The following is a 144,179-nucleotide window of genomic DNA, read 5'->3' as shown; positions in this document are numbered from 1 at the left end:
CCTTTAGCAAAGCCACATGACACTGAATTTCTGCTTCCATGTAGCTTTTCCATATTGCCAATAAAACCATATCTATGAAGCCTCCTCCATACTTTTCATTCACTCTTCCAGTTTTCACAGCCAGGGGGCTCATTCTTGTTTAAGTTACCACCCATTTTGAACAACAAGTAGAAGTACCCAAAGATGTATCTCACAATCCACAGGTATAACCCCAAGTTCTTGTGTAAAATTCTGGAATAACAAAACAAAGTCCCTTTCGTAGTTTTAAAGCTAATGTTAATGGCCACACAAGACCAACATTTATTATTATAATCCCCCTCACACATTTGATCATAGAAATGATGCCTAAAAGAAATCATTAACTAACATTTCATCTACCCCCAAACTCTATCTTTGAAATTTGGACCCCAAAAGGTAATCATGATTTTAACTTGCCCCATTGATGCGATCAAAAAATAATTGCTCTCTAACATCCCTTTTACAATGGGTCTCTCCGATATATTTGACCTCCACCTCTACATTGACCCCTTCATTAGCTAAAAGGTCCACAACCTTATTTCCTTCTCTTAGAGTGTGAGTTATGATAATACTAACATAGTCATTTAAAAGTTTTTTAGCACTTTCAACTAAGTTAGTAATATTCCAAGAGACAAAACTAGTACCTTTAAGGGCCTGGATAATATTTAGGGAGTGCCCTTCCAACCAATTTTTTTAAAATTTGAATCTCTGAGCAAGCTGGAGGCTTTTTAGCATGGCTAGAGCTTTAGCCACATGATTATTTTGGACCCCAAAAGGAGAAGCAATAGCAGCAATACAGACACCTTGAGCATTTCTGATGAATCCTCCACCACTAGACTTCCCGGGGTTGCCTTTAGCTGCCCCATCAAAATTTACCTTTATCCAATCATGATCAAGAAAGCACCAAACAATATTATCTCTCCTATTCTTATTGTTAGATCTGCAAACTTTGTGTATTAAGTTCCATTCAGTAAGGATGCCTTTTTCAATTTCATTCATATCAGTAACAAGCCATTGTTTATTATTCCTATGAGGAATATTTATGTTTTCTTTTATAGCCCTGCAAATTTTTTCAAAGACCACTCGAGGGGTGCACTTAGCTTCCCTAAAAATTCTATTGTTTCTCTCTTTCCAAATTCCCCAGCAAGTCATGGGGAGGATCAGGGGCCAAAGGTTCTTGATGAGAGGACAATTGGTGGGGAATGTCCATTGCCAGATAATTTCCTTGAGACTCTTGTTCATGACCCAATCAACTTTCCATTTCTCCCAAAAATTACTCCAAATTTCCTAGGTAAATGAGCAGTGGAAAAATATATGATCAATTGTTTCTTCCTCTTTCTAGCATAGCTCACACCTGTTAGGGAACATGAAACCTCTTCTGACCAAATTGTCAATAGTTAGGATCATATTGTGAGTAGCATGCCAAAGGAACATATTGACTTTAGGGATCATAATTCTATTCCAAACTTTACCCCAAATGGGGTTACTAGTCTGAGTGAAAGTGTTTTTGTAGGCAAAAGCAGCCATAAAGTCACCTCTAGGATTACTTTTCTAGATAAAAACATCATCATAGTCTTTGTTAATAGAAAAAGACAACAACTCCTACTAGAGCAGGGAAAATCCAACATGTATAACATCAAGCCTAACCCATTTGTTCTCCTTCTAGTAGTCACACACCATAGTTCCAAACCTCCTTTTACATTCCTCAATAAGTTGACTGTTGCCTTGATCAAAGAGAGGTTCATTGTTCATCCAAGGATCCTCCCAAAACCTTATTTTGTCACCTTTTCCAAGGACCCATCCAGCTCCAACTTTGGCCACTTTTATGGATTTGATAATACTATTCCAAATGAAGGATTCGATAGGGATGTCTTCAGAGTTAAGGAAATCTTGGAGAGGATGATTCTGAATATATTTGTCAAACCAGATTCGGTTTCAATCTTTCTTGATGTCATAAGCTCTCCATATTTGTTTTTCAATGAGAGCTTTATTAAAAGTTTTAAGAGCTTTAATCCTAGGCCATCCTTTGCTCTTTGGTTTACACACTTTGTCCCAAGCAACCAAGGATATCTTCTTTTTTTTTTCAACTCTTGACCATAGAAATCTCTTCTGGATTCTTTCTAATGCTTCAGCAAATTTAGCCGGGATACCAAATAAACTGAGAGCATAAACAGGGAGATTCTGGAGAGTAGCTTGAAGAAGCTGCAACTTCCCAGCTTGAGATAAAATGGATCCTTTCCATCCAGCAAGTTTTATGTTGATTTTGTTGATAAGCATATTCCAAAAGGAGTTTGGGGGAACTAAACCCAAGGGGAGACCCGGGTAGGTGGAAGGGAGCATGTCCACCTTGCAACCAATAATTTTAGCAATTCTTTGTTGTCTTATGACTGGAGTGTTCATGAAGTATATTGCCGATTTGTCCCAATTGATTTGCTGACTAGTAGCCAAAGCATAAGGATTAAGAGCACTTTTAAAGGCATCAACCTCCCCAATAGATGAATATCCCATAAGGATAGTATCATCAACAAACTGTTGGTGAGAACAAAAAACATTAGCAGAGGAGGGTTGAAGGCCTTTGATGATTTTATTCACTTTCAAATTTTGGATCAGTCTGCTCATGCTCTCTACCACAATGGTGAAAATAATAGGAGATATGGGATCTCCTTGTCTGAGCCCCCTTGACAATTTAAAGAATTTAGTAGGAGATCCATTAATGAGAATTGAAAACATAGGAGTGGAGATTAGCTCTCTGATAATTTTGATTATCTTCTCATCAAATCCAAAAGCCTCCATGATTCTGAAAAGAACTTGCCAATCCACTCTATCATAAGCTTTCACCAGATCCAGCTTTATCAAAAATCCTTCTTTATTAGGAGCATTGAGGGAGTGAATATTCTCATGCACAAGAATGATAGAGTCCAAAATCTGCCTGCCAGGAACAAAACCTTTCTACTCCTCAGAGATGATGAAGGGGAGGACAACTAAAATTCTAGTAGTCAAAACTTTAGATATGATCTTATAGAAATAATTACATAGACTTATTGGCCTAAATTTTCCCATTGAATCCGCCCCAGCAACCTTAGGAATTAAGGCAATAAAAGTGGAGTTGAATTTCTTAAGGATTCTTCTAGAGCCAAAAAGTTCTTTTACCGCATTGACCGTGTCTTCTCCAACAATATGCCAGAATTCCTAGAAGAAAAGCATAGGGAAGCCATTAGGACCCGAAGCTTTATCCGCTTGAAAAGATAAGACAACTTTTTTAATTTTCCCATTAGAAGGGATAGCAGAAAGGGCCTTATTCTGATTAGGATTGATGATCTTGGGAATGATATTAACCAAATATTGTTGTTGGGTATAATCAATATCCTTGTTCCTGGTCAGGAGCTGAGAGAAGAAACTAACAACTTCATCCCTAATTTCATTGTCATTAAGAAGAATTTTGTCCTCAACAATTAATCTGGAAATTTTGTTCGCAACTTTATGTTTCAAAAAGGTCATGTGGAAAAATTTAGTGTTTCTGTCCCCAACTTCCGACCAAATCGCCCTAGATCTCTGCCTCCAATAGATTTCCTCTCTAGAAATGATATTGTGAAGTTTGATTAAAACATCATCTTCTATAGCTTTGGGATACTTTTTATAGCCATCTTTTTGTATAGAGTTTTGAATCTATTCTAGTTCCTCCTTCAGCTTTTTCTTTGAGTCAAAAATATCACCAAAGACCTTCTTGTTCCATATCTTAATGTTGAATTTGATGTTTCAAAGTTTTTTAGCAACTTTATACATGGTAGTTCCATTCACATCAATATTCCACCAGTTGGCAATAGAGTTTTCAAGATAGGGATGATAAATCCACATTTTCTCAAACCAGAAAGGGAAGCTCTGATTATTCTTAATGATCTTAGCAACAAAAGAAATGGGATAATGATCTAAACCAATTCTATTGATGACAGATAGGGAGAATCTATGAGAAAGAATCCAATCATTAGTAACAAGGGATCTATCAATTCTTACCTAAATGAGGTCTTCACCATCCCTGCGGTTAGACTAGGTGTAGGAAGCTCCATTAAGATCCATATCAATAAGAGCATTGACATTGATAAAGTCCATCAAGTCAGATCTGCTATCTAGTTGAGCTCGAGTTCCTCCGGATTTATCAGTGCCTTGTAGAGGAGTATTGAAGTCTCCCATCACAACCCAACTGTTCTTAGGGAAAGATCTTCTTTTTTGCTGGATTTTATCCCAAAATTTGCTTCTAGCAGATTTGGAATTAGGGGCATAGATATTGGTAACCACACATTCCTTTCCTTCATAGATGCTTTTAACTTTCATGGATATTATGTTACCATCTTCATCAATCATTTCTCCTGAAATAGTTTTCTTGTTCTAGAATATAGCCACCCCACCAGATGCCCCATTCGAGTTGCTACCACATACCCCTCCATTTTTAAAGAAGTTTAAATTCTCCACTTTCTCCTTACTCATTTTGGTTTCCTGAACAAGGATAATATCCAGTTTTTGGTCTCGAATGAGATTCTATAATATATCCTGTTTATTGAGACCATTTAGGCCTCTGATATTCCTAATATTACCTTCATTTGGAAACCTGGGGGTAGGATTCCTGTATAGTCCACTTCCTTCCATCAGCTATGTTTTACTTTCTCTCCTGGTCCCTATAACATTTCATAGTTTTACGTCCCGATAGATATTTTGATGCACCAATATCAACCTTGGACCTAGTCCTAGTTTTCACCCCATTAAGGCCTCCTACCTTCTTGTTTTTTTTATTTTTTCCATTCCCTGTTATTTCTTCCTCTTGCTCCTCTCTGGGCTCATCTTGTGTATTACTCCATAGTTCTCCTCTTTTTTGGGATGATGTGGGCGTATCAACTCCAATATTCTGGAATAACACATTTAGATTAACCTTAGGCGATCCAAACTTGTTACTCCTTCCAAGTTTAATTTAATGTCCTTCAAATTCATTTAGGCACTGCTCATCTCTTTTTGTTATAGAAACTTGAGGGGAATCATGATGAGAGTCAGTGATATTCTCAACCTCACCATATTCAAGTGTCTCTTCACTGATAGCATTCTCCTCCTCCTGAATCCGTAGAGCCTCAAAAGTATTGACTGTTTTGATCTCAAACTCCCTGATTTCATTCTTTTTATCTTCCTTCAAAAGGGGATTCTCAGGAGGGTCATTTCTATCTCCTTCTAATAGTTTTGGTATATTACCAGGACTTCCACTTCTTCCTTCCACTTTGTTACCTTCCTTATTATTATGACACAGACCTTATCCCAGTGACTAGCTTTTTTGCAAGAAAAGCACACAAAGGGGAGTGATTCAAACTCTATTGTTTGTTCCCATAATCCAAGTTTGGAACTTATATCAATAGAACTAGGAAGATCCATCTTTTGCGAAATATTGACACAGATGCGCGCATAAACTGGTCTTTTACGAGCTGCAGTCATTGGATCTATCGCAAGAAGCTCCCCAAAGGAGTTAGCAATTCCTAAGAATACATCCTCAACCCAAAATTCCATTGGCAAGCCTGGTAGCCTTACCTAGACTGGAGCAGATTCAAAGAAATAGTCATTGAGTTCCATGTTAGGAGACCATTTTCTCATAGATAAAGAGGATTTTCCAAACATCCAAGGGCCACCGCTTAATGTTGCTTCCATATCTTCCCCACAAGAGGAGGAGAAAACAAAATTACCTCTGGACAGGGTAGAAACATCAACCTGACCTTTCATTCTCCATTTTCTCTTTACAAAAGACCTAACATCCTCAATATTGGGTCATGGTCCAACAAACTTCCCCACCAGAGAGAAAGCGATTAAAGAAATGCTATGATCGATAAACAAATCTGGAACCTCAATAGCAAGTTTACCCATTTTTCTATCAGATATGTCTTTCACAAGGGGAAAGGATGATTTACCAGTTAGTTTTCAAGTTGCTTTCCTTGCAAAAAGACTACTCCAAGGTTTGAGGGCTTGCACCTCCTTGATATTTTTTGAGTCAACTTTTATAGCCTCAGGAGTCAATTTTGGGGAATCTATCATCTTTTTGTGGTCAGGAGGAGGGTCTCGTTGCCTTGGGTCCCCATCCGGTCTCCCATCCTCATCATCCATCGCTTGTCCTTGAGCTGCAATGGCATTAGAACCAGAGGATCTAGCCTTGCTATTCCCTCCATTTCCAGATTTCAAATTTCCCCCCTCTGCTTGCATTGTTCCCTCCATTTCCTCTAGGACAGAATGTTGTCCCTTGCAAATAGGAGGAGTTCTCTTGTTGCCAGGTTTAGTGAGAATCAATCTAATCTTGATACTATTAGTAGATGTATCCATTGCATTTAAAATTATTTTTTTGGTGAGGTAAATGTTTGTTCTATGTTGAATAGTTTTTTTTTTTCCTTTTCTTTCCAAGATGATTTTTCAAAGATCCTTTATGAAGGCCCTTTGTTTTTGGGTTCAAGTGGTCTTAGTCTTCAAAATTTGTCTGTTGGTTTTAACCCATGTAAGAAAAAAATGTTGTTTCTAGTTTGTGTTTGGTTTCTTTGGCTGCCATTGGAACTTTGGAATGCAATATTTTCAAGATAATTGCCAATTATTTTGTCAAGTATAGTACTAAATGTTTAATATCCAGACAATTGTCAGACTTAATAAAATAAATAAACATGAAAACATATGCACATAATAGATCAGACACAAGAAACACTTGAATTTACATCGAAAACCCAAAAAGGGAAAAACCACGAAGAATGCTAATTCTAAATATATACACACTAGTTAAGGTGATTTTTACAAAGGATGGCTCACTACCGGGATTCTCACTATGGGAGGGATCAATTCCTAGAAAGGCTCACTGCTAGAGGGCTCATTGCCCAGAAAGGCTTACTGTTGAAGAGAGAAAGAGACATGAGAATCCACCACTAAAATATATTCTGCACACCCAGAACTGCTTTCGGTATCAATTCTCAACAAAAATAAACATAACAACTAGATTCTTTCAATCTCACATGTCTTTAACATAAAATCCACACACAAACTCATCCAAATCAAACTATGTTGTCTCTAGAAAAACATAATCCTCAATGTCAGCCAAGTTAGAGATCTAAAGTAGGTCTCTACTAAACATTATGGAGGTGGGAAAGAATGAGAAGTAGACCTCATTACAACATTCCTCATCAACCATATCAACATGCTACAAACATCACCAAATCCAGACCTAAAACACTATCCATACGTTAATCAGATGCCATAGCACAATCTTGAATTTCAGACCAAGATCTTGACTTCTGGATCAATCTAGACCCAAGAATGATATTATCAACACATCTTCTGAAAAGCCAAGACATCTGGGAAATATGGGAAACCTTCAAATGCTCAATACCATCTCATACATACACATCTACTCAATATACCACATCCTTTACTACATCCAAACCTAATCCAGACCACAAGATTTGACATGAATGACAACATATAACATGATGCTAGCAATAACCCCATTTGACATTTATGACAACATCCATCAAGACAATAAACATAAAGATTATACTCTCTCTCCCCCTTTGACAAGACTGACAAAGGCGGCAAAAACTCCCCCTAAGAAACTCACGCTTGCTCCCCTTGAGAGGAAGCACATAAGAATCAATCCATAAAAGAATATGCAAGCTACTCACTAGACAAATGCACATTAGTTCAAACTGGAAAGGGGTAATACCCCTAAGTTCTATTAGAGATACTCAAAAGTATCTTTGCACACCACCTTAGTGAATATATCTACAATCTTCTCTTTTGTAGGTACATACTCAAGTCTGACTTCATTTTTCAACACTTTCTCTCTCAAGGAATGATACTCAATATATATATGCTTAGTTCTAGAACATTGTGATAAAATTATATGGTACTGAGAGGGGGGGTGAATCAATGCAAACAAAAACTTAATAAATCTGATAACACCTTTCACCAACTTGAAAATCAATAAGCATGCAAGAAATCTAACCACATAAGAAAACATCCAACAAAGCATGCAAACCATAACATAATGATTTTTCACATGGAAAACCAAATGGGAAAAACCACAGTGGGAATTGATACCCACAAAGATCTACTAACAACAATATAGAGATCTGACCAGTTAAGGTCATACAACACCCTGTTAGGGATACACTTGATTAAGAGTGTTTTGCCCCGATTATGAGCTATACAATAAGGCCTGTTAGGATCCATCCCTATTAGGAGCTACCCACATTACTGGGATTTGCAAACACAAGCTAATATGTCACCTTGTTAGAGGATTTCACCTTCAGACCTACTAGGATCCTACCGCACCCTATTAGGAGTGACCTTGTTAGAGGATTTTCTTGCTACAACTGTTAGGAAGACAACAAGTTCAACTGATCTGAAGTTAGCACCTCTGTCCCTTATTAGATCCACTTCTTCTTTACTTATGTCACTGACTAAACATCAAACCCTAACTTCTCCTTCCACCACATGATCAAATTCTCACTCTTGATCCTTGAAATCATACAACTTACATCTCCTTATAAAGAACTCTATTAAGTTGGATAAGAACCTTGGAAAAATTCTCTAGATTCATTGAATCTAGTCACCTTTTACATTTTCCCACTCATTACACTTTTCTCATGTCTTCCAAACAATTCATAACTTAAAAACATAACAATAAGTCTGCCGGTTACCGATGAAAGTAACTCTGCTTTACCAGTTCTTTGTTCTTCTTGACCATGAATGGAAAATTCACCATAACTAGTTGAATACACAAAATCTCCTAATGTTGTTTGGAAAATAGGTGCATGTTCCTCCCTCCAACACTCCTGTAAAACCACAACATATAACTCTTCACCAATCATTCGTACCAGTCGCTTGATCATCACTCTATTCTTGCTTACCAGTTGACAACAACTTAGTAGTTTTGTTGTCTAACAAATTCCACTACCGGTTAGGCTATACCGGTTGGTCTAGATGACTAAAAAAACATGGTTACCATCAATGAAAACACAAATAAAGTCATCAATCAACCTATCACAACTATATCTTCATCATCAAGCCAACAATCTCCCCCTTTGGCATTGATGGAAACACTTAGGAAAATTTTTGTCTAAGTGTCACATTACAACAATCATGACTGACTCAACTCAAATATGAAAATCCTACTTAGAAATTACATGTTATTGCAAAATTTTGACTAACTTATACTACTCCCCCTTTGACAAAAATGACAAAGGTAAGGAATACATATACAACACACCAAAATTTGTATTACCAAATGTACAAGAGTTCAAAAGTTTACGATTACACATTGAGAAAAACATCAACAAAATTAGTCTTCAAGTCTTTCAAATTATTCTCCCATGTCTCCAAAGGAGTAGATGTAATCTCATTGTGTGTTTGGATCTGGTATGCAAGCTCTTCCATAACATCAAGTGTACTCATTTCCTGTGTAGTCAAAATAGCCTCTATCTCTTTGTATCCTCTTTGCAAAATTTGCAATTTATGGACTAGAAGAGTCTATAAATCGTGCAATGATGTAGTCCTCTTTATATGTTCGGCCTCATATGCCTTAAGCTTATGCTATAATACCAAGGAAGATCTTCCAAAAATTGTTGTTGAATCATTTAAGGGGTCAAACGATTCACTCAAAATCCTTAGCTCCTACTGAGATTCCTTCCTCTTCTTGTCAATATCATCAAAGACCAATGAAAAGTTGTAGATTTTAGAAAGAATTTTACCTCCACTCTTCAATGCTTCTTTGATTTGGTCCATATTCATAGTTAGACCTTCTCTATGTTTGTAAATTTTCTTGATCAACATCTCAATCCTTTTCTTTTCATAATATTTCTCTACATTGTGTAGAGTAGCCTCTCCAATACTCTTCATTTGCCCCCCACTGTTGTTACCAAGTGGTTTAGTTTTTCAATGGGAGTTGTGAGACTACTAGTATCAGTCTCTAGTAACAGACTAGAAAATATATCAATTATAGTTTGTATAGTTTGAGCTTCTCTCCTTTGAGTTCTCATTATCTTCTTCTTGGCCTTGGATTGCATTACAAATGCAATCTCCATCAATTCCGTTGAACTTAACATACCCATATTTATTGGCCCTTGAATAGACATAGTATCATCATCTTCATCATCATAAATGATTGTCTTTGAAGTAAATAATTGGGGGGTCACTTTCTCCTCTTTTTCTTCTTCTTTCTACTTCTCTTCTTCCTTCTCTGGCGACTCTTTAGTTTGCTCAACATTTATTTGCACACTTTCTTGTGTGTTTTTCTGCATCTCTTCATCTTTCTCTGGTGGCTTTGTGATTTTCACATCATCTATTCGTGCATTCTCTTGTGTCTCTATCTCCTCTTCATCTTTACTAGTTGGAATAAGGTTTGGTATCACTGGTTCTTCTAATGTGGTAGTAGGAATGGATGTGGTGTCACCTTCTAGTTCTTTCTCTATTTGAGTAAATATCTCATCAATTTCAAATACATCCGATAGTTCACCTTCAATTACGAGTGCCTCAGCAATATCTTCTTCCTCAAACATTTCTATCATCTCTGGTTCCACTTTTTCAAATCCTAATTTTTTTAAAAAAATTTCCTCAATCTCAGCTGCATCGACTGGGACTCACCAACAAGAAATCTTGTTAACATCTTCTTGGTCTGGAAAAATGGTTTTGAATAAAAAATAATTTCTTGTATTTCCTCCTTGGGGGTCTCCGGTTGTAAATGCATAAGTACATACTCTATCATTTCTTTGTCCTACCTAATTGCAGTCTACCATCTAGCTTCCAATTTTCTATGCAAAGAATCAGGTATCTGTCCCTGTAATTCAATCAATGCTTTTCTATAATGATTCATAAACCAAACAACTGAATCTTCAATTTGTTTCTTCTCATCCTCACTAAAAATGGTATAGTATTTATGTACACCAACCAATACACCATACTTCCTTATATTCATCAACAAGTTCTTAAGAGAAGTAGGTTTAGCTACCTTAACTGATTTGACAGTGGGTGCACCAACAAATTTGGATTTATTGCCACTTGCCCTCAATTCTTTCTTGCCTCTTTCTGATTTGGTTTCCTCTACCTCTTCCTCTGCTACAACCTTAAATACTCTTTGTGTTTGATCTTTCTTTCTTTTTCCTGAAGCTTTAGGTGCTTGAGGCTTATCTTGTTTTACTTTTCTTCTGATTTGTATCTTTGGAGGAGGAGGGGGGCTTCTCCTTCTTGACATTTTCAATCCGAGTTTGTCTACTAGTGGAGACACTAAAGGTTCCTACCTTCCTTTCTTCATCAATCATCTCCTTTGTGAAGCCTTGTGCAACAAAAAATTCCTCAACCTCTCGCTTGACCTTTTTTGGCTATTACCGATGTGGCTAATTCATCATGCACATGTATTGATTTCTCCTTAAATGTGCCAAACCTAGGTACACTAGGATCTGTCAGTTTAGATAGAAGGTGATTAGCATAAATAATCAATATATTTGCTTCTACCTCATACCCCATAGTCATGACCCATGAAGTTCTTGGATCTGTAGCCTCCATCTGACAAGTATCAGTATCAACCATAAAATAGATAGAGTCTTCATACCTTTTTACAACATGCTCCGGTATCCTCTCTCTGTCAGGCATTCTCTTCTGGAAATCCTTGAAGTATTCCTAGATTGTGTTTGTAGAATCATTGCCAAGAATATTAATGTTGTTCTTAATTTGCAACAATGTTGGTGTATCCACGGACCATTGGATATCACCTATACCGGGAAAGTAATTATGAAAGTAGAAAAATAATCCAATAATTAACTGACCAAATTTGAACTTTGTCGATTGTCCTTCTTGATTGATTCAAGATTCAGTACCATTTGGGCTCTCAAGGTCTCTGCTAGGTCATAATCAACATTCTCTTTCAATGTCTAGTATGCTGTGTGGATAGAAGCTCTGGGAATTCTATTCATCCGACTTGAATGATAAATTCTGTAGCCGATTACCATAGATGCAAACTTCACTTCTAGATCTTCAATATCATTCATTATCATAGCACAACCATCCCACTTCGACTTTGTCAATCGGATAACTTCATCCTTCAGAATTGATCTCAGAACAGGGACTTCATCGGTGACCCATAATCCAATGACAACATGGATAGCCTCCTTTGTGATCTTGTGTGGTTGATCTAACCACATAAACTGATCATGAATCCTGCTCAGAACATATCTCACATTCCCTTCTTCAAAATCATCTATGAAGTTTAATACGTGGTGAAAACCCTTATTGGTAACCCTTCTGAATTCATCCTTCATTAATCCTTGTTTATCACATAGTGTTAAGTATTGATCAAAGATGGAAAATGTGCCCAAATCCTCTATTTTTCAATGAATGTATGATCTAATGTCTTCAACATGCAAAACACCATAGGGTATGCTGGATAGGGCTCTAGCTGGCTCTGTCTCCATGGACTTATGAGGATGTCTTTTTAATTCCGATCGAGGCATTTTGGTAATATCAACAATATGTGGTTTATCCATTCTAAAAATTCAAATACAGACTCAGATTCACAGAGAAATACCTTTAAACTTCTTTGCAACTAGGGTTTCCAGTCTGAATGCTCTACCACCGATTCACTTTTCCGTATATCTTCACACTCCGCTATCAACTTTGCCAAAGTAGCAATCAAATGCTCTCCTATGTTTCTATTTCTCTCCAAATATGCTCTCAAAAATGCTAGGTGAGAAATGAAAGTGTAAAACACCTTTTTATTTGCCTTTTACCAACTACATTTAATGCTAAACTAGTTGAACATACCCTAATCAACATTCAACCCTAAAAATTTCTACTAGTTTACATACCACATCCAATTTACTGGTTTCATGACAAAATCACTTCATAACATCATATTAAATCAAAACATGCAAATTTGACTTACTGCACACTATATAGGGGGTCCAAAAATGGATCTGACAATATTCTCCCCCTAAGCTTCATACATAACTTAGTTTTCCAGTGAGGTATTTTCCACACCAGGTGAAGAATTGGAGTCCTCTGATGGTTTCTCCTCACTTTTCTTCCTTCATATCTTATTCATCTCACTTCTGGTTTCTTCCACATCTACCTTCTTCTTTCGTTTCCCATCAACAGACTGATTAACCAGTTGGTTCATTTTATCTCTACAAAGCCTTGCAATGTGTCCTGGTTTGTGATAGTGGAAACATGCCATTCTAGATCCTCTCTAGGGTCCATCATTGCCTCTATCAGTTCTTCTCCAACAATTCATAGCTACATGACCATAGTTATGATACATTGAACATGTCACATTCCATCTATTCTCCATTTCATATGGACTAGACTGATTCACATAAGGTCTCTGCCAAGTAGGGTTCCTCTAGTCATTGTAAGATATCTGCCATTCACCATTAGACCTCTGATTCATGTAAGATCTCTGATTGTTTACTCTTGACCTGCACTCAACAACTTTATGCCTATACTTGTTGCATTTGAAGCAATATCCATCAAAAGTACTAGACTTATAACCTTCATATGAATTAGCTCTATATCCATCAAAAGAACTGGATCTACTTCTACAAACATTTGCAGTATGACCTATCTTATGACAATTAAAATGTACTGGTTTTTAGGTTCTCTTACCGGTGTTCTTCCTAGTCTTTGGTATAGATTTGGATTCATGCATGATGTCCTTGGTACTGGATGGTTCTCCTTGTTCAAAGGTTGTGTATCTCCTTGTTGCCTTTGTGTCTAAATCTGCTCATCAAGCATAGCAGTTCTCTTGTTGAATTTAGCTAGTAACTCATTTGCATCAGCCAACTCCTTGGTAAGATCCTCATTCTTCTTTGTGAGACATTCTCTAAGAGACATAGCCATGTCTAGATCAACTTGTATTTCCTCTTTTTCTTCATGAAGATGTACATGCAGGGTACCAATCTCCCAGTTCATCTTAATGATCTCATGCTCCTTATCTATTATTTTGTCTTTAGCTATCCTCCTGGCTTCCAACTCTTGACTCATCTTGATGGTAAGGGCTTCCAACTCTGTCCTCAGATTTGACATTTCATCATTCATCTTTTTCACCTCATTAGAGAAGGCATCAATGTTTTCTTCCTCAGATGAACTATTTTCATTGAGTTCCAACAACTACTTAGCCAACTCTTTTCTCTTAGCCAATGAAGATTTGTAATTGACTTTTAGCTCACCAAGGGATTCTTTAGATTCTACAAGCCTATGTGAAAGCTCTTTGTAACTCATTGAACCTTCTCCCATGTTAGCCTTAGAGATCCTTCCCAAGTGGTTAAGCCTTAAGGGAATTAGGATCTGATATTAATTGATAAACTTATAAGGCACTGAGAGGGAGGGGGGGGTGAATTAGTGCAAGCAAAAACTTAATAAATTTGATAACAACTTTCACCAACTTAAAAATAAATAAGCATGCAAAAAATTTAACAACATAAGAAAACATCCAAAAAAGCATGCAAACCATAACACAATGATTTTTCACATGGAAACCCAAATGGGAAAAACCATGTTGGGAATTAGTAACCACAAAGATCTACTTACTGTAGTATAGAGATCTGACCGGTTAAGGTCATAGAACACCCTATTAGGGGTACACCTGGTTAAGAGTGTTTTAGCCTAGTTAAGATATATACAATAAGGCCTATTAGGACCCAACCCTGTTAGGAGCTACCCACATTAATGGGATTTTAAAACACAAGGTAATGTGTCATCTTGTTAGAGGATTTCACCTTCGGACCTGCTAGGATCCTACCGCACCCTGTTAGGAGTGACCTTGTTAGAGGATTTTCTTGCTACAACTATTAGGAAGACAACAAGTTCAACTGATCTGAAGTTAGCACCTATATGCCTGATTAGATCCACTTCTACTCTTCTTCTATCGATGACTAAACATAAAACCCTAACTTCTCCTTCCACCGCATGATCAAATTCTCACTCTTGATCCATGAAATCATACAACTTACATCTCCTTATAAAGAACTCTATTAAGTCGCCTAAGAACCTTGGAACAATTCCCTAGATTCATTGAATCTAGTCATCTTTTACATTTTCCCACTCATTACACTTTTCTCATGTTAGCCAAACAATTCATAACTTAACAACATAACAATAAGTCTACCGATTACCAATCAATGTAACTCTGCTTTACTGGTTCTTTGTTCTTTTTGACTGTGACTAGAAAATTCACCATAACTCGATCAATACACTAAATCTATTGATGTGGTTTGGAACATAGGTGCATGTTCCTCTCTCCAAAACTCTTGTATAACTACAATGTTTAACTCTTCACCAATTGTCTATATCGGTCTCTTGATCATTGTTCTATTCCTGCATACCAGTTGACAACAACTTAGCAGTTTTGTTGTCTAACAGAATCCACTACCGGTTAGGCTATACCAGTTGGTCTAGATGACCTAGATGACTAACAAAACATGGTTTTCATCAATGGAAACACAAATAAAGTCATCAATCAACCTATTACAACTATATCATCATCATCAAGCCAACATGTTGTACCGAATTTTTTGAGATATTTATTGCACTAGTATTATCACACATGATTGCGATAAGATCATCAAACTATACACCAATGTCCATCAAAGTCTGCTTCATCCATAAGATTTGTGTGCAACATGAAGATGCTACAATGGATTCTTATTTCATTGTAGATAGAGACACAAAGTCTTGCTTCTTACTCGACCAAGCAACCAACTGAGAGCCAAGGAAGAATGCTCCTCCACTTGTACTTTTTATGTCATCAACAATTTCGACCCAATCTGCATCTGAATAAGTTATCAAGGTAAAATATGAGATCCTAGGATACCACAAACCAAACTCTTTTGTGCCTTTAAGATATCTGAAAATATTGTTTACTACCACAACATGTGATTCTTTTGGTTCTTGCTGAAATCTGGTTGCCAAGCATATTGGCATACATGATATCCGGTCTAGTAGAAGTCAAATATAACAGTCCTCCAACCATTGATCTGTATTGACTTGCATCTTCTTTGGGAGATTTTTCATCCTTGGTTAACTTACATCTAGTGGTCATAGGTGTACACACTGGTTTGGAATTCTCTGACCCAAACTTCTTTAACAACTCTTTTATGTACTTAGACTAAGAAATTAAAATTTCTTTATCATTCTGATTAACTTGTAAACCAAGAAATAAATTTAACTCACCAATCATGGATATCTCAAAATTTTTTTGCATCTCACTAGCAAATCCTCTCCACATATCTTCATTTCCTCTGAATATTATGTCATCAATATATACCGCAAGAATTAGGATTTTACCTGAATCAGTCTTGAAATATAAATTTCTATTAGCCAAACCCTTCTAAAATCCTTGATCAGTTAGGTACTTGTCTAATATTCAGTACCAAGCTCTAGTGGATTGTTTCAGTCCATACAAAGCCTTTTTCAATCTACAAACAATGTTTGGATCATCTCTCAACCTAAAACCTTTCAGTTATTCAATGTAAACTTCTTCTTTCAATTCTTCATTTAAGAATATTGATTTTATATCCATCTGATAGACCTTGAAGTCTTTGAATATTGCAAATGCCAAGAACATTATGGTTGCCTCCATTCGAGCAATCAGGGCATAAGATTCATCAAATTCAATGCATTCAATCTAAGTATATCCTTTGCAAACCAACCTTGCCTTGTTTCTTACAACCTTTCCATCTTCATCTAATTTGTTTTCGAATACCGATTTTGTTTTAATCACATTCTTGTCTTCTGGTCTATTGACTAATTCCCATGTTTGATTTTTCTCAACCTGGTCCAGTTCCTCTTTAATTGCCTTCATCCAATTCTAATCATTACAAGCTTCTTCTACTGTCTTTGTCTTAGTTTTAGATAGTAAACATAACAAAACTTGTTCTTGGGCCACTTTTCTTCTTGTGATGATACCTTTGCTCTTATCTCCAATAATCTTATCATTTGAATGATTCCTTTGAATATACCTTGGAGTCTTCGATATATATGTCGAAGCATTCTGATCATTCTTTTCTTCATTTTTGTTTTCTTCTTCCTTGGATCTTTTTCCTTTCTACGGACTCATTAGATTCATATCTTGCTGTTATTTCTAGAGTCTTTTGGAGTGCTTTCATCAACTCTCACATTCACACTTTCAACTATCTTATTCAGTTTTTTGTTGTAACACTGGTGTGTGTTTCTCTTTGTTGAATAACCCAAGAATATGCCTTCATCTTCTCTACTGTCAAACTTTCCAAGATTATCCTCATCTCTCTAAATATAATACTTTCTTCCAAATACTTTGAAATATTTCACTATGAAAGTTCTACCATACCAAAGTTCATAAGATGTCTTTATTGGACATTGTTGCTGCTAGGATATGTTGTTGTCATTGATGTCAACATATTCTTGCTCTGGTGATTGCAGATTGGTTTATTGGGACTGTGGTTTTGTGTATGAAGTATCTCTAGTATCATTATATTCTCCTATATTGATGTTGGTGATCCGAGAAGCTTAATTGATCATATCAGATGATTCAGTTTTGCAGTTTGTTTTTCTGATCAATGCTTTGCAGAGTTCAGTATTTCCTCTGATATATTCCAGTGTGATTAGATCTTGAGCTAATATTTTGGGAGATTGTTTAGGATGGTCTTATGGATCTTCCTTTCATATGGTTTGTGATTTTGTGCTCCGCAAGTTATCTTTCTTTATGATGGTTGTTGTTGTTTGAGTGTTCTTGAGTTTCTGATGTTGATCGATGAAGATTTGATAAGTGGTGTTGGTGCAACTATTTCTGATGATTCTAACAAGCTTGTTGGTATTTCCTAATTTTCTATTATTTGTTTTCAAAATCCACATTGATTGTTGTGTGATTTTTTTATGATTTTGTTGAACTGGTGATGTTCTTCGTGGTATGCGGTTTTCTTGGTGTTGTAGCATGTTGTGGTTGATCTTGGTGTGATTTACGGTGGTGTTGCATGTTTGAGAATTTGATTCAGATACATGTTATGTCATGTAAATCATTATATTGGTCTGGTGGTTGATCTTTTTATCATGTGATGTAATTTTTTAATTGTGAGTTGAGGGTTTAGCTGACCTTGTTGTCAAGGTTGATGAATTGTATAAATAGGTATTGATATAGTCATGTAAATTGGGTATCAAGTTTGTGTCTACATTATCAAAGAGTGGTGTATGTGTGAACAAGGATCTTTTGGTGTTATGATTGAGCAGAGATTGGTTTTGTAGACCAGATGATTGTGATTAATCAGAACTGTCATTAGGCATTTGGAGATGCTATTATTGCAGTTCTTTTCTTTCGGATTGTAGTCTGAATATTTTAACATACTACTGTAGAGTATCATCTTATTGTGGGTAGGTTCCCACTATGGTTTTTCCCTTAACTGGGTTTTCCACGTCAAAATATTGATGTTGTGTGTTGTGCTATCAATTTCCTTATCTTTGTTATTGCACCAGTTTATCAGATCTATTTTTGTAGTTAAGTTTATAGAATCCGGTGAAAATTGATTCACCTCCCCCTCTCAGTTTTCTCTCATTTTTGTTGCTAACAATTGGTATCAGAGCTAGATTCTCCAGAAGAAGCTTAATCGCTTGAGGAGATCCATGCTAGAAACTAGAACTGGAGGTGTTATCTTTAAGAAGGAGAGTTTGAGATTTGATGGTAGTAACTATGTTGTATGGAAGAAACAGATGGAAGTGCACTTGAGATGTCTTGGAGAAGATTACAAAGAATTCCTATTCTGCTCCTTTGAATGGACTGGTTACTGCAGCTGAGATCAAGGAAGTTGAACATAACATTAGAGAAAAGGAGGCATTGCTGAGTGCCCTGACTGATTCAGAAATGACAAATGCAATGGGACTTAAGACTACACATGAGATCTGGGAGAATATTGAGACCCTGTATGAAGGAAATAAACAAGTCAAAGTTGCTAAGTTGTAGAGTTTGAAAGGGAAATATGAGATGTTGAAGATGGGAGAAGATGAGAAAATAAATACCTTTATGGCTAAGGTGAATGACCTTGTCCTAGGTATCAGATGTGCCGATGGAACCCTTGAAGAAGATGAAATTGTTGCTAAGGTGCTGAGATCTTTGCCTCCTACTTATAAACATAACGTAGCTTCTATTGATGAGATCCAGAGTGTGACTACTATGACAAGAGATATGTTGGTTGGAAAGATTGCTGCATTTGAGCTGAGAAAATTTGGTGAATCACATGGAAAGTCTAAGACAACATTTATAGCATCTGTATTCGACAAACATAATTATGAGCTTGAAGAATGCAAAATATCCAGATTTGAAACAGAAAGGAGAGAGATGGAAGAGAAATAAAGAGAAATTGATGATCTTGAAGCATTGATTGCCCAAAGATTGTCTAAAGGATCCGGTAAGTATGATTGAAAATTTCCCTTGAAATGTTTCTCTTGCAATAAGGTAGGACATTTTTCTTCTAATTGCCCAGAGAGAATGGCTAAATATGGCATACATGATAAATTTTATAAGCATGACATAAATGATAGATATGAGAAGCATGAGAAGTATGATAAGCCTTACAAGTCTAACCGGAAGTATAGGAATCAAAATAACTTATATTATACTATTGATGAAGGTGTTATAGATGAAAATCAGAAGGAGATGAAGTTGTGTTTCTTGCCATTAAGGAAGATGGATCTATACCTATTGATCCCACTAGCTGCACTATTGAGGAGAAAGCTTTAGCTACTAAAGTTGAGGAAATAGATGAATGGGTAATAGACAGTGGTTGTTCACTTCATATGACCAGTGATAAAAGCAAATTTGTGAGTATGAAAAGGTATGATGTTGTAATAATGAGATTTGGAGATGACAAAGCCTGTGTGATCCATGGTAGAGGTTGTATTTCTTTTGATGGTAAGCATAATGCCGATGATGTTCTGTATGATGAAGGTTTGAAGCATAATCTTTTGAGTGTTGGGAAGATGGTTGATAAAGGTTATGATTTGGAATTCAAGAATGGTAAATGCAAGATCCTAAATGCCTCTGGTATAGAGATTGCATATGGTACTAAGACTGAAGGTAACATTTTTCATTTGAACGCTGGTGAGAAAATTTGTTTGATTGCTTAGATTAATGAAACTTGGTTGTGGCGGAGGAGAATGTGTCATGTTAACTTTGATTCAATGATTAAGATCATTTATATTCGAGTTGTTAGAGATCTGCCTAAAATTGTTAAGCCTACTAATCTGGTATGTAAGGAATGTCAATTGGGTAAGCAAACAAGAATTTCTTTCAAGAGCAAACAATATACATCTAATGGATTGCTAGATCTTGTGCATACTAACCTGTGCAGACCTACAAATGTTAGAAGTGTGCAGAGTGATAGATATTTTATGTTGTTAATTGATGATTATTCCAAGATGATGTGGGTTGTCTTTTTGAAGGAAAAATCTGAAGCATTAGACAAGTTTAAGATATTCAAAGAAAAGGTTGAGACTGAGTCAGGATTGAAGGTAAATTGTTTGAGATCTGACAAAGGTGGAGAATTTTGTTTTGATGATTTTGATTCATTTTGTGAGAAGCATGGGATTAGAAGACAGTTATATGCTCCTAGAACCCCTCAACAACATGGAGTTGTTGAAAGGAAGAACATGACTATTTTGGATGTTGCAAGAACTATGCTGATTGAAAGGAATGTTCCGAAGATCTATTGGAGAGAAGTTATTAGCACTGATGTTTACGCATTCAACCAAGTTTATATCAAAGGTGATACCGATAAGACTCCTTATGTGTTATGGTTTGGTCATCTTCCTACTGTGAGATATTTCAAAGTATTTGGTAGTAAATGTTATATCAAGAGAGATGAGGACATAGGAAAGTTTGATGCAAGAAGTGATGAAGGAATTTTCTTGGGATATCAACAAAGAGAAAAGCCTACCAGTGCTACAATAAGAGACTAAGAAAGATAGTGGAAAGTGTGAATGTGAAGGTGGATGAGAACCTTGGGAAAGAGATTAGAGCTTGTGGATATGATGATGGTTAGCACATCATTATAAATCCTATTTAGGCTGAGGAATCAAAGAAGAATGATACGGTAGAAAGTATTAATCCTGATGTTGGTGCTATCGGTGTAGAGGTACATGAACCTGAAAATTAGAACAATTGGAAGACTCTAAGGTATGTTAGATTGAATCATTCACAAAATCAAAATGTTGGAGATAAAAGTAAAGGTGTGATGAATAGAAGAAGGTTAGTTGCTGAAGAGGTATGTTTGATTTCTAAAGTTGAACCAAAAGATGTTGTTGAAGCTTGTAAAGATGAAAATTGGATGTGAGCTATAGAAGAAGAATTAGATTAAATTGAGAAGAATAACACATGGGAGCTTGTGCCTAGACCTAAAGATAAGAATGTGATTGGTACTAATTGGGTATTCAAGAATAAATTGAATGAAGCCGGTGAACTTGTCATAAATAAAGAAAGACTGGTATGCAAAGGATATTCATAGAAAGAAGGAATTGATTATGAGGAGTTCTTTGATTTGGTAGCCAAACTTGAAGCTGTTAAACTGTTGCTTGCATATGTTGCTTATAAAGATTTCAAGGTATATTAGATGGATGTCAAATCTGCCTTTTTGAATGGTGATCTTGAGGAGGAAGTCTACATTGAGCAACCTGATGGATTTTCATTATCAGATGATGGAGACATGGTATGTAAATTGAAGAAATCTCTTTATGGATTGAAACAAGCCCCTAGAGCCTTCTATGCTAGATTGGATAAGTATTTGTTGAAATTGGGATTTAATAAAGGGACTGCTGATAGTAATGTGTACTTTAAGATTGAGAATGATAACATCTTAATTGTTGAAGTCTTTGTTGATGAGATTATCTTTGGTGGTGATGATGACTTAAGCATGAAGTTTGCTGGTTATATGCAGAATGAATTTGAGATGTCTATGATAGGAGAGATGAAATTTTTCTTAGGTTTCCATATTTCACAGACTGGAAAGGTATTTTTATATCTCAAACTAAATATGTGAAGGAATTGTTGAAGACGTTTGGGTTAGATGGCTCCAAACTGGTTGGAACTCCTATTGTGACTTGCTACAAATTATCTAAGAATGACAAATCTTTGAAAGTTAATAAGAGTTTGTACAAGTCTATGGTTGGTGGGCTACTATATCTTACTTAGACTAGATCAGATATTATGCATGTTGTGTGCATGGCTCCTAGATATCAAGTCATGTCACTGCTATGAAGAGGATATTTAGATACTTGAAGGGAATTATGGATTATGGTTTGTGGTATCCGAGGAATGATGAATTCATGTTATGTGATGTCACTGATGCTGATTGGGCTGGTGATGTTGATGACCAGAAGAGTACCACCGGTTGTGCTTTATTTTTTTGGTAAGAAATTGGTTTCATGGGCTAGTAAGAAACAAGATTTAGTGTCCTTATCTACTGCTAAACTTGTGTATATTGCTGCTACTGGTAGCTGCACTCAGGTGGTTTGGATGAAGCAAATGTTGAAGGATATCAAAGTTATCTATGATGAGCCTACTGTCATATACTATGATAATTCTAGCGTTATTAACATGTCAAAGAATCGAGTGCAACATTCAAAGAATAAACATGTGTCAACCAAATATAATTACTTGAGAGAGTAAGTTAGTGAAGAGGAAGTGAATTTGGAGTATGTGTCTACAAAGGAACCAATTGCTGATATTTTCACTAAGGCCTACAGATACATTTGTCAACTTTAGAGACAAGTTAGGGGTATCTATGTTGGCAATTGACACTCATTGGATTCATTTGGGTATCATTGATGGCAACAAGATCAGATAGAAGGCAACAAGACTTGATGGAAGTCAAAAACTAGCACTAGGAGGAATATACCGACAGATACCGACATTGGAAGCATTCAGGGCTACACCGACATCGACACCGGCACCGACATCAGTACTTCAGGAAGCTAACATCAAGGAAGATTTATTTTGTAAATCATTTTGTAATTATTGTCGAGGATGACATTGAATATCTTTTGTAAATGCAATGTAAGCTTACATAAGGCATATCATATGTAATAGGTATATAAGTCAGTCTCCTAGGTCAATTTAGATATAGTATAGATGGTATTATGATGGTATAGAGGTAGACATATAGAAGAATTGTGAGATGAAAAATATATGTATGGATATCATTTTTGTATGCGAACATTGTGTCATGCAATGATCTATGGATAGATAGGAAAGCACTCTTGGACAAGAAGCAATACTGGTAATAGTTCAAAACTATGAACTGGTATAGAGCAGAACCAAAACCAGAACTCTACCTGGCATAGCAGATGCACTCTTGAGTTCATTTTCAGCAAATTACTTTGGCAGAAAGCTTGTAGTTTGTGAGGCTCTTTAGTGATGAGCAATATGCTCTAGGTGGTATGCCTTCTTGCAAGTGCAAGCTCCTGTTTATGTAATATCTTTTCATATGACTAGTGAACTGATATTGTGGATCACAAATCCCACTGTGGTTTTTCCTCATTAAGGTTTTCCACATATAAATTCTATGTGTTATGGTGTTCATTTATGTGGATGATTTATTTGCTTCTTGTTATATGCTTATTTGTTTACCAGTACATACATGCATGGTTTAGAAAGATAAATATTGTAGATTTCTAGCAGAACACTAATTCACCCCCTCCTCTCAGTGTCTCATATCCCAACGATTGGTATCAGAGCTTGGTACCTCAGAAGAAGTTTAACAGCTTGAGGAAGATCTTGAAACCAAAACCTTTGAATATGGCTATGGAAATGCAACTTGAGATAGCTCTTGAGGATTATGATCCTGAAAGGATGAAGAACTTGAAATTGGAAGAAGAACTAAATTCTGTAAATGAATTTATTTCTATTCTGCAAGAAAGGTTGTCATCTTCTCAAGCCAAAAGGAGAGAACTTATGCAACAATCAGATGATGAGGAGAAGAATGATCTTAAGGATCAATGTTAGAAACTAAGTCAAGCAATTATGCTCATGAAGAATGAAATGTAAGATCTGACCATGAGGTTATCAAAAGATATTGAGGACAGAAAGAAGAAGGAAGATAGTCTTACTTTATCTTTGAAGAACAAGTTTGATGAATGTGGAAGATTGAATCATGAGAATAATCTGTTGAGAACTAATTTGGAACACTCCTAGAACAATGAACAAGAACTTGAAAGACAAATAACTACTCTGAGAGATGATCTAACTACTGCAAGCGAATATAAAGAAAAGTCTAGGATCAGTGTTGCACAATTGGATGACTTACTAAAAAGACAAAGACAAATTGATGATTCTAGAGGACTTGGATTTGTACAAGGTGAAAGCTCCAGTACTGCTAATGAAGATCAGACAACTGGTATACAAAACTCATCAGAATAGAGGAAACCGGTAAGGCAATCTAATGCTTATAAATTCAATGGTAGATGTTTTGTTTGCAATAAATTTGGGCATATGGCTAAACAATGTAGAAATAAGGAAAATCAAAACTACAATTCTGTTCCTAGTAAATGCACAAACTACAAGAAATATGGTCATAAATTAGAAGACTACAGAATGAATGTTAAATGTCATGCATGTGGAAAGTTTGGACATTTTGCAAATCATTGTAGGTCAAGAAATAATAATAATACCGAATATGTCAAGGCAATTTAGAAGAACAATGTTACATGTTATGCATGAAACATAATAGGTCATATTGCTAAGTATTGTAGAAGCAAGACTCAACCGGTTAATAATGATAAAGACAATAAGAAACGAAAGCAGAAGGTAGATGAAATACAACAAGATCACACCAAGAGATGGGTTAGAAAATCTGAAGAACAAATTGGAGATGGATCTATACCAGCAAATCCACCAATAGAATAGATTATTCATCCACCCACAAAAAATTTCACTAGTAACTAAGGCATAAGCCTTAGGGGTTGGCAAAGTCACTGCTAAATTTTTCATATTACCCTAGAAGAAATCTAAGGAGATCTGAAAAGAAATCTGAAAAACTGTGTTTATCATCAATGAAGGTTACCCTGACACTTAACTATGTAACTGACATCTGTAGGGTTGTTGGTGAAGCATTAATGACAAAAAATTAGGGTTTTATTCACTGATAAAAGAAGCTAAGTGAATTCATTTTCACTCACCGAGCATTCAAGCAATCAGAGCAAAGTAAAGGCAAACTAAGAGAAAGTGAAGCATTGAGAGAGGATTTCGAACAATTATCTGAAGCACTCAAATTGACCACCGACATTCACTTAGGTATTTTCCACAATGGCATCTGGATCTTCTGCTCCTACTTTCATTGCAAATCTGACAATTGTCGAAGTCAAGGATAGGTTAAGACTAGTCTTTAAGGAGGTTCTTGAAATTGCAAAGAAGGAAGACTCTGTGGGAGCGTTTTCTAGGGTTCCTGAAAGAGTAATGTATGTTGAAGATGTGAGGGCATACATCCACTACACTCTTGAGGATATGGGTACCGAAGACATAAAAAAAATATGTATCAATTAGTGATACTGGGAGACACTAGAAATATTAAACCATAATTTAAGGAAATTGAGGATCTAGGGTTAATTGGTTTTCTGTACATACCGGAATTCAAAGATGAGATGATCAGATACATCTTGAGTAGGGTTCACAATGAATTCATTTGGTTAGACAGACCCTACATGATCACAAAGGAAGCTATACAAGTTGTCACCGACTTACCTAGGGTTGGACAAGAACCTGGTAAGAAAATCTCTAACACAGAGGTTCAAAAACTCATTGATTCCACACCGGATAAGAGATCAATGAGGATAAGCACAATCACTGACTCAGACATAAAATTTGCAAGCATGATCATATGATAAAAGGTAACTCAATCCAACTGATTGAATTCTATTGCAAGTTCATGCATTCATGCTGCATATCAAATGTTAAGAAATAATGTGAAATATGACTTATGTGAATGGATGAGGAGTGAGTTAATGTTAAACCTTAAAAATATAAAAGGAAGCAAGAAAGGCACATTTAGATATGGAAACTTAATTGTCTATTTGATGCTCTATTTCCTAAATGAGCTACCTAGTTTGGGAAAGAAGCAATGGGCTCATGACATACCGGTAGGTATGCATATCAAAATGGCTATCACCGATTTTGGTACCAGCAAAGATGAAAAAATTTGGGGTTACTTCAAGACATTTCAACAAAATATGAGGCAAAGGGAAAGAATCTCAATGAACATTGTGGAGAAGCATTCCACTGGTGTATGTTTCATGGTGAAAACTGATGAAACACTCATGGAAGCAGTTGAACCCAAGAAAATCTAGATCACTAAGCTTAGATATGAGGTAGATGATAGTATTTTTGAGCTTTATGAAAAGATGTTGTTAGATGCCCCATTGGATGACAAAACAAAGCACTTTGGTACAACAAGAGAAAAGGCTCTTGAAGTGAAAACAGGTTTCAATAGGAAAAGGAGAGAGAAGAAAATTGATAAAATGTCTGCATATGTGCAAAAAGTGATTTACAAGATAGGCACTCAGCTAGGTTCCCAATCTAAATAGGAAGTCAAACTAGCTAAGGTTGCTACTGAAGAAAGTAAGAAGCCACAAATTCACATTTCCCCAATCACTTCTGACTCTGACCTTGAGGATAATGAGCCTCTGGCTTTCAGAAGGATGAAAAGGAAGGATGTGGTAAAACCACCGATAGAGCAATAAAAGGCAAAACCAAGGAGGAGACTTATCAGAAAGGCAACTCAACTTACTGCACCTCCACCACCGGTAAGGAAGCCTATGTAGAAGAGGAAACCAGTCACACCGACAACAACAAGCAAAAAGAAGAAGGGTGATGATACCAGATCTGATAAGACATCAATGACCTGTGCTAAAATCATTGATGGAGTGACAAAAGATGGGATATTAAATAACATTTCAAAATATTATGAAATCTTTGAAGAGAGTGATAAAAATGGGTTAGAGGAAGCTATTTTATTGTATATAGATATCTATAAGAAGACATTAATTGAAATTTTGAAAGAGATAAATTTATCTCTATACAATAAACTCGAAGCTAGGAGATTTGATGCTATCAATAGGGATAATGAAATCAAGGAAGTTGCACTTTTGGAACAATGTGGCTCTATAAACAATGAAGAGATGTATAGATACTACTAATACGATAATTTTTAGTAGAAAAAACCGACAAATGAGTCTTATGTTGGGTAGGGTAAATGAGGTGGTAAATGAGACAAGAAAGGGGTGGACAAAATTCTTTAAGAAAAACCTAGACTTTCTCACATCTCAGGAAGAATTTGCAAAGGCAACATCCCCTACAATTCCTAACAAATCAAAAGGAAAGGGTATTTTAGGCAGTTCTACTCTAATTTTGACACAATCACAATCAACAGTCACAAAGAGTGTACAGTTTATGCTGACACAAACCAATTTTGAGGAAGAAAGTGTACAGGACACTGGAAACATTGTGGATAATACTCAATCAACAGTAACCAAAACTGCACCAAGTGGCGAAGCCACCAATGCAAAATAGGTTGAGAGGGACAAGGTTAAATCAATTGAGTCCATATTGGTAGGCAAAATAGATTCACCAACAAGAGTTTTGGTAATTGACACTTCTTAGGTTGAGAAGAAATTAGTTTCTAAGTTAAGTCCAATAGAACTAATGATGATGGCCACTCAGAAATTATTGAAGGAAGGAACTGTAGAAAAATGGTTAATGAATCAATCGGTCTTTGTATTACATAGAATAATGCCTGATTGTCAAATAGAGGATGGAGCAAGCCCTTCTAGTAAGCTCAAAGCTTTAACAAAATACATATCAAGTAACTATAAATCCTTGAGATAGATTGCAGACTGAAAGGCTTTGGATAGTTTCTCTGCTGCAAAAAGAGCGACTTTTGATCAACTTATAGTATCTGGGAAGAAGAATATATAGGACAAACTTATCTCTACTGAGGTTTGTTTGAAACAATACACCAATATTTATAGAGTATATTATAATATAGGAAGTCTAACAACCAATGTAAATGACAGATTGAAAGAATTATATGACAAAATGGCTACTATTGCTAATTATTTTGATGGGAAAACTACACTAACTACATCTATTGATGGACAAATTTTGTCCTTGGAGAACCAAGTTTTTGCATTTGAGAAAGAAAAAGATAAAATACTGAGGAGAGCAAGAAATTTAAGAGGACTTGTGAGTCCAAGGCTTGACTCTTTGGGTGTTCACAAGAGAGAATGCATGTATATGATAGTAAATCCCACACCGGTAGATACCTAGGAGAAGGAATCATTTGCCCACTTACTCAGTGGACTTGCATCGGTATCAGACACTTTCAAATCAGGATGGGACACATATCTTTAGTTGCTACAAAAAGCATACCTAGAAATTCTGAAGATGACTAAGCTTGAATGACTCTAATTGTATTCTGTCATTCTTTATTCTTTCACCAGTCTTTGGCATTAATGTCAAAGGGGGAGTATGTACATTTGTGAAAAATATCAGGGAATATGTCATCAGTTGAAGTGTGTTGCTCAAGGGGAGCACACTAGGAGGGAATCCATTCTTCACATGAGTGTTGCCATCAATGCTAAAGGGGGAGATTGTTGGCAATTGACACTAATTGGATTCATTTTGGTGTCAGTGATGGCAACAAGATCAGATAGAAGACAACATGACTTGATGGAAGTAAAAAATTGGCACTAGGAGACATATACCAACAGATACCGACATTCAAAGCATTCAGGGCTACACTGGCACCGACACTGGCATCGACACCGACATCAGTACTTTAGGAAGCTGACATCAAGGAAGATTTATTTTGTAAATCATTTTATAATTATTGTTGAGGCCGACATTGAATATCTTTTGTAAATTCATTGTAAGCTGACATAAGGCATATCATATGTAATAGGTATATAAGTTAGTCCGCTACGTCAATTTAGATATAGTATAGATGGTATTATGATGGTATAGAGATAGACATATAATAGAACTGTGAGATGCAGACTATATGTATTTAGATCATTTTTGTATGCAAAAATTGTACCATGAAATGATCTATGGATAGCTAGGAAATCAATCTTAGAGGAGAAGCAATACCGGTAATAGTTCAAAACTATGAACCGATACAGAATAGAACTAGAACCAGAACTCTACCTGACATAGCAGATGCACTCTTGAGTTCATTTTCAGTAAATTACTTTGGCAGAAAGCTTTTTTTCAGTGAGTCTCTTTAGTGATGAAAAGTATGCTCTAGGAAGGATGCCTTCCTGCAAGTGCAGGCCCCTATTTATGTAATATCTTTTCATATGGCCAGTGATCTAATATTGTAGGTCACAAATCCCATCATGGTTTTTCCTCATTGAGGTTTTCTACGTATAAATTTTATGTGTTATGGTGTTCATTTATGTGGATGATTTATTTGATTCTTGTTATATGCTTATTTGTTTACCGATACATACATGCATGGTTTAGAAAGTTAAATATTGTAGATTCTGGCAGAACACTGATTCACCCCCCCCTCTTAATGTTTTGATATCCCAACAATCTACCCCACCTGATGAGAACTAGATGCATTGAGTTGCATCAATTCAGTGGACTTCATAGTCTTATCTCTTTATCTAGATTGATGAGTTGGTGTTGCCCTTCTGGTGGAGTAGTCTGGTTATGTGTTTTAGGGGGAGAATAATCATGATTTTCCTCTCTATGTTAGTGAATTTGAGATCTTTGGCATTGTTGTCAAAGGGGAAGAGATGCATGTGAAAACTATTTTATTTGCTTGATCTTAGGGGGATTCTATAGGAGATATTTTTTTCTTTGCATTGATTTTTTTTCACATTCATATGTTGCCATCAATGCCAAAGGGGGAGATTGTTGGACATTGTTGCTACTAGGATATGTTGTTGTCATTGATATCAACATATTCGTACTCCGGTGATTGCAGATTAGTTTATTGGGATTATGGTTTGGTGTATGGAGTATCTCTAGTATCATTTTATTCTTCTGTACTAGTGTTGGTGATCCAGGAATCTTAATTGATCATATCAGATGATCCAGTCTTGCAGTTTAGTTTTCTAATCAGTGCTTTGCAAAGTTTAGTATTTCCTCTAGTATATTCTGGTGTGATCAGATCTTGAGCTGATATTTTGGGAGATTGTTTGGGATGGTCTTGTGTATCTTCATTTAAGATGGCTCATTATTTTGTGCTCCGCAAGTTATCTTTCTTCATGATAGTTGTTGCTATTTGAGTGTTCTTGAGTTTCGGATGTTGATCGTTGAAGATTTGATAAGTGGTGTTGGTGCAACTATTTCTGATGAATCTAACATGCTTGGTGGTATTTCCTAATTGTGTCCTATTTTTTTTGATGATCCACATTGATCGTTGTGCAAGTTTTTGATGTTTTTTCTTAACTGGTGATGTTCTTTGTTCCTGGTGGTGTAGCGTGTTGTAGTTGATTGATTTTTGGTGGTGTTGCATGTTTGAGCATTTGATTTAGATCCATGTTATGTCATGTAAATCATTATATGGGTCTAGTGGTTTATCTTTGTATCGTGTGATGTAATTCTATAATTGTGAGTTGAGAGTTTAGCCGACCTTGTTGTCAAGGTTGATGAATTGTATAAATAGGTGATATAGTCATGTAAATTGGGTATCAAGGTTGTGTCTGCATTATGGAAGAGTGGTGTATGTGTGAAAAAGGATTCATATTTTAGTGTAATGATTGAGAAATGATTGGTGATGCAAAGCAGATAATTGTGCTCAACTAGAACTATCATCAGACTTTTGGAGATGCTATTATTGCATTTCATTTCTTTCAGATTGTAGTCCAAATCTTGTTGTAAGTTAGTGAGACTTACCTAAGGGTTTTAGCCTTCTAAGTAATTATATTTTGAGAAGTGAGCTCTATGCAATGTGCCTGAATGCATGCACATTCCCCATTGTCATATTTTACATACTACTACAGAGTATCATCTTATTGTGGGTAGGCTCCCATCGTGGTTTTTCCCTTAACCAGGTTTTCCACGTTAAAATCTTGGTGTTGTGTGTTGTGCTATCAATTTTCTTATATATGTTATTGTTGTAGTTTATTAGATTTATTTTCGTAGTTAAGTTTATAAAATTTGGTGAAAACTAATTCACCCCCCCCTCTCAGTTTTCTCTCATTGTTGTTGCCAACAGTCTTCCCAAATTTTCGCTGGTATAAAATTCTATTAAGAGTGTATGCCACTATATGAATTACTTCTCTCTAGTAGACTTTTGATAAGTCTACTCCTTTTATCATAGTTCTAGTTTCCTCTTGTATAGTTCGATTCATCCTTTCCATTCCACCATTCTGCTGCGGTGTCCAGGGGGCAAATAACTGTCTTCTAATGTCATGTTTCTCACATAAGTCATTGAACTCATCAGAAATGAATTCTCCACCTCTTTCAGATATTAAACACTTGATTTTCCTATCAACCTCATTCTCAACTTTTTCCTTGAATATCTTGAAATTCTCTAATGCCTCAGACTTCTCTCTTAAAAAATGCAACTCAAGTCATCTTAGAATAATCATCAATTAGTAACATGAAATACCTACCACCTTGCAAGCTCCTTGTTTGGGTTGGACCACATAGATCTGTGTGAACCAAAACCAGTAGTTTGGTGGATGAGTATTCTTTTCCTCTGAATGTGCTCCTTGACTATTTTCCTACTCGACATTCCTTGGATATGTTATTTTTTGGTTTAGTCTGTTGAGAAATGGGCTACTTAGGAATCAAACCTAGGACCGTCCATACGCTATTGGAGTGCTCTACCACTGAGCTAATAGCCCCTCTTGGACCAGTCCATCATCGGTTTGGGTGTGGCTTATTTTCAACACCAACATAGTCAATCTCAATAGATCTCTCACTGCACTCCTTGAACTGATCTCTATCAAGTTGTTGAAGTTGATATGACACATATTACAAGTGTGGTTGTCATTGAACCAAAAGATCGACCTATTAATGCTCGATACAAATACTAGACTTATATAATCCACAAGAGGTGGTTAAGTCATGTCACAAACTCAAGAGTTGTGTTGCACAATACAAGGAGACCAAGGGAACACACCTTGCAACAACACATCCTCTGGTGTTGTAGCCAGCTATCATCAAGTTGAGATATTAAACAATTTCTTGTAGCTCCTTCCAACTGATACATATTTCTATTTTTCCTCCTAACTGCAATAACCATTCCGGACTCCTTTCGAATCTCACATCCATTGTTGTGAAAAACAACCTTGTATCCATTTTTGCACATCTATCCAACACTCAAAAGATTATGATGCAAACCTTTCATATAGTAAACTTTATCAGTGCTATGTTTTCCATCAAAATTAAATGAACCAATTCCAACAATCTGTGTTGTCTGATAATCTCCAAACCTAATAGAACCTCCACCATTCTTTTCAAGCTTTGTGAACTTACTATTATCACTAGTCATATGATTTGAACATCCACTACCAATCAACCATTCATTCTTATCTCTTATATCATGAAATGCATTAGCAACAGTCTTAGAAATATCAAACTTAAGAACATCCTTTTCTACTAGGAATAAACATTCACCTTCCTCATAGTCTAATTCATCATCTGAAATGCCATCACCATCCTTAACATAATAAGCATTCTTATTGAATTTTCCCTTGTTTTCCCTAAACTTTTGTCTAGCTCCTTTTTCCAGACATTTAGTAGCTATATGACACATCATTCCACATCTAAAACATTTAAAGGGTAACATAACTTTGTATTTTCTAGTGCCTTTCTTCAGTTTCCTTACAAAATTTGCTTCCATCTCATCCAGGCTCTCATCATCATTCAGATTATCTTCAGATGCTTTGAATTATTTCTTTGATTTGTCTTTCTCCATTCCAAGCTTTCTTACTTTGAATGCAGTCGGGGTACAAAATAGCTGCTCTTTAGTGAACTTCTTTGGATCATAGGTTTCTTCAATAGTTGAGATCTTATCACTGTAACTCACTGGTAAAGTCATCAACATTTTGTCAATCACATCTTGATCATTCAAAGTGCCTCTGAATTCTTTGATTTCATTCATAGCACTATCAACCTTCTCAAAATAGATTACATCATCTTCTCCTTCTTCCATCTTCAGGTTTTCATATCTTCACTTAGCTATTAGCCTTTTTATCTACTTAACTCTCTCATTTCCTTCATAGATATGTTTTAGCTTCTGCCAAACCTCATAAGCAGTATTAAAAGAAATAACTTTTGTCAATTCAGTCTTTGATAATGCACTAAAAATAGTATACCTTGCCTTTTCATTCTCTTCATAAGGTTGAATCTCATTTAGAGAATTAAGACCATTTGCCAGTTGAACATACTTAGTCTCCATAGCCTTCTAAGTGTTGTAACCTAGAGAAACCAAATAACCTCTCATCTTCACTTTCCAGAAACTATAATCGGATCCTTCAAAGATAGGAATAGATAACTTGTGTGCCATTAGATTAGGATCTACCTCAAGTAGTTAAGCTCTATATCAAGGAACCAAATCTCTGATACTAATTGTTGAATATCTAGGCAACTGAGAGGGGGGGGGTGAATCAATTGACAATTAAATCCTCTTTTAAACTTTATTCACAGATCCAGAACAACTAGCAAACTTAATAAAATAGATAAACATGAAAACATATGCACATAACAGATCAGACACAAGAGACACCAAAATTTACATAGAAAACCCAAGAAGGGAAAACCACAGAGAATGCTAATTCTCAATATATAAACATTGGTTAAGATGACATTGGTTAAGGTTTTTTTTATAAAGGATGGCTCATTTCTAGGATTCTCACTGTGGGAGGGCTCATTGCCCCGAAAGGCTCACTGCCAAATAGAGAAAGATACAAGATAATCCACCACTGAAATATAGTCTTCACAGCTGGAATTGCTTTTGGAATCAATCTGCAACAAAACTCAACACAACAACTAGATTCTTTCAATCTTGCATGTCTTCAACACAAAAGCCACACAAAAACTCATATAGATAAAACTCTTTTATATATTGTCCCCGGAAAAACATAATCCTCAATGTCTACCAAGACAAAGATATAAAGTAGGTCTCTACTAAACATTCCGATAGTGGGAAGGAATGAGAAGTAGACCTCATTACAATGTTCCTCATCGACCATATCAAAACACTACAAACATCGCCAAATCTGGACCTAAAACATTATCCATATGTTAATCAAATGCCATAGAACAATCTCGACTTCCAGACCAAGATCTTGACTTTTGGATCAATCTAGACCCAAGAGTGATATTAGCAACACATCTTTCAAAAATCCAAGACATCTAGGAAACCTCCAAATACTCAATACCATATCATACATACACAACTACTTGATGAACCACAACTGGACCTAATCTAGACCATAGGATTTGACATCAATGACAATATATAACATGATACTAACACTATGAATAGGATTACAAAGTTTAAGAAGCACTTAAATTATTTGCTAGATTTTATGTGCTTGTGGAGAAAAATCAGACTCTCCATACCCAAATAACCTATCCTCTAAATTAGGGGTTTGGGTGCAATAGTTTGAGTATGAGGACTCTCGAGTTATTTATCATGCATGTGTAAAGTTATGAGGCCAATAGTTAATAAGATGAGAGGGGGGGTGAATCATACAAATTTAATTTGTTCAATATATTCAACTAATTCAACCTCGGTAGCTTTACTTCAGAATATGTAACCAAAACTGTAAAACATTCAAACTTATGAACATATAACATCACAACATATATAACACCAGATTTAATGTGGAAACCCAAATAGGGAAAAACCACTGTGGGATTTTGGACCCACTAAGAAATATACCCTTCTAGAGTATGCTTGGTTAAAAGCAAATCCTGTTAAAGATTACAAACACATTGCTAGATGTGACCCGGTTAAGGGATTTCCCTCAGACTTGTTAGAGTCTTGCACTTTGTTAGAAGTGACCTTGTCAAAACACTCATTTAGAATGTTACCTTGCTAGAGGGTTTACAAATAAGACTGTTAGGTTCACTCGGTTAAGAGATTTCCTGTCACTTACAAAATAAATAACAGTAATAAATTATATCTGCAACTTCACATCTAAAATGCTAAAGCAGATTCTATTTTCTCAAAACAATCTTGTCATAAGACTTATCTAGTCCCTTGTTGGGCTTGTTGGGCTTCTCAATCTGTTCTTCAATTAGATCTTCAAGCTTTTGAGCTTGGTAAACAATCCTGTAGCATCACTGTGCATACATTTGCCTGCATACATTGTTTATCAACAATTCCTTATTTATAAACAATTTCTAACCACTTAATCTCCTTGATCACATTTCCCATGATCAATATTAGCCATCAGATCATTAAACTAAACTAGGTTCAATGAATCCTTTGATCTTAAAAATATTTTACCTCACCTTGGAACTTGCATTCCTTCCTAGGAACTTGTGCTAGGTTATTGCGGTTCAATCTGCGCTGTAGATTTTCCTCTTGATTTTTCATTGTCGTAGATCCTTAACAAAAAATTCTTGCGTGACATACCAATCTTTTATTCATCTCCAGCTCATCAGCATCCTTCATTAAATAATGCTTTTATCCATCCAATGCGATCTATTATAACTTGGTTGTTACTCGGTTAATACTGAACTTCATTCGGTAGACATTTTGCCTTCTTTAACCGATATCGATAACCTTAGGGTTTACCGACTAGGTACCTTAGGGTTTACCGACTAGGTTCCTTGCTCGGTGACATAATACAATATTAAACTTATAATCAACAACATGTGTAGGATATCAAAACAACATGATCTCATCATTGTCTAACTCGATAATAGTTGCCCATTGAATAACTTATTTCTCCCCTTTATTATCACATTCTTTCTGTGTCACTTACCAACCTCCTAATACTCATCAACACATACTTCTCAAGATATGGCAACATCATACTGAATCAAAAAATCAATTTCTTGACATCAATGACAAAACAATATTATTAAGACAGTAATCATCCTTCTTCAGTTATATCAATAATCTCCAACAACCTTCTCAATATCCTTATTGAAATGCCAACAATCTCCTTTCTATTGTAATGCCAACAATCTCCCCCTTTGGCATTGATGGAAAAACCAACTTTAATTGGCAATACCAACTTGATTTGTTCCAACTGATTCAGATTTAGATTGTTGTTAGACTTTTCTTGTTATCCTTGAGCTGTCTCCTGAAGTCTTCTCACCCTGTCATTAGTCTTCTAATGTTTTCTCCATTTAGTCTTCTCCCCCTTTGACAACAATGCCAAAAAAAAAATTAGTTCATGGTTTCTTCCCCTGTGAAGTGATTTGCCTTGCTGTGTTACACATGTATCAACTCAGTCTCGATCAGAGCAACTTGTCTCTATTCACTAATTCTTGCACACCTTTAGAAAACCTCCTAAAGTGTGTAAATCAACATTAATCCATAAATAATATTCTATAGAGTCATCGAATTGATGCTTTCACTAAACTCTATTAGTGAGTAGAAGATAGGGGTAGGACCCCTAACTTGCTTCTGAGATACTCAAAAGTGTCCCTTGGTAGTGGCTTTGTGAAGATGTCTGCTATTTGCTCCTTTGAACTGATATATTCTAGGACAACTTTCTTCTCTTGAACTTCTTCTCTGAGATAATGATACTTTATAGAGATATGTTTTATCTTAGAATGCATTACCAGATTCTTTGAAATGTTAATGGCTTTAGTATTATAATAGAATATAGTTACTGGCTCCGTAACTTTCTCATTTACACCTTCCAATAGTTGCTTGATCCATGCTATATTTGTACAGTTTAATGTTGCAGTGACATATTCAGCTTTGGCTATTGATTGTGAAATGCATCCTTGTTTCTTGCTAAGCCAACTTACTAGTCTATCTCCCAAGAAGAAAGCTCCACCACTTGTGCTTTTTCTATCATCAATGTTTTCTGCCCAATCAGCATCAGTATAAACTTTTAAATCAAAATCATTCCTCTTTTCATATACTAAGCCATAATCTTCAGTGCCTCTCAGGTATCTGAAAATTCTCTTGATTGCTGTCATATGGGTTTCTTTGGGCTCTGCAGAAAATCTTGAAACTATTCCTACTACATGTGCTATATCTGGCCTGTTGTGAACAACATATTGTAACTTTCCAATCATAGATCGGTAAAGTGTCTATCAACAGATGCAGATTCATCATTCTTTGATAGTTTACAGTTAGTAGTCATAGGAGTACGTACAGGTTTAGAATCCTCCATTCCAAATTTCTTCAAGATTTCCTTTATGTACTTGGATAGAGTAATGAAAATCTCATCTTTCATTTGCAGTATTTGTAAACCTATAAAATACTTTATCTCACCGATTAATGACATCTCAAATTCTTTGCACATTTCATTTTCAAAGTTCTTGCATAGAGAATCATTTCCACAAAAAATAATATCATCAACAAATATGGCTAAGATTAGTATTCCATTGTCCTCATTATTCTTCATGTACATATTGTTGTTTTCACTTGTTTTTATAAAACCAATCTTGATTAAGTAAGAGTGCAGTCGCTCATACCATGCTCTAGGTGCTTGTTTCAGACCATATAAAGCTTTGTTTAATTTACATACCTGATCTTTACTCTTGTCTTCAACAAATCCTTCAGGTTGTTCAATATAAACTTCTTCTTCTAGTATACCATTAAAAAATGTATATTTAACATCCATTTGATATACCTTGAAATTTTTGAAAGTAGCATATGCCAACAATGTTCTTGCTCCCTCAAGTCTAGCCACAGGTGCAAAAGTCTCACCATAATCTATTCCTTCTTCTTGAGCATAACCTTTGCAAACTAGTCTTGCTTTGTTCTGAATGACCTCACCTTTTTCATTTAGCTTGCTTCTAAAAATCCACTTTGTACTGATTACATTTTTGTCATTCGGTCTTGGGACCAATGTCCATGTTTCATTCTTCTTGATTTGATCAATCTCTTCTATCATAGCATTTACCCAATCTCCATTGTTAAATGCCTCTTTTACTATTCTCAGTTCAAATTCAGATATCAGACATGTGTTCTGTCTCAGTTTGTTCCTTGTCATCACTGGATCATCCTTATCTCCTATAATCTGACTTGATGCATGATTTCTTCTGACATATTTGGCTAATATAGGCTCGGTAGGCTCTATATGATCTTCTTCATCACTCAGTAGCTAGATAGTATCTTCATTTTCTTCAACAACTTTCTCGATAGAACTTCTCGGTTGAACATAAACAAATTCTTCATAATTTTTTGGTTCTTTGGAATTTCCTTCATCATTTCTTTCTGCAAATTCGTCAATTTTCACATTTGCACTTTCTACTATTTTGTTAGATGATTTGATCACACATTTAAATGCTTTACTTCTAGAAGAATAACCAAGAAATGTTCCTTCCTCGCTTTTCTGATCAAACTTTCCATTTCTGTCATCTTTGTGAACATAACATCTACTTCCAAAGATTTTAAAATAACTTACAGTAGGTTTCTTGTCATACCAGATTTCATATGGTGTCTTCATAGTTCCTTTCTTCAGTTGTACTCGGTTCAAGGTGTAAACTGTAGTGCTGATTGCTTCTCTCCAAAATGTTTGAGGTACCCTCTTTTCTATCATCAGGGTTCTGGCACAATCTACAATTGATTTGTTTCTTCTCTCAGCGATCCCATTTTGCTGAGGTTTTCTCGATGCAGACACTTGCATTTTTATACCAAGATCATTGCAGAATAAGTTAAATTCATCAGAAGTGAATTCTCCTCCTCTATCAGATCTAAGACATTTCAGCTGTCTTCCTGTTTCATTTTCAACTCTTGCCTTGTACCATTTAAACATTTGAAAAGCTTTGGATTTTTCTTTTAAAAACATAACTGACATCATCCTTGAGTAATCATCCATAAATAACATGAAATATTTATCACCATAATAACTTTAAACTTTCATGGGACCATAAAGATCAATGTGTACTAGATCTAAAATTCCTTTAGAAGTGTAGGACTTACTTGTAAAGCTTTATCTTGTCATCTTACCCATCTAGCATCCTCGGCACATAGCATTCTCAGGTTTTTCCAAGCTCGCTAGACCTCTTACTCGGTGCTTCTTACTTATTTGGAATAGATTATCAAAATTTACATGAGAAAACCTTTTATGCCATAACCAGGTATCTTCTATTTTTGCATATAGACATTTGTTCTGAGTTGAGTCAAGATGAAATGTATAACCTTTTGTTAGTGTCCTAGTAGTAGCCAGCTTTCCATGTTTGTCATGAACTTTGACACATCCCTTCTAGAATTCTATCTGGTATCCTATATTGTTTAGTTGTGCTACACTCCACAAATTTTATTGCAAACCTTCAACCCAGTATACATCATCACATTTAGCATTGTCAAGAAGTGTTATAGATCCTTTACCTTTCACCGGACATGGTGCATCATTACCAAATCTTACATATCCTCCATCATAGTCTTCTAATTTAACAAACTTGTGTTTATCACCTATCATGTGATGTGAGCATCCACTGTCTATGATCCAAGAATCATTATTATTTATGTGAGATATTAGGGCTTTTTCTTCATACCTTTCTTCATCTAATCCATCTTTAATAGCCACATAAACAACTTCCTCTGTATCAGTTTCATCAGATTTATCATCATTGGATTCCTCATCAGCTACTAGGCATGTCTTTCTATCTCTCCTTCTAAAGTCTCAGTGTCCTCTGTATTGGTTGTCTTTCTTCTTGTTATCTCGGTATTCTCTCTTTTCACTAGATTCTTTGTCAGGGCAGTTAGAAGCCATATGTCCTATTTTATCACAATTGAAACATTTTAAAGGTAGCTTTCCTTTATACTTACCTTTGCCTCTCAGTAACCTTCTGGCCAATAGTGCTTCAAACTCTTCTTGCTTTCCGATTTCCTCATACAATTTGTGTACTTCTTCCATGTTTTTACAAAATCTCTCACTTGCTCCACTATGATTTCCTTCAAAATACTTATTCATTCCATCATTATAGTCATCAGATTCACCAATATGAAAAGAACTGAATGCAGATTCTACTTTATTTACCGAAGACCCACTGTTATCAAAATTACTTAACTCAAATGCATGTAGCTTACCGATAGTGGCATCCAAAGAGACTGGCATGTTTGGTACAGACCTTAATTCATTGATTACAAAGACTCGAATGGCATAAGCAGGTAGAAGGGTTCTCAACAACTTACTTGTTACATCCTTTTCTTCAATAGTTCCTCCTGCTCCTTTAATTTGATTGACAATTTCCTTTAACCTTGTACTGTATTGGGTTATGTTCTCACCTTCATTCATTCTCATGGATACAAGTTTTCCTCTTAGACTATCTACTTTTTCTCTTTGAACATGTTCATCACCACCATACACAGATATGAGCTTGGTCCACATCACTTTTGTATCATTACAGCCTTCTAGATCATTAAACTCTGAGTCGGTTCATGCTGATGTTATTTCAATCATAGCTTGAATATGTTCTTGCTTTGCCTTTATCTCTTCCATGGTCATTGGGTTGGTGCTAGGTGGTATGTAATCATTCTCCAAATAATATGTTGCATATTCTCCAATTCCTGATAAGTGCAGCTTCATCCTTTTCTGCCATGTGGAGAAACTTAACTTGTTCAGCTTTGGTGCATCCCTTTTATATATCTTTGGATCTTTGCCTCAAGTACCTTTAAACTTTTCTTCCAGAGTCCATAGCTCTGATACCAATTGTAAAGTTCTGATGCCAATAGTTAATAAGATGAGAGGGGGGGGTGAATCATACAAACTTAACTTGTTCAATATATTCAACTGATTCAATCTCGGTAGCTTATACTTCAGAATATGTAACCAAAACTGTAAAACATTCAAACTTATGAACAGATAACATCACAACACATATAACACCAGATTTAATGTGGAAACCCAAATAGGGAAAAACCACTATGGGATTTCAGACCCACTAAGAAATATACCCTTTCTAGAGTATGCTCGGTTAAAAGCAAATCCTGTTAAAGATTACAAACACATTGCTAGATGTGACCCGGTTAAGGGATTTCCCTCAAACTTGTTAGAGTCTTGCACTTTGTTAGAAGTGACCTTGTCAAAGGATTTCAAACTCATTTAGAATGTTACCTTGCTAGAGGGTTTACAAATAAGACTGTTAGGTCCACTCGGTTAAGAGATTTCCTGTCACTTACAAAATAAATAACAGTAATAAATTATATTTGCAACTTCACATCTGAAATGCTAAAGCAGATTCTATTTTCTCAAAACAATCTTGTCATAAGACTTATCTACTCCCTTGTTGGTCTTCCTGGGCTTCTCAATCTGTTCTTCAATCAGATCTTCAAGCTTCTGAGCTCGGTAAATAATCCTGTAGCATCACTGTGCATACATTGTTTATCAACATTTCCTTATTTATAAACAATTTATAACCGCTTAATCTCCTTGATCACATTTACCATGATCAATATTAGCCATCAGATCATTAAACTAGACTAGGTTCAATGAATCCTTTGATCTGAAAACATTTTACCTCACCTTGGAACTTGCATTCCTTCCTAGGAACTTGTGCTAGGTTATTGCGGTTCAATCTATGCTGTAGATTTTCCTCTTGATTTTTCATTGCTGTAGATCCTTAACAAAAACTTCTTGCGCGACATACCAATCATTTATTCATCTCTAGCTCATCAACATCCTTCATTAAATAATGCTTTTATCCATCCAATGTGATCTATTATAACTCGGTTGTTACTCAGTTAATACCGAACTTCACTCGGTAGACATTCTGCCTTCTTTAACTGATATCGATAACCTTAGGGTTTAGCGGCTAGGTACCTTAGGGTTTACCAACTAGGTTCCTTGCTCAGTGACATAATACAATATTAAACTTATAATCAACAACAGGTGTAGGATATCAAAACAATCAAAACAACATGATCTCATCATTGTCTAACTCGGTAATAGTTGCCCATTGAATAACTTATTTCTCCCCTTTATTATCACATTCTTTCTGTGTCACTTACCGGCCTCCTAATACTCATCAACACACACTTCTCAAGATATGGCAACATCATACTGAATCAGAAAATCAATTTCTTGACATCAATGACAAAACAATATTATTAAGACAGTAATCATCCTTCTTCAGTTATATCAATAATCTCCAACAACCTTCTCAATATCCTTATTGAAATACCAACAATCTCCTTTCTATTGTAATGCCAACAACATGTTGTAGGGTGGGGTAATGGCTACAACTCTTGCTTAAAAAATAAGAAACAATGTTTTGTCTAGAAAAAAGAGACAAATAAGGATGAGACTCTCCTTATTTTCCAGGAGGTTCAAAATATTGATTCTAACAAAGGGAGTTCCCTTTTGGATTATTCAAGGATAGATAATGCTTTGGGGCCTAATGAATGATTTGGCAGTGATTTTATGTTTCCTCAATATCTCAAGAAAATGTGATTTGGGGAGAAGGACCTTCCACTGCACTCAATCAAATAGCTTTGGACCAATTTTTTTTAATTACCTTAATTTTAGGCTGGTTCTTGTTTGCTTAAGTGTTGATTTGCCTCTTATTGTTCTATAGCATTATTCTGTTAAATAAATATTTTATTCTATAGATCTTCTCGACTTAATGCTTCATCTTTCTCTTTGTACAAGGGATTAGGGCCCTTTAAAAGTTCCTTCAAATTATCTTATAAAAAATAATGAAGAAAATGTATTGCAATGTATATTTCTAAATTTTTAAGTAATTTAAATATTAGACATACCTCCAAAAATTTTATGAGTGTTTTTGGGAAATGCTTGTGGAAGATTAGAGTTTGTATATATTAATATAATAATTAAATTAATATTTTTGTCTATTTAACATATTTATAATATATTAAATATAATATTAATATCTAATATTTTAATATGGTTTAAGGTTAGTGTTGAATTTGGTTTAGTGTTATAGTTAGGATTGTATTTGGTGTAAGATTTGGATTCAATTTTGTTAAAAGTTAGAATTTGATCTATTTATTGTTAAGATTAGGATAATTTGAATAATTAAATTAATTAATATTTTATAAAATTAAAAATATAAATCAAATAATAAATATCAATGCCCCTTATCTATTAGAATTGAGTAATTTTTTTTTTCAAAAAATAACTAAATCAATTTATATTTTCAAAAGTAAAATAAAATAAAATAAATGAAAACAAAAAGAACACTCTCAAATAAAACAATGTTAAACAAAAAATAGAAGAATTTGAAACATTTATTAATTTAAAAAAAATAAAAATTATTTGATGAATAACTAAAATATATATTTAAAAATTTATATTATACATGTCGTGCTCTGTGAGAAGTGTGATACCTGCAGCTGCAACACAAAACACTCAATAGATCATTACAAGCATGGTTAGCAAATCATAAGCAAAAGAAAGATAAAACCATGACAAAGCGACCTATCACCTCCTAAGAGATGCGAGCATGAATTTGCTCTCAGATCTGGATACGCAATCCCAGTGACTTGACTACACCTAGATGGAGGATTTGAAATGATAATGATATACAAAGATGAGATTGATTATGCTAGATTGATCCAAGAGACTAATTAAGATAACGATATGCATGATTAAGCTATGATGATGATGCAATTAACATAGAAAAGAGATTGATTAAGCTATATGATTCAACAATTATGCTAGAAAATGATCAAATTAAACTAGATCTAAGATGCAATTACCTATAATAACAATGCTCAAATGATATGCTAGAAGATATATGCCTATAGTAACAATGCATAAGATGAAAATGAGATGGGATCCTTAATGATCCAAAAGGGGGGATATTTATAGCATTTCCAAGGCTAGGGGTGAGGTGGCAGGAATCAACGGTCAAGATAAAGTCTGAAGATATCAAGGGTGAAATTAGAGGAGGTTGGAGAAGAGGTTGGAGGAAGAGACACTTGTCATCTCTGTGGTGACAAGTGTCAAGGAGATTTTCTCATAAAAGTGCAAGTGTCCAAGAGAGGAGACATGCGGCCAAAGTGTCATGTGTCTCAAGAAGAAAATATCCACACCATAGGAGGTTAGGATAAGGAGGTTAGAATGTGCAAGATAGGATAGGGTTAGTTAAACCTAGGATTAGGTGGAATGGGTTAGGTTAGAGGGATGGTTAGGTTAGGTGGTTAGAAGTTAGGAGGCATGTGGGTAATTTGAATTTAAAAATTCAAATAATAGGAAAAGACTAATTAATTCTCAACAACTCATAAATTGACTTGTTTTAATTAATTAGGGGATTAGAAGAATTGATTTAAGATGGGGGGAGGATTAATTAATTTGAATTAATTAATCAAAAGGGGACTATTGAAATGAACCTATTAAATAAATCCTTAGATTTATTAATAAGTAGATGAAAGGGGGAATTTAATCAAATTGCTTAATGAATTCATTTAAATTAAGAGATTCAAAGAATAATCTCATTTTGATGACGATATTGGTTCGATAGGATGCCCCAGCTATTGATTGATAAATTCTGATATGATGATGCCCCCTCGAGAGATAAATTGAGATAATTGATTCTTGGAGTGTTTGGATCTTTTTGTGAAATTGATATCCCGATTAGAAATGATTTGATGTCTGCAACTGTGGTTGATGAAAATGTGAGTTCTACCATCACGGTAATGTGGTTTTTGATTATTGATAAAGCTTGATTGATTAGATTGATAAGATCGAGATTCAGTCTGGTTTCAGGAATGACACCTCCTGTATAAGACAAAGATGATCAAAGCGTTTGGTTTCAGGAACGATATATCCTATATAAGACATGATCAAAATGTCTGGTTTCAAGAAAGATACATCCTGTGTAAGACATGATAAAATAAATGAGACTGAGTGATTGATAGAATTGATAAGGTTGATTGGATAAAGAACTGACAATTCGTTGATATTAAGTTGCATAAAGATTTAGATATGCTGATGTTGGTTTTGTTGAGGGCAGAGTAATATAAGATTTTCGCAGGGTCGATAATATTTGGAGAGAGATGAGTCATCATCCTAATTGCGTATACACTTATGATTGTACCTTGATGATTCCTATGATAGATTTAACCTTGGATAAAATGAGCATGCAGGATCCCATGCAAGAATGAAATGCAAGCTAAATACAAATGAGATGCAACGCGATGACCGAATCAGTCACTAGGTTATTGCGTTTTGTCATCATTGAGCTTTTTAAAATGTGGGAAGTGAGTGCAAACATCGATGGTATAATTAAACCATGATCACCTGAGCATGACTTTCTTGGATTTTGATATGGCAAGTTAGCACAAGCGTAGAGGTATAATTGAACTGAGATGACCTGAGTGTTGCTTGCGTAAAACAAACAGTATTAATCATTTCAATACGCAAATCGAAAATGTCTTCAATGATACTCTGATGATCATGCTGTGAGACAAATTTGCACATATTATTATTAATTTACAGACAGCGGACAAGAAAAATATCATGTTCCTTCCTTGTTTCTCTAGTCAAAAACATCCTGGAGTCACTCAGAAATCATGATAGAAAAATTATGAACAATGATGTTAAAATCATTATCCAAAAGATATCATTCGTGTGCTTAGACTGACTTTGTGATAGTTTGATGGTTGATAATTTGATCTCATGTTCAATGTTGGATATGTCTCAGTTTTTGCTTGATAAGAGTTGTCTAACTGTTTGTTCTACCTGTTTGATTAAGCTCAAAATGATCATAAATTTTGCCCCCAGCTAAGTGCAGGATTTTGCCCCAAGCCTAGAAACAAATTCATTATGATATACCCAATGATCCAAACCATGGCAAGAAGCCACTCGGGATGCCTGCGTATGTACAAGGCTTTATTATGGATTTGAACAACGCTGATGGAAAAGAATGCAAGTGGAAGGATGCATGAACTAATAGATGGAAGAGCTAGCTGACAGATAGCGCCTGTTTGCCAGGTTTTCACCATCTGTTTTTATTGCACTTTTTCTCATATTTGATTTTTTTGATTTTCTATTTTTTCACTTTTTGGGGGATTTTTCTGCTTTTTCACTTTTTTTTGGATTTTTCTGCTTTTTCACTGTTTTTGGATTTTTTTTCTTTTTCAGTTTGTTTTGGATTTTTTAGCTTTTTCACTGTTTTTTGGATTTTTTGCTTTTTCACTGTTTTTGGATTTTTCTGCTTTTTCACTATTTTTTATTTTTCTACTTTTTCAGACATAAAAATTCTTCAGATGCATGCTATTGATGGGTTCTTCGAGCTAATCTCTATCCTGTGTTGATAGCTGATATGTGTTGATTTTCCCAGGTTTTATTGGATGTATTTTAATGTATATATCTGATTCAATCTGATACTTGCATTCTTGGAATTCTATGTGTTCTCAAATTGAATAACATTATACTATATATATTCCTTTGGAGAGGCATGACCTTGAATGAACATGTCTCTCCTTTAATTATAATAATTTAATCAATATTATAATGTTTCATCAATCAATTATTAATTTCGAATAATATAATAGATTAATATTGAATATTAAATTTTATATGATTAATAATAACATAATAATATATTATTATTAATCAACATATATTATATGTATTCTAAATTATCATTCGACTGAAGCTACAAACATTAACACTCCCTCTTAGCTAGGGAGGATGATCAGAAAGAATGTATAGTGATCTCCCATGTCAACACTTATGGCCCTCACCATAGCTACACAAAACATAATTAACACTCCCTCTTAGCTAGGGAAGATAAAATCAATGCAAATGCATTAAGTCTAGATTAATTATGGAATAGAGAAAATATTATCTCACTATGATATCAGGAAGTATGGTATAAACAAGAATATCAAGGCACATGATATTCACCATAACTCAGAAAATATCATCTCATGATATTGGGAGTATTTGCATCAACCATATGATGCTCATCACAAGGGACCATAGTTTCAAGGTGTGAATTTGCCTCCGTTGACAATTCTATTCACAAGCTCTTGCGTGGATTGCCTCTGTTGGCGATTCTATCCATAAGCTCTTGTATGGATTGCCTCAGTCAGTGATTCTATCCATGAGCTCTCACGTGGATTGCCTCAGTTGGCGATTGTATCCATGAGATCTCACATGGATTGCCTCAGTCGACGATTCTATCCACAAGCTCTTATGTGGATTGCCTTAGTCGGTGATTCTATCCATGAGCTCTCACGTGGATTGCCTTAGTCAACGATTCTATCCATAATCTCTTATTTGGATTGCCTTAGTCGGCGATTCTATCCATGAGCTCTCACATGGATTGCCTCAGTTGGCGATTCTATCCACAAGCTCTTAAGTGGATGGCCTTAGTCGGTGATTCTATCCATGAGCTCTCATGTGGATTGCCTCAGTCGGCGATTCTATCCATGAGCTCTCACGTGGATTGCCTCAGTCGGCGATTCTATCCACAAGCTCTTACATGGATTGCCTCCATCGACGATTCTATCCATGAGCTCTCATGTGGATTGCCTCTGTCAGTGATTCTAGCCACAAGCTCAAGTTATTGTAAGATCATCACCTTCCAATAACCTCAAAAATACAAGTGGAAATCATTTGGAAGTCGTCACTTCCTTATGATTTACACAGGGCCCATAAGGCATTAAATGATTTCATTAGTATAATAATCAATTGAATCAAGTTTTACCTCATAAGTGTTTCACCTTCAATAGTGAAAATACCTCTCAATCACTATGATTGAAATTGTCACAAGTTGATTGAACCATCTGCTCCCTCTGAAGCTCAAGTTCTTGTCTCAACCTGTTGTCCTCTTTTGAAATGTCAAACTACCTCTGCATCTAGTCTCAATCATCAATTCTTTTATAAACATCAATTTATTTCTCCCTTTAATTCAATTTTATTGTGCTTTCATCCTAAAGGTATGTCAGAGAGAGATTACAAATAGCTCATAAACTAAATTATCTCGAACAGAAATACAAATGATAGAAGCATACAGGATTTTACTAGCCAATATTATAGCATAAATTACAAACTCAATAATTCATGTGCCTTAATAAAACATGGAATACTTATCTTAAGTTTAAAACACTTCCTTTCATAAGGTGAGCCCATATAAGAAATATCACGCATGAACCATCTCTCATCATAATTCCCTTTGAATGATGTAGAACATTTTCATAATTTTGATCAACACTTTCATTATAATCTGCCACACACAATCGTTAATAACTTTTGAAATTTACCAAATTTATCCAATCTCTTCAGTGAGATGTTAGAAAATCTAATTAAAAACATTTTCTCCAAGTTATAGCCAAATCCAACGGTTAAAACAAAAGTTATAACATTTTCCCCAAAACTGCTAACCCTAGGTAGGGTTTCAAGTGACCTGTACCAAAGTCATCATATCTTGCACAAAACAGAATCAAATTTGATGAGATAGACATATTTGAAAACTAGAAACATAGATCTTTCCATCCATATATTATAGTCCTCATTTTGAGGCCAACCAAGGGCCGTACAATGGCATATTTCAGACTGAAAATTCTAGAAAAAATTGAATTCTCCAACCCTCTCCAACCTCCAAATTAAACTTCACAAACTTGGATCTGATACCATGTTGATTTTCCCAAGTTTTATTGGATGTATTTTAATGTATATATCTGATTCAATCTGATACTTGCATTATTGGAATTCTATGTGTTCTCAAATTGAATAACATTATACTATATATATTCCTTTGGAGAGGCATGTCCTTGAACGAACATGTCTCTCCTTTAATTATAATAATTTAATCAATATATGTTTCATCAATCAATTATTAATTTAGAATAATATAATAGATTAATATTGAATATTAAATTTTATATGATTAATAATAATATAATAATATAACATAATAATATATTATTATTAATCAACATATATTATATGTATTCTAAATGATCATTCGACTGAAGCTACAAACATTAACAATATGCTCCTGACCCAAATACTGTTGTGATCATAAATGGACCTAACCAGTTTGGTTCAAACTTTCCTTTCTTTTCTCGATCTGCCTGGTTGCATGGATATTCTTTTAGTACTAGCTCCCCAACTTGAAAGATTCGTGGTTTGACCATGTGATTATAACTTCAACACATTCTTTGCTGATATACCTTTAAATGATCAAAGACATTTTGTCTTCGTTCATGGATCGATTCTAACTTCTGCAGTCTAGATACTTGTTGTTCTTCATCTGGGATAAGACCTTTTAATGATACTCGTAGAGAAGGTATCTCTACTTTTATTGGCAGTATTGCTTCTGATCCATAAACAAGAGAGAAAGGTGTGGCACCTGTTGGCGTGTGGATAGTGGTACAGTAGGCCCACAGAGAAGGGTTCAATTGAATTGCCAATCTCTTCTAGCATCATTTACTATCTTTTTGAGGATTTTTAGAATAGTTTTGTTTGATGCTTTTGCTTTCACATTCCCTTGTGGATAGTAGGGTGTGGAAAATTTGTGTTGGATCTTGAATTTCTCACATAGTTCTTGTACATCTTGATTCTTGAACGGTCGCCCATTATCAGTGATAATGGTCATGAGTATTCCGTAGTGACAGATGATGCAGTTCAAGATAAATGCAGTAATTTGTTTTCTTGTGATATTTGTGAGAGATACTGCTTCAATCCATTTTGTGAAATATTCTGTAGCTACAGGGATGAATTTGTGACCATTAGATGAAGAAGGATTTATTTTTCCTACTAGATCAAGACCCAATTGACAGAAAGGCCAAGATGTTGCTAAAGTATGAAGTTCTTGTGCTATTGCATGAATCAAATTCCCATGGATCTAACATTATTTGCATGTTCTAGCTCTCTGAAAAGAATCTTGTTCCATAGTCGGCCAATAATAGCCCAAGTGTATGAGTTTTTTTGAAAGGGTAAGACCACTTGAATGAGTTCCACAAATGTCGTTATGGAATTCATGTAAGGCCTTCTCAGATTCTTCTTGTTCGAGACATCTTAAAAGAGTACTGTCTAGACCTCGTTTAAACAGGGTATTCGCGACAAGAGTAAAATGGGAAGATTGGCAAATAAAGTTCCTCTTTTGATTTTTTGATAAGTCAGGAGGGAGGATATTATCTTTGAGGTATGTGTAAATTTTACCATAGCGGGAGGAATCATGTCCAACAAGGTAATAGATAGTTTGGCAATCAGGACAATTATGAGCAGGGTAAAACAACTCTTCTACCAAGAATTCATAACGTTGTTGATTGTCCTGTATCTGAAGTAGAGAAGGAAGTGTAGCCATGGTGTCTGCTGCTTTGTTGTCATTCCTTGGAATTTGATGGAAGGTTATTTCTACAAAGTATTTATTGATATCATCAACCATATTTTTAATAAGGCATTAACTTTTCATTCTTTGTTTGATAATCGTCATTGATTTGATTGATGACGAGCTGAGAGTCTCCAAAGACTTGAAGTTGTGTAATGTTCCATTCTATAGCCATTTTAATACCTGTAACCAAAGCTTCATATTTTGTTGTGTTGTTGGTGCATGGAAAGCTTAATTTGTGTGCTTTTGAGATTGTATGACCTTATGGTGTGATAAACATAATGCTTGCTCCTAGACTGATATTCGGGTGATGGGTAAGTGCACCAAGATGGTGAACAAAAAAGTGGCCACATGCCAAAAAAAAACAAATTTTTTCATAACTTGTGCAGGTTCTAAAATTTCAAAAATGTGCTAGGCTTGGTAACACCAAGCCTAGAGAAAAAACAATTAAAAAAACCAAAAGTTCCTCAAAACCCGTACGGGTTTTGAGGAACATTTTTTAAAAATAAAAAAATTTAAAGTTTTGTTTAGGCCATGGGTTTTGGCCATTTTAAATGCCAAAAACCATGGAACACCAGCAAGGAGAAGCCAAAAAAAGCATCGAACCCACATGGGTTTGCAATAATTTTTTTATTTTCCCATCATCGAAAGCAATTTTCAACAATGGCACCCCGTCGAACAGGTAAGATTTGATTTGTTTGATTATTTTTCTTTTCATTTTAATTAAATTAGGGTTTTTAAATTGATTTAAGTTTTGTTTTTATTAATTTGATGTCAGATTCTTCAAGCAATCACCAAAAATGAAATAGACAACAAAGACCTCCTCTTGCACAAGCAACACAAGAAAACCTTGTTAACATTGCACAAGAGCAACAAGAAAACCCTCAAAATCCTGAAAAATGTTGTTGCTCAACAACCACCACCACCCCAAAACCCTCCACATCCTCCATTAGATCATGTAGATGCCACACAAGAGGATCTCATCAATCACCTTACACAAAATAGTGCCCAAATTTCTATATTGGTGAATAGGTTGAGGACCTCTAGGCTTGAGCACCACTCAACCCTTGCTAGAACACTAGAAACAATGGCTAATAGTGCAAATGAGGTATCTAGAGAGGTTACAAAATGGGGTTCATGGAGGGATAGATGTCGAACATTTTATGAGGATGGGTTGTCATATGATCAAGTGAAGAAAAAGGGCATAGTTAAAGATGACATATGTGCTCTTGTCATCGATCCTGTTACCAGTAACAACCTAGAACTAAATATGACTCAGTTTCCTATACATTGGTGTGTTCATGCTAGGTGGAAAGATGCTTTTTGGGATAGGTGGTATATGGTCTTTGACCAACCACCTTGTAATAATTGGGAGATGCCTCTATATTTTTTAAGAAAGTTGTATTGTGAGTTTATCCTCAGCGAGAAGCCAAATTACTTTGACATCTGACAATTGTAAGGTAGAGGGAGAGGCTCTGCGTAGGATAGACTTGGGGCCCATAGGGTGGTAGATCCACAACATAGGAGGCGTACAACTCCTAAACCCATGGTTCATGTCACTGTCCCTATATCCTTGAAGGACTCTATGGAATTACAGACTCTTCAGGCAGCTGCATCATTGACTGATGTCATTGTTCAGCATGGCACACAACTGGTCAGAGTAGAGGATGTACCAACACCTACAACACCTCCTTCATCAACAACACCTCCTTCCTCAGCGGCACCTCCTTCATCAACAACACCTCATGCATCATTTGGCACAAGCCAACCCATTCAGCATATGTGCCCCACCTGCCAGGGTGTATGTTTTGGTGTAGACACTGACGCGGATGAGGATGGTGGGACAACTCATTCGTGTACATGTTGCAGGAGTAGATGCCATGCTTCCACTGTAGAGGATGTGGCCCTCACTAATGAACTGCTCAATATGTTGTACCCTCTCTATTAGACACTGGTGTGTTTAATTCTGTTTATGACATGTTATCAATTAAGTGACTAAATCTTATAAAAAGAAATGAATTTTTTTTTTAGAACAATTTAAAGTGACATATAAATAAAATGCATTGCAGGGTGCAACAGGTCCCACCACATACTGTTTAGTTGACTCCATGGTCACGAGTAGTTTCGCCACCAGAGGTAAAGATTTGTAAATTTGTTAAAAATATAATAATACATTGGATTCAAAATATATTTTGTTAATTATATGTATCATTACTTGATATTTTGTAGGGCTTATCAGTGGTTGAGATGTCCCAACTTGATGATATCACGCTTTCAACCATTGACTTTGGCCAAGATAGCTATGCGGTACCATATATATATATATTCACTTAAGTGATATATTAAATACATGCTCTATTCCCTTATGTTAATTTTTTTCCATTAGTTTAGTCCACCTACCTTGAGGACATCTCATGTGAGAAAGCCATCCTCTAGCACTCCGAGGCAGAAAAAGATATCCTCTCAAACACCCAAACGATAGAAGGTAATTCACTACAATTTAAATTCAATTGTTGAAATGTATTATGATTAAACATGTATATGTAGATATTGATAAATGCACTTAATTTATTTGTTCTATATACATAAATATATGGGGTTTATGAAATTAATGAATGCACTTGATGTCGATGAGGTTCAACAAAGGGAAGAGGTGATATCTTCATATTCACTTTGGATTGCATTCTTGCTTGTTCGAAATAACTAAATCCTTTTATGTCTATATCATATGTTATCATTTTCATACATGAAATGGTAATAGCTGCATCAGATTCGACTAGGCCTCCTAAGGTTACAGGAGAACTATACGAGGCTTCGGTGTGCATTTTTTCTACATACGTTAAAAATATTTGTTTTATCTAGTTTGTCAACAACTTTGGGTTATTAACTTGTATGATTGTCTTTAAACTATTACAGGCCCCTTCCAAACTTCCTACTATTATTCTACCATTCCATTTCAGTAGAAGTCCTACACGTATATTATGGGATCCAACATGACCAAGGCAAAAGGTATGTCTGTCTTAGATCAACTCCTTTTCACTAAGTGCACAACAGAGTTGAAACTATCTAGTTAACTCCTTTTGGATCACTTACTATGGATATAGGAAATGGTCGTAACTGATTCATCTGTGACTTTTCCTTCTACGACCACAACACATCCATCTGAGGCTCTGGTATGCTTTAGTTTTTTAGTCTATTCATTTTTAGTTATTATGTGTTATTTGACATATATGTCATTAACGTGTATTAATGTTGTTTTACCAGTTACAACCTCTTACAGGACATCCCACAGATCCTCAGCCTCATCGAATTGCAAAAGACAGAGATGAGGTAATCAACATTTCAACTTCAAACAATTTAGAGTTCAGTATTTAGTTATTTTGATGTTATATTGAGAAAATATATTTGATTAGACATTTGAATTGTCCTTGTGCAGCCACCTACAAAGCCACGTACTGCTTCAAAGAGGCTCTATTTTGATGATCTGCCATAGTCATAGATACCGATAGAGATATATAGTTATAGTTGTGGTCATTGAAGGGCCAATTTTTTTATATATTTGACATTTGTATATGTATATATCGACTTTGAAAGACATGGCACATGCCACATTTTTGTAACTATTATTGATTTGGCATCTATGCCATTTTTTGATATATGTACACGATTATTGTTCATTTTGATATATATGAAACTTGATATTCGATCCAATTTGTTCATTGATATATATGAAACATGATATTCCTAAAACTTAGTTATTTACTATTGAAATGTGATCAAATTTGTTAGTTGTGTATATGTCTTGAAATGTGATCCAATTTGTTCATTACTTGTAACTCATATGGCATATACTTTTAAACTATCTATTGCTCATATTGTGTATACCCAAGTACTGATACTGGTAATGTTGATATTCTATATTTTGATTGAGTGAATTTGCTTTGAGTCCTTCATGCATGAAGAGATTGGAGTGAAGTTATTATTTCATAAAATCATGCTTATGGAGTGAAGTTTATCATTTCAAGAACCAATTAAGACATTTCATGCTTAAGTTCATCATTTCATGCTTATGGAGTGAAGTTCATCATTTCATCACCTATACAAGAAGAGTTGAAGCACTTATGGACAATCTGTTTGAACCTATGAGGTCGTGTTGTCACTGCCTAAAAAATCCTATCTCGGTTTTGGCCAACTCGATTCCATTTTCTTGTGGTGAGATTTTTTCTGTCGCATCAAAAACCATCAAAAGCTATCAGTGAGAGGTGGCAAAATAGTGCATCTTTCGTTCTACTTGTCATGGGAATGAACCGTCAGCGCGAGCGCATCCAAGTGGATGGGTTTACGCTAGGTGTTCCCTTGTCTCACTCCCCAAGGCATCCAATTGTTACGAGCCACCTCGTAGCAACATTTTCCCTTGAGCGTTCAAAGTGGAAAAAATGGTCAAACTTTGACGTCCCGTAACTTGGAGACAGTGGCACTTATGGACAATTTGCTTGAACCTATGGGCTCGTGTTGTTGCTGCCTACAAAATCTTATCTCGGTTTTGAGCAACTCGATTCCATTTTCTTGTGGTGATATTTTTTTGTTGCATCAAAAACTGTCAAAAGCTGTTAGTGAGAGGTGGCAAAATAGTGCATCTTTCATTCTGCTTGTCGTGGGAATGAACCATCAACGCGAGTGCATCTGGGTGGCTGGGTTTAGGCTAGGTGTTCCCTTATCTCACTTCCCAAGGCGTCTGATCATTACGAGCCATCTCGTAGCGACGTTTTCCCTTGAGCACTCAAAGCAGAAAAAATGGTCAAACTTTGACATAGCCTAACTCAAAAATCGTGGCACTTATGGATGATCCATTTGAACCTATGGGGTCATGTTATCTCTGCCTACAAAATCCTATCTCGGATTTGGGCAACTCGATTCCATTTTATTGTGGTGAGATTTTTTTCTGTCACATCAAAAACTGTCAAAAACTGTCAGTGAGAGGTGGCAAAATAGTGCATCTTTCGTTCTGCTTGTTGTGGGAAGGAACCGTCAGCGTGAGCACATCCAGGTGGTTGGGTTAATGCTAGGTGTGCCCTTGTCTCTCTCCCCAAGGCGTCTAATTGCTACGAGCCACCTTGTAGCGACGTTTTCCCTTGAGTGCTCAAAGTGGAAAAAACAATCAAACTTTGACGTAGCCTAACTCGGAGACTGTGGCACTTATGGATGATTCGTTTGAACCTGTGGGGTTGTGTTATCACTTCCTACAAAATCCTATCTCAGATTTGGGTAACTCAATTCCATTTTCTTGTGGTGATATTTTTTCTGTCGCATAAAAAACCATCAAAAACTGTCAGTGAGGTGGCAAAATAGTGCATCTTTCATTCTGCTTGTCATAGGAATGAACTGTCAACACGAGTGCATCCAGGTGGTGGGTTTATGCTAGGTGTCCCCTTTTCTTGCTCCCCAAGGTGTCCAATCGTTACGAGCCACCTCGTAGCGACATTTTCCCTTGAGCGCTCAAAGTGGAAAAAAGGGTCAAACTTTGACGTAGCCTAACTTGGAGACCATGGCACTTATGGATGATCTGTTTGAACCTATGGGGTTATGTTATCACTACCTACAAAATCCTATCTTGGATTTGGAAAACTCGATTCAGTTTTCTTGTGGTGAGATTTTTTCTGTCGCATAAAAACAGTCAGTGAGAGGTGGCAAAATAGTGCATCTTTCGTTCTGCTTGTCGTGGGAAAGGACCGTCAGTGTGAGCACATCTGGGTGGATAGGTTTACACTAGGTGTTCCCTTGTCTCACTCCCCAAGATGTCCGATCATTACGAGCCACCTCATAGTGACGTTTTCCCTTGAGCGCTCAAAGTAGAAAAAAATGATCAAACTTTGACGTAGCGTAACTCAGAGACCGTGGCACTTATGGACAATCCGTTTGAACCTATTGGGTTGTGTTATCACTGCCTACAAAATCCTCTCTATATTTTGGGCAACTCGATTCCGTTTTCTTGTGGTGAGATTTTTTCTGTCGCATCAAAAACCATCATTGAGAGGTGGCAAAATAGTGCATCTTTTGTTCTGCTTGTTGTGGGAACGAACTGTCAGTGTGAGTGCATCTGGGTGGCCAGGTTTATGCTAGGTGTTCCCTTGTCTTTCTCCCCAAGGTTTTTGATCATTATGAGCCACCTCATAGCAACTTTTTCCCTTGAGCGCTCAAAGCGGAAAAAACGGTCAAACTTTGACGTAGCGTAACTCGGAGACCGTGGCACTTATGGACGATCCGTTTGAATCTATGGGGTCATGTTGTCGATGCCTACCAAAATCCTATCTCAGATTCAGACTATTCCTACTAGCCCTTCAAATTAGGTAATTCAATTATAACTCAAAACTTTCCCAAAACACTTGGAAAAAAATTTGCATATTCATATTCAAAATTTGCAAATCAGCCCCATGGACACTTTCATGTATAAAATTTGGCATCTTATATAAATGATCAAGCTCATTACTATTTATATTTACAAAATTTTGCATCTAAATATGCAAATTACAACTTGTTCTTTTTTTTAATACAAAACTTAGCATCTAGATATGCACATTACAACTCATTGTTGTTTTTTAATACAAAATTTAGCATCTAGATATGCACATTACAACTCAATGATATTTTTATATACAAAATTTAGCATCTACATATGCACATTATATCTCATATGCATATTACAGCTCATATGCATGTAGAGAACATCCAAAAAAGTGAAGTTACAACGTTTCGCAAAAGATATATACAAAATTGTCAAAATTATTCTACCATATTGTAGAATTATTATTCTAGATGGCCCAAAATCAATCAAGTGAACCTTCTGGATCAGCTCTAACCCTTAGTGTTTCAAGTATTGCCTCGTGGTCTGATTCATGAACTTTCCACAAATCCTTGTTAAGAGGTCTACCACAATATTTAATCAAATGAATATTTGTTGCAACAAGAAGGTTTGAGCAATAAAGAATATGTCTATGTGTCTCAAATTCCTCAAACAACTAGGCATTAGAATTTTTGATAGGGTACCTGCATTTTATAGAAGAATAATGCCAAAATCAATACAATGACTGCTAAATAAATGAGTTTAAGAGGTCTTAATACAACTCGACACAACAACGTGGTACCTTCTAAGCCATGTCCCTGTCACAACAACGGATCCTATTGGGTACTCAATACCCTCTCCATCAACCACTGTAGAAGTCAATTTCTTTTTGGCCTCAATACAATGACACAAAAAGTAATTTGTTCCTTCTTCATTGTTCTCATCCGCAATAACTGCATATACATGACCTGCATTTAATAGAAGGATATAAGTTAATACCAAAATCAACATAAGTTAATACTAATAAATTAAGCTTAAAATTGTAGCAAATTGCATCCCTTTACCTGGTTCAACTATGTCTGATACACGGTCAAAATCCACTGATACTTCAATTCGGTTTATTTGTAGTGCTATAGGAAGTTGATATGTATCTAGGGTTTGCAAAGGTCTACAAGACCATTGGTCAACCCACTCTTTTGATTCACATTCATCCCACAAAAAATGCATACATGAAGAGAAAAAGCATGCAATATGTCTAGTATAAATAACTAGTGATGTTGCATTTGAACTTCTAAATGAATGCATGTCACTTGATCCAGTAAGTGTACAACAATATAGATAGTTTTCAATGTTAGATTCACTTATTAAATAAAAATATCTAGAAACCATAGACTTATCTGCATTACCTAGTCCCATCATAGAGCTACACCATTTCACAATTGTTTTTGCATCTATTAACATTGCACCACCTTTGTACTTCAATTCCTCTTTGGTAAGAGCTCTTTTCACACGCTCCTGCACCATCATGCTCTCCCTTTCCATGCCCCGCCTCAATGAAATTCCAAAAATGTTGCACACCACTTGTCACATGCATCCTAGCCAACCAGTAGAACATCCTTGCATTCTTGAATTATGCAGTGCAATTGTCCGACCATATTAAGTGTTGGTTGTATCTTATATCTCTTTCCCTTAAACTATCATAGAAGACTGTAAAGCATCCTTGCACAAACTCTGAGGAATGTGTATGATCATCGCTGATATAGAAGTGATATTCTCTTATAACCTTTCTGTCCTCCTCGGTGCTATCATGTGCATGCATGAATGCTATGTGTACAAAAATTATAACTTGTGTAGAGTGGTAATACATAGATTGTACTTCATTTTGTGGCTTTAGTGTATAATTCTCAGCAAAATCAATGATAGAGACAATAGTGCCGAGGGGGAAAGTGTCCTTACACAACTTGAATTGCTCATCTAACCATCTAGCTCTATATGTGTGACCTATGTACTCATATACTAGTTTCTCTTGAAACATCTTCATAAAATCAGCTACACATATATCCCTTTTCACTAACTCACACCTCTTTAATTCTTTTCCATCTTTAACACCATATGTTACTGACTTATATTTTCCAATAGAAACTAGTTCCTTACCAATTTCATGTGTGCTATCAAGATGTAGGTATCTATGCAACTATTGCAAACCACCACATGTAGGACAAAAACCTCTCAAACACATCATCTTATAATAAATGCACCCATCATCTCGTCTACATAGTACACTTGAAATAAATTCTCTCGATGACTTAGGAGGTTCTTCCAGACCACATTCCTGCAAAACATCGTTAGTGTGCAAAGTACAACAGATATAGCGATAAATATCATAATGCATGGAAAATTCAACATGGACCCTACAATAACATGTAGTATGTGCATGATTAATCTTAACATAAAATGGTTTTATCATCTCAAAATCTTTGACTAATTTTAATCTGAGGAAAGCTTTGAAGAAACCTTTCATAAAATTGTGTTTGAGTTGTATCTAAATAGTGTTTTGGATGTGGCTCATGACTACAAATTCCAATTCACCTTCTAACAACATCTCTTTGGTTGGGTGAAACCCTTGTTTTGTCATGCCAAAATCTCTCAATTAACGTTCTTAGTGCATCAACAACAACCTTGTCCTTGCGTGGGAGTCTACCGGAGAATGCCCAAACAAAATTATTGTTAGGATCCTAAATTTTCTCTCGCCTCTCTAAGGCATAGTGTAATGTGGTTCTACCTATCCTTAATGACTTGCTTGTTTTTCTTATTAAACGATATTTTTTCATTTCCTTTCCCATTATGGTTGATGTGAGGACACGACAAGTAACATTAGCATCTTTAGTGCGTGATTTTGAACCAATGGCTTGGTATGCATCAAAAAGATTTCTCACAATGGTTCTTTCACTATTATTTTCGGATGTTCTTAACCCCAAAATTTTCACTGTCTCTCTAAATTTCAGATTTTTAATCATTTCAACAACTAATTGGCATCTTCCACTTTGATTTAAGTTTTTAAAATAGTTATTCCAAATTTTTCTAACCGTTCTTCTACAAGTTCTTTCGGAAATTTTATCATGCATTGGCTTCACAATATTTTCATCAATATCTATTAGGAACTTTGGTTTTCTACGAATTATTCTAAGAGGTGTTAAGATTGGTGCATGTTCTTCATTTTCATTAGGTGCATTATGTGCATTGATCACATCAAATTCAAATGGTAAATCTTCCTCAATTTCATTAACATGTGCATTCACTGAATCATTTTCAACTGGTCTATGTTCATTGCATTCATTAGGTGCATTCATCATATGTATTTGAATTGGTGTATGCTAATCATTTTGATTTGGTGCATTAATCATATCAATTTTAATTGTTGAATGTTCATCACTTTCATTAGGTGCATTAGATGATGTACCTTCATGTAATCTCTTCATATGCTCCCTTTGTCTTTCCTTTACCGCCTCTCTTATTCCTTCCCATTGTCCTACACATAATATCATGATGACAATCCACAATCAAATAGAAAAAAACAACAAATGATCATCATTTTGTTATAATCTAAAGTAACAACAATAAAATAACTTAAAAAAAACCAAAATACAAGACAAATAAATCATAATCAAGGCAAAAAAACAACAAATGATCATGATTTTGTTATTATCTAAAGTAACAATTATAAAATAACTTAAAAATCAATCTTTCCAAAGCAAAAGTGACAAAAGAATATGAAAACCTGATTGTTACTGTCCCAGAAAATCATGTGCAAAAGTAGTGGGGCCTTCAAACAACTTGCAATGTTGTTTTTAGGCCATTGGGACTAAAATATATTAAGATTTTCCCATAACCCGTATGGGTTATGGAAACCCTATATGTCAACATTCACAATTTCTCACAACTCATACGGGTTATGTAGAACTAGAAGTTTTGGCCTTAGTTCTACTTGTACGGGCTATGTAGAACTAGGAAAAGGAGAGGGGGAGAGGGAGAGAGGGAGGGAGAGGGAGATAGGGAGAGGGAGGGAGAGGGAGAGGGAGGGAAAAGGAGAGGGGGAGAGGGAGAGAGGGAGAGAGGGAGAGAAGGACAGGGGGAGGGAGAGAGGGAGATTGGGGAAAGGAGAGGGGGAGAGGGAGAGAGGGAGAGAAGGAGATGGGGAGGGAGAGAGGGAGATTGGGGAAAGGAGAGGGAGAGAGGGAGAGAAGGAGAGGGAGAGGGAGAGAGGGAGATTGGGGAAAGGAGAGGGGGAGAGGGAGAGAGAGGGAGATTGGGAAAAGGAGAGATTGGGGAAAGGAGAGAGGGAGATTGGGGAAAGGAGAGGGGAAGAGGGAGAGAGAGGGAGATTGGAAAAGGAGATGGGGAGAGGGAGAGAGGGAGGGGAAGGGAGAGAGGGAGGGAGGGGAGAGAGAGGGAGATTGGGAAAAGGAGAGGGGGAGAGAGAGAGGGAGAGAGAGGGAGATTGGGAAAAGGAGAGGGAGAGAGGGAGAGAAGGAGAGGGGGAGGGAGATTGGGGAAAGGAGAGGGGGAGAGGGAGAGAGAGGGAGATTGGGAAAAGGAGAGGGGGAGAGGGAGAGAGGAATGGAGAGGGAGAGAGAGGGAGATTGGAAAAAGGAGAGGGGGAGAGAGTAACGGAGAGGGAGGGTGGAGATGGGGAGAATAGGATAAAGAGAGGGAGAGGGAGAGAGAGAGAGTGTAGGAGAGAGAGAGGGAGAGAAAGAGAGATTTAATATAACGAAAGGAGGAGGGAGAGGGGGGAGAGGGAGAAGGAGGGGGAGAGAAAGAGAGAGAAGGGGGAGAGGGTGAGAATAGGATAAGATAGTGTGTGTGTGTGTGTGTGTGAGAGAGAGAGAGAGAGAGAGAGAGAGAGAGAGAGAGAGAGAGAGAGGGTGAGAGACATGAGGTAGAGAGAGAACAAGAAGGAGAAAAGGGTGAGAGAATCAAAAAATAGAGAAGTGTGAGGGGGAGAGAGATGAGATAGAACTCAAGGAAGATAATTGGGGCTCAGAATAGACAAAGACAATGATGGGGGAAGTAAGATGAGAGAGAGAGATAAAAAGAAGAGGTACATGCATGTATACAAACATATATACATATATCTATATAAATATATGTATATATAACTATAGATATGCATATATACATACATAAACACATATTATCTAGGTATGTCTAAAACATGTTTAGTAAATGCTAAGTTTACAAGCATACATTATTATGTCTTCATAACCTGTACGGGTTTTGTGAAACAAAAAAAAATATTTCTAGTTCTTCATAACTCATACGGGTTATTTAGAACTGCGAATAGTACTTTTGGTTCTTCAAAACTTGTGCAGGTTTTGGCTTGGTAAGAGGGTTGGAAAATGACCCTAAGGCTTGAAAGCCCATTTTCCCCCCTTTTTTGTTCCTTTACACATTTTTTCATCCTCCACCATGATTTCTTGACTTCATCATCATCAGGTTTACAAATGATAAAGTGGGTATCTCTAAAATTAACACCATAATCTCAAACATCTTCTTAGTTTTCTGACCATATAAATTTTTTAATTTTTGGACAATATTAGCATAGTAAACTTTAATTTTCTTTATCAGTGCCTTGATAGTCCTCACAGACATATGTCTACCATTTTTTTTATAACTTTTGATATACTTGACCAAATTAAAAATAAATTCTATATTATTTTCTAAACTAGATTCTATACATTTAAAAAAAAAAAATTGCATTTTTTGATTATTTTGATGCAAGTTATTCCCAGTGCACGAATAGGTACCAAATTTTTCAGGATGCAGTCACTTCCAAAAATCATAAAAAAAAAAATACTCAACAAAAAATTACAAAAAAATACACAACTTCTAGATCTCACTCTTACCTATCATCCTACCAAGGGGTTTTACAAAATACTAAATCTAACTATATATTTTGTGCAACTCACGAAAACAGCTAAGAAAATTAGTAGTTAAGAAACTAGATTCGGAGTACTACAATTCTTATTCTTTTTTCAACTCCTACTTTTGAGTGCATGACCTTCAAATAGCTCTTTGAAGTTCAGGTTTACCTGTTTTCAGAAAAAAAGTGGCCACTTATACCCCTTTTTGTTCACCATCTTGGTGCACTTACCCTGATGTATTATAAGATACGGATCAAACCCTGGAATGTCTGTATATGACTAAGTAAAAATGATTTTCCATCTTTTGAAGGGTTCCAAATATTGTTGCCTTGCTAGTTCTGATAGATAAGTAGATGGATATAGATCAGTTGTGCCAATGGTAATTGCCTCTGTTGGTTCCATTAGGATAAATGACCTCTCTTGATAAAATTCAAGTAAGGTGTCAAATCTCCCATCTTCTGACGCTTCGAGGAGGTTTTCACCGTTAGATATGTCCTTTATTTTTACTTTTTCGCGGTCTAATGTTGCCAATAAATGGTTTTCAACATTAGACCTAATATTGTTTTCTTGATTTTCACTTTTGCGACTAGGAGATTTGGCACCCACTTGACTAGAAGATGTGTTGCTAAAATTCCTAGTGAGAGTTGTTGCAGGTTCGATTGCATTAAGATATATAGATATGGCATGGTCATTTGGAAAGGTATCAATTGCAATATGTCCTTCATTTTCCCGGTCCATAGGTTTAGGATGAATTAAGGATAAAGGATCTTCATGTTGAATTGTTTCAAAGATATTAGGGGTCATGATAGAGATGTCAAGGATATCAGTATGTATTTCTATGTCTAGAATGATACTCTCGTTAGAATGACCTCGCACAAGTAGCTCCTGATCGTCCTTGATTAAGTCCAAGTCAACTGAATGTGATTTTGATTCAAGTGGGCTAGTTCCTAACATTTGTCCAGCATATGTGTGAACTATATCGACACCTACATTTGCTTCTTCCTTTTCAATTTCAAGTTTTTTTTTTTTTTTTCTATGATAGCAAATATTCTCCATTCCCTCAATCTCTTAGCTGCACTTGTTTTTCCATGTTTGACAAAATTGATGCAAATGATTGTTCCTTGGATTGTGTGCTTGAAGATGCTGCCTCTCTATTATGTGAAACAATGACCTCTTGAGCTTATTTCAGATTATTACAACACTGCAATGGATTTGAGTTTGTTGAGATCGTGATTTCCTCCCCATTGTAGGGAAATTTCAGGTACTGATGACATGTTGATGGAATAGCCTATATGTCATGTATCCATGGTCTTCCCAAGAGCATATTGTATGGTAATTCCAAGTCTAGAACTTGGCATGTTGTGTCTTTCTGCAAAGGTCCCACTCTAATGGGTAACATCACATTTCCTTTAGAGGAATGCTCATCTTCATCATATACTTTGAATGTGATCCTTTTCTGGGGATCAACTACATCTTTTGAATAACCTAAAGCACAGACAAGACTCAAAGAGAAAATGTTTAAGCTAGCTCCCCCATCTATTAGGACATGTTTAACGAGCGTTCTATGAATGAGGACTTCAATTTGCAAGGGAGCGTTATGGGGATGTTGCAATGAATCAAGGCTTAGATATGAAGGAGATGAGCTTTGACTAGGATCCTATAAAATAGATTTGATGGGTATATTATTTGGTGAGGATGCTATGGAAGATTCTTGCAAGTTTTCAAGAGGTGTAAGAATAGATGCCTTTGGAGAGTCAATTTTCTTATGGGGAAATGAACCATTGCTAGACATAGGTGCACGATTTTGATCTTCTTTAGCAAAATCGTTTAGGGATCACTTTAAGAGTTGCATAAAAGAGCCACCTTTCTTTGGAGATTTATTTGAATCCTTGTGAGGTTTTGACATAGTTGGATTTTGATTTTAGACTTGTTTGATTGCTTTGATATGTTGGCTAGTCATGTTTTCTTCTTGTGTTTTGCTTTGGTATTCCATGTTGATATGATCTTTAGTTATTTCAAATGTTTCTATTTCCGTTTCAGGGGTTTGATTGTCCAAAAGTTGTTTTGATAAGTGATCAACTGTCAATGTAAATATGATAGAGTGATATGACACGAAAAGGTGGTTCAAGTGTTTAAAAGTTTGCAAGTTTTTCAATCTTCGGTTTTGGAGTGCAATGATGATGATTTGATAAGAACCAAGTCCAATAGGAATGATATATCCTATGATGTGGGACAAGATTATCCTGACCAAACGTTGTAGTTTCTTGATAAAGGATGATAGATCTTGATGAGAAATTATGTTTTGGGTGATCAGTTTATCAAAGAGGTTGATGATGCACTTTGAGATGTTTAGATCTTGAAGTTGTTGAGGGTGAGTACTTGAAAACCTTGAGGTGTTTAGCTTTATAATCTGATTTGACAAATGATAACTTGACCAAGCAAACCAAGAAGACAATCCAAGCATAAAATGACAGATAATAGGTGTTTATGATCACTACAAATTAATTGAGAAAATACGACATACCTAAAAAAGATGCGCAAGAAGATAGTTCTGGACCAACAAAGACATAAATTCATACGACAGACTACACAGCCCTGAACGACAATTTATACAGGCTCATACAACAAAATAGAAATATCGCACAACAAAAGACATTAACTCGTACGAGCTTTCTCATAGAACCAGACGAAAAATGATGGCATAAAATCCTCTGCTAATATGACTCGTACGACACTTCTCACTGGACTGGATGATGAAAGATAACATAAAATTTTCTGCTACATAGGCTCATATGACAATTACCACTGGACCGTATGACAAATTAGATACCTCGTACGACAGAGGACATAACAGAGATAAAAATGTTTGTTTGGAAGAATTTTGATTAATGAAGTTTTATTTTTTTGCTTATGTTTTCCAGTTTTAAATGTCTGATTTCATGCTTAAGGGATGAATACATAGCAAACACATGATATGATAAGTGACCTCAAGCACATTAGGCTACCTAAGGAAGTTGGTTGAGAGAAAAAACCTTTGCTTGCAAGCTTAGGTACACACCCAATAGCTAATTAGAATACGATTGCTGAGTCTCACACAATGGATTTTCAACACCGTATTATCCAACTCCAAATGCTAATGGGGGCACGATATGGCAAGTGTCTTGGGAGAGTTACTATCTCTCTTGCATAAAGATTATCACCCTTTCAGAGGTGAATCAGGTAGCTTCTAATTTAACCATAACTAGTAAGGGATCCGTTCGACGCGTCGAGGTATAATACTCAATTAAGAGGTCTCCTAGCCTTGAAAACCAAGGTTTGATATACCTAAAGGTATGGAGGAGAGCTATTCCCGAGCATTGCCATTGACTTGATTTTCATCAAATCACATTTATTTTATAGTGGGTTGGATTACTTGGCATTTCCCATTCCCACTTAGGTCATTCCCCTCTCACCGGCCTTAATGGCTAAAAGTTATTAACTCCTCCGAAGGGCAGGCTTGCTAAACAAATGCACTAATGAAAGCAAAGGATGAGTCTAGCTTTCTGATCACTTAAGAAAAGTGAGAGCATACTTGCCTATCATTAAAACACATAAAACATGATTGTTCATTTCCATTAGCTAAATCAAGTCTGCCTAGAAAAATTAAAGAAGACAGAGTTTAGTTGAGTCCTCCTAGGCAACTTGCAAAATAAATGCATTAGTAGTCATGATGTGTTTTGTTGAAATGAAGCTTTGACAAGCGTAATCTTCGACAATCGTCTTGCAAAAATGAGTTAGGCTACTAAAAAACTCACAAACAGACCATGGTTAGCATTAGTAATAACCAAATTGAAGCATGAAACCCTTAAAATGCTAACTGCTTTAAAAACACAGAAAGAGAATTTTGTACGACACAATTTACCTGACTGTACAAGTATCTTTCCGAGACCATACAAGTGAAGAACAGAGCTCGTACGACACTTCAGTCTCCTTAAAATCTCGTATGAATCAAGATGGATTATCGTATCACTGCATAAAGGAGCTCGTACGAAATTCTGATTCCAACCTGGTCATAAATGAAGATTTGATGATGCTTGAGAGGCCAAAAATCAGATTTCTGGCCCCACGGTGGGCGCCAAAATGTCGTGCTCTGTGAGAAGTTTGATACCTGCAGCTGCAACACAAAACACTCAATAGGTCATTACAAGCATGGTTAGCAAATCATAAGCAAAAGAAAGATAAAACCATGACAAAGCGACCTATCACCTCCTAAGAGATGCGAGCATGGATTTGCTCTCAGATCTAGATAAGCAATCCCAGTGACTTGACTACACCTAGATGGAGGATTTGAAATGATAATGATATGCAAAGATGAGATTGATTGTGCTAGATTGATCCAAGAGACTAATTAAGCTAATGACATGCATGATTAAGCTATGATGATGATGCAATTAAGCTAGAAAAGAGATTGATTAAGCTATATGATTCAACAATTATGCTAGAAAATGATCAAATTAAACTAGATCTAAGATGCAATTGCCTATAATAACAATGCTCAAATGATATGCTAGAAGATATATGCCTATAGTAACAATGCATAAGATGAAAATGAGATGGGATCCTTAATGCTCCAAAATGGGGGATATTTATAGGATTTCCAAGGCCAGGGGTGAGGTGGCAGGAATCAACAGTCAAGATTCAGTCTGAAGATATCAAGGGTGAAATTGGAGGAGGTTGGAGGAAGAGACACTTGTCATCTCTATGGTGACAAATGTCAAGGAGATTTGCTCATAAAAGGGCAAGTGCCCAAGAGAGGAGACATGTGGCCAAAGTGCCATGTGTCTCAAGAAGAAAATATCCACACCATAGGAGGTTAGGATAAGGAGGTTAGAATGTGCAAGATAGGATAGGGTTAGTTAAACCCAGGATTAGGTGGAATGGGTTAGGTTAGAGGGATGGTTAGGTTAGGTGGTTAGAAGTTAGGAGGCATGTGGGTAATTTGAATTTAAAAATTCAAATAATAGGAAAAGACTAATTAATTCTCAACAACTCATAAATTGATTTGTTTTAATTAATTAGGGGATTAGAAGAATTGATTTAAGATGGGGGGAGGATAAACTAATTTGAATTAATTAATCAAAAGGGGACTATTGAAATGAACCTATTAAATAAATCCTTAGATTTATTAATACATAGATGAAAGGGGGAATTTAATCAAATTACTTAATGAATTCAATTAAATTAAGAAGGGGGATTAATTAAATAATTGCTTATTTAATTAATTATCTTCAGACCATTTTTAGGTGTATACAATACATTGCCATTCTTTTAATCTTTTAGATTTTAAGCATTTTATATAAAAATATTTTAATAAGATACTTTTTTTAACATTTTAAAACAAATAAATTTTAAAATTGAGATAAATAAGATATAAATAGAAAAATATAATTCATATGATAAATTAGAAATTATTTTTCATATATATATATATATCTGTGTGTGTAGGCATGCAACTTTGAATTCAGAAATATTATATATTTAAAATTTAAAAACATAGAAATTTTTTTTGATCTTTCTAAATTGAAAAAAAATAAAAAAATTATATATTATTATTTTAAGAATATTTGTATATTAAATTTAAAAATATTATATATTACTGCTTTAATGTTATTTTGCAGATATTTTGTTTTTCTTTCTCTATTAATAACCCAAAATTGGTGATTGGAGTTAGAGGCTCACAATTTTCAGGATTTTCTGGAATCTCACAATTTTCCAGCCTAAAATCCTCACATATAAAGTCTGTCAGCTAAAAATATTTTGATTTTGAATAAAAACACATCTTTTAATCTTACTTTTTAATAAATGGAAGATAACATGAGTTCAGTTAAAAAATATTTACCCCCAAAAGAAATAAGAAAGAATAAAAAAAACATTTTAACTAGGCTTGAAATTTGAGAGTCACCATTACATCCAAATGTTCACACTTAGGAGGAATTTCAAGGAGCAATTTATTGGAATTATTAGGAGGAGATAATTTAAAATCTTGCAATCAAATACTGGGGGACTGCAACGAATATTCTGCAAGATGCATTGTAGAAGCCTCATCTGCAACTTTACCTTTAGTATTTGGCTTGTATTTATACCAGCGGGCCCAGAAGAGATAGTTGCAAAAATTGAGAATGCTGAGAGTAGAAAGTAACCAGTAAAACAGATTAAGATGGTTGCGGTTCAGATTGTCTCCACCAAGCCAACCATGGGTTTTCGTCTTATGAGTTGCACGATTCACAATTTTGACCAAAACACTGCTGAGGAAGTAACCCAAAGCCAAGGAACTCCATGAAAATGCAGTGGCCAAGGACCTCATTCCAGCAGGGGCTTCACTGTAGAAGAATTCCATCAAACCTACAAAAGTGAATAGGTCTGCAATTCCAAAAACAAAGTACTGAAATCCCAACCAGAAGACACTGATTGGAATAGGGGGCATCACCAATGCTATATTATCCACCATTCCATGATCTATGGCCACATTTTTTCTCTTTACCTCCACTAAAGCTGCAATGCCCATTGAAATGGCAGACAGTACTAATCCAACTCCAACTCTTTGCAAGTGAGTTATCCCTGTCTCATGCCCAGTGAATTTTCTTGCAAGGGGAACAAAAACTCTATCATAAAATGGAGTGATGATTACTATGATTACTAGGGGAATTATACTAAGAGAGGCTGGTGGGATTTCAAAGTGCTTTCCCATTGAGGTGTCCATGGTTATGCCCTGAGTAACAGAAAATGTCTGCAGTTGTGCTAAGCATGTGTTCATTACTATTGTGCTTGCAAATACAGGCATCATTCTTATTAGAACTTTGATTTCTTCCACTTGGGTCACACTGCACAAATGCCATGGACTCACCGATAGTTTCGTATCACTTTCCACCAGATTGTCTGCTACTATGGCAGCTTTGTCCAAAAATCTGTTAAGAAAAAGAAAAACATTGTGAATATTTCTTAACAGCATGTAAACAACTTTTAACTGGATTTTTTTGAGACACTGTGAAGGATTGAGTTTTCAATCTGTTTGTATGTGGAATGGTTCCAATCTAATTTTCTATAGGATGTCAATACATTTAGAAAGATTTATTTTGTATGAATTCTTTAAACCAAAGAAAGTTATTTATAGTAAGGTGAAAGATGAAAAAATACAAAATATTGTTAAAATACTTATATGTTTTTTCCCAAGGATTACTAGCATGAATTTCAATTTTATTTGCCATCCAATCACTTGCTTTAAAGAGAAATTATAGATTTAAGATCAGGAATTTCAATTCTATTCATCTTAGCTACAAGGAAATTTGAGCATATTGCTTAAAGGAGTATAAATGAATTCGGGGGATTACATACTTGAACTGATTTGTATGTACGAGCTTCTCTGAGTGCAAAGCTGCTTTCTTGTCACGTGGCTGATATAGATTGCCTGAATTCTCTGGTAATCTAAACTTTCTATTGTGAAAAGCAGCTACAAATACCTGAGATAATAACAAGATTAGCTTTATTTAAAAAGCAATTGTTTTTAAGAGTATATAACACTAAAATTTCTAGGTCTATTCTTGATTATTGACCTCACCGAATCCATCATAGGGTACAAAGTTCACAAGCCAATATTAAAGAAAAAAAATGACCCTCAAATGTTAAGCTTTTATAAATATTAAATATATAAAATGGTAAGGGAATAAAGAAGAGATTAATAGTAATTCTCAATGGATAAATTTTTGATATCATTTGAATTTTCAAATATGTTATATCATATTTTTATAATGTGAGATTGTTGGCATCAACATTTCTGATGGCACTCCAATGGATGGCAGTAGAAAGCACAAAGAAATAAAAATGGTTAGTTGCATATCAAGAACAAACTTAAAAGAAGGACGAAGAAAAAAGAGAAGGACTAGATGCCAATCAAAGTTCAATGATAAAATCTTCGAAAATCAGAACTGAAAGAACAAATTAAAAACAACAGAAAAAAGGAAAAAGAAAAAAGCCACATTTTATTGATTGAAGAAACAATTTTAATGCGATAATTATTGATCTCCTTCTATTTGATACCAATCTCTTTTGGCAAAAATAATATAACACAAACTATTCACCAGACTTTTAACATCGAATGACAACCATCATAGCTTATTATCAATCAAAATAAAAACTCATACCAAAAGGAAAACAATGCTTAAAACTCAAAGTAGCCAATATATTAGTTTGCAGTATTTACCTGGGCAATGCGAGTAACAGGACTACCTCCTAGAACATTGATTCTATAAGTTGAAATCCCACCAGTAAGACTTAAGATTCCAAGGAAAACGGCTGCAACACATATTCCAAAACCCACATCCCATCCCTTATTGTTCATCAGCCATACCACCACTGTCACTCCAATACATGCTCCTATAGACAGACTCATAAGAAAAAAGTTAAAGAAAGTGGATATTTTTCTCCTCTCTTTGGGATCTCTTTCATCAAACTGGTCTGCTCCTAGAGCTGGCAAAGCAGCCTTGACAGCTCCATTTCCAAGAGCAACAAGATATAACCCAATATACATCATGACAGCATTCCCTCCACTCACTTTCTCACACACAGCTTTGGGATCGAATATGTTGCATAATGGAGGCTTCAGAGATTTTTTGTTCGCTTGTATTGTCAATATAAGGTAACCCTGCAAAACCATTGGAAAAAGAATTGGAACATATGAAAATCCTGGATGAACTAGAAATGGGTATAGACTTAAAGTCAAGATGAGACTGTAAGAAACTTACAATGAGCTCTACTGAAGCAAATATAATGCATGTTTTGAATCTATTGATATAGGCATCAGAAATGAATCCTCCCAGCAGCGCCAGCAGAAAAGCAGTCCCCATGAAATTTGTTAGGGTGTTGGCTGCGTCAGCGACTTCCAAATGCATGAACACAGTGAAATAGGTGACAAGGTTTACAGCCGATGCTAAAAAGGCTATGTTGTCAAATCCTTCCATTACTGCAATACATCATACACAAGGATTAATATGCCACCCAAATCTTAAACATCTTACATCTTTCTTGATTTTACTAAATATATAATAGATCATGAATGATTGGGAATCTTGAAGTCAAATTTATTATATTGATTGTATTTAGCTAGAGTAGATTGAATAATTGATTATAAATCATGGAGTATGATCTGAAACATTAACCTAAAATTTGTTACACAATCAAATTTAAAAATCTCACCATATTAATTGTATTTAGCTAAAATAAATTGAATGATAAATCATAAATTATGATGTATAATTCCACAAGATGTAAAAAAATTTACACAAGAAAATTTCTAAAATCTCATTATATTCATTGTATTTAGCAAAAGTGAGTTGAATGAATGATCATGAATCATAGAATATGATCTGAAACATTGATATAAAAATTGTTACACAATCAAATTTTAAAAAATCTCATTATTAATTATATTTAACTAAAAGTAAATTAATCATATACCATAAACAAAGAGTGTAGAGCGCGTTCCCCCATGACTTTTCTTGCGAGCAGGTCTTCCTTTCCAATCCACAAACCCTTCGAATTCATTCTCCTGGATTGTAATATCTCCATATTCTGCCTGCAAAATGAATTCATTCTCTACATTAGTCTCAATTCTCAGCTGGTACTAACATTCTATAATTTTCTCAACAATTTCATTCAATTTGAAGAAAAGAGATTCTTGATTATGTATTTTACCATTATGGGTATGGTACAATCATCAAACCTCAAAGCACTTGACCAGTTGCTTGTTATAGAGCTTTTTATAGACTAACATTCTTCGAACATTCTTCAGGTGGGTTTACAAGACGGTCGGTGGTTGAACAGCTAAGGGTAATTCATAGTTTGTTTTATTGTTTATCCTCCCTCTTTTAACCTTAAAATTTCTCTTCTACAACACCATGAAAGACCTTCCTAAGGCAATTAAATTTTCTAACTCTTTGTTAAAGATTTTACTTAAACTTCAGTAAAATTTGCCTTGCCGGCTATTGAAAGATTAAAAAAATGTAAGCCTGCATACAAGATAATTATTTTGGTTTATACAATTGGAGTTTTATTTCGAAACAAAGTTGCCGAACTTTGTAATAGACCAGTGAGTGGACAAGTAATTGAGAATAAATGTTTCCTTGTGTTTAAAATTACGTTATTGATCTTTTGCCATAGCCGATCAAATCTCTTCACAACGATAAAAACAACAATATACTGTTTTCATTTCGTCATCTCCAATAAAAAATGTATTATTGACTGAGTTTTTAATTAATTAATTGAAATAAAAATAATTTTCAATTAATTAAAAAATATCGAAAATCAAATTAACGGTACAGTTTGATTAAAAAGGCACAATCAAATCTTCAGTGGGAAAATTATTATAGGCTATTATATGTTGGAAACTTTTACAGATTTCGTCTTCTGTCAGATTTTTTTTCTGTCAATCTTGCCGGCATCGAAAATTTTCTGGCAGTAAACTTTTATGAAATCTGGTATCAGTCAATTTGCTTGACCACGCACTCCGTTTGTGCACGTTGCTTTCAAAATTTAGTAACTAATTAGCTGTAAAGGATGAGGTAAACGCTGGAAAGGAATCAAACAAGTCTTTAAAAAAAAAATGAATTAATTAAAATGTTATTACATTAAAGGTGTATTTTATATGAAGTGGAGCAATTCACTTGAGGCATCAACGGTGCAAATTATTTTAGAGGGGATGCAAGGCAATGAAAGTCATCTGGTTTTTTGAATTTTTTCTATTTTTCATTCATCGATTTATTAACGCTTTACTGCACTTCTGCTCTCTGTGATTTACGGATAACTGCGGATGCATGCTCCTCCGTACATTGCATGATATATGCATTGTCTTTGTATTCTATGCATAAGCTAACTAATACAAGCAACGAGTTAACCTTTCTTTCTCAGCCTCCTTCACCATAATTTCAGCATGTAGTAGTTGTTATGGCTTCGTAACCTCCGTTGCTAATGCGGTGGTTCTTTGTATAAATATACATTTGCATCATGTAATTGACAACATGGTTAATACAATTTTTTTCTTCTGTACTCTGTTTGCAGGTTTGCAAAATTTTACATAGTATCAGAGCAAGGATTGAGCTGTTTTAGATAGAAATAACCATTGTATTGAAGGTTTTGGTTTTGTACTCTTTTGGAAATATTAAGGAGTGAATCATGTATATGTATATAAGGGTTGTAGATGCAGGTATTGTGGAAGCAATCAACACAGGCATGAATGGTGTCCTCATTTCTCACATGATGCCTTTCTACTCTTTTTTGGCAATGCATCAAAATCTGAAGTTGCTCCTTCTCCACCTACAGAAGATCTTGGCTTCTCTGAAAGCCCCATCAAATTCTCTTCAGCAGGTTAATTCTTGTCTTCTTGATGAGCAAGATATGATTCTACTAGACATTGCCTTCTTGTTTGTAGAAACCTACATTGTCGATTTGGAGGACACCATTGAGGATCTTCATATCCTCTTTTCTGAAAGCTCTTATGGAGTTGATTTGTCTTCTTCTGATGTTATGGGCACATCTTCAGACCCTCTTGCTCTCTCTTTGCCTATATCTGCTTTTCTTCTTTTCTAGCTAGATCTTTGTGCAGATCTGTACTTTGTTTGCACGTTTGCAAAATTTTACATGTTATCAGTTGGACTTAATGCATGAGATGGTTATTAGTTCACATAAATCATGATTGCATGACTCCGTTGCATGAAGCTTACATGAAGTAGACTATCTCTTGCATGAAGCAGACTATCGCTAACAACTAGTTTGCATGTCATTCTCAGCTATTTTCACCATAATTTCTTTAATACGGTTGTAGCTTTTATTCATGCATTTTTCATAATAATGCATTAGCTAATTTTGATTGTAATAAATTGCATTTCAATTAATGAGAAATTTAATTTTGTTTTTATCACAGCCTAGTTGTTGTGAAGGAAAAACATAAATTTTATTTTTGCATGTATTGAAGATCAGATCTGTTGCAAAGAATGAAATTTACAGCCTCTTCTTTTCTCATGCCATACAACTATTTTGAATGGAAGCCAAAGATTCCGCTTCACCTCAGAAGTAGAGGCTTGCATCGAATAGTTATGGCAACATAGGTCGAACCCAATTATGTTGTTGAAAAATATAAATATTTCAACAGGATGGATGAAGCCTTCGGTCTTTTGTGCTTGTCCATGTCTCTAGAATTGTTGTTTCATGTTGAAGCATGCAAAAAACCAAACAATGTTTGGACTAAGCTAGAGACTCCTTTTGGGAAGCAAGATGAGATGCGGGGTCACATCCTCGAAAATGAGCTCAGCTCATTAGATCCAAAAAGTTTTGAAAATATTCAAGACTTTTTCACAAGGTTCAAGGCCTTATTACTTCAGCCGAAAGAACGTGGAATTGACAAATCCAAGGAATAAAATAAATAAATTATTTCTATTTTGTCAAATTTGGGTCTAGAATATGCAGTATTTGTCTCAACATTTCACACAATCAGGCTTACATCAGGAGCAACTTGGAAGATGCACACACTCGATGGTTTTATTGAGAAATTAATACATGAGCAAGATAATCTCATAAAGATAGGGACATTGAAAAATTCCAAGGCTCATACACTTGTTATGCAAGCAAGTTGGAAGAACAATTCAAAATAAATTCAACAATCAAAAGGCAAAGGGAAGAAAGATCTCAATCTGACAAAGGAAGGCAATCCCAAACCTTCAGATGCATCTACAAGCTCGAAGGAAAAGAAGGATAAAAAGGGCAAATCAAAGTGCAACTATTGCAATCATGGTTACCATCTAGAATCATCATGGTAATATGATTTCAGAAAGTGCCAAGAAGTAGAAAGAAAAAGCATCAGAAACAAGAAATAATGCACATGCATTAATTGTTGTTAATTCTCATCCAAATGCACAGATCATTGACTCCAGAGCTTCACACCACATGGAAGCCACAAAAGATTCTCTCTCCTCTTTAAAACCATATGTTGGTCCTCCTATTCTCATGGGAGATAACTCTCTAGTAGAGACAACCAAAATAGGGAGAGTAGAGCTTGGAATTGGAAGTTTTGAGAATATCTTGCACATTCCAAATCTTTCTTTCAGTCTTCTTCTCTATCTATCAAATGACACATACTGGCATTGTAAGGAGAGTTGAATTCACCCCAGATTCGTTGAGCATATTTGACATGCAAGACAACTCTAAGATTGTTGTTGGTAAGGTGAATCACCAATCTCATCTGTATACCTTTTCTGACTTTGTTGCTAAATCAGATTCTACTTTATTGCTAATGCATGCCAATGATGAAAGTAGAATTTGGCAATGAAATATTTGGTTATTTAAACTTTAGATACATGCAACAACTTAGCAAACATGGGATGGTGAAAGGCTTGCCCGCCATAGAATTTTTTGATGGAATTTGTGAAGGTTGTGCTCTTGGCAAGCATCCACAAGAAAAGTTTCCAAAAGGGAATGCATGGAGAGCCTCTTCTCCCTTAGAGCTTGTTCACAGTGATCTCATGGGTCCATTTTGTTGGCAATTTGGAGGAATTGATTATGTGTTGCATTGATGTTTTGTCATTGATGTCAACACTAGTTGTTTTGCTGTTTACCGGCTTCCAGTAGAGTGGTTGGATTATGACATTGATCTGGAGACCATCTCCGGTATTCTTCAATTTGGTCCAGCTTGTGGTATTGGCTTTCATTGGCTATTCATGTGTTCCTGATGCGTATCACATTCAATTGGTTTGGTATTTGATGATCTGGATGCTATCATTTATTCTAGTAAGCCTTTTGGTCATCGGTAAGGGTTTTACCATCAGCGTTTTGATGACGATCTTTTGATGAATCCGATAAGTGGTGTTGGTGCAGCTTCTATAAGGTTATCAAGATGTTGATGGTCATCTTGTTCGTGTTCTAATTGATTGGTGATGTTTCATTTGGCTTATGGTGACCTATTATAGGTCCGGTCTTATTCTACTAGGTTATGGACCAGTTTGTGTAATGTGTTGGTGATGCTCCCGATGTGTCACTGGTTGGATTATGTTGTTTCTGTCTTAGGCCAAATTGGTTTATCATTGGTTTGCGGGATTATGTAACGGATCTATTGTATTATCTTTTAGGTGGTCGACCTAATTGTTTAGGTCCCGGGTTGGTATAAATATGATGTGAGATCTCTTTGTAGATCATGGTTTTATGGGATATAGGATTATCCGTGTGCGAATAATGTTGTAATCATATGCAGAGGTTTTGGTTTATCATAAGTGATCGAATTGGGTTTGTGAAAGAGGTTTAAGACCTCCCGTATTGAGCTTAATTAGAACTGTACTCAAGCATAGGAGATGCTATTCTTGTAGTTCACTCATCTTTCCGGATTGTAGTCTAGATTTTTTTGTAGTTAGTGAGGCTCCTTTTGTGATGAGCAGTGTGCCTTCCTGCATGTGTAGGGCCCTCTTATTGTAATCACATACTTGCTGAAGAAGTATTATTTGACTGTGGGTAGGTTCCCATCATGGTTTTTCCCTTTACTAGGTTTTCCACGTACAAATCTTGGTGTCATGTGTTATGGATGGTTGGTTAATTATTCTGTAATTTATGTTTATGCTTAACTGTTACATCTGTTATTTTGGTACTTGGTTTATGCATTCCGGTAGAAGGTTTTGTGAGCTTAAATTTTTATAATCTATTGAAAACTAATTCATCTCCCCCCCCTCTCAGTTGCCCATTGGTTATCCTAACACATTTCCTGAACCTTCCATGAGCAAAGCTAGATATGTCATAACATTCATTGATGATTGTACACAAGATACACATGGGTGTATTTCCTCAAGTTTAAGTCTGAAGTGTTTGAGAACCTGAAGATTTTCAAAGCCCATGTAGAGAATCAGTCTGGAAAAATGATCAAGATCCTCCATATAGATAATGGGGGGGAGTATGTCAATAATGATGTTCAACATCTTTGTGATGAAGTTGGAATATAGTTGTAGACCACAGTTCCTTATACTCCATAATAAAATAGGGTAGCTGAGAGGAAGAAATGATCTTTGAAGGAGATGGTTGGTTGCATGTTGCATGCTAGATCCCTTCCTTCCAAATTGTGGGCTGAAGCAAGCAATTGTGCTTCATACATACAAAATAGATCTCCTCATAAATCTCACCGGAAAAACACCTTTTGAAGCATGGAGTGATAAGCAACCAGAAGTCACACATTTTTCGTATTTTTGGATCACGTGCATGGGATCGCATTCTCGCAGATAAGAGGAAGGATTTGGAGCCTCAAAGAAAATAATGAATCTTTATTGGATAACTAGATGGTGTAAAGGGATACAGATTATTAGATCTCTCAACATAAACTTTCTTCATTGAGAGGAGTGTCTACTTTGATGAAAGTCCCATGCAAGCATCTCAAATGCAACATGCCACCACTTTTGTACTAACTCCTCCTATAGATCTCAAAGATGATGCATCCAGTGATTTCGAATCTGATCTAGATGAACAAGATCATGCATGTCAATATCCACATCCAATCTCTAATAAGGATTCAAGTGATTATCCAGTATCCCCTATAATAAATCAAAGAACGAGGAGCTTAGCTGATATATATATGATGGCTCCCATGCACTCTTAGATACTGAGCCCATCATACCAATGTATGCCTATGTGGCTCACACATCTAACCCTCAGAATTATGCAGAGGATGTAGGTAATCCTCTTTGGGAAGTAGTTATGGATGAGGAATACAACTCTCTTATTGCAAACCAGACATGGGATTTGGTTCCACTTCCATCTTATCGCAACCTTGTTAGGTATATGTGAATCTTCAAGACAAAGAAATTAGTTGATGGACAAGTGATAAAATACAAAGCAAGATTGGTAGCTAAAGGATTTCAGTAAGTTCATGGCATTGACTATGATGAGACTTTTGCTCCAGTGGCAAAAATGGACTCCACTCGATTGGCTCTTGTCATTGCAGCAACAAGAAGGTGGGATGTACATCACATGGATGTGAAGAATGCATTTCTTCATGGTGATCTCAAGGAGGAGATCTACATGGAGTAGCCACCTGGGTATGTGCAAAATTCCCCATTGGTATGAAAACTCAAGAAATCTCTCTATGACCTCAAGCAAACACCTAGAGCATGCTATGCTAAAATGGATTCTTATCTTCTATCTCAAAATTTTGTGTGATGCAAATCTGATCCAAATTTTTATATGATGAGAACATATGACTCTTTGTTGCTCATAGTAATCTATGTAGATGATCTAATAATAACAGGTGATTCCATCACAAACATTGCGACCATCAAAACTGCTTTGCATGACAGATTTTCTATGACAAACATGGGTCTTCTGCACTTTTTTCTCAGCCTTAAAATTAGCCAAAATGCATCAAGAATCATAGTTACTCAATCCAAATATGCGAGAGATCTCTTGACTCAGGTTCACATGACCGACTACAAGATTGCAACCACACCTTTCCTATCCAGGGTGAAGATCGAAGATGGAAAGAACACACCCTTGGTTGATTGTACACACTACTGTCATCTTGTGGGTTTTCTTTATCTCACTCACTCTCATCCAGATCTCTCATATGCAGTGGGGGTTGTCTCTAGATACATGCAGGAGCTACATGAGCTACATTGGAAAGTTGTGAAGCGTATTCTTTGATATGTTTGAGGAACCATTAGCTATGGGATTCATTATTCAGTAGGATGCACTTTGGATCTCATTGGCTATACTGATTCTGATTGGTTTGGTGATAACATTGATAGCAAGTCCACTTCAGGATATGTTCTTAGTTTGAGATTTGGCCCCTTTTTTTGGTCAAGTGAGAAGCAAATTTGCAGAGGTCGAATATAGAGGTGCAGTCAATGTTACCATTCAAGCTATTTGGTTGCAGAACTTCCTCACTGAGCTTGGTATACATTTTCATCATCCAACTATTATTTGGTGTGACAATCAGAGTACATTGAAGCTTTATTGAGATCCTGTACAACGACAACAAACAAAACACATCAAGGTTCACATGCACTTCATCTGAGATTTGATATACGATGGAGTCACTGATTTGTAGTATTTTCCTACTTCTCAATAGATTGTAGACATCTTCATGAAGACGTTCACTGAACAGAAGTTTCACTCTCTCAGAGACATTCTTAGAGTGAATGACACTGCCACATAATAGTTGTCATACTTAGTTAGCATCCATTTTGAGGGGGGTTTTGTTCCCACTGGGTTTTCCCTCTTTCCTCTTTTATTTATTTTTCAATAGGCTTGTCTCTTTAGTTAGACTTAAGGGGGGGTGTTAATGCAACTTTACTTGTAGTTCTACTCTCCATGATTTACAGATAACTGTGGATGCATGCTCCTCCTTACATTGTATGATATTTGCATTATCTTTGCATAAGCTAACTAATATGAGCATCAAGTTAATCTTTCTTTCTTTTCCTCCTACACCGTAATTTCAGCATGCAGTAGTTGTGTAGAGTCGTAAATTTTACACCCTTGCTAGGGTGGTACAATTTCACACTTAGTTTAGCACCTGCCTTAGTGTGTTTGCATCTTGCATTTCTTATTTTCCTTTAGCATTTAATTAATTAATTTAATTAAATCTAAAGTGATGTTTCATCACTTCATACATTATAAAATTGGGCCCTTTACACTAAGTGTGCCCCTTTTTGTTTGTCATGCCCAACTTTTGGGCACGAACGGAATTTTTTTTTTAAATACTTAACTAATTATCGACTTACTTATCTAAAATAATGCATCTTGGTTTGGTCTTAACTATATTTGGTGTAAATCAGGCGATTAAATTTAATTGGGTGACAAGGTTTACTAAGTCGTCTACGAGCTAAAATCTCTCCCAAAAGGATTAACACTAAGCTTCATTAATAATTAATTAGAATCTCAAGTATATCGATTAATCTCGAATTTAAACTTTCTTTATAAAATTTGTCTTATCTTCCTTGACCCACTAGGTTTCTAAGTTAATTATCCTCGTGGTTAAAACACCTTATTAAAATAAATTCCCCGTAATTTAAAAATACTTTATAATCTTAAAACTTAAATGGCCCTCTTGGCCCTACAAATAATATTGCTTATACATATTTTATGAGTCTAATCTACCAAGCATTAAAAATCTTTTCATAAAATTTCTACATTGTCCAATATATTTAGAAGAAATATACCCAACTTAATTTTACATCTAACACATTTATTTATAATTAATCTACTTTTATAGGTGTATATATATATATATATATATACACTCATGTATTTATTTCCTTATGTGTTTTATCTAAGAATGTATTTCTAAAAAGGAGTGGGGCTTTAAATTTTATTATATTAAGTTACCCCCCTTTTTTTTTATTTTAAAATACCCACCCCTTATCTATCTCCCTCTCATTTTTAAAACAACACCAAGAACACAATGTCTTTGCCCTAACCCGAAATTAGGGTTAGGGCGTGTGTGTGAACCCCCATTCTTAACCCCTCTTTTTGTGTGTGTGTGTGAAGTTTTTTTTTTGTTTTGTTTCCCCCTATTTTTTTTTGCGTGCTTGTGTGTGCAGGAGAGTCGGCGGAGGAAGGGAGCCGAGCGGTCAAACACACCAACCGACGGTGTTTTGAGTTTCCACGCAGTGAGCGGAAGGGAAGGGGAGGCGAAGCGGTGGGGGGAAGCGCCCGCAGCGCGGGGCACCGCTGGCTGCGGACGGCGCCGCCCGCAGGCTGCGTACGTCGCCGCCCGCAGTCTGCGGGTGCCGCAGGCTGCGACCGCTGCCGCCCGGGAGCCGCGGCCCCCGCGATACAATGCACAGTCTCCCTTTTTTTTTATTAAACGTTTCTTTTGGTGTTTATTTCGTTTTTAAGCAAGGTTAAGCATTCAAGATTTTATAATATGTTTTTTTTTTATAACATTTATATATATATATATAATTTGGTAAAATAAAATGCATAAAGTTTTCTGTTTGAAACTGGCAGATTTCTTATAAAAGGGATATATATATATATATATAGTGAGAGACTTAGCAATATATCAGTCCCCTCTCTTTTTTTTGTATTTTTAGAGTGTAAATATTTCCCCTTTTTTTTTTTTTTATATACAGATTTTTAAAAAAGGAAATGAATAATACAAATATATATATATATTTTTGTGTATCACCATCTTCACTTATTTAAGTATCCTTTGAAAACATGCAGGACCTTATGATTTTTATTGCAGATTGAGTAATGAAGAAAAAACATTTTTTTTGTAGGCAAATATACTAAGACTAAATGCTAATCCTTTGGAAAGAAATAGACTACAAATACTAAGATTTCATTTTCTGCAAATAATGGGGAATAAATGACTGTTTTTAATTAAATTTATAGCAGCATATTCAACTTAAAGAAATATGGAGTAACATCTAACTTGAAATTTCAGTTTACTCAAAGAGCATATATATTGCTTTTTTTTTGAAATTAAAACAACTACATTTTCCTTTTCATGATAGTAGGAATACACTACTTTATTTTTTTTTTGGAAAGTAAACACAACAATGACTTTCTCTTCCTTTTGCAAGCTAACATTGAATACATAAATTTTTCTTTCCTTGTAAATAAACACAAACTAGCTCACTTTTCCTTTTCCTTTACAAACTCCAAAAGTGAATACATTGTCTTATTAACTTTTTTCTGCAACATAGAACAGCCACATAACTCTTTAATCCATCTTTTCCCATTCCCATGCAACCTGCAATAAAACACATTTTTGACCATGGAGAGCTCACCTCCCAGCCTAGGCTTACTAGAAGCCACCCCCGAGCTTGGAGAACCAAGCACTGGACGGGTTACAAACAAGCAACTCTACAACAAACACAGGAAGACACTCACATACAAGTTTCCCATCCCAAGCTACACTTTCACCACATTCATGGTGACTCTTCCATGGGTGGAAGTGGACCAAGTACCAATGGGGAGATTTGCAAGCCAAAAACAATACAAGCCACCTCATGGCAATACAAATGCAACAAAATACTTCCACAATCCTTATGCCCCCCAAAAAGGCTCAAGGCCATATTTACTCCCCTTATGACCCCCAAATGCATACACAAGGCTATGCAACAAGGGTCACAAAGGACACCCTTGAGATCACTCTCCATAAGGAGAGCCTCTCACCCATGGCTGTCATACTCCTTCCACCCCAAGATCTTCCTACCCTCCCAAGACTAGGAGATCTTGGACACTCCCAAAAACAACAAGAACACAAAACAAAACACATAGAAAAGAAAACTACACATTCTTTACTTGCACAAAAACTTCATAAAACACTTTCTTTACAAGCATCTCTTTTCTACAACAAACAACATAACTAACACATACAACATAAACAAGAGGAGGTAAGAAGTAACCAACCTTATTCTGCCAATAGGTATGCTAAAATTAGTTGGGGATGAGCTGCCCAATTCCACACTAACTTTCTCCAAATTCCACCAAAAGTGCTATTCTCCTACTAAATTTTCAAATCAAGCATAATCTCCAAGAATGGAGAGTGGGTGATTACTCACTAAGTCTCCAAATTCTTGCCTAAGAAGGCCTCTCACACACTTCCCAACCCCTTGGGTGGGGTGTGAGTTCCCATTGGTTTCCCTTCCCAAACTCTTACACATTACCAAAATTGGAAAGGGAAAAGGTGGAAGAAGATGGGGAAGAGAGTTTGACATCTAAAGGGAAGGTTCTCTATCCTAGGAAGAACTTTCTAAGTTGAATTTTCGTTCATCTTGGAAACACCACTTTTTGAAGTGACTAAATAGTCACATGGGAGAAGCCACATGTTGCAAAATACCCCTAACCCATAGGTATACCCTTTGGACCTTTGGAAAAGCCTTAAAACTTACCCTAGGAGTCCATTAAACCCTTTGGAAACCCAACTGAAGTTTACCTACGGGTCAAACTTGAGTTGACCACTCCCAAGACTCCCTACCCAAGGCAAATTTGGGACCACACTCATGTTTTTTTTGAATGGCTTTGGTAGAAACAAAACTCCCTCCAAGAGACAAGTCACAAATTAATGACACTAATCAGCACATGTGTCAAGTGACACAATAAAAATACAATATAAAAATCACACATGGAATTTGTCTCTTGTAGGTTTACACATATACATATAAATAAATTTTTAACACTCAAGCATTATACACTTCACAAATAAAATACATTACAATGGGGTGTTGTCTCTCCAAATAGACAACTCCCGGCTTAACAAACGCACAATGGTCTAGGCTTAGTTCTCCATATAAATTCCATGGTCTCATGGATAATTTTCCTATGCATCTCAATTAACACATTAGTAATTCCAAATCATCACAATTATACATAATCAAATTCATGGATTCATTACACATCAAACACTCATACGTTTGGCAACAATAATTCAATATCTCATTTGTTTCAAATCCAATTTCACATAAGCAATTAACATAATTTTCCAAAATTGAACCACTCATAAATAAGCATCATTTTTCTATCATCAAAATGAAGTCCTGCAAATTTCCAATAATGACATTCACCATCACAATGTAACTCTATTCTAGTAACATATCTAAAGTTTCATAATCATCATGCATGAAATAAAGCATCAACATATGTCAGTGTGATCCAAATCATGGAGTCATATAAGTTCTAAGTCCATAATGCATAAAATAAAGCATCCATAATAGTCTCAATATGCAAATAACTGAAATGTCAAACTGAATTGGGGTAGGGCCTCACATTGTTTTATTCCTCCAATAAATCATTTAATCATAAACCCTAATTATGTCCTATTTCGACCTTTAAGGCCCAATTTCACGTATCAAAACACCTTGAAATCAGCTATAACTTTGGGATTCTCTCTAATATCATCATATCTAATGGCCTTGAAAATTTGGCAAAAATTTGGTCAGACGATGGTGGGAGTGCACATGGTCCTCAACTTTTTTCTTGAAATTTTGGGAGCACAATTCTATGATATTATACTACTTAACCCCAAAAGATTGGTGGGAAATTCAATTCTTAGGTCGTCCTAAAGGCATAATTAAGTCAAAATTAAGATCTAGGGTTTCCTACATAAGATCTCTCTTTCTTCATTTGAAGGGAACTAAGGACTATCTATCTATTAGATCTAAGAATCTAAGAATCTAAGAGGAGGTTTTTGGAGCACAAGGAGCCTTCTATGTAGTGAAAGAGAAGCCTATGTGGATTCTTCAACAACATTCAACAACATTCAACTAGATTTCATCAAGCATTCATCATCAATTAGGAGTCTTGAAGACATTGAAGAGTAATAGGAGATCTAGTTGCAATATCTCTCCCTTGGGGATTTTCATGATTTCATGATATAGTGTCGTAAAGGGTCATATTGTGTCCTAAGGGGTCATATGGTGTCTTAAGGGGTCATATGACATAATATGACCCCTTAGGACACAATATGACCCATAATGACACAATTTGGTATCGTAAGGGGCCATATGGTGTCCTAAGGGGTCACATGACACAATATGACCCCTTAGGACACCATAGGACCCATAACGACCCAATATGGTGTCATAAGGGGCCATATGCTGTCCTTAGGGGTCATATGGTATCCCATGACCCCATAGGACACCATATGACCCCTAACAAAACCATATGCTGTCCTAATGGGTCATAGTGTGTCATAGGGTGGGAAGATGAACCATTATTACAATATAAAAAGTAGTGCCACTACTACTTACAAAAATTTGACACCTAAGACCCCTTAGGACACCATAGGACCCATAACGACCCAATATGGTGTCATAAGGGGCCATATGCTGTCCTTAGGGGTCATATGGTATCCCATGACCCCATAGGACACCATATGACCCCTAACAAAACCATATGCTGTCCTAATGGGTCATAGTGTGTCATAGGGTGGGAAGATGAACCATTATTACAATATAAAAAGTAGTGCCACTACTACTTACAAAAATTTGACACCTAAGGGGTCATATGGTGTTGTAAGGGGTCATAGGACACAATATAACTCCTTTCCCCTCCCTCTCTCTATCTCTCTCTCTCCCTCCCCCCTCCCTCTCTCTCCCCGCTCCACCCCTTTCCCCCCCCCCCCTCTCTCTCTCTCTCTCTCTCTCTCTCTCTCTGTTAGGATTCCCAAAGATATTGAGAGGGGGGAGTGAATCAGTATCTGACTGGTTTATAAACTTACTTGACTTAAAACATGAAAAGCATATTAAAACTGTGTACTGGTAAACCATAAATAATGCAGTAAACAAGAATAAAAACAACCACATGAGAAGCACACCATAACACAATATTTTAATGAGGAAACCCGATGTGGGAAAAATATCGGTAGGATTTGTGACCCACAATATTCGCTTACTGGCCAATAAGGGAATATTACTCTTACAATAGGGGCCTGCACATGCAGGAAGGCCAAGTGCCTAGAGCTCACTGTTCAATTACAAAAGAAGTCACACTGACTTACAAAAATGGATTATACTAATCAAATGTCTTGTACTGCTTCAGATCAGTATTTGCTATGCCAAATTCAGTACCGGTTTAAGCTCTGCTACAACATAAATCCTTAACCAATATTTCACATATTAGGTCTACTTATCTCGCATCCTCTTTCACACATTTCCTCTTACAAAATGATCTCATACATATATGAGTCATATTTACAACTCGCCATGTCGGCTTACAATCATTTTACAATTAATTACAAAATACATTTCAAACAAAATTGAAGTCGCCCAAGGTGTTGGTATCCTTCCTTTCACTGTCAGTGTTCTGTGTGCCGGTGTAGAGTCTGTCTATTAGTGCCAGTGTCGGTGCCAGTTTCTTTGTCTTGTTGGTATCATATGATTGCATCAATGACAAATCCTTCAATCACCTACAATTTCTCATTGGAGTGTGCATTTGCCAACACTCTTCCCCCTCCCCCTCTCCCTCCCTCTCCCCTCTCTCTCTCCCCCTCCTCTCTCTCTCTCCTAATCTCTTTATCTCTCTATCTCTGCCCCCCCCTCTCTCTCTCTCTCTCTCTCCCCCTAATCTCTCTTTCTCTCCCCCACTCCCCCCTCTCCCTCTCCCTCTCCCTAATATCATATACTAATATATTCATAAATTAATATATTGTATGTTAATATACAATAGATTAATTATGTGCAAATTTAGTTATTGAATTTATTTATTAAAATCAAATATCTGATTTCTATTGTATAAATTTCAAATTTGAAATTTTGGCTTGGAAGTGACAAGCCTATAAAGTCAACTGAAAAAATGTGTTTTTCAGTATTCCTTGATTTTCCAGACTTTACACTAGTGGTTGACGACTTTTTTTATAGCCAAAATTGATAAAACAAAAAGGATTTTTTAAGGACATTTTCAACTTTCCAACATTATAAGGCTTTTCTTATTTTGACTTTAATAAATAATTATTATTTATTTTCTAATTGAATTCTGACAAAAGTCCTGATTGATAGATTGATTGAAAAACACTCATAACTTTCAATCGGTATAACATGTTTTGAATCCAAAACATCTGTCACATCCTATGCTTTGTCTACTATAGGGAAAAAAAAAAAAATGAATTTCATAAGGTTTTGACCAAGCTAAGGTGGTCAGATGTGGGAGTTTCTGAATTTCTAAAAAGCTATAGTAAAAAATTCATAAATAATTATTTACTTTATAAAAAAATATAAAAAAATACGTGTCACATTTGGACATGATTCTAATACTTATATTATAAATGTTATAAAAAAATATTATGATTTGATTGTGATTAGGGTGGTTAGACATACGCCTACTTCTTATCTTTTTCCTAAATTTTAGTACCACTGCATTGAAATTTGAAATTTTCATCAAAGAGGATTATTTTTTTCCCAAAAAATAACTAGTAGCTTAGAAACTACATTCAATTTTCTATATATTCTCTTCTTACATATTTTAAAAATAATGTTCATAACTTATTCAAATTTTCATGTCAAGTTGCATAACTTTGATTTTTTGAAATTTCATTGCCACTTAAGGTCCTGTTTTGGCACACCATGGTTGTGCACATGCCCTGATATATTTTTGTCTTCATTAGTTGATAGCAATGCAAGTTATACAAATATTACATTTATATACAGATCCATAAAATACCAAATCATATTAGATGATACCAGATAACTTGTTATTGTGTTGTTATCATTGAGATGTACACTTTATTATATCCTGCCAAATAGCACACACAAACATGTCCTGAGAAATGTAAACACCTCTAACACTATCATATATTAAGAATATCCAATAAAGTACAAATATACATCGTTGAACTCCCACTTAATGAAGATATCAACACTAGAATCAATCCATGTGCCAAAAGATCGACGAATAACATTCATATAAAAGATGTGGCCAGATCCTATATCACATAATGTGGAAGAGCATTCACTTTCAAATTAATTTTTACTTTATTAAAATGGCCTCTCTTAACCATTTACTCTAAATAAGTTGAATAAGCATTTTTGAATTAAATTAAGATGCTTCTTGTCTCAATAATTTTGTCATACACTAAATTGACTCATGATATACTCATGTCATTGAAGTCAAAAATACATACCAAAGAATACATCTAAGTATCCCTATGAATGCCACTAAGTTTTCTATACAATTACTATTCATTAAAATTGCCTTACATGAACAAGGCTTATTGTCATGATTGAAAATGTATTGTTGTATTTACATACCAAAGAATAAAAGATACCATTCAAAGTGGGAAACAAATATCCAACCTCTAGAATAAACTAATGCATAAATTATTATAAGTTATGGTGTATGAAGGTAACTTATATATTGATTCATTCTAGGGGTTGGATAGACATTTCCTTCAAAGTGTACCAACTGATGTCATGCCATACACATTCTTCTTATGCAAACCATATCAACAAAATGAACACCATCCTCTCATCTCAATGGAACATACCAATGCAGAAATGACCATAGACAAGGCCAACTAACAAACTTTACATAAACATTGAATCGATCTTGTGGATATAGAAGTCCACATATGAGTCATATCAATTCAACGAATGGGTGGCTAATACACAAACTACATAACTTGAAGATCCAAAACAAATAAAACATGCAAACTTATCATCACATTAGTAACATGCAAAAATGAGATATCAAAGAAGATAACATGTGGATTTCATGACTCAAACATTAGATCACTAGTAGACCAAATTTCCTAAACAAATTCATAATTGAGCACCATAGTCTACAAACCCATCAAGAAAACACTACAAAAATGGTGTATGACTAATTGTTGAAGTAAAGATAGAGATCCAATACCATGTTGAAGTGAAGATAGAGCTCTAATAACATGTTGAAATTTGCAACACAAGCACTTGCAAGATCAAATGACAAACAAAACACCTTCCACAAACAAGATATGCTCAAATAAATGTTATATTACTCAAAAGAAAAGAATACAAAATGAATTACAATTGTACAATGAGGTGCTTATAAAGAAAGCACAAAGCTAAATTTAGGAAAACTAAAGTGCAAGCATGATGAGCTAAATAAAGCTCAACTCTAAATAAAGCTAGATGCACAAAAGCTAACTTAGAAGCAAGTACTCCTAAGTGAACTTAAGAAAAAAAAAAGCATAACTAGTTGTAAAAAAGCAACTCATACCTAAATATTCTCTAACACTAATCATGTACCAAAATCTCCATATTATAAAAGTTGTACAGACCTCCTAAAAACATGCATAAAGTACAAATGTAGAATTGCAACTATCTTGCATAAAAAATCACCCTATCATGATTTGAAGAATAACTCATATATAGATCTATTAAACTATAGGTTTTGATTAACCATATAAAACTGTAAAACCATTGTGTTCACTAACACATGCAAATCCATATCCATTGGATTTTTTTAAATTTTAAATTTTTTATTTTATTTTAATTTTTTAAATTTTTCCTTCGCATCGAGGTTTCCTAAGAAAGATAAATGTAAAACTTATGAAGATGCATACTATTGATGAGATCATCTAACAATTCAACTTTCGGTGTTGCCAACTAATATGCTCCTTCAAACTGCAAATTTCTCCTTTGTGTCTCATTGTGTCCTATCTATTGAGATGTTGAGGTTGATTACTATAATTATGCTCTCATGATGCACTTCTTTGTTCCAAGATGACTCTAAGACGAATGAACTTGTGCTAGATTGATGCAAAGAAAAGATGATTCTACAATGCATAGCTAAGATGATAGTATGGTGCAATGATGAAGATTTAGTGAAGCTAATGACAATGGTAGAATAATGGTAATAATATAACGGTTATTCTAAAAGAGATAATGAAACTACAATGAAATAATGGAAGTTATTATGATATGATAATCATATTGCAAATGCTTATGAAACTATACAAACTAAAGATAAATACACACTTTTTTATTGCTATGATATTTTAAGCGCTTTAAAACACCATGAAAGGATAACAAACATACTAGCTAGTCCAAAATGAGGATGAGGGGATTATTTTAATAGGCAATTCATTTCTTAAATCCAATGTGGCAAAAATTAACGGTTGAGGAATTGGTCTTATGAAAGAGAGGGTCGAGATTGAATTGGTTGAATGAGAGGAGAGATAGAAGGAAGATGTTCCTAGTATATTGACAATATGGAGGGATACGTGGGACAAAGATCCATATGGAAAATTCTCACAAAGACCATTAGAGAAAGGTGGAAGGAGTTTTAGTTGTTGGGAGGTTAGAAGAAATATATGTTTCATGAGATTGATACAAGTGTCTCATTAGTCTCCTTTAAGAAGGATGGTGTGGAGAAACCAAACTCTACAATGTAGGGAAGCTAGAGAGGAAATAGGAAATGGAGTGCCACATAGGTCTCCAATCCCATTTGACTAGGAGGTGTGTTGAGGATGAATGGCTAATTGAATATTAATAATATTTAAGTTTGCTAGCAACATTGAGGTGAGGTGGAAGATGGTGTGTAAGATGATGTGGATGTTAGAAATATGACTTGGTCTTAGAGGAATAATTAAATAATTAGAGGGAACTTTAGAAGAATTAGGATATTTAATTAAATAAATTATGAATTTATTTAGTTATTATAAGAATGGGATAAATGCAAATCAAATAAATAAATTGGTATATTTATTCATTGATAGAGGAATATGAAATAAATATTTATTTAATTTATCTCGAGTCATTTTTAGGTGCATACATTTTGCCCCTCTTTGAGACAATGCATTTTATCACATTGTTTCAAAGAATAAATATTTTAAAAATATAGTACATATATTTCCATCTTTGACTATTTTGTGGATAATGATTGTCAACATTAAAAGTGTATCTTTGTCCCATTTTTGCTGCTTATTTTTAATTTATTGTGGCTATTTTCTTAAGGTAGATTATTTTAATAGTTAAATTTGTTTCACTTCTATACACATTGATTTGATTACATCTTTAAATTTCTTTGACTATAGAATTGGATTTGAGTCATCTTAATAGTATTTTATTTTGCTTGAGACTAGATTTGTAACATTGAACTCAGTTCAAGATCTTGGAATTTATTTTTAAATTATTTCCAACCATTTTAGCTAAATTTTCAATATGTTAGATATTGTACCTTGTTATCAAGCACAATATTTGGCTTCAATTTGAGTATTTAAAGTTGTGTATATAATAGCAAGATTTTTAAGGATCCAAGAGGATGAAATATTTATTACATTTTTAATTCTATAGGGTCTTTAGGTTTATGAATATTTGGTTTTTGGCTATTCTAATTTCTAATTGAATTATATGATCATTAATATAGTTTTATATAAGATGATATCAAAGTCATAAGTAAGGTATATATAAGAATTAGTGATTAGCTTATGATTATCATATTGTGAATCAATTGTATTCTATTTGGAGATTTTTGGAAGTTTTCTACCTCAAACTAGCTTATTATTTATTAAGTACTATCAAATATTTGCAACATATTTTCAATTATATTATTCATTTGTGCAATTCATTTCATTGCAATCAATTTTGACATATAGAAGACAAGAAACAAGTTTTTTCTTTGAATTTAGGAGGTTGAGTTATGAAGTGCATACTCTCCTAATTTGGTGAATTATTTCTTAGTTTTGGAGGGTTTATTAGGGACATATTGAAGCTATTGAAATCTAGACTTGAGGGCATTTGGATAAAATTGAAATATTTATTATGAAATTAGGGTTTCCATCAATTTCACTCCTAAAACTGCAAATCAAAAAAAACATTTGAGAATTTTTGTCCACAATTCAAACGTAAGCCCTAGTAATGTATTTTAATTCATTTGAAGTAATTTATTGTGAAAACTATTTTTGTGTGAAAACTATTTTTGTAGTATCATGGTTGGTGCTTGAACAAGAGGCAAATGAAGGAATCCAATCACTCATAAAAAGATTCCTAACATTTAGATGATCTATCTATACAAGAGAGGGATACCATAACCAAGAAAAGAAACAAACAAGATGAAGGATGGAATATTTTCAAGGTGTTGGTGTAAATAATTATTCATCATGGATATTATTACACTTACTTAAGTTTACTTAGGATAATGCATTTCATAGTAGTTTGGATATGAGACACTTGGGTGTTTGTGCCACATTGGGATAGTGTGTGTAGGAGAAATTCCACCTTTTATGGTGTTGATCTTGTTATTACACTATCATATCCACTTATTGTGGAGTGATAATTCCACCTTTGGTGGGTGATCCACCTCATGTAGAATATTATATTATTTCTCCTACCTACCCACACCTATTTCCTACCTACCCTTGTTTCTCATTGAGCCACATGTCATATTTGTGTGCTCATACATCCATATGGCCTTGCCTATATAAGCAGGCCTCTATTCATTGTATGTAACTATTGAACAACTATTGAATCATGTTATTGATCATTTCTATTGATGAGAATACAGTTTATTCTTGTCCTATATTGTGTCTCTATTTTGTACATTTCATTGAGCTCTTGATCTTGGCAAAATCCAACATGGTATTAGAGCAATTGGGGCTTCATTGATTCGTCTTGAAGAGGCATTATTGTGACGTCAAGAGGTAGATCTAAGGAGCAGCATCTTTTGGAGGTGTCCTAGACCAGATCTGACCTCACCATTGCGTCCAAAAGGCCGTTTCCATGAATTTTGGTTATAAAGTCGACCTATTTTGGTGAGAAATTTTTTTTCTCCATTTTGCTTATATCGTATGGATTTTCGGAATATTATTATATTTTTCAAAAAAAAATTTTTTTTTTCCTTTTTCTGAAATTTTTTTTCAAAAATAAAAAAAATAAAAAAAAAGAATTGGAAAAAATAAAAAAAAAAACAAAAAAATTGGTTTTTGGGGGGTCCGCAGACCCCCCCCGTGCCGAACGTACCTGTGCTCCGCAGGTTGCAGGTCTGACTGCTCCGTACCAGCGCTACGTCTCTGTCGCCGCGAGTCCACGGTCGCCGCCCGTACCTGTTCGTCCCTGCCGACACCCCGAGCTTCCTCTGCTCCGTTGCAGACGGAGCTCTGCTCGGGCCCTCGTTTCACGCGTCCTCCCTGCCTCGCCCAGCGGCTCCTGCGTGCTCCTCCCGCCGCCAACGCGGACTCACCAGTCAACCAGACCGGAGGACCATGCCCGCCACGTGGCAGGCGGCCACTGGCCCGCGGTACAAGCCCTGCCATGCAGCATTCCATACATTGCCACGCAGACATCCGTACGCCACAGTCATCTGCCACACAGACTTGCTCAGTCAGCAAAATCCGTACAGTATGGACTGTACAGTCAGCTGGCCACGTCATCTGTCCGTATAGTACGGACGCCCAGTCAGTAGAGGGCGAAGTTTTTGCGATGGTCATACGACCGTCAAATTTAACTCAGTGACTTGCTGACATCAGCACCACATCAACAGGGTTTGAAAATTTTTGGACCCCCCTCTCATTTACATTTTTGATTTTGCAGTTCAACTTGAAATGGCCATAACTTGCTCATTTTTGCTCGTTTTTGGGTGCCATTTTTTTTTAAATGGGCTAGAATTTCGTGCTCTCCGCAGTGGTGAAGAAATTTTTTGATTTTGATGCACGAATTTTTCAGAAAATACAGTTTTTGGTGACTGTACCTGAGTAATCCCAGTTTTTGCAACTTCAGAGGCTTCGTTTGGGGTCATATGACCTCCTTTTTAGGTGCCATTTTTTTTGAAAGTGCGTATTTTTTTGTCTACTTTCACATGATGCTATCAGATTGATGCCATTGTAAGTAGAAATTGTACTTTCAGATCTTGGCCATTTTTGGCTCTCTTGGTACTTGTATATTTGCTTGAATCTCAGTTAGATTCATTGCACTATTGATTGAAGTCTCTTGTATCTCATTTGAGAAGTTGTAAAATTTGCATCATAAGTCCACTTTGCCTTGTTTTGCAAGTGGCTCATTGTAATCGCACTAAGTATAAAGTGCCAAAATCATCACTTTAGGGGGGGTACTCTGATTGAGTGAATTTGGGGGGGTGTCTCTTGTGCTTTTGTACTCTTGTGTTCCTTCCTTTTTGCTGCAATGGGTTCTTCTAAGTTTCCTCTCTTAACTCCACATAACTATGCTACTTGGAAAATTGATGCAAGGAGTAAACTTATGGAAAAAGGACTCACTTATTACATTGATGGAACTATTGTTGCTCTAGCTGATCCTAAGGCTGATCTAGTTGGTCACTTAGATTGGCTCACTAAAAATATCATGGCAATTGGTACCTTAAGAAAGTATGTATCAAAGGATCTCATTTTTCATATTGAGAAGTGTACTCTAATCAAGGATGCTTGGCAAAAGTTTCAAGACTTGTATGGTCAAGTTGATGAGATTAGGGGATATCAAATTGATAGTGATCTCACCATGTTAGATCCCAAAAACTTTGATACTATACAAGATTATGTCACTAAGGCAAATGAGCTGAGGGCACAACTCAAAGATTGTGGCATTGATAAGAAGGATACTCAATTGATATTCAACTTGATAGGAAAGCTTCCACAAGAATATGCAGCATTTGTTTCTAGTTTCCAAACTCATAGGATGACAATGGGTTCAAGCTACACAATGCCTACAGTTGGTGCTTTCAATGAAATGTTGATGATGGAACAAACTAAGTTGATAAGCATGGGCATTCTTAAGGCTTCTAAGTCTCAAGCATTAGTGGCAAATCAAGGAAACAAAGGAAATCAAGGAAAGGACAACTCAAACAAGAAAAAATGGCAATCAAAGTCTAAGGACAAAGCACCATCTTCTCCACAACAAGGAGATTCATCCTCTTCCAAGAGAGATAATTCACCAAAGAGAGAGAGACCTACTTGTGCTTATTGTAAAAAGATTGGTCATGAGGAGCATCGTTGCTATTCTAAGAAGATTGATGAGCTCACACATATCATCAAAAAGCATAACATTGATTTGCCTAAAGTCTACAAGAAGGATGATTCATCAACTTCCACTTCCTCACATTCAAAAGGAAAAGGGCAAGCATTCATGGCTTCTACAAGTGGAAAAACTCACTCTTTTGGAACAAGAAAAGGAAAATCTCTATGTGCTACTATCAGTCATGATTCAGAGAGATGACTCTAGATTTAGGGGCTTCTCATCATATCGCATCTTCGCAGTCTATGTTCTCTACATTTGAGCCTTGCACCATGCCACAGATTTTGATGGGCAATCATACATACATGGATGTGATTGGGAAAGGATCTATTGATATTGGGGATAACTCCTTCAATGATGTGTTGTGTGTACCCCACTTGACAAACAATCTCCTTTCTATCTATCAAATCACACATGGCGCAGCTAAGAAAGTTGTGGAGTTCACACCTGACTCAGTTTTTATTAGAGACATGGAGACTAGAGCTATCATTGCAACTGGGGTGGTTGATCATGCATCTCGGTTATAGTCCTTTTCAGATTTTGTTGATGATGATGATTTCACATTTGATGATTCTACACATGATGATCACACTTATTGTGATGGTTCAGATTTTGAGGAGAACTTTGGACACTTGAACATGGGGATTCTCACATGTGACCCCATTCTTGAGTCTTGTATTTCATCTTCTCATATTGATATCACATCACCTATTGCACCTGATGATGCAGATAGTGCGACAGTTGTGCCATCATGTGATTCAGTGCAGCAGGATATTCATTGTCTTCCAGCTTCATATTCATGGGATGATTACTTGACAGATATTGCAGGTTTGTTTGTGGAATCCTACATTGCAGATTTGGGAGACATCATTGATGACATACATCTTCTCTTTGATGAAGGTGATCCTTCTTCGATTGTTGCGAGGGCACACTCTGACCCTCTTGTTCATTCTCTACATGATCATTCTTTCGAGGTTGATATGATTGTGGTTACTTATGTATAGCAGTTGGAGGAGGTCTCTTTATGTTTTGAGGAGACATGTGAGTCTTTGGGACATGTTCTACATCCATCTCCACTAGATCTTGGAGTGCCTTTTTCAGCAATGTGGCATAGTTTACCACCTTTGGAGGGGGTATCTTTCAGCATCGACATGGGGACACTTGAGCAGCTTTCAGAGATTCCTTTCGTCATGAGTTTTCTTCATACATCTTCCCTTCATGATTGGGGAGATTTCATGGATACACCTTTGGTTTTGTTTCTTCCTAAGGGGAGGAATGTTGTTCGACGTTCGTGGAGCAGTTTCTTCATACATCAAGCTTCTTCCATTGGTGCAGATTCTCCATTGAGGGGGGATCACAGTTTGACTTCTCTTTTTCTCTCATATGGGGGGGACTTTTTCCTCACATGGGGTTTTGTTCCTCACATATTTCTATGAGAGTTCTCTAGTATGTTTTTCATCTCTCTTTTGGGGGAGGGTTTTTTCCCATTGGGTTTTTCTCTCTTTCCCCACTTTGTGAGAGATTTCATTACATTGGTTTTCATGCATTTTCATTTGTACATGGGTACCTAACATGGCCTCGTAGCCGGGACCGTCTTGAATTGCTTAGTTGCATTGTAGACTTAAGTGCATTCCCCTAAGTTGCACTTAAGGGGGGGTGTTGGTGTAAATAATTATTCATCATGGATATTATTACACTTACTTAAGTTTACTTAGGATAATGCATTTCATAGTAGTTTGGATATGAGACACTTGGGTGTTTGTGCCACATTGGGATAGTGTGTGTAGGAGAAATTCCACCTTTTATGGTGTTGATCTTGTTATTACACTATCATATCCACTTATTGTGGAGTGATAATTCCACCTTTGGTGGGTGATCCACCTCATGTGGAATATTATATTATTTCTCCTACCTACCCACACCTATTTCCTACCTACCCTTGTTTCTCATTGAGCCACATGTCATATTTGTGTGCTCATACATCCATATGGCCTTGCCTATATAAGAAGGCCTCTATTCATTGTATGTAACTATTGAATCATGTTATTGATCATTTCTATTGATGAGAATACATTTGATTATTGTCCTATATTGTGTCTCTATTTTGTACATTTCATTGAGCTCTTGATCTTGGCAAAATCCAACACAAGGGTTGAAGCTAAGATAGGAAATCTCATGGCCATATAAAAAAAATGCCTCACCAAGGCTCTATAGATTCTCAACCAATCATGCCACTAGACTTTGGATGAAAAGGTATCTTGTAAGCAGCAAAAAATGGATATGTGGAGGTTTGATGGTAAGGATTCAACCAATTGGCTATGCCAAATGGGGCAATCATGTTTAATCTAAATAATTTTTCAAGTCAATAAAAGGTTACAATGAAATTTTTATACTTGGAAGTAGATCAATTCACTTTAGGATCATTGGATATGTGAATCTAGAAAAAAGTAAGTGATGTATTGTCACATGTTCTATTTTTCAAGGGGAGCTCACTACACATTATGTTGATAATCTTATGAATAGCTACTTTAGCTAACATGCCAAAAAAATGAAAACATGCATGATCAAGGACTATAATCAATAATTCCAAATTCATTGTAGTTTCATGTTTTGGGGTTGAACAAGGCTCCCTTGATATTTACTATATATCTTGACTTTTGATCTATTTGTAATACTTTTGTAATTATTAATATATCAATATATGTGTCTTGTGCACTTTGCCTTAAGAAACGAATGAAACATGTTGCAAAAAATATTTTTTAAGAATTGTTTCTTAAGAGACCAAACATTGGTTCCAAGCAAACAAAGGTAATAAACTCAAATTTGTTCGAAGCATACACCACCTCCAACCAATAAACATCACCTTTCCACACACAAATTTCTTGAAGGTCGCAAATAAATTCCAAGTCACTCTTGAAATCAATTGTAGACTAGTGTCTCGGGATACATATGGTTGGATTTGATATTTTATCTCCCTTGGAACTGATTCATGACTCTAGCATACATTCAAAGAACAAATTTATCTAAAACTACGATATAGTTTTTATCAAAAGAACCTTATCAGATCCCTCCATATTTTAGCTTACCAAATAAACAGAGTCCCTTTCAATATTGTATAGTCTTGGGACTGGGAATACATATGCTCAAATTTGATGGTTTAGTTTTCATTTTTTTCTAATTTCTACAGACTCACTCTTTAACATTCAAGAAAAAAGTAGGTCTATAACTGCAGTTTTCAACAACAAAAGCATTCTGTTGTTGTTTGCCTGTAATTACATGTTACTTGTAAATTATATGTGGCAGATTTGATTGGTAATGATTTGACATAAAAGACTAAAGAAAGCTCTCACAATGATCAGTGGGTGAAATCCATGCAAAATTTTGGTATTCATTGAGTCTTTTCTGACACATTTTTCTTCAAAAGATCCTGCCACTTTTGACAAATTTTTTTATTAAAACTAGACAAAATTCAACATCCAAGTTAGGATGGTGGGTAGTAGAATTAAAAGTTCTGAGGATAACGAATCAGCAAGACAGATTGTTATTTAAAAGATCCTGCCACTTTTTGACAGAATTTTTTATTAAAAGTTGCGAGGATATCTTTCTGGTGCATTGTCCGAATGCTCCAACCCAAGATATTGCTCCCAAGCTCCATAGACACAAACATCTCCTAGGCTCTACAAGAGTAGTGTCCAATATTAAGTTAATTTTTTTTCAAAAGTGTAGTTTCTAGAAAGACAAAATTCTGTAGAATCTAAAACTACCCCTGTTTTTATAGCCAGCTAATCAAGAAAATATAATAACAGAGAGCAATAAAAATTGCAGAGATAAAATAAACACAACTCATATTAGAACAACACACACATTCTATATTACTGCTTAATAAAAATAATACAAAGATTCCCTATAAATAGAGTTTTCCAGCTTCACTAACAAAAAGAATTCAAAATCTCTAAAAATAGAACATGCATGACATGCAATATTTGGTGAAAAAAGAAACCAATAGTTCTAAAGAAAGCTCTAATCTAAGAATAGTCTAACTGTGTGCATAGCATGCTTTATTTGCATGAGAAATAAAAAACTATTAACTACTAAATTAATCTAGCTGCACGCTGGTGTATGGTTGTGGAGGCTAAAAAATCAACATACCTCCCCTTGATGCTAAGAGGGCTCACAATCTTATCTCGTAGTGCTAAAAACTGAGCTTTTGCAACCACTTTGGTGAATATATCCCCTAGCTGATCCTGGGTGTTGATGCGCTTCAATTCAACATCCTTTTATGCACCAAATCTCGTATGAAGTGATATTTCATATCAAATGCTTTGTCTTGCTACGATGAACTGAGTTCTTTGCTAACTTGATGAGACTCACATTGTCACAATAAATTACTGTAGGCTGAATTTTTTTTTCTCCAATTTCTTCTAAAACTTTTCTGAGCCAAAGAGCTTGTGTACCTGCCGAGGTAATTGCAGCAATACTTTTCTTTTTGAGCTCCAGGTAATCAAACTAGAACCAAAAGAAAAACAATTTCCAGATGTAGATTTATGGTCATCCATACTACCTCCCCAATCTGAATCACTAAAGCCTACAAGATTGGACTTTTTAGAAGAGTAGTAATGAATACCAAAATTTAAATTCCCTTTCACATACCTCAAAATCCTCTTGGCTACCTTCATATGGGTGAACTCACAATACCGGTTCCCACTTTTTGACCAACTTTGACACTTAGATGAATATTTTGAAAAAAACCTTCACTTTCAGACACCTATAAATTTTAAACCGTTAAGAATTTGAAGATGATATAAACTAGTAATTTTTAACATCTTGTTTGTATATTCTAAATATATTTTTTGCTTTTTCCATCTCCCTCAAAAATTAGTTGTTTACAACAAACAACATTTTTTAAGAGTGATGTGTATCCGAAAACGCATAATTTTATTTCTATAAATGATAAAAACTTAATTCTTTTGAATTTTGGTTTTTAACATCAATACCCAGGGCATGCACTTGGTTTGATAGTGATATGCTGAATATTTTTTATTTTATTAAGTTTTGAAGTTCGACTGATTATAATTTGGATATAGGTGTACGTTTGAACACATAACTTGTTCTATATATATCGAAATTCAATTTTCTTTTTTTTGTTAGAAAGAAAACACCAATACTTAGTGCATAGATATTTTTTAGAATTTTTTTTAATTATTTTACTATTTTTCCCAATGCATTGAACAAAGAAGTTCATGTTCGGTGAAAAACCTACATTCATAAGAAATAAAATAAAAATATATTAATGAAATTAAATATATTAAAAGTTATACTATTTGGAAAGCTTATAATAAGGACTAAATACTTTTAAATTTTTTTTTAAATGAATTAAATTGACCCCCCAAAAGCTAATGTAAAATTGGTTTTTTATCAGCATTTGATAGATGCAAAGGAGACTCCATTGCAAGTATGATTTAGAAGTAGAGAGGTTCTATCCAAGAAATTTTGATCTAAGAGCCTTTGATTTAAATCTCTTCAATTAATTACTTCAAATGGGACCTCTTAAAGTTTAAATCATTATATTTTAAAAAAAATGTATGATTTCAGCAAAAATCAGGACGTACCAAAAAGTGGGAACCAGCTTTGTGAGTTCACCCATATGTATTTCAGATGGATTTGTCATATACCTTGAAACAAGTGAAACTAAATATGTAATATCAGGTCTTGTGTGGGTAAGAAACATCAAGCTCCCCACAATACTTCTGTAAGTTGTCTCATCAACTAAATCAACACCATCATCTCTACATAACACATCTCCATGAGCACATGGAGTGGAGGCAGGGTTACAATCAGTCATATGAAATTTCTTCGGCATATCTTGTGCATACTTTGTTTGACAAATGAAAATCTCATCCTTACTTTGGTAAATCTCCATTCCTAGAAAATATTTCATCAGACCAAGATCTTTCATCTCAAATTCTTTCATCATAGCAGCTTTGAATTCATCTTTCATCTTAGAACTACTACCCATATACAAAAGATCATCAACATACAAAGTTATGATGAGAATATCAACACCTTCTTGTTTGTAGTAAAGGGTAGGATCACTCTTACTTATTTGGAAGCCATTCTCCTGAAAGTATCCATCAATCCTGGCATACCATGCTCTTGGTGCTTGCTTAAGGCCATACAAAGCCTTCTTCAACTTGTAGACATAATTCTCTTTTCCTACCACTTCAAAACCTTGTGGTTGCTCCACATATACTTCCTCTTCTAAGTACCCATTCAAGAAGACACTTTTCAGGTCCATATGATGTATGCTCCACTTCTTCTGAGTTGCTAATGAAATCAACATTCTAATGGTCTCCTGTCTTTCTACTGGTACAAATATCTCTTCATAATCAATTCCATACTTTTGTGTGAAGCCTTTAACAACTAATCTTGCCTTGTGACTTTCAACACTCCCATCACTGTTAAACTTGGTCTTGTAGACCCATTTGGTGCCAAATTTTTTCTTGTCACGCAGAAGCTCTGTCAACTCCCAAGTGTCATTCATATGAATGTAATCCATCTCTTCTTCCATGGATTGCACCCAAACCTCATTAGTACATGCATCGTCAAAACATGATGGTTCAAAATCAGCCTTGGCTAATAAAGCAAAATTCACTGTCTCACCTATTGGGTTTTCTTCATGTACTTGATTTCCACTCCTCTAGTACATATCACTCAATCTCCTTACCTTCCTTGTAGAACTTGGAGAAGAAGCTAGACTTGAACTTGGTACTGAAGAACTTGACGAAGGGCTGCTTGGTGGAGTTAAACCATTGGATATATAATCATTAGTTGGCTGCTCATGATCAATATCAGCAATTATATCATCATTCAACACAGATTTTGGCTTCTCAACATGACCTTTTTGATGACCATAAACTCCCCCTTCATCAAAAATCACATCTCTTGAGACAATAAGATTGTTAGTGAGGGGATTATACAATCTATAAGCCTTGTTTTTCTCACTGTACCCAATAAAAATACATGGCTCACTCTTTGCATCTAACTTCTGTCTATTCTGATCAGGTACATGCACATAAGACAAACAACCAAAAACTTTGAAATGATTAATATTAGGCCTTTTTCCATACCAAGCTTCATAAGGAGTCATCTTTTCTATTGCACTGGTGGGGCTATGGTTGAGGATGTACATCGTTGTAGCAACTACATCTCCCAAATAAGAATTGCTCAATCCCTTGGTTTGTAACATGCACCTTGCCATTTCAACCACAGTACGATTCTTCCTTTCAGCTACTCCATTCTATTGAGGTGTGTATGTAGTAGTAAGTTGCCTCTTGATGCCATTAAAATCACAATAACTTTGGAAAGCCTTTGAGCAAAATTATCCTCCATGATCAGTCCTTAAACACTTGATCTTGCATGCTTTCTCATTTTCCACAAGGGATTTAAACTTCTTGAATGTATCTAGGGCTTCATCCTTGTCCTTCAAAAAATATACCCAACAATTTCGTGAGTAATCATCAATAAGAGTGATGAAATATGATGATTTACCCAAACTCTTAGTCTACATAGGACCACATATACCTGAATGAACAAGCTGAAGTGGGTGATGGGCCTTCCATGCATTGCCCTTTTGAAACTTTTCACTTGTATGCTTTCCTTTAGCACAACCTTCACAAACCTCCTTGTGTTCCTCAACCTTGGGCAAACCAAAAACTAATGCATGCGAGGTTAGAAACTTCAAACTATGAAAATTTAAATGCCCATACCTGAGATGTCATAACCAACTTGAATCCTCATAAGCAATATTTGCCAAACTTCTATTATGTTCACCAAACCTCAAGGGGAATATCCTATTTCTTGTCATTGGCACAACAATGATCACCCTATTACCCTTATTCTTATTATAGATAGTACATGTCTTATTCTCAAAAACTACTTTATAATTTTTCTCACATAGCTTCCCAACACTTAACAAATTGTGCTTCAATTGTGGAGTATGATAAATATCATGAATACTCTTTATACCTTTTTTTGTTTGGACCTCCATAGCTCCTTTGGCAGCAACCTCTAACGATTTATCATCACCAAGCGGGATCTTGGATTTGAAACTTCCATCCTTTGTTGAGAACAACTTCTCATTCCCTCTCATGTGGTTAGAGTATCCAGATTCTAGGCACCAAACATCTTTACTAGTATTTTCAGCCTTGGCATAAGATAAAAATAAGTGATTAGGAGGATTCTCACTACTTTCTTGAGCATAGTTAGCACTTTTACATTCTTTCAATTTGCATTCTTTTTCAAAGTGGCCATACTTGTTACAATGGCAACATTGAACATTTTCCTTATCTCTACCTCTTCCTCTGAAACCGCCTCTTCCTCTTGAGCCACCTCTACCTCTACCTCTTGAAGAATTTTGGCTTTGCCCTTTACCTTGGCTTTGATTGATTTTGGCACTACTGCTGCTTGCATCTTCATTTTTTGTGATTTGTAATTTAGAGGAAAACGCTTTCTCTACACCTTCAAAAGAATCTTTCAATTTTTCTTCATGAGAGATGAGGGATCCAACCAATCGATCAAACTATAGTTTTGTCAAATCCTTGCTTTCTTCTATGATTATTGCAACATGATTCCATTTGGCCATGAAAGATCTCAACACCTTTTTTTTCAAAACTTCATTTCTTACAATTTCTCCAAGTGTAGCCATTTTATTGACCACATCTTTGACTCTGACACAATAATCACTTATACTTTTAGCTTCTTGCATCTTCAAATTCTCGCTTTAAAGTTTGAAGCTTGACCACTTTAACTTGATCACTACCCTGGTAAGCTTCTTATAGAGTCTTCCAGGCATCTTTGGCAGTTGTTGCTCCTAATATTCTTGAAAATAAGCTCTTATCAAGAGCTATTTGAATGTGAAACAAAGCTTGAGCATTCTTTTTCCTTTCTTCCTTTCTTGTTGTTCTTTCATTGGTTGTAAGGGCATTCCAATCAGCTAGCTCCTTATAACCTGATTCAATAATTTCCCATAAATCTTTTCCAATAAAAAAGCTCAACATCTTAATGCACCAATAATCATAATCATTCCCATCAAATTTTGGAATTGGCATATGGTTAAAATTCGACATGATTAACTTTGGTGAAATTCCAACAATAAAACTTTAACCCAAAACAATTTTACCTGCTCTGATACCACTTATAGAATCTAAAACTACCCCTGTTCTTATAGTCAGCTGATCAAGAAAATATAATAACAGCGAAAGATAAAATAAAACACAACTCATATTAGAACAACACACACATTCTATATTACTGCTTAATAAAAAGAATACAAAGATTCCATATAAATAGAGTTTTCCAGCTTCACTAACAAAAAGAATTCAAAATCTCTAAAAATAGAACATGCATGGCATGCAATATTTGGTGAAAAAAGAAACCAACAGTTCTAAAGAAAACTCTAATCTAAGAATAGTCTAATTGCATGCATAGCATGCTTTATTTGCATGAGAAATAAAAAATTATTAACTAAATTAATCTAGTTGTATGCTGGTGTATGGTGGTGGAAGCTAAAAACAATTATGAGCTGCATGGAGCTGCATGCTTGAGAAACATCAGTTATCAACAAATTCATCACAACGAACGCTACATTTTACTTGAAAACGACTTGAAACAATTTCTGTATCTTGAAGATAATCAGGCTCTCCCTGGGAGAGGAATGCAAACTTCCACTATTTACAAGCAAAATAAGATTATACAACACTTCAGATAAGAAGAAAGAAATACATTAAAGGTGGGTGAAATGAAAGCAAGACTTATATGATTCAAACAATATTTGAGAATATCAAATTCTACCTTGGCAGCTTCTTCTAGATACGTTAGATAACCTCTGCTAGAATCTCACCTTCGTGGATAAGCAGAAAGAAAGGCTCTCCAAAATTTTTGACCTGCTATATCCAATCATCAAATATAAAACAAATATATAATTTATTGGCCAACAGAAGATTTAGTTAACCCATAATATCAAATCTTACAAACTATGCTAAAAGTGGTATACCATGTCATTCTGGGATGCATCTTTCTTGAAATGATAAACATGGATTCAACAGTCATTAGGACCCAGATTCTTCTCCTCTTCTGGAATCTGTTAAAGTAAATATTGCAATTACCTTATATCTGAGAAAATGCCACCTCCAAACGATTATGAAAATACATTAAAAAATCAGGTATAACTTCATGCATAAAGTGCAACACAAGTATTGATAGAATACCTCCTCCGCTCACAAAGTCCAATAAATATCATTTATATTCTCAATAAGTCGGTATTATTATGTCAGAAGAAACAGGTGTTGCGAAAACACCACATGCATATTGGAAATAATCTCAACTATCCCACCTAATCTGTCACGTTCATATCTTCCGTATACTCAAACAAATCTCAGTATTCATGATAAATGATAAACATATCAGCATATCTTTCTTGGATTCAAATTGATATCATCTCATTAATCTTAATCTTGTTTGTTCACTCTGTCAAATCTACAAACTCACGTAGTTTGTGGGCCATTTAGAAAGTATTATTTTATTGTCTAGTCTCTCTGTTTAACGTATGTGCTAATTTCTATATAATACACAACTCTATGTTTTATATTCACTTTCGTGCAAATTTCTATATAATATAAAACTCCGTGTCTGAAGAAAGTTATGAAGTCTGAATGTAAGAGCAGAAACTCATTCAGCTGACGTTATGTTTTATTTTGATTAATATAAAACTTGTATGTTTTTTTTTTTTATCTCTGCTCTCCCTCCTCATTCCAACATCTAGTATCACAGATACCATAGAGATCCATGGGAGTGTTGTCTAAAGAAATTTTCTATAAGATACCATAGACATGTAGTCAAAGAAGAATCATCACATTGAGCCAGTTTGAGCAGGTAAGGTTTACAAGAGATCATAGAACTTGTTAAAATTGGACAAGAGCCTGGAGAGCCCGATATAAGAGCAATTTGATGCTGAAGAAGAAGATCATGGCTAATGTGAAGGAAACTACAGTAGCAACAAACGTAGAAAGAAGTTGTAGCTATTGTTTGTGTTAAAGACATCTAAGTTTGAAGAGGGTGATTTGAAAAGGACAACTGCAGAATTTAAAAAAGAGCTGATATAGCCTTGGAATGTCGTAGCAGTTAAAGAAGCTATTAACAAGTTGTAGCTGTCATTTTTGTTGAAGATGCCAGAGTCAGATTAAACACTGAGTTGCCGAAAGAAGTGTTTGTGAGCAGTCTTTTTAAAGAATTGTAGATTTTAAGAGAGGCGTAGTATTCATTGATAGCAGCCACTAAAAGAATTAAGGGTAGTGTTATATGGAAGAAAAAGGAGGCCACCCGAGAAAGGAAGAGCCACTATTATAGTTAAAGATGCAGCAAAAGAAAAGATCATGCCTCTGCCAAAAGAGACCATGCAAAACAAGACCACTGTTAACGGAAATGCTGAATTTTGAGCCAGAGAAGGCCCGAGCAGAGTCGAAGTTCTAGAGAAATTTGCATACAGTTGAAGCCATAGAAGGGAAAGTTGATGTTTGATCAGATAAAGAAGAGATATCAGTGATTGCAGTCACTCCAGTCGTAGCTGAAGTCAAAGAGCGGTTGAATAAGTATAAGAAGAAGCTGAAAGAGCTTAGAAGTCCGAGTGTTGGATGCCTCATATGCAAGGGGTCGCAACTTTTGTCAGAGAACAAAGCCACAGTCGAGTAGGTTTTTAGATAAATGATCTAAGACCACTGTTAAAAGGGTTAAGTCACAGATTGTGAAGCTGCAAAAGTGTGAAGTTGAAGTCAGCAATGACACAAGTCTGAAGGCATCGCCTAGAGATACCAGCTGCAAGATCTGTAGAAAGTAGAAGTTGTTTTGTTTGAGGGAAGGATTGTAGTATTCAAATGTAGGCCACTGAAAAAGCCGAGTAGAAGGTGTTCACACGGTGTTGGCAAAATAAAGAGAAGCCATTTGAAGGCAAATAATAGCTACCTCTTTAGAAGAATGAAAGTCAAGCCTAGGTCACTAAAACAAATGTTGGGGGGAGGATTTCATGGTATTCTTTGTTTGTCATACTATGTTTTGTTTTGCCACTAAGGCAAGAGTATCAATAGCTGAAATAGTTCCAATAACCGTCACTTTAATATCATGTTGGCCCCCTAAAACATAAAAAAAACTTGTCAGTACATAAATAAACAATTACTGGTACATTTCCTATTTTAATACAAAACATCTTGCACAAATAATAAACATTTTTATTTTTTAAAAAACTTAATGTTACATTTGCCACTTTATGCAAGTGGCTTAAAAGTACAAATATACTCCAATTACAATTACATATGCACAACTATTGGTGCATTACATGACATAAAAACAATCAATTTTAGACTTCTTAGACACTCAAGTGTACATTCTTCCAAATATCACTTCATAGCTTTATGCATGGATCTGCATTTGCTACCTGCATTTGCAACAACTGGTGTAAGGCTCCCCAATATCCAAGAATTTGCATAAAATCAAATTAAAAAAACCAAGTTTCATTCAAAGCATGGAAGAAAATTGAACAATTCGAAGCAATGGAGGACTGCATATTTAATATGACATGACCGACTATTTCCCACAAAAATTCAAATTTGAAAATAGCTAGCTAGCACAATCGAATGCATTGCACATTCGAATTATATTATAAGACAAAATTTTCCGTGTCACTTTCACTACAATCCAATTCATTGCATATTCCTGAGCTCTGCAAATACCCTCTGCACATTCCTTACTTGAGGTCGCACATTTAGGTTGGTACACACAAAATAACTAAATTCCCTAGATGCAATCAACGTTAAATGTTATAAATCTTTCAATTGAAATTATATTGTTTTCAATAAACCAACATTTCTTTCAATATAGTCACTGTAAATAATATTAACAGCCATATTGGATGTCCAATGATGGTTTACCTCCTTCGTAGCTACATTATGCTTTGTCTATTGATGATTTCTTTGTATGCGGTTCACAGTTTCATTTCAATGCTCTCTTACAGTTTAATAATGCCAAAATCCTCACAGTGAATATCTCTTCGTTTTCTTTGAAACCCCTTCATTATTTATCATTTCATTTTATGGGTGCACTGTTAAATGGTGTCTCTTTGTTTATAATGCCAAAATCATTACAAAGAATGCAAAAAAAATTGATTATTGTTCATAATTATTCGAAACCCCTTCATTATTATCATTACAATAATGTGTATGCATGATACTATTACTTATAGTGACTATATACTAGCTATATGGTCACACACACACACACACACACACACACACACACACACACACACACACACACACACTAGGCCAGACAAATTTTATTAAAAAGTTTAAAATGGGTGGTCAAAAAATATGTTGAACACCAATAACAGCCTTCCCGTGGACACGTTATGGGCTCACGTTGCATGAACTCCCACTATCTTTTTTTCCCTAAAAACTTAGGGAAATGAAGATTTTTTGTGGCATTTTCATTGTTTGCTCTGCCTTCAATTTGTTAATATACTTACTATAAATAATATTATCAAGCATACCATATATTAGTTCCAATAAATTTCATATGAGAAATACAACAACACCATTCAACCATTTACTCATTTGAGAAATGAATCTGCATCTTAATACTATATCAACAATATCCACTTTTTAATCACATCACAGTTACATCTTCCACTCATGCATCTCGTGCTTCTAGTTTCTCTCCTTGTTATATAATGTTTCAAGTTCTGTACCTACGTGTGTGTATATTTATATATATATATATATACACACACACACACAACACCATTTTTTTTGTTGAAATATGTTCAATGATGTAATTGTTCACTATCTAATAGAATATCAACAATATCCAATTTTCAATCACATCACAGTTACATACTGTAGACGTCTAAAAATGGTCAATGCTTGCGGAGTCATACTTTAACATTTGCGCATTGTCTTATTTTAGGGTTCTTGCGTCGCATTAACATTTCTTCTATGTTGCACACTTGGTCTTTATCATTTGCGAGCATCGAGTCCTTCTTCATTTTTCTCACTTTCGAATTTGGTCTTGTCGATAGCAATCTTCAGTCATGATTTTGGTCGATCTTATCCTGTCGCATCAATGTGTGTGCTCATTTGGCATATTTTGACATCGTCAATTCGATTTCATTTTGGACATCGTCAATCCTAATCGATGATGGAATTAGGGTCTTGTCCTCTTGTCAATCTCGTCAATTTTGCAATCGATTCGTCATTGATCATTGTCCTTTTCAATCTTGTCATTTTGTGATCAATTCGTCATCGATCCTTGACCTCTTGTCAATCTCGTCAATTTTGGTGATTGATTTGTCATCGATCGTTGTCCTTTTCAATCGTGTCAATTTGGATCAATTAGTCATTGTTCCTCGTCAATTGATGCCTATCAATTTGGTCTCTTTATCAATCTTGGTCCATTTGTCAACCAATCTCAATCGTTTATCAGCATTGGTCCTTTGTCAATCAAAATCAAATTGACTCGACATCAATTATCTTTTGTCAAGACTTAATTGTCGTCCTTGCATTTCTAATTCATCTTCTAAGGTTTTATGATTTATTCATTTAATCTTGATTGTCAGTTTCCCTCTAGGTTAAATAATTTATTTATTTATCCTAGGTCTTCTTGTCACAATTAAATATTTATTTAATTGGCTAATTAATTCCCTCTTTTTGTGAATTAATTAATGAATGAAAAAATTATTAATTAATTTACCTAATTTTCATCAATTTCTAATTTCTTAATTTCCAATTCATCATTACTCACCTAATTTTCTAATTTCTTCTAATTTCTATTTCTATTTTCAAATTCTTGTCATAACTTCTTGCATAGCAATTTGTCATAAATTGTCATAACATCTTGCATAGCAATTTGTCATACACTTGTCATAATTTTGCTATTCTTGATTTGAATTTCCATTCGAATCAATTTCATGCTAATCTTGTCTTTTCTCCAATTTATCTATAAATTGGATGAATTTCTTCAATCAAGAATCCTGGGCCCAATTAATTACATTTTTGAATCGATCTAATCACATTTTCAGAGAATCAATCACGCTTCTAGTATCCTTACGCTATCATCTCATCTTGTCAATCTTGCTTTCATACTATGCTTGTGCACTTGTAGGTGAGATCCACAAACACACTAATTTGAAGGAGAAAGAAGGACAATGGAGAATTCTGGAGGAGACATTCGCATTTGTAATGGTTTGCATTTGGTTTGAATGTCTTATTTTCAATATCTCTATTGAATGTTTTTAGGATTTCTTATGATTGCAATCTAGTTTTTGTGATCGAGCTAGTTTAATATCTATTTGCTTTGATGATTTCCAAATTCCTATCTACATTTTATGGTGAACCCAATGTGAACTAACCATTTAACCATGTTTTGAGTGCCTTTTGAGCTGATTTGTAGGTGAAAACCCAAGAAATAGGGCAACTCAGGGCTTTCTGGGCACTTTTGTGCCTGTGTAGGAGGGATCTACACCCATGTCAAGAGATCTGTGCCTGTGTCAAGGCATTCTGTGCCTGTGTCAAAGGGATCTGCGCTTGTGTCAAGGCATTCTGCACCTGTGTCAAGGCATTCTGCGCCTGTGTTGGGACATTCTGCGCCTGTGTAAGGCCAGAAACAAAGGTGAAAATCAATGTTTTTACTTGCAAATTACTTTGTTTTGCATTCTGCTCATATATTTTGGTTTTCTTTGGTACTGATTCTCTGTGCAGCACCTTGGCATTACGTATGACGAAGACTAAGAATGAAACTACTAATAAATCTTATGCAGGATGCGGTCAAAGACTTCTATTAAAAACATCTTGCATGTGATTTTTAAAGTAGTTGCACATTTATTTTCCTAAAGGTTGATGAACACCATGCATGCTTTGATTGCTTTTAGTTTGATTGCGTGTTTTAACCCTTAGAATTGGGCCTGCCTCCCGATTTGCCTGGCACTTCGCACAGGCATTGGTGAGAGGGAACGACCCTAAGTGGTGACGAGCAAAAACCAAGCTCTTCCGAACCACTCTAAATAACTGTGGATGCAACGAAAGTTGTAGACAATGGGTGCTGGAATGGTATTGCGATGATTTATTCGCCAGATCAATACCCACCCAAACGGATGCCCTTACTAGAATCTCTTGTTTTTAGATGCCAAAATCCTTCTATCTGTTGGCTCAGGCATTGTGATACAGGCATGCCGAAGACACCTCTCATGTACTCCTCAGTTAGAGATAGCAAGTTCTTTGGAAGTGATGCCCCTTGAACTCGAAGCTTGGTATGCTCGAGAAGTGAGTGCACTGTAAGGTGGAGCCAGTGCTACCAATCATCTAGCTATCCGGCTAAGTGTTGTATTTTATGGTTAGAGGATTCAATAGATATTGCCCTTGCCGTCCATAGGATTTGTTGTGATTGAGCATGATTGTCTTGGGTCTAAGTCTAAACATCTTGTCTTTTGTGATTGTCAAAAGTTGAATTATACAATTGTCACAAAACATCATTTGTCAAACAAAGGTCCGAATTTGTCCAAGTATTCATCCAACATTTGAACATGGTCGTCAACACATTAAATATCTTTGTTTCAAAATTCATGTCACTTTAGGTTAGGTTTTGCATAGTCCCACTTAGGCCTTAAGGAATATTGTCATCTCTATTCATTTTAGTCCTTTTCATTGCAAGCGTCCTCATTTCGCACTTAGATCCAAGATCATTTTCCCTAGGTTTGCATTTCATTGTCACATCCAAGACAGATTTCCATTTAGGTTGCATAGGTTGCATTTCGCATATTCCAAGTCATTGGTTTTCATATATCCTTATCATTGCATTATCATATCATATCTTTAGATCATTTTCATATCATATCCTAAGTCATTGTCATAATCATTGCTTTCTTGTGTGTAGTCTCAAAAACTAGGTTTTGTCATACTTGAGTAATCCAAATCTTTGAATAAACCCTAAGTCACTGTTAGGAAGTCTAGACCATATCAAACTTTTGTCTTTTTGGCATCCATGTCATTTGGTCCAACCTAGCTTAGTATCCAAGCATATAGGGGAGATATTGTCATTTTGTCCTTTTGTCACTTGGTCTTTTTGTCCTTTGAGGTCTAGACATCATTTCAATTTCCTAAGGGTCTCTTTTTTAGGTTTGCATTCCAAAAAGTTTGTCCAAATCTTGAAAAACAACAAAAACATAGGTTGCGTTCTTGCCATAGATTGCATTTTCATTTATTTAGGTTGCATTTAGTTGCATATCATACATCATCCTTTTAAAATCAAAAATCCCAAAAACATTGCATAGTGACATGTCTATTGAAACAAGGTTCCAAGCACCAATGATGCAACAAAGTTTGACATATCAACTGACAATGCAATCACAATTCTATCCAACCCAACAACAAAGCAACATTGATCAAACTTTTTATGATGAAACAAGTCTCCAAATACAAAAACTAGAGGAGAAACTAGCTCAAGAAAAGGAGATTTTGGAACAAAAAGTGAAAAACATTGCGAAGAATAGATCACAAATGTCCAAAATATTTAAAAAATTTCTAGGTTGAAATCCAAATATTGAGCAAATTGATGTAAGATCTCTTATTGAACGATCAGACATACCAGCTCTTCTCTCACAAATAGAGATGATGAAACAATTTCAAGAAAAGAGACAACAACATTATGTGCCTCCACAACAAGAACAAGAAGGTGTTTACTATCAATCACATTTTCAACCATCACAACCAATGGTTCAACCAATTGTTCAACATTTCCAACAGACACAACCAATGGTCCAACATATACAACCAATACAACCAATGGTCCAATTTCAACAATATGTCCAACCAACTATACAATGTCCACAAATAGTTCAGCCAATGGTGGAATATCAACAAGTTCAATCAACATATCAATGTCAACAATCACAACTGAACATTCAAAAACAAAACTTGCAGCACACACCAACCCAAGTTTCAAACATGTTAGAACAATTGAACCAAGTCCAATATCAAAACATGACATCAAACCAAGACCAAATTCTTGCCAAGAAAGTTAAAAATATAAATCCAATCATGTCAAAACCTCGCAAGGATTCAAATGCATCTCCAAAGAAAGGTGGCCTTATTAGACAAATCTTAAAGAGAGTCCTAAGTGATTTTCCTGAGGATGATCGAAATCGTACACCAATGTCTAGCAATGGCTCATCCATCCATCAAGAATTTGACCCTCAATTTGCCTCCACTTCCCCTCCCATTCCATCATATTTTGAATTTTCATAAGAGCAATTTACAACATCGCCTCCAAATGATGCATCAAATAATGCATCCTCCCAAGGATTGTTTGCCACAGAAATATATGCTAATCAATTCATTTATACAAATCCCTTGTACTATTTGGAAATGCAAGATTTAATGCCATCAAATGCTTCTCTTTTAGAGAGTCCCATTCAAATTCCATCCCCTTTGTGCCAAATCATTGATTCCTTGTCAAAATCCTCCATGCATATCCAAAGTCCAACCCCATGTCAAGAGGATAATTTAGAGCACGAAGAAACGTGTCTTGAAACAAATCAAGATCAAGATCCTGAAACCTTATCATCCCATCCAATTGTTGACCAGGATCCCATTTCCCCAGACACTCGCAATGATTCCATTATTCCTGTCCATTCTATCCAAGAACACAATATCCTTTCAAATCCCATTGGCATTCCACTTCTTAAGAAAGATCAAGATACCGCTTCCATCCTTTCCGATGATCCCATTAAAAGTCAAGAGCAAAGCACCTTTAAAGAGGATTCCAATGATCTTCCTCCTTGTCAAGATCAAATTATTCCTTTAAATCCTCCACAAGATCCTTTTGTTCCTCCATCTCCTTGTCTTAATGCTCCATATACACTCCAAGATCACATTTCTTTTGATGATCCCATTATTTCTCCCATTCCATCTCTTGAAGAGCGTGTCATTGAACCATGTCCACTACACAATCCTAGTCCCTCTCATGATCCTAATTCCCCCCATGATTCTAACGTGTCAGTGCAAGATGTTCATGAACCCTCGACATGCATAATGGGTTCTTCCACTTTGGTGCAATCCGATCCACTTCAAGATCTCATTATTTCTCTCATATCATATCCACCTCATAATGAACTCACGTCTTCTTCCCAAAGAAAAGAGTATCCTACAAGTCAAGATATTCATAAAGGCAAAGGAGTATATCTCCATAAGAAAGAATCCCTTCATGTTAAATAAAATATTAAGGGTCATGGCCTCAGTGAAATTCCTCAAGACGTGGGTACCCCTACTAAACCCAACATCCCTTCAAAATCAAAACATACACCTTCCCCATCATACTTTCCATCCATCTTAGGTCCTTATATTCCTTCGTTCTCTATGCAAGGTCAGCAAAGGCACACATCCTTGAGTAAATTTCATCAATCCAAAAGAAGTCCATTTCATTCATATCCATCCATGCATTCCTTTCCCCCTCCAAGAAATTTGGTTGCCAAGTATAAATGTCATAAGTCTAGCAATCCACATGTATTCAAGGATCAACATGTCCAATATAATCGACATGTCAAAACAAAAAACAATATGATCTATAAAGAAAAAGAAATATCCAAAAGGTCACAAAGGCCCATTGCTCAAAAACAAAATTCAAAATCTATATGGGTTCCTAAATCCCTTGTGTTGGCAATGCACTCCAAGGAACCACAAAAGCATGAAAAATCAAAAACCATGTGGATCCCTAAGTGGCTCCTTGAAGCACAAAAGCCTAAAGAAACATCAAAATTGGCACCTAAAATTGCTATTCCTCCATCCAAACCTCTCAAATTTATTCCTCCATCACCTTCTTCATCCGTTTTGGGCCCTTATGTCCCAAAATCCATAGCCTTTCCTTCGTCAAAATCTCAATATCCAAAATCCATTTTTCCTCCATCAATCGACCACCCGTCAAGGTGTGTTCCAATGTTGATCTTGCCTTCATTTCCATCCAGTGAAGCCCAATTCTTCCAATACCCTATCTATTATCCAATGCATATTTTCCATCCTTCAATCCCTTTGATCCAATCCTTTGCATAAATCCTTGCCTTAGTTTCATCTTATTTTCCATGTCCTTATCCTACCAACATCTTTGAGCATACTTTTAAAGGTCATGGTCCATTTTTTTTCATGGTTACTATCCAAACAAAAAGATGCTTGAGTCCTTCTTCCATCCCCTATCATGTCTCCATCTTCTATTGAAAAAGTCAAAATACAAAAAAAAAAAAGAAAAAGAAGAAAAAAAAAGTAAAGCAAAAAATAATTCGTCCACTGGTGAAAACCTAGCAAACAGGCGCTTTGGGCAAGTACCATGATGAAAACCTAGCAAACAGGCGTCATGCGTAATCCATGAACTTCTTGCATACCACACTTGGGGGTAGGTTTCCTCCTTCATATCCTATTGCCATTCATTATCCTATCATACCATGTCATACTCCTCCATTATCCTATTGTCCCTCATGTCCATTTCCTCTTTCCACCTTTGATCTTGACAAGGCTGAGGATCGTCATGAGCATCATGCATCTTGTTTGTAGCTTTTAGTCCATCATAGCTTTTGGTCTTTATCCATTTTCTTATTATAACCTTTCATCCATATTCCCTAGCTTATTGCAACTTTCTACCACTAGCACGTATCCTATCCTGACCTTCAATCCATGTCCCTTATCCATTCTTGGTCTTGCTTATCCTATCCATATCTTATCACTATCCATACACTCTTTTTAATTCCTTGATCTCGATCTCACATACGGATGCAAAATTTAAACATGGTTTCAAACACCTCTTGACATGTCCCTCATGCCATGTCACTGCTTTACATTGTCATATCCAGTCTCTTGTCCTATCACGCAATAGCCCTTGAAAATTGCATCCGTATTATCTCCATGATAAAAGGCCTTTGTCTTCCCTCTATCCACCAATATTTCAAAAAGCCTACTTATTCACCTGTCATATTCCTTGCCTTGCTAGACACTGGGGGCAAAATCATAAAAATCAAATAATGTCCGGAAAAAATCTCTAAAAATAAAAAAAGTGTCTTGAAAAAATCCCTAAAAATCAAATAATGTCCTGAAAAAAATCCAAAAAAATTGAATAATGTTCTGAAAAAATCCCTAAAAAGTCAAATAAAGTCTTGAAAAACGAACAAAAAAATTTCAAAAAAATCAAAATCTAAAAACAATTCCTTTGGCATTTTTCATTTTGTCAATAAATGGTACCCTCTGTGCATAGACAGATCACTGAGCATACATCCAATGACAATCAATCAAACATTTGTGTAAACAACAAACAGATAACATGTTACAACACTACGCTTTACTGAAATCATGCGTTAACAGATGAACTTTTCAATCAAACCAGGCATTCAAACTGATCAAAATTGTCATATCAATCAATCAACATCATTACCATTGGTCCTTGTCAATATTATCATGGGTCTTATATAGGGTGTGGTATACTTGAAACCAGACTGTGTCCTATCTTAGACGGGGTACCGCATTCCCTGGAACCAGACAACATGATCATTCTTGTTATTCACTTTTGACAATGACAATCAGATTGTTTGTTTGACTTGGTCGAATTTGTGAGTCTTATCTTTTTATTGATTTATCTTTGGCTTCGATCATGTTCCTATGTTGCTTGAGGATGTCACTGAGTGATTTAGAGTGACCGGGATGGTTCATGGTCCCTTTTGTTTTTTGTTGTGTTTGCTGTTTGTGGAATGTTTGTCACAAATTGGGGCAACTATATCATTGGGTGTCTGTGATAAGTACGTTCGCTCTGTGAATGCCGCACATACCTCGACCCTTGATGTATGCACCCTAGGATGATTCACTCATTCCTTGTGTGCGATGTGTCTGTCTTACGCAAAGGGATTGCATTATCGCTCTGGCCTTCATTTCCATGTTGCGCTGCATCCGCTTTGCCACATTAAATAAAGGTTCTCACTTACTTCTGTGCATTGGTGAAAGCAAGTTTTTCTTCATCTCTAATTGTCCTCTATCTAATTTCTTCTTACTAACATTTCTTCCGTCAGTTTGGGTAGTCAGTTTGGTCTAGTTCTTCGATCTCCAAAAACATACGTTGCATCCTGCATTAATTGATTAGTACATTTGCATTATACACAACATTTTATCCATTTCATTTTATAAATGCATCAAAAACACATAAAAATATATTCATACATGTTCCACAATGGTACATAAACAGTGCATAAGACATCCATACATGAAATGTAAACATATGCCATAACACATTGCATCCCATCATATAGCTGCATATCATATCATATATCAAAACAATATCAGAGTACAAAATTGGACTGTCTGTCCTAAGTATGGTCCACAGGCTGAATACATAATGTCAAACTACATATGTCTATGTCATAAGGAGCACGTGCCTCTGTCATTGGGTGCTTCCTTTGTCCTTCTCATCCCTACCATGTCTCAACGATGATGTCCCTCCTGTCCCTGGTCTTGGCTATGGTGGTCTCATAGGTCCACTCACCCCCATGCTGCTCACTGACCTCCATGAACATGGCCTGCTCTCTGTCCTCGATCGTGCCCGATATGATGATGCACTCTACTCTAGTGGAACTGCACTCTCATATAGTGTCCTCCAATGGCATATCTCCTCTCCAATCTCTACCAACATCTGTGCCATCTCACATGCACTGGCATCCCTAATCGACCCAATGAACTCGGTCACTCTCTGCCCTGTTTGCTGTGCCTGGGCTATTGTTGTATCTTGAGCTGCTGTCAGTTTGGCTATCTCTGCTCTGAACTGATCTTGCTCTGTCCTCAAGATGGAATTTTGTCTCTCTAATGTCGCAATGTGATCATGCTGACTCGCTATGGTGGCCCTACATATCTCCATCTCCTCTATGCAAGCTGTCTCTGGCTCTATAGGTATATCCTACAATGACTCCAGATCAGCTAAATCTGGCTCATACTCTTCATCCTCATCATCCCTATCCTCACCTCCGTCCTCGTCATCCTCCTCTCCAGAGAGTGGGAAGTCCTCCTATCTCCTAGGTACCAGAATATCAGGATCTGTCAATGGCACAGGCCGTCATCGTGCAAACCATCGCTCATACTCCTCTGTTGTCTTGGCGTCCACCACATCTAATCTCCAATCCCATTGTCTCTGCTATAGCTGTGTGAAGTTGACATATGCTATGTGTGGCTGAATCATCCTCCCCCACTGACTCGTTTCTCTGTGAGATCGGGCAAAGTGTGCAGTTCCTCTCGGTACATCCTGTCTCTCTCCAAACTGTCATTTGACTCTCTTTGGTAGATACATCTCAATCACTCTCTAGTGACTCACTGGTCACCCAATCAGGTATCTCTCCTGTCTACAATATGGTAGCTCATCACTATCATCTGACCATCCAGGGCAATCAAGATATGGCCTCCATGTGAACTCTCTTAATCTGTCTAGCTCATGTCGCCAATACAGTATGTATCCAAATCGACCTTGTCTAAATGTACCCCCATAGCAGTACACATATGGTCGGTGTGGTACTACCTATCTCTCTGCAATCGATCGACATATGGCTATGTGCTCAAATTCCCATACCTGTAATAGTGTGACCCCACAGCTCAAATTTTGCACTCCCTGATATGCTATCTGATGCAGCTGAAAATATAGCATAGCAAACACACATGGTCCCCATGCGTATACAGTCCCCTCCATTGCCATCCACTCTAGCACTCTTCCCCATTCAATAGGGAATCCATGTCCTCGTCTGTCCCCTACAAATAGGCATGCTATAACCACTGCTATCACTACATATCGCCAATCGTACTTTGCTACCATGGTCTCCCAGCCAATCTCCCTCTCTACGATATCTAGATCATCTGCGTCGCACTTGAATAATCTACACAACATGTCTCTCCCTATCACTGGGTCATATTCTATCATCTCCCCCTGAATCGGAATGCGGAGGATACGCCATACATCCTCTAGGGTCACCATCGCCTCTTCTATCGGTAGATGGAATGAGGAGGTCTCTGAATGCCATCGCTCTGCCAATGCGGTAAGCAATCCTGCATTTGCCCTAATCTTGGGCATGAATGTGATATAGTATAATCCAAGTCTTGCTAATGTATCTCTGTCCATGCTCCTGAGTCTATATCGCAACATGAAGCAGTCGGGTCTGTTCTCCCGCGTAATCAGTGGATACTGTCGACTCTGCATCACAATTGGGGCAAAATTTGTCAGTTTTAGAGTTTTCTCCTAAGGGCTGCCTTTCCTTGTTTCATGCACAAATCAGGGTGTTTCTTATCTATTTTGACCTATCCTACCCTTATCCCTCTTTTCGGGATCGTCCGCGTGCTATTTTTGGTCAAATTAGGGTCCCAAGTGCACAACTGTGCTTGTGTACCCTGTCCTGCACCTGTGCAGCATCAAGCTACACTTGTGTACCCTACACAGGCACAAAACATCCTACACAAGTGCAAAATGTGCCCACACGGGCGCAAAAGTCCTTTTTTTCATTCCTTGTGGGCCCCACAATGTCCCGCAAGCAAGTAAAATTCATGAAATTGACAATATGGGTTTTTGAGATACATATCGCTGCTCCCACATCGTCTGATCATCTGTAGGTGTGTACACATTCCCCGAGGTGATCTACCATTGGAATGTTCACCATCTCTATGCAAGGGTCCTTTTCCAGAGCAACAATTCCTCCACTTTGGCTAGTGCAAATGAGCTCTTTTCCTTCTCCTTGTCTCATTTATAGATCTTTGTCAGTGCCTACATGGACATGCACCCTCTCCATCTTATGTTGGTCATGGTCTTTTGTGCCTTCCACTGCTTGTCATTTGTGTATCCGACCTCCGATCTTTCATCCGTTTGCTCCTATCATTTTCTATCATTCTTATCGATCAATTGGCCTCTTTTTTGGATGTTTCTGGCCAATTCCTCGAGGGGGCATGCATATGTCATTGTTATTGTCTAGGGCATTTTCATTATTGTTCTTTGAAACAATGCTTAGAATCGCATTGTCTCAAAGAGGGGCAAAATGTAGACGTCTAAAAATGGTCAACGCTTGCGGAGTCATACTTTAGCATTTGCGCATTGCCTTATTTTAGGGTTCTTGCATCACATTAACATTTCTTCTATGTTGCGCACTTGGTCTTTATCATTTGCAAGCATCGAGTCCTCCTTTATTTTTCTTTCTTTCGAATTTGGTCTTGTCGATAGCAATCTTCAGTCATGATTTTGGTCAATCTTATCCTGTCGCATCAATGTGTGTGCTCATTTGGCATATTTTGACATCGTCAATTTGATTTCATTTTGGACATCATCAATCCTAATCGATGATGGAATTAGGGTCTTATCCTCTTGTCAATCTCATCAATTTTGCAATCGATTCATCATCGATCGTTGTCCTTTTCAATCTTGTCATTTTGTGATCGATTCGTCATCGATCCTTGACCTCTTGTCAATCTCATCAATTTTGGCGATCGATTTGTCATCAATCATTGTCCTTTTCAATCGTGTCAATTTGGATCAATTAGTCATTGTTCCTCGTCAATTGGTGTCTATCAATTTGGTCTCTTTATCAATCTTGGTCCATTTGTCAACCAATCTCAATCATTTATCAGCATTGGTCCTTTGTCAATCAAAATCAAATCGACTCGACATCAATTATCTTTTGTCAAGACTTAATTGTCGTCCTTGCATTTCTAATTCATCTTCTAAGGTTTTATGATTTATTCATTTAATCTTGATTGTCATTTTCCCTCTAGGTTAAATAATTTATTTATTTATCCTAGGTCTTCTTGTCACAATTAAATATTTATTTAATTGGCTAATTAATTCCCTCTTTTTGTGAATTAATTAATGAATGAAAAAATTATTAATTAATTAACCTAATTTTCATCAATTTCTAATTTCCAATTCATCATTTCTCACCTAATTTTCTAATTTCTTCTAATTTCTATTTCTATTTCCAAATTCTTGTCAGAACTTCTTGCATAGCAATTTGTCATAAATTGTCATAAATTGTCATAACATCTTGCATAGCAATTTGTCATACACTTATCATAATTTTGCTATTCTTGATTTGATTTTCCATTCGAATCAATTTCATGCTAATCTTGTCTTTTCTCCAATTTATCTATAAATTGGATGAATTTCTTCAATCAAGAATCCCGGGCCCAATTAATTACATTTTCGAATCGATCTAATCACATTTTCAGAGAATCAATCACGCTTCTAGTATCCTTATGCTGTCATCTCATCTTGTCAATCTTTCTTTCATACTATGCTTGTGCACTTGTAGGTGAGATCCACAAACACACTAATTTGAAGGAGAAAGAAGGACAATGGAGAATTCTGGAGGAGACATTTGCGTTTGTAATGGTTTGCATTTGGTTTGAATGTCTTATTTTCAATATCTCTATTAAATGTTTTTAGGATTTCTTATCATTGCAATCTAGTTTTTGTGATCGAGCTAGTCAAATTTCTATTTGCTTTGATGAATTCCAAATTCCTGATCTACACATACTAAACTCTTGCATAGATTTTTTGAGTTATCTGGCTATATGGTTATTGTCTATATTATCATGGATACAGAAATAGAGACACGACACCATTTTATTTTGTTCAAAGATGTTCAATGATGAGTTACAGAAATAGATTTGTTTTTCATCATTGATCTTAATGGCATTGAGGGTTTCATTTCAATGATCTGTCTCTGTATGTATATTTATATAGGCACACATAGTTGCATTTTATCATGGGTACCTTATCGTTGTAGGTTCACTGAACATAATGGCACGAGGTAGAAAGGGAAACAGGTCTGTTAGATGTCGAACAGTTAGAGTCACTCATGAGGTGCACTTCTGTGGTGAAGATAGTTTTGTCCAAAATGAAGGCGCAATGACTCATACTATAGATGACCATTCACCTAATAATGCAACTGATGTGGAAATTGCTATTGTACATAACCATCCTACTACAGATTGTAATCCTATTATAGAAACACCACAAGTACAGGTGGCCTCAAAGGCTCCCTAACCAAAATGGATCATATCTTACATGAAAGAAGCAATATCATGCATAGAAGACAAGCACATGTCTCTTAGAGGCACATCAATCAAGTATGGTGTCCCCATTGCCTCTTTGAGGTCATGGCTGATGGGAACCACAACCACGACTGTGAGGGGTCCACACACCATTTTATCAGCAGCGGAGGAGGATGAAGTTGTCCAATGGTGCAAAGACATGGCTGAAATTGGTCATGGTCTCCAAATTACTCAACTTCAATCAAATGTTGCCCAAATTACCGAGAATAGGCCTATCCATTCAAAAATGGGATGCTAAGGATGTCATGGTGGGAAGGTTTTAGACGAAGGCACCCTGATCTGATGATGAGAATAGAAAAAGGAGTGGACTCCGATAGGGCTATTATGCTTCGACCTTGTATTGTTGCCTCTTTCTATGATAACTTGGAGGTAATGTACAACCTCAATCACTATGGTAGTAGTCAGATTTGGAATTGTGATGAGACTGGTGTGCAAGTTGGTAGGAATTGTGGAATGAGAGTGATAGCCAAATTGGGCTAGAGGTGTGTACTGCACCTAATTTCAAAGAGTAGAGAGGGGATCACTATTTTGGCATGTGTTAGTGCATGTGGTTTCAACATTCCTGGATTTTATTTGTTCAAATCTAAGAGGCATATCTGAAACTACATTGCAAACTGCGAGCCAGAAGCATGCATGGATGACAAAGGAGTTGTTCTTAAATTGGTTGGAACATTTTGCACGTTCAGTCCCTGGTGGAGTTTCACCCTCATGTAGGGAACTACTGATCTTCGACAGTCATGGCAGCCATGTAGCCTTCAAGACAATTGAAGAAGCAAGGCGGATAGGTATAGATTTGGTAACCCTTCTAGCTCATACAAGCCACAAACTGTAGCCACTTGATGTCTCTATATTCTCACCTTTCAAGAATTATTTCAAACAATAGAGGAGTATATGGATGTCAAAGTTCCCACAAATTGAAATTGAAAGGGAAGAGTTGGCAACTATTGCGAGCAAGGCCTTTGCCCAAGCATTGACACTGGCTAATATAATCAATGGCTTTTGCAGGACAGGGATTTGGCCACTTAACCAAAATGCATTATAGAATGATATGATACCAAGTGAGGCATTTGAGGTTAAAGTTGATATACAACTAGCTGTTGGAATAGAACATGATGCCACTTCAAGGGATGAAGAGCTAGAGTATATGGTAGCAAAAGCTTGCTTGCGATTGGCTGGTTTTAATGAGGAAGACATTCAAGATTTTGTGGAGCGCCATAGAGGAACATAAGCAATGGTTGAGGGTACAAGTTTGACACCACAAACTACCAAAGTAGGTCTACCCCCACAAACTAGCCTGCCAAATTAGAGTTTCAAAAGTACATCAGCATACATGTCTTTGCGAACACAAGATGACATACCAGAGTGGACCCAAGAAGCAATCAACTGTGATGATGTAACCCTTTCCATGCCAAGTCTACCAAAAATTGATCCAGCAGATGTGATACATTACTTGACCAATGCAGTCAACTGGGAGCAACAAGATGGTGTTGATTGTGAAGACAAAGTTCACATAAGTGAAGACAAACCTGAGTTTGTGCCATGTACACAAGAGGATGGGCAGAAAGTGCCAAGGCAAATCAACAAATTCTTAAGACTTCCAGTGCAGAGAATGAATCAATCTTCATGTGGAGGTAGGAAAGGGGTTCTATGTCTTAGTAGCCAGTCACAGATCTTGTCATCTGATGAGTACATTCAAAGGAAAACAGATAAAGAGGTTGAAAGGAAAAGAGATGAGGAATTGGCAGAATGAAAGAAAGAACAAATGAGACAGAGGAAGGCACAATGTGACACATAAGCGATAGAAAAGGAGGCTATGAGGGTGAAAAAACAGGCCAAAAATTTTTAGGGTTCCCAAGATGAGTTCATTCAAAGACAAGACAAGGCAAAGAAAGATGCAGAAGCAAAGCTTGAGAAGGAGAGGATGAAAGCTGAAAAGGTAGCCAAGCGTGAAAAGAGGACGGAAGATGTGGCCACAGTCACAAAACCTCTACCCATCTGGCACCTAATTCTCATGAAAATGATGAACCTCTTGTCCCCAACCTTTGTAGCTATTAATACTATGCAAATTGGGACTGCATCTAGATCCTCAGACACCATGCAACTTACTTCAGGTGTAAGCTAGATATTCCTTGCTCAAATAGAAAGCTTCTTACAAACCCCTCCCAACGAAGAAAACAATGTTGTTGGGCCAGACCCTAGTAGGCCATAGTCCATTAGGTTGGATTTATGACACCTCCTCCATTTAATACCCATATGGAGAATTGATCGAGTCTGATGAATTATATTTTTTGAGCCCTCCGAAGAGTAGATTTTGAGTTTTGATATAACTGTGATGTGATTATAGAATGACACACTACCATATTTTGTAATGTGATCAGAACTCTGTTGTTTTCAGATATCTCAAATGGATATTCCAATGAATTGATGGTGTTGTTGTAAATCTCATATGTTTGTTTTTTGTGATGTGATATTTCTCATATATCAGTTGAACTGATCTCATATATTTCTCACTATCAAAAAAGACCACATAAGTGTTCAAATTGCTCACTATCAAAAAGGCCATACCAATGGTATCTGATTATTCAGATGCCACTGATATGTCCTCTTTTGACAGTGAGAAATCTGAACACTTATAAGTATTCAAATTGTAGTCATCATATATAAATTGCAATGTATAATATGTCTACTAGGTCATTGCATCAAAATGATAAAAGGAAGTGTCCTATTAGTAAAAAGGCAGCAGAAAAAGAACTATTTTCTATTGCCTTACAAGATATCTTGTTAGCTGCCAAGTTTTCCTTATTGGCAGTATCTAACAAAATATCTTTTAAGGCACTATAAAACAATTCTTTGCCTGATTTTTTTCTCAAATAGGGAACTTCCTTTTTATCAATATGAACTAAGTGTGTTTCTTGCATTAATATGAACTAAGTGAGGAATTTAAACAAATTGAAACACAAACAATTCAAAAATTTAAACATAAACAAATCATAAATTGCATTGTCTACTAGATCATTGCGAAAGTACAGGTCCAACAAAGAGAAGATTGAAACATATGAACTAAGTGAGGAATTTAAACAAATTGAAACACAAATAATTCAGAAATTGAAACATAAACAATTCACAAATTGAAACATAAACAAATCAGAAATTGCATTGTCTACTAGATCATTGCGAAAGTACAAGTCCAACAAAGAGAAGATTGAAACATATGAACTAAGTGAGGAATTTAAACAAATTGAAACACAAACAATTCAGAAATTGAAACATAAACAATTCACAAATTGCATTGTCTACTAGATCATTGCCAAAGTAAAGTCATATCGACTTTACCTGAGAGAAATGCTTCTTGTCTTTGACATAGTGACTCCTAGATAATTGCCCGCCATAACAATCACAACAAAATGCAAAACAAACTAAAGTGTGTTAAGAAACACATTTAATAAGAAATGCATAACTACCTAAGATATCTACACAAATTAATATAAAATGCAAGCATTAAATGAATAATCTCCAAAGAATTGAAGTGTGTTAATAAACACATTTACATTGATATGATGATCTTCCACAGGTATGGTTCTTCCTTCGATGTTGTAGCATGCCTACAAAAAATAGTAATAATCGAGGGTAGCATAACATTGTAACAAAAAATCATCCATACATTATTCAATGTAGAACAACTTTTTGACTGTCTTTAACATTTGACAACATGCATACAATCCTTAAACATTCATACATACATATTCAAATTCATAATTACATACATATACATATCCACCTACATACATATGCACATGTACATAGAATTGCACATATGCACATATACATACATACATATTGCAAACAAATAGTTACCTAAGGAATGTGCAAAGAGAATTTGTAGAACTCAGAAATATGCAATGAATTGGATTGTAATGAAAGTGACATGGAAAATTTTGTCTTATAATATAATTCGAATGTGCAATGCATTCAATTGTGGTAGCTAGCAATTTTTAAATTTGAATTTTTGTGGGAAACAGTCGTTCATGTCATATTGAATATGCAGTCCTCCATTGCTTCGAATTGTTCACTTTTTTCTACACACACACACACATGTATATGTTTGAGTGTGTATGTGTGTATGGACAATAAATATATATGTATGTGTGTGGACAATACACATATAGGCACATTAAACTGTAAGAGAGCATTGAAATGAAACTGTAAACCACATACACAGAAATCGTCAATATACAAAGCATAATGCAGCTACGAAGGAGCATAAACCATCATTGGACATCCAATATGGCTGTTAATATTATTTACAGCGACTATATTGAAAGAAATACCGGTTTACTAAAAATAGTATAATTTAAATTGAAAGATTTATAATATTTAACATTGACTATAGAAGGAATTTAGTTATTCAGTGTGTACCAATCTGAATGGCCACCCTTGAATAAGGAAACTGTTCTTGATTAAAACAAGTTTTGTGTCTATATGGTTTTTTTTTCAATAAAAGTGGATTATTCCATTAAACTTTTTTTTAATATTTTTTATTTTTTATTTTTTACGCAGGATTCAAAGAGCATACCAGAGGAAAGAACCCTGGGAAGAAAACCTTCGGTCACAGCTCATAAAATAAACCTATAGTATCTAACAGGTCTGTTTATACACCCCACCCAAAACCACATACAAAATACGGTCACAACACATATACTATCAGTTTTACATAGAGCCCATATGTAAAACCCATCGGATAATTTTCAAATGTAGACTCCACAGCTGCTATCAATGGATGAAGATAGAATTTTCCAAAGCCCTATGCCAAATCCCATGAGCCAAAAACCTTCCTCCCAAAAAAGAAAGTATCAAAAACCTTTGGAATAACACTATTGTATCAAATACCATGAGCTCAAACTCTCCTCCAGACAACAAACATGGATACTTGAAATGAAAGGGGAAAGTAGGAATAATTATCATCATAAAATTTTACATCAACATTACTCAAGAAAATCACATAACTATTGCTGCAAACCTTCCCATACCCTAGAAGAAATTTCCTCAAAACCCACCTCTCGCTGAATAGAATTGCTATCAATGGCTAAATTTGCCAAATAATATGCAATCTTATTAACTTATCTGTAAAAATGGGATAACAAGAAAGATTCAAACAATTCTAATTTTTGTAAAATGAGATCAAGTATATACTACAAATTCCAACAATTCGATTTGTTTTTCATAACACATTGAAGAATCACAATAGAATCACCTTCAATTATTAAGACCTTAATTCCCAAAGAGATTTCCATATCCAATCCAAAAGACAAAGCATGAAATTCTGCGTAATTGTTAGTTTTAAAACCAATAGCATGACACTTAGCTCGAATAAAATTTGCATTGTGATCATAAATTACCATGCCTACCCCAGCCAACCCAAGGTTACCACGAGATGTGGCTATATGGTTATTGTCCATATACATATAAAAATATATATAGACAATAACCATATAGCCAGAGAACTCGAAACAACCATCGTTATAGAACATATTATGCTATTGTGTGTGTTTCTTCATGTATACATATACATGTATTAAAACATAAACATGTATATGTGTATATATATATATGTGTGTGTGTCTGTATACATATATATGGACAATAACCATATAGGCACAAAACTTGAAACTGTATATAACAAGGAGACAAACTAAAAGCATGAGATGCAAGAGTAAAATATGTAACTGTGATGTGATTGAAAACTAGCTATTGTTGATATTCTATTAGATAGTGAATAATTCCATCATTGAACATCTTTCAACAAAATAAAAATTCTACTGTGTGTGCTTGTATAAATATATATACAGAGACGAATCATTGAAATGAAACCCTCAATGCCATTGAGATAAATGATGAAAAACAAATCTATTTCTGTAACTCATCATTGAACATCTTTGAACAAAATAAAATGGTATTAAGATGTAAATTCATTTGTCAAATGACTAATGATTGAATGATGTTGTTGTATTTCTCATATGAAATTTATTGGAAGTAATATAGTGTATGTCTGATAATATTATTTAAAGTGAGTATATTAACAAATTGAAGGCAGAGCAAACAATGAAAATACCACAAAAAATCTTCATTTCCCTGAGTTTTTAGGGCAAAAAGGATAGCAAGAGTTCATGTCACGTGTATGTGACAAGGTTGTTATATGTCGACAATAACACACACACGTGTGTGTGTGTGTGTGTGTGTGTGTGTGTGTGTGTGTGTGTGTGTGTGTGTGTGTGTGTGTGTGAAATGATAAATAATGAAGGGGTTTCGAATAATTATGAACAATAATCAATCTTTTTTGCATTCTCTGTAATGATTTTGGCATTATAAATAGAGAGACACCATTTAACAATGCACCCATAAAATGAAATGATAAATAATGAAGGGGTTTCGAATAATTATGAACAATAATCAATTTTTTTGCCATTCATTGTAATGATTTCAGCATTATAAATAGAGAGACACCATTGAACAACACACCCATTAACCGCATGTTGTTATATGTCGACAATCACAAACACACACACACACATAATGTATATATGTATATATGTAATGATAAATAATGAAGGGGTTTCGAACAATTATGAACAATAATCAATTTTTTTCGCATTCATTGTAATGATTTCGGTATTATAAACAGAGAGACCCATAAAAAAAAATGATAAATAATGAAGGGGTTTTGAACAATTATGAACAATAATCAATTATTTTCGCATTCACTATAATGATTTCAGCATTATAAATAGAGAGACTCTATTTAACAGCGCACCCATAAAATTAAATGATAAATAATGAAAGGGTTTCGAACAATTATGAACAATAATCAATTTTTTTCGCATTCACTGTAATGATTTCGACATTATAAACAGAGAGACACCATTTAATAGTGCACCCATAAAAAAAAATGATAAATAATGAAGGGGTTTCAAACAATTATGAACAATAATCAATTATTTTCGCATCCACTGTAATGATTTCGGCATTATAAACAGAGAGACTCTATTTAACAACGCACCCATAAAATGAATGGATAAATAATGAAGGGGTTTTGAACAATTATTAACAATAATCAATTATTTTCGCATTCACTATAATGATTTCGGCATTATAAATAGAGAGACTCTATTTAACAACACACCCATAAAATGAAATGATAAATAATAAAGGGGTTTCGAACAATTATGAACAATAATCAATTTTTTTGCATTCACTGTAATGATTTCAACATTATAAACAAACATACACCATTTAACAACGCACCCATAAAAAGAAATGATAAATAATGAAGGGGTTTTGAACAATTATGAACAATAATCAATTATTTTCGCATTCATTGTAATGATTTTGGCATTATAAATAGAGAGACTCTATTTAACAACGCACCCATAAAATGAAATGATAAATAATGAAGGGGTTTCAAACAATTATGAACAATAACCAATTTTTTTCGCATTCACTGTAATGATTTTGGCATTATAAACAAAGAGACACCATTTAACAATGCACCCATAAAAGGAAATGATAAATAATGAAGGGGGTTCGAACAATTATGAACAATAATCAATTTTTTTCGCATTCACTGTAATGATTTCGGCATTATAAATAGAGAGACACAATTTAACAATGCACCCATAAAAGGAAATGATAAATAATGAAGGGGTATCGAACAATTATGAACAATAATCAATTTTTTCGCATTCACTGTAATGATTTTGGCATTATAAACAAAGAGACACCATTTAATAGCACACCCATAGAAAGAAATGATAAATAATGAAGGGGTCTCAAACAATTATTAACAATAATCAATTGTTTTTCCATTCTCTGTAAGAATTTCAGCATTATAAACAAAGAAACACCATTTAACAGTGAAACCAAAAAATAAAACGAAAAATAATGAAGGGGTTTTGAAGTAAACAAAGAAATATTCAATTTTTTGGCCATTTTGTGTCAGGATTTCGGCATTATTAAACTGTAACAGAGCATTGAAACGAAACCCTAAACCACATACGAAGAAATCATCAATAGACAAAGCATAATGCAGCTGCGAAGGAGAAAAACCATTATTGGACAACCAATATGCAAGGAGGAAGAGTGCGATCATTACCTAGGAGCAAGTCGATGAGGAGGTTGTAGAGGAGCCCGCCAATGGAGAAATGACTTCATTTCCCTAAGTTTTCAAAGCAAAAAAGATAGCGAGTGAAGAAAATGCGATAAAAAATCTTCATTTCCCTAAGTTTTTAGGGCAAAAAAGATAGCGAGAGTTTGTGCTACATGGGGCCACCATACCTACACGAGAAGGGGGTTATGGGTGGTCAACATGTTTTTTGACCACCCATTTTAAGCATTTTTATATTCATCATATTTTTTAATTATATGCATGTGATAAATTTTTTAGGTTAATTATTTTTTATAAAAAGGTGAAAAACATATTACTTTTTTAGGTTTTTTATAAATGGATATTGGCCTTTTGGTGTGCGGGTATTGGCGCAAAAGAGGTCAAGTATCGGGCAACACTTTGAAATGACCACTTTTTGACCTTTTGACACATAACGACCTGTAGAGATCGGATTGTTACTACCCATAAGCTAGATCAATAGGTTTAAGAAGTTAAGTCGCATACGAAGACAATAAAAAAAAAACAATTCAAAATTCGATGTACCGTTTAGGATCTATGGGTGGGTGAAGTTAGCTATGACGGCTATTGGTGCTCTTCCCCTATGTCCATTTTGAAGATTGGTTTTGTAGAATGTGCAAAGTTTGAGGAGGCTAATTGAGTATGTGTAGAAGTTAAGAAAGAGAGATTGTGTAAAATAGTATGTTCAAGTCTGTAGATCAAAAGCTGAGAGGAGGATATGAAGTTGTTAATGGATTAAAGAGGTAATATGGTTGAATGCAACATCATTGGGTATTTGTTTAATTGTGTTTGAGGCCAGCAGAGTCTATTAGGACTCCCAAGCACCATTAGTGTGATTGTATGGGAGGTGTTGATAAAAGAAAAGTATTTCACATCTGAACCTACGATGGACTGATTACCAAAAGAACTAGACTTTATTACCAAAAGGGCTATACCTCATGGTTAAAGTATCTCAACAACGGGATTTCCTAAGTTTGATCTTTAGTATTTGAAAGATTTTAAATGCCAAAACATAGTGAAAGAAGTCAAGAAAGAAATTGGAATTGGTAATTGTGATTAAGGAAGAGTTTTGAAAATAACCCAACTCCCCACCTAATTTGTCATGTCAAACAAATCTCAGCATTAATGATAAACATATGAGCAGATCTTTCTTGGACTCAAATTGATATATATCATCTCATTACTCTTGTTTGTCCACCCTATCACATCTGCAAACTCACATAGGGTTATTTAGAAAGTATTATCTTATTGGCTTCTCTCTTTGTTTACCGTATGTGCTAATTTCTATATAATACATAGCTCTATGTTTTGTATTCACTCTCTTCTGAGTCCATCTCTCTTTTGAGAGAGTCTGTTAGATGTAAGAAGTTGTGAGTCTTAAAAGAAAGTTATGAAGTCTGAATGTTATAGAAGAAGCTCACTCAGCTGATGTTATGTTTTATTTTGATTAATATAAAACTTGTATATTTATTTTCTCTCTCTGCTCTCCCTCTCCAATTCCAACAATGAAAGCCCTTCCTACATGATCAAAATTATTTATAGGAAATCTACAATCAAAGCATATTGCAAAAAAGACCACCATATTAAAATGAACATCCAAGAACTAACCTTGCAGATTTTGTAGTAGAAAACATCAAGTAGTCGAATCTCTGCATCAACATTGGATAACTCCACCTTTTCAACACCAGACAATGACATTGTGTATAATTACAATGAAATTTTTTTCTTCAAGACTAAGTATTTTCCCATTTCTATCAATGGCACTATGAGATTGCAAATGTGCCAATACAATTCTAGGGCACCAATGGCAAAAATGCGTTCAAACTTCTAGGATTTGCTATATAAATGTGTTTTCTATGATAAATAGTGCTAGATCAATGACAAATGGCACCAGTTTGTCCTAATTTTTCCTCCATTTTACCCTACTACTTTCGCTAGGTTTGTCCCAACCAAAAGGAAAAAAAAAGCAAGCTATACATTTTCACAATTTTTTTAATGTAATACAAAATTAAATCATTTGATGGAGGTTTTTTCATTCACAATATTTTTGGCTAAAAACCATGGACTAAGGGGTATTCATTCCACCAAATTCATCTCTGGTCTCATGCTTATGATGTGGGAGCCTTGCACTCAACAAGATCCCTAATGTACTCATTAAGAACATTTCAACTTCACCAGACAAAATTGAGATTTCATTACATACCAAAGATCCATCGGCTTCAGGTTGAGTATGTGTCCAAACCAACTCGACTAGATCACATCTATAGGGAAATTCATCACATCCAAATGCCTCAAGAATTCAAACCATTTCTCCACTGAGTGCCAACTTCAGAGCCCCTTTTTCTAACTTGGCAATGTGCAAATGAGACCTCATTTGCACTTTCTTTTTCCATTTATCCTTCATCTTTGCCCTAATTTTCCCTTGGTTTTCCATTTTTTACTTTTTTTTTAATTATTTAATTAGTGATTAAATTTGTTTTTTCATACCAATCCAAATCATTTTTTTTCAAAAAAATCTACTTTAAAGATTTTAATATATTAAAAATTCAAACTAATCATTTTTTACACATAATAGAAAATTAGACATTTTATTTCCATTATCATTGGACAAAATATTCCATTACATACAAGAAACCAACAAAATTATAATAAGAACCTATTTTTTTTTACTGAACTTTAATTTGGCACTATAATAACTACATAAATGGAAAATGAAAGGATATGAACATTTGAAAATTAGTTACTTAAATAAATCCCTTTTCATTGGCATTTTTTCTAATTTAGGTAAATGAAATTTAGTTTTTCCAACAATGTTAAGGAAAGTGAAGAGGAGTTTGTTATTCCTTTCAAGTGGAGGGTTAATATTTAAATATATTTATTTGTAAATATAATAAAAAAAAAATTATTTATATATTATATTTTTATTTTATTAGGCAAGGCTAAATCAAGAAAAAATTGTGAAATAACTCTTTTTCCAAGTTTTGCCAATAAAAATTAAGTACTTATTATAGAAATTAAGGAAAAAAAAAAAAAAATCTTTATTGTGAGTTGTCATATTTGAAACCCCACAAAATGCAAAAGCATAATAAGAATATTTCTGATGGTATGTATACTATTTGTTCTCAATCTAGTTATCCATCCCTTCTCAAGGTAATTTTAAAATACCAAAGCCTCACTTTAAATTTGAGCAAATGTGGCTTAGAGATCCCTCCTTTCTTCCTCTCCTTAAAATTTGGTAGAGTCAATCTCCTTTTGTTCTTGGATCTAGGATGTATCAACTTTCTCAAAAATTATAATTTTTATTAAAAAAAAGAAGAAGAGTGGAATCACTGCTCTTTCAAGAACATCTTTCAAGAAAAGGCTAGGTTGGAGGTTCAACTAAATGATATTAATGATACAATCATCTACCATGGTCTCTCAGCTCAAACATATGATCTTGAGAAGACCATTCAAAACAATTTGGATGAAGTGTTGAAAAGAGAAGAAATTTATTGGAGGCTAAGATCCAAAGAAATGAGGCGTAAGGAGGGTGATCGCAACACAATTTTTTCATTCTTTAGAAAAGGTGAAAAACCATAACAAGTCAATATTTTAGATTCAAGACAACAATGTAAATACTATTCTTGATGAGAGTCTGATTCAAAAGAAGCTGTTATTTTTTTCTGTCATCTTCTTTCTAATGATAGGCCTTAGCTAGATTGCCAAAGTCAATCTACAATTCTTGATGGAATAACACGACTACTCTTAGATCAGGATTTTTTTTTTCTACCAACCCTTCTCTCTTCAACAAGTTAAGAAAATGGTCTTCTCAATGTTTTTGGATAATGCTCCTAGCCTAGATGGCTTTACACCTTTATTTTTTCAGAAGTGTTGGGAGTTCATTGGTGGAGATATTTTGAATGCCTTGGAGTAATCTAGGATAAATGTTTTCATGCTTAAACAATTCAATACAAATTTCATTGCACTGATACCAAAAGGTAATAATCCTAAAAGTTTTACTAATTTCGGACCGATATCTTTATGTAATATGATGTATAAAATTTTCACAAAGGCCATCTCATTAAGATTGGCCACTAATATCTCGAAGATTGTTTCACAAGAGCAGGGTTGTTTTGTTCTATGTGGGGACATAGTAGAAGGAGCTCTAATAGCCCATGAAATGCTTCATTCTATTTTCACTCATAGATTATCCTCTATGATTATAAACCTAGACATGTTGAAGGCATATGGCAAGGTTAACTGGGATTTCCTTGTTCAAGTTCTGTTGAAAATGGGTTTCAAAGATAAATGGTGTAAATGGATCCTCTCATATCTTTTAGGAGAAATTTTTTTGGTTCTAATCAATGGTTCCCCTTGTGGTTTTTTATCCTCCTCCCAGGGAGTTCATCAAAAACATCTTATTTCTCCTTTCTTATTTATTATCCTAGCAAAGGGTTTAAGCAGGTTGATCCATAGTCAACATATTATCAACAGATGGAAAGGAGTGTTGATTCCTTAAACAAATTTGATAACAACTCTTATTCTTTTTGCAGATGACACTTTGTTATTTGGTGAGGCATCTATGTTAGAGGCCTCCACTATTAAAGAATTCTCAAAGATGTATTGTTCAGTATTAGGATAGAAAATTAATGTTGGTAAATCCAAGGTTTTCTTTTTCAATACATCTGCCCAATTTTGCAAAGTTCTTCAGAAATTAATGGGCTTTAAACAAGATTCTTTGCTATTCAAATATCTACCCGAGTTCCCTTTTTCATGGGACAAATAATGCTGGTTATTGGAATCATTTTCTATCAACTGTTCTCAATAAAATTTATTCCTAGAAAGCTTGATGTTTATCTCTAGCGGGTCGCCTTCTCATGATCAAATCGGTGTTAAGCACAATCCCTAATTAAATCTTCTTAGTTCTCCAAGCTCTTAAAGGAGTCATTTAGTGTCCTAAATTGTACCCCCTTACAATTTAGACCATATTTGAGGCCTTCACCTTAGTGTTCGCATCTCTATTCCTGACTAGGACCCATTTATGCTTGCACCATGCAAATATGGCCTTAATATCACATTTTACCTTACATTGCCCCTTTAGCCTAGCCCCATATCAGGGTAGGACTAGGGCATGGCGCCATGGTCCTCAGTGGGACCATGGTGCCATGGAATGGTCCTCCCTAATTGGAACCGAAATTAGACCCTTTTCGCAATCTCAAATTTGAGTGAGAAACTTTTTTTTGTGTCGGCCTATGTCAGAAAATTAACATGATTTCCTGATGGTCATGTATATAAGGAGGCTTTCCCCTCTCATTTTGCATATAGGTGGATAATAAGGAGACTTACATTCATCCAATCAAGCAATCAAGTATTGAAGCATTCATCTTCAAGAATTCCTAGAGGTCTTCAAGGCTGCATATTCTTCATCTATCTATTGTGGAGCAACTTTACATTATTCCTACGCAAGCATGTGTGTGTGATTAGAGTTTTGTCATGTTCATGCCATTTTATACAACATATGTGATTACATTCAAGAAGCAAATCATCATTATCAGTCATTGCAGATATGAGGTATATATTTCCATTATTTATTTCAATATTTGCAATTTTTCATTCAAGGTCAATTCCTCAACTAGGGTTTGACTTAGGCAAACCCCTATTCCCAACTTATTTCCCCTTCTTTCTATGTGCAAGAAATAGGTATAGAGCTATGATTTTCAGAATAGGCATAATTTACAAAGACAAATCAACCCTCTTTGGCATGTGAAAAGTTAGGAGGACCATGACGATGGGCACCACGATCTCAACATTTTAGGTTCTTTCTCGAGGATTAGATCCGAGTTTGCGAACATTGCTCAGATCTAGGATCTAGGTGGGTTAGTGCAGGATCATGGGAGGGCAAAAAGTGGTGATGTGAAAAAAAAAGCCTTTTCCACTCACCTAAAAATGCGAAAATCCGTGTTGACTTTTTTCTTGGCCTAGGTGTCAGTACACCTTGACATGGTAAACACCTAGGCAAATCAGATATCCAATAATATATCCAATATTTATAGGTAATTTTAAATTAAAAAATAAATTATATATTATATAATATGTAATATATAATATATTATTATATCATATTATATATTATATAATATATAATATAATATAGTATTATATATAATATATTATTATATAATATAATATTATATTATATTATATTACATAATATTATATTATATTATATAATAATATATTGTTATTTTAAAATAATTTAACTATAAAAATCGGATATTTGATTTCTTTGAGATAATAAAAGAGGACTATGACAGCCCATGGGTTATTTTTTGCCCATGGGCTGCGCGAATTCAAGCAAATCCGATATTCGGTTGGACTCGATATCTGATTTTGTGACCCAAATTTACAAAAAAATCCAATGAAAGGTAAGATTTTTTTTGTTTTTCATCATTTTCATTCAAATTTTTGCATTTTTTTTAATGTTTTTTTTTTTTTTCATTCAAAATATGTTTTTTTTCATGAAAACTTGGTTTTTTAAAATCAAATATAAAATTGTTCAAATTTGTTAACTAAATTCAATTGTTTACATTCAATTAGGTTAAAAATGGGGGATAATAGTGAAAACATTGATCAACCACAACCGCAACAACCAAACCCTCCTGCACAAAACCCTCCTTTGCCAAACCCTCCCTCAATTCAGGATTTAATTGCACAAAATTTGAACCAATTGAGGGGGATTGTAGATGTCTATCTTAGGATCCCTCGCCTAAACTCAATGTTAGATCCCCTCACGTCCATCATAAAAAGTATAGAAATTGTCACTAAGGAGCACAATGCTGCTCTTTTGTGGTGAGATTCTATGAGGGAATAACATGTGGATGGCTTGTCCTATAAGGAGATCAAGGATCTCGAGATATCCAAAGCCGATATCGCCGCATTGTTTGTGAATCCCTGCACTGGTCCACCCATAGACCCCCCCAAAACAAAACTTTCTATTAAATGGTGCACAAATGATGATATTGTGAAAACATTTTGGGATCATTGGTGGATTGTTTTTGATAAACCACCCAACAACAATCTTGATTTTCCCCTTCTACTTCATCAAAAAATTGTATGCTGAGTTTGTTTTAGGAAAACATGTGAACTACTTTGACATCCAACCTTTCTAGGGTATGGGTTTAGGTATGCCCCAAAATAGACCTGGGGCAGTCATAGTAGTCTAGGGCCCATATGTCCCCCCTCATCCTTTTGATCCCCCCACCTCCAGTGCAGCATCCAAATACCATCTGTGAGACGGCGTCACATACGATATCGACTATTCACTATTTGAGTAGCCTTCTTGTTTCTCGGGTGGGGCAGTAGCTCAACCTTCTTTTGATGGTAGTGGTGCATCCGGTGGTGCTGACATGTCCTCCTCAACTCCACACATTTGTGTGCCCCATAGTTGTGTCATGTGTGGGCACCTATGCCTGGGTCTAGTTGGACAACCTGTTGATCCTCCTGTGCACACTGCAGATTATGAGGTGCATGAGATGCACGATGCATCAGATGTTATGATAGGGACTAGAGGATACCCTAGAGAGTCCTCACATGCTAGAGGCGAGGAGGCACCTTCATCATACAATGATGATGTAGTGGTAAGATTTGTATTTTCATAGTTCATTCTATATTTTAAATAAATATTTATAATATAGATAATATTAAATACTAATGTTTGTTTACATGATCTATTTAACAGTTAATGATAGAGGAGAAGTTGACACAGATCTAGGAGGGCACCTTGACAGCCATTTCATTTGGCCTTGATAGCTTTACGATACATATATTATTGCACCTCGTCGTTTGTACTTTATTGTACATATTGTGTGCACGTAAAAAGTGGATCGTATCTGCAAGTTGTAAGACACAACACTTCAATTAAGTCATTAGATGCATGGTTAGTAAATCAATCAACAATGAATAATAAACCATCACAAAGCGACTTATTGCCTTCCAGTAGATGCGAGTTCAGTCTTGCTCTCAGATTTTTATATGAAATACCAGTGACTAGATAAAACTTAAATAAAGGATTTAATCTATATGAGTATGAAATTGAGCTAAATGGATGCAAGATATGCAAGATCAATGATTATTAGGCTAACATGATTAGAATATGAATGAATATCTAAGCTAAATGATTTAACAAATATGAAATAACTAATATGCAAATATTCTCAATATGAAATCTTAATGAACCTAGAGCAAAAACAACATAATAACAATATATTCTCCAGGATCCTTTATTAGGAGATGAGAGCCTGAATTTATAGACAATTTATAAAGAAACCAACAGCTGAGATCAATGATTATGAGCGGTCAAGATTTTCCAAGAAGAAGCACAATCCAGGAGAATTGATGTGATTGGCTGCTTTTCTCAGTTTTAAAGGAAATTGAACTAAAATTAAGATAAAATCAGAAAAAATGATTTAATCTCTATTTCATTCAATTTTGAGATTTAATTTTTTTAATTGCTTTTCTTGATATTTTTTGATTTTTAATTCTTTTTCAAGATTATCTCCATTTGATTTCTTTTCAATTTTTAATTCTTTTTTCCCAATTAATTCCTTTTTTGATGATTTAATGGAAAATTGATTTATTTAATTAAATATGCGAGGATATTTAATAAAATAAATAGGATAATTGTTTAAAAATGATTTACATGAAATGATCAATTAATTAAATAAATATTTAATTAATTCAGATTGATCAATTTTCCATGTGACATTTGATGATTTAAGAAATTAATTATGTGCTCAAGATTAATTTTAATTGCCTTTGGTTAGGACCTTGGTGATGTTGTCGAGATTAGGGACCCATGGTTTAGATGACCATTTTTAGGGTATTACATTTTCCCCTCTTTGAATTGATGTGCGAGCAACGCATTGATTCAAAGAATAGTTGGTGTGAAAGCGAGAAATCAGTTCTAAACTTGATGGATCACAAATCGATGAAGAGAGAGATGTTCAGCTTCATTTGAAGCAATGAAACTGAACAGACTGATTAAAGCAATACCGATCCTGAACTTGATTGAACAAGGACTGACAAAGAGGGAGATATCATTCTTGAACTTGATTGATCAAGAAACAGGCATCGATCTAGAACTTGATTGAACTAGATAGAGCGAGAGATGCAACCACTTCCAAACTTGATTGAACAAGAACCGACTGAGAAAAGTGATAAGACTGATTCCAAACTAGATTGAACAAGAACCGATTAGCAAGAGATAATGTCTAGCTTGATTTGATGTGATGAAACTGAACATCAATTTGAAGATTGATTTAGATAAGGACAAAGACTAATATGCCCCTAGAGATTGCTTTATTTGACATCAAAGAATCTCAACTTGATATGACGTGATTTAGTTCAGATGCCCCTAGTAATGAGGTTTAATTGATTATATTTGTTTGAAAAGATTTTTGCTCTACTTTAGATGAAGATTTAAAAAATATTCTTGACTTTTGATGATGAAAATCGTTGAAAAGATGTTATGAGGTCATGAGTATGCCCCCTCGGGAGCGAAATCGAAAGATAGCGAGGGTACAATGATTTTAGGCAATTTTTGAGCGATGATAATTATTTGAGCATGAAGATTGATGTTGAAAAATTAAAATCAGAGTTGATTTGAGAATGAAATTGAGATTTAGAATTGAAGCGTAAAATGATTCGATAATTGACTTGAGGGTGAAAGTGCTAAGTGGTCAATGTGGTGAAATGTCGACTAGAGAATTGATGTCATATTTTGATCTCGAAAATGGACTTAGGATAGTCGATTTAGCTTAGGGTACAAGTTTTACATCCATCGAAGCAAGTTGAAAATTAGGGTTTGGGCTATATAAGGGGTTCATGTGTCAATTTCACCTCCCAAAGTTTGAAATTTGAAAAGCCCTCTGCGAAGAAAAATGGTTATTTTGATCCAGGAGCATCGATTCAAGCACCAGAGACGACATAATCGATCACGAAACTACGACCCAACGGTAAGTGATCAATCTTAAGCCTTTCCATTTCTTCAATTTTAAATTTTTGTTGCTTTTTTTGCATTTTATTTTTGTTCAAAGTCATTTTGCCTCGTTTTGTCATGTGCGTTGACATCGTTTCTCGTATGACAAACTGTCCTCTGTCTGTTTTGTCATATGGTCATATAGGGTTTCTCGTCTGGTTTCATCCCATGACTCATAAAAGATTGTTCTTGGTTGCCCATTGTATCATGTGATATGTTATGTTTTATCGTATGGGAATGTTTACTTGTGCGGAGTGCAATCTTTATTTGTACGAGTTTCTGCTTGTCTGGTGAAAATTTGTATGAAAAACAACAAGCATTTTTTAGGGTCTAAACATCAATTGTTGATTTTGAATTTTGTGTATTTGGATTCTTGAGCATTTTAGCACAATTTGGATTACTTGCTGATAATTTTATGTTTGATTTTATAGATTCGGTTGCCGGATATCCTATTTTGTTGTGTATATCCACTGATGATGAGGCTAGTCCATGGGTTATCAGATGCAAATAGAGCACATATTCATTTGTGCGGATTTGGATACCGTTTACAGATGTTAGATATCCATGTGAATCATGAGATGTTGACTGCATTAGTAGAGCATTTTCATTCAAAGAATAACACCTTCCATCTACTAGTTGGAGAGATGACGATTACCCTAGAGGATGTATACAGGATTCTGTTTGCTGGAGACAAGGTTGATTATGATTCTACTTAGTGACCGAGTGATGCAGGAGCATCCAAGAGTCCACCTGAGACCAAGGAGATTATAAACATGAACAAAGACCCCAAAGCATCCTTGAAAGTGAATTGGAATGTTTTGAAGCCAATAATGGCTCTATGTAATGCTCAATTTGATTTAAATGTAATAAGTCTTGATAAGGGACCTAAGACAAAATATGGTGTCAAGTAGGCCAATAGTGTTTCAAGGGTCTAGAATGGTTAGTAGGGTCTTTGGTAGGGTTATTTAGGTATGTTAAATAAAATTCCATTGATTTGGAATGATTCTAGCAAATAGAATGTATTAAATAAAGTTGGAAAATTCAAATCTTTGTATTCCAACGTTTAGTAGCATTTTGGAGGGAAATTGAGTTTTTAAGTCTTAATGAATTTGTAAACCCCTCCAACCACCATGGGTTGGTTTGGGAAGTTGTATTCATCATTTATGATGGAAAAAAGAGAGAAAAGTACAGATGGTACGGACTGGAGGTGCTGTTGTGTGGACAGAGACAGTTTTAACCCAATAAACTTGATTTTCCTTGCAAAACTTGCATTCCTTTGATGATCTTTGAGTTCTAATCATTGAGGAAGGTTGATAGGCATTTAATGTGCATGATCTGAGGCATTTAATGTGCATGATCTGAAGCATTTTATATCATTTTTAATCTGATCTAAGGATTTATATTGACTGTCCTGTTTTAAAAGTCTAATTTTCCTTGTTTTCTCAAGTATGAGTATGTAATCCATCCCCTTTATGTGCTTACTGTGACTTGGGGATGGAAAATAATTTTGTATCATATCAAACTAACATGAAAGTGCAGGATTGAAGTGGTTTTGTAGAGTGATCACTCACAAATGGTGAATTTGTTGGTTGATTGGAGCATGGGGATGGTGGCTAGAGTGTAGCAGCCACTAAAGTAGCCATTGGAGGGCTATCTTTTATGATTGGAATCAGTAGGGGGCACCAATTTAATGGTGAAACAACCTTCATTTGATCAGAGAAGTGATTGGAGGCATGATTTTGAGCAAGCCCTAGTTTAGAGGGTGATTTAAGGAGGGTTTTAGAGTTTGGATGCTTAGAAGTTGAATCAAGCCATAAAACATAGAAAATCCTTGGTTTGGGAACCTGATTGAATACTGTACAATGTTTTGTAACCTGGTGTTAAGTTTTGTTGGTACTTCCTTTGTAAAGTGGGTGGTTTTTAAGGCTAGAAAGGGGCACATTTGAGGACAGCAAAGGGTCCGTCCAAAACAACCTATATCTATTTTCTAATATGTTGTGTAACATCCAAATGGGTGTCTAAATATGTAATTTTTTGGGCAAGTTTTTTTGGAAAATTTTTGAGTTAAAGGGAAATTAACCGATTTGAAGGGCTAGATGCTTGGTTGAATAAATGTATTGAGTTTGTGTTGAAGCTAGAGGCTTAGGGGTTTAGAAACCTTTGAATCATGTTTTTTGAGGTCCTTTTAAGTATGTGGAGGTAGGAGACACACTTGGTTTAGGTGGTGTTAGGTTTTGAGCCTATTGAGGCATTGAGTGCATTTGAGACACCTGAGGAGTGTAAGGGGTTTGGGTCCAAAATACACCTTTTATTTGTGAATTTGTATTAGATTCTCCTGTCTCTACATCAGATTGGTATCAGAGCATAGGAGTTTGTGTTTAAGAAGGTTCTTTGAATTCTTGTGGGTTGAATCCTTTGTAGAAGACTTCCAGAGTTGATTCCCTACAGCAGGAAAACAAAGATGGCTGAAGAAGAAGAGATGCCTCAGAGGATGACAAATGTAGAGCTTGCAAAGTTGGTAAGAGGACAAATAGCAGAAAATAGAAGGATGAAAGAAGAGATGGAAAGATTGAGGAACTTGGTAGATAAAGGAGGAGAGGAAGAGCATGAAGAAGAAGAAACACCAAGAGAAGAGAGGTTGGATCCTGAAGAAGCAAGGATGGCAAAGTTGCTCAAAGCAGTCAAAAGTGGAGACTCAAAGACAAGAACTGATCTACCAATGTATGAAGGTAAGATGGATGATGAAATTTTAGTTGATTGGTTTAGTGCTCTTGAAAATTACTTTGATTGTGAAGATGTAGAAGATAAGTACAAGGTTAAGATTGCTAAGTCTAGGATGAAGGGCCATGCATTGTTGTGGTGGGATAACTTGCAGGTAGATAGAGGAAAGAAAGGATTGCCTAAGATCACCTCATGGCCAAGGATGATGGACAAGATGAAGGACAAGTTCCTTCCAGATGATTATAAGGTGCAATTGTACAAAAAGATGCAAGGGCTGAAGGAAAAGGACATGGATGTTCAAAAGTATACTGAAGAATTTCACAAGTTAGATATCAGGGCAGCACATGATGAAGATGTGGAAGAGAAGGTAGCAAGGTATCTTGGGGGTTTGAGGTATAACATCCAGGATGAAATGATAATGGCTACACCAAAAACTTTAGAAGAATGTTACAAACTAGCCATGAAGGCTGAGGACAAGTTGAAGAGAAGACAAGAAAGGCAAGGTGGTAGAAGAGGACAAACAAATAGAGGTAGAGGAGGAAGATTCCAAGAGAGTCAAGAACCAAATGACAAGGGTAAGGAACAAGTTGTAGATAAGAAGAATGGACAAAGAGGAGGTGGCAGATTTGGGGCAGGAAGAAGCTTCCAAGGAAAGTGGTACAAGTGTGGGGAGGAAGGACATCCTTTCTACAAGTGTCCAGAGAAAGAGAACTATGTAAAGAAGACTGATAAAAGAGTGAATTTGACACAAGGAGAAGACTACAAACAACAAGATGAGAAAGAAGGAACCTCAAAGGCATATCCTGAAGTTGGAGAGTGTCTCATGATGGGGAAAACACCTATGCAGCAGCAAGAGAAGCCCAAGGTATCAATCTTTAGGACCAATTGTAAAAGTCATGGTAAAGTTTGTAGGATGATTATAGATTCTGGTTCTTTT

General features: G+C 35.5%; 1 protein-coding gene and 1 pseudogene across 1 annotated transcript; both read right to left on the bottom strand.

Moving 5' to 3' along the window:
* Positions 1 to 68,723: 68,723 nt before the first annotated feature.
* On the bottom strand, positions 68,724 to 93,545 carry LOC131052787 (protein NRT1/ PTR FAMILY 4.6). Its single transcript, XM_059222111.1, has 7 exons — positions 93,136 to 93,545; positions 72,499 to 72,550; positions 72,185 to 72,302; positions 71,473 to 71,690; positions 70,932 to 71,372; positions 70,067 to 70,191; positions 68,724 to 69,639 (listed from the first exon to the last, which is right to left on the bottom strand). Exons 1-7 carry the CDS (start codon positions 93,543 to 93,545, stop codon positions 68,724 to 68,726), a joined length of 2,280 nt encoding a protein of 759 aa, XP_059078094.1.
* Positions 93,546 to 98,717: 5,172 nt separating this feature from the next.
* LOC131876668 (ubiquitin C-terminal hydrolase 13-like) lies at positions 98,718 to 132,204 on the bottom strand (annotated as a pseudogene).
* Between the last annotated feature and the right edge of the window lie 11,975 nt (positions 132,205 to 144,179).

Source organism: Cryptomeria japonica, chromosome 6 (assembly GCF_030272615.1).
Source record: "Cryptomeria japonica chromosome 6, Sugi_1.0, whole genome shotgun sequence".
NCBI lineage: Eukaryota > Viridiplantae > Streptophyta > Pinopsida > Cupressales > Cupressaceae > Cryptomeria > Cryptomeria japonica.
The sequence above is the reverse complement of the archived record's forward strand: the minus strand, read 5'-3'. Positions and strand labels throughout refer to the sequence as shown.

Bases quoted from the DNA above. Each gene is read 5' to 3' on its own strand.
- LOC131052787 (XM_059222111.1), bottom strand. From the start codon at position 93,545: ATGACGTGGCCAGCTGACTGTACAGTCCATACTGTACGGATTTTGCTG. The intron at 70,192-70,931 runs GTAAATACTGCA...TTATTATCTCAG, and splicing joins CTGTTACTCGCATTGCCCAG to GTATTTGTAGCTGCTTTTCA. The intron at 69,640-70,066 runs GTATGTAATCCC...TTTTCTTAACAG, and splicing joins GTACATACAAATCAGTTCAA to ATTTTTGGACAAAGCTGCCA.